We start from the raw sequence: 120724 nt of genomic DNA, 5'->3' as shown, positions 1-120724 counted from the left end.
ATGGCAGTAGTTAAGTATTTCAGATCCACAGGTTTTAGAACGAATGCAATGGCTGTTCCTTACAGTTGTCGACTTTATTTGTAAAATTAGCCAAGTGATCAAAATGGAACTGATGTTTACAGCAGTTAGATACAGAACAATGGGAACAATTCAGAGTTTGGGGTTGGAAATTGGAAAAAAGTTATTTTTCTTTTTTGTTTTCACTAAAAGTCTTAATTCACTTGAAAGGCTTAAGGATTGTCATGTGTCTTAATAAATATGTAAATGTGTATTGGTAAAACATGTTTAAAGACAGAACATGGTCTTGTGAACTACAAGTTGTAATGCCATGATGTTGTAAATAACTATAGGTAGTGATGGGGTGCAATAGAAAACGGATGACCTTTTTATCTTTTGAAAAATCTGTTGCCCATGAACCAAGAGGATTATTTAGGATTACTTCTAATTAGATTACATTTTCAAGATTGCAACTATTTCCATTTTTTGCTTTTAAATATAGTGATCAATATGTCCATTGGATATGTTGTACACTGAACTGAAGTTTTACACAGTCTAATGCATACCTTTGATCTGAACTGGAGGTTCTCTAATGAGTTCCTGGTGGCAGGGCCGCCATCAGGGCATGACAACCATAACGGTTGTCATGGGCCCGGCGGTCCTGGGGGGCCCGGACTGCTCAGGGAGTCCCGGGCCCCACATTCCATTTGTGCACATATAGATGGTGATTATCGCTATCTATATGTTCACCTCGGGCCCCGGCTACCTGTAGAATGCAGACTGGGACCAGCCAGCACCATCTTAACTCTCCAGCTGCTCCTGCCCGTAACTCTCGCGAGCTCTGCGGCCGGCAGAGCGTTGTCACGGGTTACCATGGCAACGCTCCGCGCGGCAAACAGCACAGCTCGCGATACTTACAGGCAAGAGCTGCTGGAGTGTTAAGATGGTGCTGGCTGGTCCCCGTCTGCATTCTACAGCGGCTGGCTACCTCTACCGGACCACCAGGGATGTGATCTCCCCCCTCCCTGGCCAGGTAAGAAGTAGGGAGGGGGGAATAAAATGTAAATGCAACCAAAAAGGCTCACCCCCCACCCCCCTATGCAGCCCCCTATTTTACATACAGCCCTCACATTTACACACACTAAAACCACAACACACACACACTGCATACACACACTAAAACCACAACACACACACACACTGCATACACACACTAAAACCACAACACACACACACTGCATACACACACTAAAACCACAACACACACACACTGCTTACACACACTAAAACCACAACACACACACACTGCATACACACACTAAAACCACAGCTTACACACACTAAAACCACAACACACACACTGCATACACACACTAAAACCACTGCATACACACACTAAAACCACAACACAAACACACACTGCATTCACCATACACACACTAAAACCACAACACAAACACACACTGCATTCACCATACACACACTAAAACCACAACACAAACACACACTGCATTCACCATACACACACTAAAACCACAACACACTGCATTCACCATACACACACTAAAACCACAACACAAACACGCACTGCTTTCACCATACACACACTCAAACCACAACACAAACACGCACTGCTTTCACCATACACACACTAAAACCACAACACAAACACGCACTGCTTTCACCATACACACACTAAAACCACAACACAAACACTGCATTCACCATACACACACTAAAACCACAACACAAACACGCACTGCTTTCACCATACACACACTAAAACCACAACACAAACACTCTGCATTCATCACACAAACACACACTTTATCTAAAACACACAAAACTACATTCATTATACAAATGTGCAATCTGTATCCATTTTACACACCACACAGGCCATCCTTGTGGGTGGACTCAGAATGGGTCCTCGGGGGCGGGCCCAGGGGGCCCACACTTTGAACCGTGTCAGGGGCCCCGAAATTTCTGATGGCAGCCCTGCCTGGTGGTGACATATAAGTGGGTTATGGCTACAATGGTTGGTGCAGAAGGAATGCGACATGTGAGAAACTCTCCTGCAATACACATTTGGTTTAAACTGTGAATGCCCCTATCTTTACTTTCTGCTTGTCAGCAGATTCGGTTAGAATAGTTTGAGAAGTGACCAAGAGAATGCCCACTTGAATGTAAAATCTTTTAAAGGGACTATAAAATAAAAATATACTTTTATGTTTGTGTCCATTAAATAATACGGTTCATTCAGAGATATAAACATTCTACATAATTTCCTTAGAACCTGACGAATAATAAAACCTGAAAAGAGAAAAAAAAATTAACTTTCGCATTTTTTATTTTTTTTATTTTTCAGTACTAAGGAAATTATATGTATAATGTTGCGTATCTGTGGAAGTATATTCAGTTTTCCTGAACATCTGTGATTAGATTTCAAAGAAAATGTACTTTGTTCCATTTTTGTCCCTTTATTTAAAGACAGACCAGAACTGCGAATAGCTACTCTAAGACCATCTGTAAAGTGCTGATGCTACATTTCCCCAATTATTAACATTCCAAAAACCCAATCACATGGCATTACCAGCTTACTCGTATGACCTTTTGTAACACGGAGTGTACTTGGCCGTTCTGATGTGATTGCATCTGTCAAGCCGTGAAAAGCTTGACAATTTGCAAATAAAACCTAACTGTTTGCAGTTTAGACTAGAGCCACGGTCATTCTCAGCCAGTTCTAAAATCTGGCACAATTTAGATACTGTCAATTAGAAAATGAACAGTGCAGTGGGTGGCATTTCTGCAACCATTTCAGTGCTGTACTTTGCCTTTCAGCTCATTATTTCCCCTGGGAAGACCGCGGATCTTAGCAATTTGAACAGCATCTATTGCATTGTTTGTTACGTTTTACAGCATACTTTTCAGAACATGGTGTCCATGTTTGCATATATTAACGCCAGTCTGTCTTCTAAATGATACTTGTAGTATGCCACAGAGCATGAAACCATTCTTATGTCAATGCCCTATGAATTGTTTTACGTTTGTTCACAAAGCTATTTATAACACAACTGTACAAGCATTTCCCGTCTCTTATGCCTAGAACATCTTTCTCATGATGCTCCTGACCTCGAATATTTTTAATTGACGTTTTGCAGAATTTTCTATTCTAAAACATGGTGCAAAAGAATTTAGCAAGGGAAGAGTTAACAATGTAATGTGCCTGCTTGTTGGTGATTAACCTACGTTTAGTACTTAGACCACTTCTTTAAAAAAACAAAAAAACACTTTGCTAATTCTCCCTCATTGTGTTGTGTTAACATTGTGATGACTTTTAGGATCTGACTGTAACCAAGCTGCCATGGAACTTCTACAAAAGTATTTTTTTTTGTTTTGTTTTGTTTTTATCCCCATTAACATATGAACCATTTTCTGGATGACTCATACACTTTTTTGAAAATTTTAATTGACTAAATTTTTTATCATTTTTTTGAATAATGTATTTTGTGGGAAAACGTCCGCTAATATACTTGCAAAGAGCTTATTGTAACATTTGCTATGTAAACTAAATAACATTTAACATGCAAATATATTATTTAGAACAAAAACTATAAAATGCATAAAGGCTGTGTTGATGTCTGAAGTGCACAAGTTCCCTTCAAACATTACCAAGGCATTATGTGAGAGCACATCTCCATGGACATTTATATCTCTGTGCCATCAACAGTGATGTAAACTGAAAAGATGTTTATTCTATCTGTTATATACAATTAGATTTTTTTTTTTTTTTTGTATTCTATAAAGCGCCAACATATTCCACAACACTGTACAACAAAATCGATCCTAAATTCTAACAAAACATGATTGGCGTACTGGATCAGTAGGTCAAGAGGACCCTGCCCAAACAAACTTTAAAATCAAATGTTTTACTGGCAGATTTCTTGAAATTTTATTACAGCAAAGAAAACCTTCCTTCTGTGCAACAAAGTAATTTCGAATTTGCTTAGTAATGTCAGAAAATTTTACAAAATGCTCTTCCAGGACGATGTTGGCTATACTATTCCTTTGTTTTCAAGGGAGTTTATGGTTAAACATTCTTGTATTATTAAGTCTGCAAGAAAAACAAAGGGTGACTTCTATCACATGTATGCATGATGACAATTTATGAGAAAGTTACCATTTTTTTTGTAGGTTAAACTGACGTAAAAAGTGCAATATTAGGATCTTTGGCAGAGCCTGATCTAGTATATTTGTATAAAATGTTATGATCAGTCATCCCAGAAAATGACAGGAAACTACAACAGCTGTATATTTTTCCTCCATATAATTAATTTCATTCTTGCTCCAAATTATCAGTGCCTTACGGACAATTAATTATTTAAAGCCTTACTGCAGGCACAATTAACACACAAATCTAACAATAAAAAAGGGAAATGTAAAAACATAAAGCAACATAAATAATTATACAGGCTACGTAACATAATGCTTTTTTTTTTTTTAGCTCCATGGTTGTTGTTCTATTCTAATACAAATTTAAAATGTAAAAATACCAAATATACTAATAGAACATCTTTTTATTCGGTAATCATTAACAGGTAGAGCAATGAGAACTATGCTCAAACCTAATCTTTCCCAACTATGCGAACGTCTCGGCAATCAAGTGCTGCTCTTCTCAACTGAAGCCTTGGTTAATTTTATTTTTGTATTGGTGTGGATTTTTATTTTATGTATGTTCCTATGTTTGTAGTATCTTTGGTGGTTTTACATCTTTAAAGTTTTTTGTATTTTCTTTTTTTTTATTAACATAGGGAAATGCGTGGTTTAAATTGCAACTAAGCTGTATAGATTTTCTGTTGATTTGACTGCACTATTGTGTTACTCATATTTGTTAATGATTCTCTCGTGCCCTTCCTTGTACTTGCCAGTTTATAAAGGTACATTTGGTCAGTATATCTGAAACCTACCAGAAGTATTCATTGAAGAGAGGATTTTCAGGAAGTCAAAATTAATTTCAATGTCTAAGCCTCAATAGCCAAATTGTAAAAATATTTCCAAACAACCTGTTCTCAATTTAACTGAGGCATAACATTTTAAATCTACTTTGAACTCCCAACAATTCACGCGTTAGTCTGAGTTAGTCTGCACAGTAATCTAATACTTGAGTTGCAATATGGTACAGAGACAAATATGTGAATTTATAGGTTCTAAACGCTGTGTTGCCTGAACACTAACAGGGTTATTTATTAAAGTAAATAATTGCTAGGAATTTCAAGTAATTTAAAGCTATGCTTTCAGCTTAACCCGCTTTGGCCTTAAATTTTAAATTGACTTTGAATTTTTGGCAATTCTCACTTTTGTGAATAATAACCATGCAAGCGGTAGATTTACAAATAGTGTAACTTGCTGATTTTTTTACTAATTCATGCATTATCACACAAGGCAAGCAGACAGACATTCTTTGAAGATATGATGGTCCCTGCATGTGTAAATTACGGAATATGGTTAAACTTCATATATGTGAATGATTATGGACGTTTTCCCTTTTTCTTTTTTAAATTGATCAAATGTATTGTGTGCTTTGTGTATACATGTGTTTGTGTATATATACATGCACACAGAGTTAAAAATGTCCTCTTTCGTTATTGTTATTTTTTTACTTTAATACTGGTGAGTGACATAGCAGTTTACAAAAAATAATACACATACTAGTAATGGCAAATGGCTTGTAAAACATTATTTATACCCCAAATGGGGTTTCAGTTTCCTAATAAGAATTACAAATCTCCAACTTCATGTTGACATAAAAGGATTTCAGATAACTATTTTGAATGTCTTACACAGTCTTTAATCATTTTTGTTATGTTATAACCAATGTGTGATGAGCACAACTAGCTTTAAAGAGATATGCACATTAAGTCTTAAGCACTTTTTAATAAATATCCATGTCTAATCTTCAGTGGTTTTGTACGTGCCAATTGGCAGATTCACCCTGTTACGAAATGTGCAGCTGTATTTCTTTGTCCTGTGTAATGCTTTTTCGTGGTTTAAATTACAATTATTTGAAGGCGTTTTGAACGTGTACTGTTTATTGTTTTTACAAAAGACTTACTTTTAACTGGTTCTTTGTTTTCAGTTGAATAATCTGTATGGCTGTATTATTTGGCCTACATTCTTAAATGTTCAAGTTTGCTCACTACAACATCCTCATTTGGCATGCACACCTTCCAGTGATAAATAACAAACGAAAAGATGATAAAAATTCAGTGAATAACTGGAAGTACATAGTGTGTGTGTGTGTGTGTGTGTGTGTGTGTATATATATATATATATATATATATATATATTTTTTTTTTTTTTAAACAAGCTTAGCGTTTGTTTCAGACACTCCACTGTGTATTATTTATGGTACAATAAACTTAATTAGCTACTAGAATACAATTTTAGATTATGCTAACGTAGTGTACCTATAATCTTAATTTTAGTAATGACAGGAGGTGAGTATTTGCATAACTTTCTTTACTATAAATCTCCAGCAGCACAGATCAATCAAGTAAGTTTAAACCAATCAAAAATAACTAACATCACATATGTTAGGACAGCCCCCAACTCCTCTTTCTTTGATGGGAACAGAGTCAATGTAACAAGAACGAAGAACTGATGAACTTGGTAAACATCCAGGCAAGTCTGGAAAATAACTTTCTTTGGCCGTTGCAACGTGTATTATGTGGTATTTCATACTGAAAAGTAGGGGAAAAAAAACAAGTGACAGAAACTTGTAGTGAATTTCATGTAACATATATACTGAGAACAGTACCCATTGTCTTAATAAATTTGACTTAACATAAATAGATAAATATGTCAAAGTACAAACCAAGCAATCAGTTAAATTCTAAAGTTTATTCATATACACCAGATAATACTTATCCAAATACATAAGAACTACCATATCATATAAAAAGAGTAACAAATATGAGAGAACTCTAAAAGGTGGGGGAGGAATAAGGGAGGGAAATACTCGCCTCTTATTACTAAAATTAAGATTATAGCTACACTATTAAAGCATAATCAAAAATTTTACCACATGACAGGAGGTTTCATATTTGCATTTTTAACGATAATCAAGAAGATAAAAGGAAGCATGAGAAGGACGAAAGTAGAAGAGTCGAAAAGTATCCTCCCGAGACCAATCCACTGTTCGCATGATGTCGGTGAGAGGCACTCAATGCAGAAGCGTGTGTAGCCGCTTCGCCCCGTATGGAATGTGCTCCAAAAGACACCTGCCAAGAATAGTATCCAGCGTGGTTTGGCATAAGACACGAGACGTTGACCTGATTGGGAACCTCGTAAAGGTTCAGTAATTTCTATGTAGTGCATTAACGTCTTAACCACACAAAGGTGTGGGGCTGTACGAAAAAATGGGTAAAAACCGTTGTTGAATATGTCTTGTAACCGAAAATGAAGGCCCTTCTGTGGTAAAGGGTAAACCTTCTACGTCAAACGCCCTAACATCCGCTACTCGACGGAATGATACCAGACAGAGTAACAGTGTGAGTTTTGCCGAGAGTTGGCTTAAGGACAAAGATGTATTGTCTGGCCAGTCCCACAAAAACTGCATGACCCCCTCTTCATCCCAGAGTCGGGAGTATTGCGGTGATGCTAGACGTGACAAGCGGATACCTATTAGTAGTATGCTGATCAAAGGATTTTGACCCACTGGAAGATCCTGAACCGGTACGTGTACAACCAAAATCGCGTGACATTGATGGGTCGATATGAACATCCTAAGGAAAAGAAATGTGATAAGAAATTTAAGGTCATAGGAACAGGTACTGGAAAAATACAATGATAGTGAGAGAAAAAAAGGTTTCACCAAAGTGGTAGTGGTTGTAGGGCATAACCCAAAATTGAAATAGAAAAGAAGACTGGAATGGGTTAACTAAAAAGCAAGCCCAATACCAGTCCTAATACCCTAATGTGGGCTCCTCTACCAGTAGTAGACGAAAAGTGCCTTATTGATTAAAGAGCAAAAAAAGAACTATTAAATAATTGTATTAAATCCATAATTGGGAAAAACATAAATAAACAATGTGAGTATAAAGTGCAAAAAAACAAAAACAAATTCTTAAAATAGGACCCGCTGCTGGAGCTTAAATCAATGGTATCCAGAAAGTTATCTCTTCACTTAGGTGAAAATACAGACTGAAATAGATCAGGTATAGTGCAACAAAATGCCACTCTGGGTCTAAAATTAATAAAGTGTGGATACTATCAAAAGGTAGAATGTAGATACAGTTTATGAGTATATATGAAGTAGAGAACACCCAACAAGTAGAGTTACAGATAACATGGAGTATGGGTATCTCGGATTCAATATATGGACTTGAAAAAATTTACATATATAGAGATAGGAGAGTGAATGCAGTCATTAGTGGCACAGTGTGGGAATATTTGAGGAAATTCAAAGCAGAGGACCCCAGATTGAATTATAAATCAATCAGGAAGCCAACGATGGACGTGCAAGGAGTATCAGTAAATTATTCCCCCGATTATAATATCCCAATGGTTCACAGTGCAATAAATTAGTGCGTTGTTGTGCTACAAGCCGTTAATAGAAGGAGATAACTTAGTATAGTGTGTGTGTATATATATAGATATATATGTGTGTGTGTGTATATATATATATATATATATATATATATATATACCTGGTTTGTCAGGAGCCCTGAATACAGCTGTAGTTGTAGGAATCCAGATATATTTCTAGACCGGCAGGCATAAAATCCCCCCCCTCTTTCCCCCTAGTGGCTAGATCCTACTACTGTGGATTCTTTTAGGTTAGGAGCACTGCTAGATGCCTTTCTATCCCAGTCTATCTTTGAAAAATAATGGGATATTCACTGGGGTAACTTAACCATTAACCAAACAGCTACTATCCTAGCTAGGTTTAGAGCTGCCTTGAAGCAGCAGTTTTTTAGACAGGTTTCTCCGAGATGGCTAGTTGATACTATTATAGCTAGAACAGGGACTAACCTGTAAATACTTTCAACATTTATTTGATTGTAGCCACTATTCTACTCTCTACACTATACAAGAGATCTCTGCTACATTTGTTATTTAGGAACAGGTACTGTATAGGGATCGGAATCCCTCTCCAAACACTAGCTAGACCATTTGTTCCAGGCTTCGAAATAACAGCGTTTAGTGCCAGGTGCCCTTGAATCCCATAGTAGATCCTTGGTGACCTGTGATAATCCATCTGTTCACCAAGATCTCCTGAAATCTTCCAGGCCACTAGTTCCAGACGTTTTTGTAGGATGAGGTGGTGAGGTTCTTCCCGTGGGTCGGTCAGCAAAAGTGGAAAGGATGGTATGTGGATGGTCGCAATACAATTCCAGAAGATCCGGGAACCATGATTGGCTCTTCCATAGGGGTGTCGGTAAGAGCAAAGAGATTCCTTGAGTCCGTACCTGGTGGATCACCCATTCCAGCATGGAGAAGGTGGGAAAAACATAAGCTCCCTGATAGGCCAGTTCTGGAAAAATGCATCCACCGCCTTGCCTTCCGGATCTGGTAGCCAACTGAAGAACCTTTGAAGTTGTCGGTTGGTCTGAGATGCAAAGAGGTCTATAATCATTGAACCCCTGTGTTCGAAGAGTGTCTTGAATATCATTTTGTTGTGGCGCCAGTCACTGCCATCTCTCCAATGTTGGAAGTACCATCCGCCATGAGGTTGGATATTCCACGAAGGTATTCCGCTCTTAGCGTGATATTGTGGGAGAGGCAGAAGCTGTAAATGTCCTTGGTCGCCTCTGATAGGGCCTGGGAGCGAGCTCCGCCCAAGTGATTTATATATTGGACCGCAGAAATGTTGTCCATGCGTAGCAGTATGCAGCAGTTGGACATGTGACTGGCAATACTGCGTATGGAAAAGGAGCCTGCTATCAACTCCAGGCAGTTGATGTGAAAGTCCATCTCCTCTTCTAACCAGGGACCGTGTAAAATCTCAGCTTCTTCTGTGTGTTTTTCAAGGTTGATTGGATTAATCCTTTTATATATATTTCTTCTTGGGTAAAAGGCTTGCCATGTTTATATAGGTCTATATTAACTAAAAAATACTAATACGCAATCTGGCTTATGGTTTCTTTAGGTTTATTATTACAGTTACTGATACGTAATAAAACAAAGGATGTTATAGGATAATTCATATTCAACAGCAGATGGTAATTGCTGGACTCCTGAAGGGAGAGTTACTCTCTACATAGTTAGACAGCCGCACAACAACCTTGTGCAGTAAGCTGCAAGCAACAGCAAGACCTTGTGGTCCTTTGTCCTCTATTCTATATAGATATGACCATAATTACGTCAGACTATAATCTTAGCCAAATAAGGACAAGACCCCCCCACTCCACAGTCCAGAGTTCTCAAACAAAGAAAGCCTTACGACATTGATACCATCTGTTACTTATGTCAATCCAGACATCCATACATAATCAATAGAAACATAGAATATGCAATATTCTACATTCCCTCTGTTGGTTTGTTTTAAAACCATAACACAATGTCACTAACCTGTCCACTCATTCATCACTTGTATCACATTCATATCAGTCATTGAGCATAAAACAAAATGTAGTGACAACTTGTCTTAGAAGGTCGAGTTTCTACCCATCATACTGCTTTCTTTACTTCAAACGCCCTCTGTTTCTGCTATGTATTGACATCCATATCTATTTTACATCATAAGTATTTGAAAAAATATATATACCTATAACAATAATAAATGAATAAAATAAAATATTTACAAATGATGATCCAATAAACAATGTAAAGCAATGAGAAAGATCTACCTCCTCTGGTACATTCATGACTTTGTAGATAACAAAATCAAGATCTTGTAACTTTCTAAATAATAACGGTATCATTGTCATATTCCTAATACAGACACATATAACAAAGTATTTACAATCTCAAGAACTGACATTACTTAAGTACTAATACACACACTGTTCAAAATTATGCGAATTCTATTTAAGTGTCACAAAGATTAAATATTTAGTTTTTCAGTTTCACTCATGGATGACATTGTGTCTCAGGGCTCTTTTGATCACTGAAAACAATCTCGGACACCTGTGATAATTAGATTGCCAGCTGAGCCCAATTTAAGGAAAAACTACTAAAGGAGGGTGTTCCACATTATTAAGCAGAGCACTGTTTTCATGCAATATGGGGAAGAAAAAGGATCTCCCTGCTGCCGAAAAGAGTGAAATAGTTCAATGCCTTGGACGATTTTTCACGAAAACTTAAGCGTGATCATCGTACTATTAAGAGATTTGTGGCTGATTCAGAGCACAGACGGGTTCGTGCAGATAAAGGCACATTGATGAATCCATGCATCGGATCAAGAGAGCAGCTGCTAAAATAGTCTTGCAACTGTGCATAAACCTTTTACTCGGCCACCACTAACCAATGCTCACAAGCAGAAACAGCATTGGGCAGAAAAATACATGAAGACTAATTTTAAAACAGTCCTGTTCACTGATGAGTGCCGTGCAACCCTGGATGGTCCAGATGGATGGAATAGTGAATGGTTGGTGGACGGCCACCCTGTTCCAACAAGGCTGCGACATCAGCAAGGTGGTGGTGGAGTCATGTTTTGGGCCGGAATCATGGGAAGAGAGCTGGTCGGCCCCTTAGGGTCCCCGAAGATGTAAAGATGACCTCTGCAAAGTATGCGGAGTTTCTGACTGACCACTTTGTTCCCTGGTACAGAAGGAAGAACTATGCTTTCCGTAATAAAATCATCTTCATGCATGACAATGCACCATCTCATGCTTCAAAGAATATCTCTGCATCAATGGCTGCTATAGGGATAAAAGGAGAGAAAGTCATGGCGTGGCCTCCATCCTCCCCTGACCTCAATTCTATTGAGAACCTTTCGAGCATCCTCAAGCAAAAGGGTGGGAGGCAGTTTACATCCAAACAGCAACTCTGGGAGGCTATTCTGACATCTTGCAAACAAATTCAAGCAGAAACTGTCCAAAAACTCACCAGTTCAATGGATGCAAGACTTGTGAAGCTGCTAACAAATAAGGAGTCTTATGTTAAAATGTAACGTGACCTGTTAAAAGGTTTAAAAAGTTAAAATGTTGTTATAAGTTTGATTGAAATAGCTTTTGATTTCAGTAAATATGCTGCAAACACAACAAATAACAATTTTCAGTTCTTTACAACCTATAAGGTGTTTTGAAACTTACTGTGCGTAATAATTTGGAACGGTGCATTGTAAGTTCATGTTTAAAAATATACTGTTATCATTAGAAGGTTTGTACAATAAAATTTGAATTGTACTCTTAATAGTTGCTAACATGAGAATTATGCTGACTGTTATTTACATCAATTGTATGGGTAAATACGAAAAATATAATTTGCATAATAATTTGGAACAGGGTGTATATTACTTTTATATCCCATCCACTTATATTACCATGAATCATATGTTTTCTAGTGAACTTAAACTCTTTAGGTCATTTGTATTCGTGAATTACATTCCTATCCATTAATACCACCTAGTTACAATTGCATTAGTACTTTACAATCATAGTATTCAATTTGTATATTTACTAGACTCTACCTGAAATATTCTAATTACACTTCTAAGACTCATACTATTTTGGAAACATTCAAAGGTTGTATTATTATCAACTATGAAGTTCTCAAATAATTCTTCAAATAATGTTCATGTTGTTGACAATACTTATTGTTCTAGAAATTCTCCGCCCAGAAATCTTTCTATCACATCTATTTATTTCTGTTGACATCATTATCATTCCTACTAAAATTCCACCTTATAGTAACAAACTTTTTATTCAATAGTAGGATGGTTTACATTAAAAGAACTAAAAGAATAATTTAAATTCGTTATCATCCCTCTCTTCATTAGCATTGTGATTACTTATTAATGTAATACATCTTAAAGGATCACTATAGGGTCAGGAACACAAACATGTATTCCTGACCCTATAGTACTAAAACCACCATCTAGCCCCCTTGGCCCCTCATGCCTGCATAAATATAGCAAAAGCTGTAGATCTGCATGCTGTTTGCCTCAGAAAAACAAGCAGTCTGCTGACATCATCAGAAGTTGTAGCCTGATCCAATCACAGTGCTTCTCCATAGGATTGACTGAAACTGACAAGGAGGCAGATCAGGGGCAGAGCCAGCATGATTCAAACACAGCCCTGGCCAATCAGCATCTCCTCATAGAGATGAATTGATTCAATGAATCTCTATGAGGAAAGTTCAGTGTCTGCATGCAGAGGGAGGAGATACTGAATGTTTGGATGCATTTTAGGCAGCCATGACCCAGGAAGGATCTCTAACAGCCTTCTGAGGAGTGGCCAGTGAAGTTATCACTAGGCTGTAATGTAAACAATGCATTTTCTTTGAAAAGACAGTGTTTACAGCAAAAAGCCTGAAGGTAATGATTCTTCTCACCAGAACAAATTCAATAATCTGTAGTTGTTCTGGTGACTATAGTGTCCCTTTAACATAAAAGTAAGATTGTCCAAATGTTACCCAAACATTTGTTCTGACCAATTATTATTCCTTATTACCTAGTACACTTATTCAGCTAGGTAAACTAAACTAAAATAAACATCAAACTCTTATTCCTAGTCTGTGTCTAACAAATTCAGGGTAATCATAACAAATAACTTATTCATTAGATATCATCATATACAGAAATTTATTCTCCCTTGTCCATACGTTTATAGACTTAGGTCAAATATACTTGTTTATTATACTCTTATTCTATTCTATTCAATTTCTCTTGGATCTCTGAACTCTTATATCCAAGGCATTCTTAATGTATACCATTACTTAATATTAATCAATATAAATTATCCTTCCTTAGTTTTCTTCCTTTTGTTACCATTGTTTGTTTTACTTCACCTCGATATAAACAAATCACTCTTTGTAGTCTTAAGTATACATGAATACAAAAAGAGAAGTCCTGCGCTTAAGCAGCAAGGACTACAACACACATCAGCCCCAATATATAGTAAAAACCAAAGAAAAGAAAATGTTACTTGCGCTTTTTCCAAAATCCCTATGTATATTTAGACAAATGGAGGTCATTTAGTTGCTCCAATGGCCATTGGAGGGATGCCCGCCTGCCAACGTCAAGGCAGACCCCCCCTAAGCGGGTCCTAACAGTGACCCTTCAGCCGGCTTCCTTGAGCTTCTGGCAAAGATATCTCTAATGAGACAGAAAGGGGTATTTTTTATATACACCCTTTTACTTATTAACCCTTAATAGAGAACACATGGGATGGGTAGCAGCATTGTAACCAGGCTGTGTGATACAAAGTAAATACAAATACAAAAAGAGAAGTCCTGCGCTTAAGCAGCAAGGACTACAACACACATCAGCCCCAATATATAGTAAAAAACAAAGAAAAGAAAATGTTACTTGCGCTTTTTCCAAAATCCCTATGTATATTTAGACAAATGGAGGTCATTTAGTTGCTCCAATGGCCATTGGAGGGATGCCCGCCTGCCAACGTCAAGGCAGACCCCCCCTAAGCGGGTCCTAACACTGACCCTTCAGCCTGCTTCCTTGAGCTTCTGGCAAAGATATCTCTAATGAGACAGAAAGGGGTATTTTTTATATACACCCTTTTACTTATTAACCCTTAATAGAGAACACATGGGATGGGTAGCAGCATTGTAACCAGGCTGTGTGATACAAAGTAAATACAAATACAAAAAGAGAAGTCCTGCGCTTAAGCAGCAAGGACTACAACACACATCAGCCCCAATATATAGTAAAAACCAAAGAAAAGAAAATGTTACTTGCGCTTTTTCCAAAATCCCTATGTATATTTAGACAAATGGAGGTCATTTAGTTGCTCCAATGGCCATTGGAGGGATGCCCGCCTGCCAACGTCAAGGCAGACCCCCCCTAAGCGGGTCCTAACACTGACCCTTCAGCCTGCTTCCTTGAGCTTCTGGCAAAGATATCTCTAATGAGACAGAAAGGGGTATTTTTTATATACACCCTTTTACTTATTAACCCTTAATAGAGAACACATGGGATGGGTAGCAGCATTGTAACCAGGCTGTGTGATACAAAGTAAATACAAATACAAAAAGAGAAGTCCTGCGCTTAAGCAGCAAGGACTACAACACACATCAGCCCCAATATATAGTAAAAACCAAAGAAAAGAAAATGTTACTTGCGCTTTTTCCAAAATCCCTATGTATATTTAGACAAATGGAGGTCATTTAGTTGCTCCAATGGCCATTGGAGGGATGCCCGCCTGCCAACGTCAAGGCAGACCCCCCCTAAGCGGGTCCTAACACTGACCCTTCAGCCTGCTTCCTTGAGCTTCTGGCAAAGATATCTCTAATGAGACAGAAAGGGGTATTTTTTATATACACCCTTTAACTTATTAACCCTTAAAAGAGAACACATGGGATGGGTAGCAGCATTGTAACCAGGCTGTGTGGTACAAAGTAAATACAAATACAAAAAGAGAAGTCCTGCGCTTAAGCAGCAAGGACTACAACACACATCAGCCCCAATATATAGTAAAAACCAAAGAAAAGAAAATGTTACTTGCGCTTTTTCCAAAATCCCTATGTATATTTAGACAAATGGAGGTCATTTAGTTGCTCCAATGGCCATTGGAGGGATGCCCGCCTGCCAACGTCAAGGCAGACCCCCCCTAAGCGGGTCCTAACACTGACCCTTCAGCCTGCTTCCTTGAGCTTCTGGCAAAGATATCTCTAATGAGACAGAAAGGGGTATTTTTTATATACACCCTTTTACTTATTAACCCTTAATAGAGAACACATGGGATGGGTAGCAGCATTGTAACCAGGCTGTGTGATACAAAGTAAATACAAATACAAAAAGAGAAGTCCTGCGCTTAAGCAGCAAGGACTACAACACACATCAGCCCCAATATATAGTAAAAACCAAAGAAAAGAAAATGTTACTTGCGCTTTTTCCAAAATCCCTATGTATATTTAGACAAATGGAGGTCATTTAGTTGCTCCAATGGCCATTGGAGGGATGCCCGCCTGCCAACGTCAAGGCAGACCCCCCCTAAGCGGGTCCTAACACTGACCCTTCAGCCTGCTTCCTTGAGCTTCTGGCAAAGATATCTCTAATGAGACAGAAAGGGGTATTTTTTATATACACCCTTTTACTTATTAACCCTTAATAGAGAACACATGGGATGGGTAGCAGCATTGTAACCAGGCTGTGTGATACAAAGTAAATACAAATACAAAAAGAGAAGTCCTGCGCTTAAGCAGCAAGGACTACAACACACATCAGCCCCAATATATAGTAAAAACCAAAGAAAAGAAAATGTTACTTGCGCTTTTTCCAAAATCCCTATGTATATTTAGACAAATGGAGGTCATTTAGTTGCTCCAATGGCCATTGGAGGGATGCCCGCCTGCCAACGTCAAGGCAGACCCCCCCTAAGCGGGTCCTAACACTGACCCTTCAGCCTGCTTCCTTGAGCTTCTGGCAAAGATATCTCTAATGAGACAGAAAGGGGTATTTTTTATATACACCCTTTTACTTATTAACCCTTAATAGAGAACACATGGGATGGGTAGCAGCATTGTAACCAGGCTGTGTGATACAAAGTAAATACAAATACAAAAAGAGAAGTCCTGCGCTTAAGCAGCAAGGACTACAACACACATCAGCCCCAATATATAGTAAAAACCAAAGAAAAGAAAATGTTACTTGCGCTTTTTCCAAAATCCCTATGTATATTTAGACAAATGGAGGTCATTTAGTTGCTCCAATGGCCATTGGAGGGATGCCCGCCTGCCAACATCAAGGCAGACCCCCCCTAAGCGGGTCCTAACACTGACCCTTCAGCCTGCTTCCTTGAGCTTCTGGCAAAGATATCTCTAATGAGACAGAAAGGGGTATTTTTTATATACACCCTTTAACTTATTAACCCTTAAAAGAGAACACATGGGATGGGTAGCAGCATTGTAACCAGGCTGTGTGGTACAAAGTAAATACAAATACAAAAAGAGAAGTCCTGCGCTTAAGCAGCAAGGACTACAACACACATCAGCCCCAATATATAGTAAAAACCAAAGAAAAGAAAATGTTACTTGCGCTTTTTCCAAAATCCCTATGTATATTTAGACAAATGGAGGTCATTTAGTTGCTCCAATGGCCATTGGAGGGATGCCCGCCTGCCAACGTCAAGGCAGACCCCCCCTAAGCGGGTCCTAACACTGACCCTTCAGCCTGCTTCCTTGAGCTTCTGGCAAAGATATCTCTAATGAGACAGAAAGGGGTATTTTTTATATACACCCTTTTACTTATTAACCCTTAATAGAGAACACATGGGATGGGTAGCAGCATTGTAACCAGGCTGTGTGATACAAAGTAAATACAAATACAAAAAGAGAAGTCCTGCGCTTAAGCAGCAAGGACTACAACACACATCAGCCCCAATATATAGTAAAAAACAAAGAAAAGAAAATGTTACTTGCGCTTTTTCCAAAATCCCTATGTATATTTAGACAAATGGAGGTCATTTAGTTGCTCCAATGGCCATTGGAGGGATGCCCGCCTGCCAACGTCAAGGCAGACCCCCCCTAAGCGGGTCCTAACACTGACCCTTCAGCCTGCTTCCTTGAGCTTCTGGCAAAGATATCTCTAATGAGACAGAAAGGGGTATTTTTTATATACACCCTTTTACTTATTAACCCTTAATAGAGAACACATGGGATGGGTAGCAGCATTGTAACCAGGCTGTGTGATACAAAGTAAATACAAATACAAAAAGAGAAGTCCTGCGCTTAAGCAGCAAGGACTACAACACACATCAGCCCCAATATATAGTAAAAACCAAAGAAAAGAAAATGTTACTTGCGCTTTTTCCAAAATCCCTATGTATATTTAGACAAATGGAGGTCATTTAGTTGCTCCAATGGCCATTGGAGGGATGCCCGCCTGCCAACGTCAAGGCAGACCCCCCCTAAGCGGGTCCTAACACTGACCCTTCAGCCTGCTTCCTTGAGCTTCTGGCAAAGATATCTCTAATGAGACAGAAAGGGGTATTTTTTATATACACCCTTTTACTTATTAACCCTTAATAGAGAACACATGGGATGGGTAGCAGCATTGTAACCAGGCTGTGTGATACAAAGTAAATACAAATACAAAAAGAGAAGTCCTGCGCTTAAGCAGCAAGGACTACAACACACATCAGCCCCAATATATAGTAAAAACCAAAGAAAAGAAAATGTTACTTGCGCTTTTTCCAAAATCCCTATGTATATTTAGACAAATGGAGGTCATTTAGTTGCTCCAATGGCCATTGGAGGGATGCCCGCCTGCCAACGTCAAGGCAGACCCCCCCTAAGCGGGTCCTAACACTGACCCTTCAGCCTGCTTCCTTGAGCTTCTGGCAAAGATATCTCTAATGAGACAGAAAGGGGTATTTTTTATATACACCCTTTTACTTATTAACCCTTAATAGAGAACACATGGGATGGGTAGCAGCATTGTAACCAGGCCATTACTTAATATTAATCAATATAAATTATCCTTCCTTAGTTTTCTTCCTTTTGTTACCATTGTTTGTTTTACTTCACCTCGATATAAACAAATCACTCTTTGTAGTCTTAAGTATACATGAACCTCATTTAATCAACGTCATGTTTTATCTACCTCTGATACTTCTCAACATATGTATAGGTCACAATGTAATAGTTCTTTTCATAATACTATTGTTTCGTAATTTTACTCCATGCGTTACACATTTATGAGTACTCTATACTCATAACTGATAAATAACTTTTCATTATCTGTTTTCTTCTTCGTTAATATTTTGAAATATACATGTATGTTAGTGTTAATCATTTATTTATTTTTAAGTCTGTTAATCTTCTGTATAAAATTAAATCTGTAGAAGCTTCCATCACAGTTTTCAGGTCAGATGAAAGGTCTCTTTCCAACAGCCGATGTCCAGTTGTCTGAAGGAATGCTTTCCTAATTTATTGTCACAAGGATCTGTCACGCTTTACCTACATTAAAACAAAAAAACATGTGCAGCATCAATACAATGGCTTACATAATTTACAAATCAATCTTATTATAAAATTTAACATTGAATTACATGGACTCCAAAACATTCTAATTTCTTCTAATGAGATCTACCATATAGTGGTCACTGCATTTGTGAGTCAAACTTCCTTTATATCAGAATATCTTTCTGAACAATTTAAATTTACAAACCTTTTACTAACCATACCCCCCTTTTAAACTGTTTAATAACCTGGAGGTATAACTTTGTCATATGTCAGATGTTATAGACAAACATTGTTTCTGACTATACTTTAGCAATAGTAGCCATCTTGTCTTAACACTGGCACCATTTTGTCACATGAAACAAACTAAAAAAGACCTCTATTGTTTCCTACATCAAATGTTTTTGCAATTCTAGGCTTTATCCTATCAACACCTTTGTCTTCTATATAGTCAAACCATATGTATGTCCAGGCTTTGCTAAATATAGTAATCTGTTATCAGTCATGATATTAAAATCTCATTCTCATGAATTATATCAAAGATTTAAATCAACCCCAGAAGTAACAAGGAATAAATCCATGGTTTTTCCTTCTGTAAAATGATTGGTATTACTCTATATTTGCTCACACCCAATATAACATACTTTGCTTGTTCCTAACTCTGGAATCAACATGTGCACATCTGTTGGCACACATATCCTTGCTCATTCTCTAACGTGTCTTGTGAAGTTCTCTAAATTGTATAACTTTGTGTGTTACACTGCATTGCTTGTTTGACTCCTAATTTTGATTTAGCTAAAATTGTCCTTATTTGTCTGATTATCAGTTTACAAGGAAATGCCTTTATTGATTTATCACTACATGTATTTCCTCTATCAAAACTTTCAATCAACAAATTCAATTTCTGTATTGCTTTTGACTTGATATCTCAGATAAAATATCTGCAAGACCTTAAATAATGTTTTTTATTGCACCAAAAACAAATAACTTTAGGAGTTGTATTCTGCCTTTGATTGTTAACTCTGCAGTTTCTAGTAGAGAAAACTAGGACGGTGTTCATCTGCGTGTATTACTTTTTCACACTGTGTCCAAGAAGAAGATGGAGGAGGAGTGTCAAATCTGGGCTTCTTTCCCTTCCTAATTTCACAACCATTTTAACACCTTCATTTCTAGACTCCCACCTTAATGTATCTAAGAACAAAGTGGCTTCTCCCAAAGTTATTTTTTTCTTTAGCAATAGACCTTCAAATTTTTTTACAAATTCATTAACTGATCTTCGTGAAAATTAGCAACAAGTCTATATGCACGTTCAAATTTTACAAGAAAGGTAAAAATATCCTCATCATTGTATGGTTTTAGTTTTTCCAACATTTCAGTGTCTGCAAAATTATTCCCTGTTAATTTTATTAATTGTGTTAATCTGTCTTGTCCTTTCTCATATATTATTTAATCATTGCTCTAAAATCTTACAGGCTTGGTCAGTCTACATGCCATTTGAATCGGCAGCCATATTTTAAAAACTCTATTCCTTTGTTCGTCATTTAGGCTATATTTGTCCAAATTTCACTCAAACATTTCAGCATTAGTAAATGCATCCACTGACGTGTCAGAAACTGATATACATTTCAAAATTTTCATTAATTGTTCATGGATTTTTAAATTAAAATTTTGCAGCTTTGTCTTGAAATTTACATTTCTGCAAATCACTCTGTAAGGATACATTTTCAGTATCAATTGTTTCTGGGATAAAATTCTTTGACTGCACTTTTCTTGTGTTCACACACATTTGCTTTACTTCATTGCCAAGCTGGCAAATAAGATAATTCCTTAGTTCAGCTCTATCCTCTGGTTCACAGACTGTTTCTGGCAATCTCTCACAGTGACAGCATGTACTCTCTGTTACATTGTTACACTTTTCATCTAAATCTGATTTGTCATCAGTAAACCCATTCAAATCTACTTCAAATCTAAATCTATCTGCTGATTTTAAGTTTTCTTGACCTGCATCTCGTTTACAAATCAATGCATTGTAAGTACAGACAAGATTCATAACAATTCTGATCTTTTGTTTTTTCTTATTAAAACCAAACAATTTGTCAATTTCACCATTTTCAATTCACATTGCCACAACACAGCATCGGAATAGCTGATAAACTGTAATCGGAATAACTGCAAACTGTAATTTACATTTCTCTGCAATATCATTTATGAATTCCATGTTACTCACCAGATCAGTTATTTCTGTCTATTTCGTTGCTGCAGCCACACAGCTGCGCCGTTCTGGACTTGGATCTGGAAACTTGACAATTGCTGCCACGTGCTTGCTTGCAGAATTCACGTTGTAGCTTGTGCTTTTTTTCCTCAGTTGTAAAAAATCTTGTACAGTCTTTCTGGTTTTAAAACTTTCTTTTTCTTACACACAGTTCTTCACACAGTTCTTTTTCTGTACAAAGTGGGACGAAAATTGAATAAAAGACTGTCTGGCCAAATATAAAATCTTGTTTCTTTTGTGTGTTTTTCCAGGTTGAGTGGAATAATACTTTTATATATATTTATTCTGGGGCAAAAGGCTTGCCATGTTAATATATGTCTATATTAACCAAAAATACTAAATACGCAATCTGACTTATGGTTTCTTCAGGTTTATTCTTACAGTTACTGATACATAATAAAACAACAAAGGATATTACAGGATAGTGGATGTTGAACAGCAGATGGTAATTGCTGGACTCCTGAAGGGAGAGTTACTCTCTACATAGTTAGACAGCCAGACAAGAAGAACAACCTCGTGCAGTAGCGGGAGGCATGTGAATTGACATGGTTTGTCATGCCATCTGAAGCATATGCACTTTTGACAGGATGGAGCCACTGGTACCTAAAGGTAAGTGTCTTTGAGGTCCAATCAAGTGAACCAGTCATTCTTTAGGAGTAGGTCGCGAAGTAGATGGATCCCTTCCACCTTGAAGTTATGGTATACCATGAAGTAGTTGAGCTGTCGCAGGTTGATCACAGGTCAAAAATCTCTTGTCTTCTTCTGAACTAAGGATATGTTGCTGAAGAAGCCGCCGTCTGTGAAGGAATATCCCAAACACTTTCGGCTCCTTTTGTCTATTGTGTTCGGTTCCATAGTCATTTAGTTTTTTTGGGGGGGTTCCCGAACCGAGACTACCTCGGAATCCAATAAGAACATGGAACGTTATGTATCTGTACATAAACCACAAAGGAAATTATTAATCGAATGCTCCACTGGGTGGACGCACGTGGCTGAAACAATGGATGGCGGACATCTTGTCTCCCGAACACTGCCAGCGGGACTTGGTCGTCGAGTGCCTGGAACTGATTTTGACCAGGCACTCTCATGAACACCGGTCACCATGGACCCACGGCTCGTTCTAGTTCCATTTCACTTATACGAACGGCGTTCAGGAGTTACAGCCTAACGAACATGGGGAGCATTCTACACAAACCAGTTTTCCTCTATCTTTTGTGGTTTTCATACAAAACCCCATGAAAGACCAACTCTTGCCACCATTTCAATGGAACTATTTTGGGCTTACTCCTCGTGGCAGAACGGTCAGAACTTCCCTGCGATGGTGATTGAAAACTACCAAACGGATCTGGGTGATTTTCGGATATGTTGTTCGCCCAGATCAAAGCAATCCAGGGATGTGGGGTTTCCCTGTATTCTGGGGGTACTTTTGGGGTGCTGCAAAATTGTATATTTTTTCTGCACTGAAGATAATTGCGTTTAGTATATTTACTGACTCAATTATCTCTCAGTCACAGAGAGGAGTTTATGCACTGTATAAATTTGATGCCTGTACTTCCATTAAAGTCAGTCTTCACCCAGCATTAAGTCTTGGCTCATGTGTGGGGGGTTATTCTATGCCAGTGATATTTTGCCGGTGGGAATTATTTGCTGTTTCACTTGGAAAAGGGTTGCTACTTTGGCAGACTGTCACACCGTCATCCTGCGCGTGTTCCACCTGTAGCGTTACTTACCATGTCCGGGGGCCGGCCGAGGTCCTCTGTTCCCGGCGCGCTCAGAGCACCGAAGACGGCGGGCGCTGACCACGGAATACGGTCACGTGTCTCGCCTAGCTTTGAGAGCGCACCGCGCGTCACGAGCACGCTCTTAAAGGGGAAGTGGGAGCCGAAAAGCAAAACGGTCTCCCATTGGCCCCTGTCACCCCACACTCCCCATACTCTCACATATTGGGGGTGTGGATATGACAGGGGCCAATCAAGAATAAGTTGAAGGTATTTAAACTTACCTCTCCCTTTACTCCCTGCCCTATCGTGGTTTCTGTTTCAGTTCCCTTTAGCGCTTGGTGTGTTCAGTTGTGTTCCTTCGTATTGATCTTGGCTTTGTTTCTGACTACGTTATCTCTTTATCCTTATCTGTTCTGTTTGCCGGCTTGCTGTTTACTGTGTACCTTTGCATCAATTCGGATGAGTGCCATTTTGCGCCTTTCTGTGCATACTGCAGCGTTGACATTGCCCAACATACATATGCTGCGTTGTGCCCATTCCCTGATTGCACTGGGATCGAGTTGGGTACCCTGTGATAGAGCCAGACCTGCAAAAGAGAGGATCTTTGCGATAGGGTGCAACAGTTTGTCCTGTGTCGCGATGAGGCCTTTCTCAACCCCTTTGCAAGGGTCGGGCCTGTTCTCAACATGAACACCACTACCGTTTTGTCAAACTCGGGGGTAAGCGCCACTTTGTCAAGTAGGATTGGGACTTGGGATTTGCATTTCGCTTTCACATGTGGGTGCGCACCCTGCGCTCCAGGGGTTTGCATAGCCAGGACTTCCACCACAACCACTTACACATCTGTTAGGCTCCCAGTGCCCGGACTGCCACCACAACCACTTACACAGCTATAGGGCTCCCAGTGCCAGGACTGCCACCACAACTAATTACACATCTAAAGGGCTCCCAGTGCCCGGACTGCCACCACAACAACTTAAACATCTGTAGGGCTCCCAGTGCCCAGACTGCCACCACAACAACTTACACATCTATAGGGCTCCTGGTGCCAGGAATTAGCTTATTGGTCAAGATTCCTGTCATCGTTCACGTAATTTTCCCTCCCTCTCTGTTTTGCCACTTTTCAGAAATCTGAAGCGATTCAGAACTTTGGCAATTCGGAACTTCTGCACTTCGATTCGGCACATCCGAACTACCGAACTTTGACACTTCGGACATTCGTAAGCATCCGAACATCTGAATTGCACAAAATTCGTCTGAATGTACATTCAGAACGACATGAATTGCACATTTCTACTGTGTAGCAAGTTCAGACGGAACTTGCGCTAGCATTTTAGTTATCGCTTTCTCCATGGACGCTGCCACCGCAGCATTGATCATAACCTGGAAGCCTTGGCTTTGTGGAGGGGAATCCAACATGATCATACTCTGTGTTGTCTTGTGGGAAAAGGACGTATATGTTCGGACGCTTACTTAAGCAAGGCCTGGTGGGTAGACCCCCTGCTCAGAGCAGTTGGGGGTAGCCTGGTATCAGGTTATCTTAATTCGTCCCCACTAGAGATTATGTAATGATGGCTCTTGTTTAAATGCCGGCCGTATTGAGCGGTTGGTAGTATAAGGGGAAAAAACCCTTGTAATTATGTGGAAGCGTCAGAGGGTTCAATAGCCAAAGGGATAACCCCTAAGTTCCCAACTCTGGGAGGTACCTATAGCACATTTCGTAGTGATTGGTACCGCTGGCAGGGATAACCCTGATCAGTCTCTAGTAACAGGCCTGCAGCTGGGGAAGGACTGTTGAGTGTGTTATGACAGCAGGGGTCACCCTTGCGTGCAGCTGGGTCAGGCAGTCTGCACACCAGGCGTACAATCGTATACACAATATGATATTCACAGCCCATACAGTTAATCACTCAATATCTATTCTCCATGTTAGCCACATAAATAGACATGCCACTGTGTATTTCATAGATAAAGAACAATTTGCACCTGAAAAAACTTGAATGTAGTATATGTATGATTATTCTGCAGCTCCTGTTAGCGATATCTGTGTCCCTCACAGCAATGTCTAGGAGCGTCTTCCCACAGTAATTTTGGATCCAGCCTTCACAGTTCACCTGTAGGGGAAATCCAAAATGGGCGCAATGAATCTCACGAGGATCTCACGCCTTAGGACCCTACGGGAAGAACTCCTGCGAGTCCGTGTGAGAGAGTGAGGTTAGGGAGAATGCTACCACTTACGTCCCTGAACCCGAAAGTGAAGTGCCGCGGCTGTTAGTAAGAGGATAGATATAGGAGTGAAGGGAGATCCCAGAAAAATGAGGGAAAAAAATGCCCAGTGCCAAAATAAAGTGAAATAAGTAGTGGAGCAAGGGCACAGAAACCCCCAAGAGGGGGGGAAAACAGTAGAAGTGAGAGAAGCAGTTGACAGGCAAAGCACCAAATTATTAATCATTATAAAGGCAAAAACAGTATAGTGTAATAAAAACCATCAGGAGCAAATACTCTGACCTGTTCCTCTGCGTGGAGCAGCAAAGAAAGAGGAGGAGTTGGGGGCTGTCCTAACTTATATATGTTATATTACTTGTTTTTGATTGGTTTAAACTTACTTGATTGATCTGTGCTGCTGGAGATTTATAGTATGAAGCAAATATGATGCCTGCTATCATGTGGTAAAATTCTCAACTGGATCTCATGCAGTCAACAGTGAAACTGCATAGGTAAGTTTTTAGAGTAATAAATCCCTCTTTCAACACATGTGTGTGTGCACATGCACTTACAGGAAAAAGTAGTGGCCCTGGTTGAATTGCCTGTATTGTACCCCTTAAGCTACTAAGAACTGGAAGAATGTCATTACTGCCCTTACAATCACTTTTATAAAACTGTAGACTAGGGGTAGGCAACTTGCAGCACTAAAGATGTTCTGGATTACATCTCCCATAATGGTCTTAAAGCCATGATGCTGACCAAAGCATCAGGGCAGATGTAGTACATCTGGAGTGCTAATGGTTTCCTATCCCTGCTGTAGGCCAATTAAGTTTACAATTCATTCTTCCATTATGTAGAGTTCCTGCTTTAATATCCAACAGTTTATCAGTTAGTAAATCTATTATGGCCTTTGTGTGTACTTAAAGGACCACTCTAGGCACCCAGAGAAACTGCTATGTTTATACTGAGGGTTAATCCAGCCTCCAGAGCCTCTAGTTGCGGTCTCATTGATGGTGCTGGAGAAAGGTAAGTGTTTAACCCCTTCCTCTCTCCAGAGCCCGGCGGGAGGGGATCCCTGAGGGTGGGGGCACCCTCAAGGCACTATAGTGCCAGGAAAACGAGTATGTTTTCCTGGCACTATAGTGGTCCTTTAATTTCCTTTATAATGTACTTTTTATTGTGTGCTTTCTACAGCTTACATGGTAAAGTCTCACTACTAAAGGGACAATATAGGCACCCAAACCACTTCATCTCAATCAAGTGGTCTGGGTCCACTGTTCCTGTCGATTTAACCCTGCAATGGTAATTATTGCAGTTATTGAGAAACTGCAATAATTGCCTTGCAAGGGATTACTCCACCTCTAGTGGCTGTCTACAAGACCGTCACTAGAGGCTCTTCCGGATCGTTAGGTGACTTTTGGTCACCTGACTCCGGACGTCCTCACGCTATGCATGAGGATATCTAGTGTCTTCTAAAAACCCATAAGAAAGGGGAATGCTTTCCTAAAAAGAGTTGTCCTAATGTGATCACCTACACATTAGGTAGCCGATGTCGGGGAAGGACAGGGACATAGACACTGGATATAGGTAAGTGGCAAAATGGTTTTTAACCCTTTCTGCACTGCGGGGGGCACGAGCGAGGAGGGCACTCTGGGCTAGGAATACAATTTTGTACACTCCCTGTCCAATCAAGGATTTTATTCTAGCAGGTAAACCCTCTATTTATTTTACTACACACCTCTAAACACTTTCTGTAAAGAAAGCTCTCATGTCTAAACTTCCTTAATTGCACATTCTGGGTGGCAGAGGGTTCTTAAAGTGTTAGAAATACAATTTTGTATTCCTAACACTATAGTGTTGCTTGTATTAGCTACAATTCAGAGTTAAGTGAATACATTTCATAGTGTGTAATCGTGTGATACAGGTAGAATTACTGGCATGGTAAAAGTGAGGGTGCATTTGCCCAGAGCACCAATATCTATTAGAGGGGGGCGGGGCCGGGCCGCCAAGCTGAGCGGTCGCAGGGCGGCTCGGCTCCTGCAAACAGCGGCACATGTAGCCTATAACACCGGATTCTGAGAGAAATTGCCGGCTCAAAACTGCGACCCACGAAGTAACCGGGCTACCTGAGCTGGGGTGAGGCTTGCTCACGGAGTTCCAGTCCCTCGGAGGAAGGGGCCCGCTGCATCAGGAGGGACCTGTCCTGGCGGTGAGTGAAGCGGACGGCCGCCGCGACACTATCCTGCCCGACGGAGCCCGACACACGTGGACTACCTGCGGACCCGGTCCTGTTCCCCCCCCCTTTGGACCGGGGGGGTGATCCCGGTCCAAGCCATAATGCCACACTCGGAAGCACTGATATGCCGACACGCAGACCCAAGACTCACAGCTAAGATGGCGGCGGCCATGTGCGCGAGACCTGCATCGCTGCATCGCTGAGCATAGTAAGTGCAGCCATTCCCTGACCTGGCACTTGGGACGCAGTGCAACAATTGCCCGATACCAGGCAATGGTCTCTGAATCCGGGGACTCTCCGGGCGCAAGGCGCTCCTAAAACAACGCACACGTGGATACCACTACCGAGAGACCCGCTCACTCTTCTTCTGAGCTGGGCACTCACATGGAGGAATCCCTCCGTAGCCTGCCATATCCCCAGGGAGAAGTTCTGCATCCGGCGGAACCCTGGGCCCACGATCCTGGAGATGGGATCAATGGCACAAGGGCTCGAGTGCCTACTAAGGCCTCAGGCCGAAGACAAGCGGCCCTCGGAGGTGGAAAAGCCCCACGGAAACCGGAGCCGTCAGCACCTGCTAGAGGAATCGGTGAACTCAGGAGCCTTAAAAATCAAGTTGGAAGAGACGGCGCACGGAAATAAGGACTGGCACTGGATATCCACTGGTTGGATCGCATGGTTTAACGACACCAGTCTGGGCTATACCCCTCTAGGACTGCTCAGTGCTGAACTAATGAGACCTCAACCCCCGCAAGTCATGGGGCTGTGCATGACATACTTGACGTGGACTCTAACCAATATGGCCTCACTAATGAGTACTATTATTAACCTAGCATTATTAACCTAGCATAATGTGTTTGGTATTGTTTCACGTATGGTAGTCTGTGCGGGCAACGTTAGCGCTAGGCACCAGGGGGTGTGATTTTGCTATGTCCTCAACTAACAGCCTGACGCAACCACCAGGAAGACCAGACCATGTACACGCTTTACGCGCCAGACACTGACCCAGACTGCATATAACAGGACAAACCACTCCAGCACAGCTCACACAGTTCAGCCTACCTGCCCTATGACCACCGTGGCGCCGGGCCGCCTAACTCACACTAACACTGACACCACTATCCATCTCACAACCCACTTGCCAGACGCAGACCTGATTAACTTTTCGACTACTTAACCTGTCCAAGCGATGCATCCGAGTGAATCCGCATTACTAACTCCGACTTACCAAAATTTACACAGGCCAAGCCATCTAGATACAGCGATAGATATATAAACGCAAGCAGATATACCTGTGCATACGTATTCATGTTAAAAGCTACTGCAAACACACGACTACCTGCTACTGTATTACCCATTATTGCTTTAGGCTCAGCTTACGTTCAGCGACTTACAAATTAATATAAAAAATGAGGCATTGAAAGCATGGAAATGTAACTAACAATGTTATCGCTATATTAACCGTACTCTGTGAAAATCCTTGCATTTCCCTTTCTTTTTTATGTACCCATCACATGTGCCTTAATAAAAGAAAGATTAACAAAAAAAAAACAATATCTATTAGAGAGAAAATAACTGATAACCATAGACAGCAACAGAGATACATGAGATCCTCTTTGTAGTAACAGTGCAATGATAACGAGGTTAACCAGTTAAAACTTAAAGGGACTCTCCAGTTCCAGGAAAACAAACTGTTTTCCTGGCACTGCAGGTCCTCTCTCCCTCCCACGCCCCATCCCAAGTTGCTGAAAGGGTTAAAACCCCTTCAGTTACTTACCTGTATCCAGCGCCGATGTCAGGGTCCGTCCACGCTCCTCCCCCGCCGACGTCATCCGGCGGGGGAGACCTATTGAGCATGCGCGGCTGCCGGCAGGGGAGACACGCGCATTAGACCTCCCCATAGGAAAGCATTGACAAATGCTTTCCTATGGGGGTTTCAGCGACGCTGGAGGTGCTCACATAGCGTGAGGACGTCCAGCGACGCTATAGCACATTTTTCATTTGCTATAAACACGCAAGTGCCCTCTAGTGGTTGTCTGGTAGACAGCCACTAGAGGAGGAGTTAACCCTGCAAGGTAATTATTGCAGTTTAGGAAAACTGCAATAATTACACTTGCAAGGTTAGGGTAGTGGGAGTTGGCACCCAGACCACTCCAATGGGCAGAAGTTAAACTGCAATGTTTACACTGCAGCGTTAAATCCACTGCTATTGCCTGTTGTAAGGAAACCAAGTTTAGCCAAACCGAGTTCGGTAGTTTCCTCCCGGACAGTCAGAGCCTAAGGTAGCGAGAGTCCGGTTCGGTAGTTACAGGAAACGATTTTCTATCTTTAACCCAGTCTTTTATGTCCTCTGCAGAGTGATTAAAAAACTGCTCCAGTAACATCAGTTGCAAAGCATCCTCCAGAGTGGTTGCTTGGCAGCCCTTCATCCAATTGCGGGCCGTCCGTTGTAGCCGAAACGCCCATTCCGTATGGGAATCTCTCCCAGTCTTCCTCAGATCTCTAAACTTTTTCCGGTATGCCTCCGGAGTTACAGCATATCTGGCCAACAAAATGTCTTTTATTTTTTCATAATTATGTATGTCCCCCTCAGGTACTGCTCGCAGCGCCTCGGCTGCTCTACCTGACAATTTACTGCTAATGACTGCAGCCCATTTCGTGGAGTCTAATCCCTCCAGTGCACATTGGCGTTCAAAGTCTTGCAAGTAACTGTCAATTTCCATCTCATTGTCATTAAAAGATTTAAAGGCTGCATAATTTACCTTCTTTGGTATTTCCCCAGTACTTCCCGGGGAGTGTAGTACATCTCCCTGTGACGGTCTGTCCCGGTCCTCTCGCTCTTTTTGCGATTGTCTGGCTTGTGCCATGACCTGCAGAACCGCCTCTGTAGTTGGGCTGGGTCCCAACAGACTGAGCATCCATCGGATGTCCTTTTGCATCACGTTTTCTTCCTCTTGATCCATTTCTGTATTGCTGGTATTATCGCTCTGTATTAATTCTGCAATTAACGTGGCTTTTGTCTTGTTACTTGCCACTCTGCCTCGAGCTTCCAGTAAATCCTTTAGTGTGGTTCTTTTAAGTAGCTGGTACTGCTGAGCCATTCATTCCCTTGCTTGGTTTGCAATGTCCATTCGGGATTCGAATCCCTCCGCTTGCCACCAGTTGTAAGGAAACCAAGTTTAGCCAAACCGAGTTCGGTAGTTTCCTCCCAGACAGTCAGAGCCTAAGGTAGCGAGAGTCCGGTTCGGTAGTTACAGGAAACGAAATCCATACGGAATATAACAGCTGCATAAGATAATTCCCTTGTTACAGCATACGAATTCCAAATAACAGTCAGAGTCCAGGTTCAGGATACAAGCAGAACTAACGTTTATTCACACACATGGCTTTTTATGCAGGTCCCCATGCAAGGGGACATCCCACAGGGAGGAGTAACATTTATCCAATCCCGAACAGTAAAAATATAAAACACACCCAATACAAACAGGCAATTCCCTCCCCTAGTCCTGGAGATAATCAGGTCTGATATAGTAACAAACTAATTATCTCCAGGCTGAAAATTCACTATTTTCCCCAATTTCTGGAACACCCCTTTATACCTGGGGTATCCCCACAAATCCTATTTCCCCTGATAGTCCCGATCCGGGTGACCAACATATCCAAATTTCACCCGGATCGGTTCAGGGGTTCGCAAAAAGTATGGAAGTCCTTTGTGACCGGTTCACTGTGGGTGGACTGCCCAAAATAGTTCCAGAGGTTCGTGTGGTTTTGCCGGTCCCTTTAGAAAAAGGGAAAAATGAATAAAAGTACCGAATGAATTCCCCTGGCTCCTAGCAGCGATTGTTCCCCTCATTCGTGTGCATAATTGTACCGAATAGCGCTCTCCTAGCTAATCGGTATCACTAGTTCCAGCGTTCGTATGATTGAGACCGGTGTTTGGGAAGTCGAGTGTCCGATTTTAGTTCCAGACACTCGACGACCAAGTCCCGCTGCCTTTGTTTGACGAAAAAAAGATGGCCGCGGTTTTCTCTGCCACGTGGCGTTCGACAGTACGAACGCTGACCGCACACATAGAGGGTGAAAGTGATGCCGGCTTTGAAGTTAAGTGAGCCAGGGGTGGTCTCTGTTCGGCAGTCCCATCTGCCGAATGAAAAATACACAAAAAAGCAAGAACTATGCAAAAAAATACCGAACAATATAGTCATTTCTTCACACCTGTCTTTCTGACTGCTTCTAAAGGCACTTCTGCTGCATTGAGTGGGAATGCAATGCTTACCCATGGGGAAGCATGGAAGCATGCGCGATGCTTGCAGAGCATGTACATCAGGTCTCTTAGACCATAGTCAAAGGAGGTGTCACAGGAGGTGGAAAAGTGTTTTTTCTTTTCATTTTATTGCCCGTGGATGGGAAACTACTCATAGATAGGGACAGGGACAGTATAGCATTAGGAATACAGGTTTGTAAATTAAAAGGGAACTGTCACTTGCTAGGATTTTTAATATCATGTACCTATCTGGATGTAACAAATGTGTATTTGTGAGTTTTGAAGCATAAAATTAAACATAGAAATCATCACTTCTTTGTCTTGCATCTGGGCACCTCCATCTTGGCTCCCTGACAATTGTAATTAGCTCTACCCTTTGTACTTGGCAGAATAGAGAATACAGACAGAGAAGTGAAAGTGTTTCTCTCTCTCGTTTCCAATTCTTGCCATGTATGAACTGGATTATGATGTCCTTTACTAAATCCTATAAATAAAAAAAATAAAAAATAAAAGCATCTCATAAAACAAGGTTACCACAAGTTATATGTCATAATGTTTAATTCTATAAACTGTAAAGTGTAAACTCCAGAGAAGTGTCAGTTCCCCGTTAATAGTAAGAATACATTATGTTTATACAGGATTTTAATTTAAGGTAAATTCAAAGTAAACTGTAAGTAAGGCAGGTAGATTCAATTATAGCTCTGGCAATGTAACAATGAGACTAAATTGTTTTTAAATTCTTAAGGTGTAATCGATGGGACCACAGCCCAGGCAGGTAAAGCAGGTTTTCTAGTTAAGCTAACAGTTCACAACACTTCCTTCCACTTGAAGCCTTGATTATCCAATCTGGTTGTCACAATCAAAATGTATTCCATACAGAGCTCCTGACATTGTTTTCTCCAAAATGGTTTGGTATATCAACTGCCACCATGAAGTTAAATAGAATGCACAGAAGTTCAGTATCTCTTATTTCAATTTTTAAAATTCCATGCCAGACCATTTCCTTTGACAATGCTCAGCGGAAAACGTTAAAGGACACTTATAAATGGTTTGTTTGAACCTTTGTTTTGTTCCTTGCTCTGAAGGAGAAATTCCCACCTGCCTTCGATTCAATTATTGGATACAATGTCAGAATCACTTGAGGTTCAGGCGATTGAGGCCTTCCAAATGATACAGTTACTGTTAGAAAACCTGTCCAAATTATTTATCTACAGAAGTCGCCTTTGGTATTGTTTTCTAACAGTACTGAATCATTTGCAAAGTTTATTAAATCGTTGCTATGATCTTATGAAGCAAGGAACCAATCAATACCTTTGCCAGTGTTAAACCACCTCATAAAGTGTGGTGAAATATAATAAAGTACACGTAAGGAAAAGCTGCATTTAAAATGCATAAAGCAAAAATGTAACAAATAAAGTAAACTGTTTAATATTCTATAACTTTATAAACCGTATGTATACCTAAATAAAGTAATCTTTCAAATGTCCACTTAAATGGTGTTCCTGAAATGTTGCAATGTGCTATCTTTTTACAATAAAAATACACCCAATTCTAATGTAGACATACAGCCAAAAGTAGTATTTTGTTAAACTAGGTAAAAAAAAAAAAACTGATCAATTTTCCCCAGAGAAATTACTAAAAAAAAGTCCTCAGTGACTCTCTGAGTCTCACACTGGTGTCTACATAATGCTGCATATTAAAGACAAAAAGTAGAAAAAAAGAACATTAATATAATGAATTTAGCTCCTTAATGCAATGTAACATGTCTTTTTTTGGATTTTTGGTTTTTACATTCTGGGTCTATCCCCTTTGATTCTGAAACAACGTCTATAACCTGAAATCCTAACTAACTAAGGATATGATGTAAAAATTATTAGGTACTGGAACATCTACACTCTTTGTCCTATAGCTGAGCCTATGTATTGAGTCCTATTAATTTTTGTATTGTTTCACCTATGTAAACTTTGCTACAAGGGCATTTTAAGATATGAATCACATTCTTAGGTTCACTGGCAAAGTATATCATTTTATAGCTTCTCTCTGTCAATTGACAGCTGACAGAACTCTTGATTACTCTGGAGATGTAACGTGCACTTGTGATTTCATGCAACAGACTTAGATGGCAATGATAAACTGAGAGTGCCTGCCCAGGCATAAATGTTTAAGAACTCTCCATAACAAAAAGCATTATAATGAGACTAGAGCAATAGACAAAGTAAATTGCCACTAAAGGAATACATTATGTTTTGGTTTTTCTTTACTTTTATTTTATATGTAGCATGGAGGAGCGGCAACCTTGGGCACTCCAGATGTGGACTACATCTCCCATAATCCTCTTACTGCTATACGGCTGGCAAAGCATCAGGCGAGATGTAGTCCACAACATCTGGAGCGCCGAAGGTTGCTCACCTCTGTGATAGGATGTGTAGAGAGATAAATAGGGAATAGATATCACTTGTCGATGAGTGCACTTGATCAGTCCACGCGTATGCATGCAAAACTGCTAAAGTGCCTCAGAAGAACAATTCAACAATCAGAAAATATAAAAAGATCAAATGCCGCAAATATGCAAAACAAGGAAATTCCAGGTATTCATGGACCAATCAAAGAGCAAATGAGCTATAATATTTATAAATACAATACAAGCTGCAATTTTAGACTTTACAATTATGCATGTTCAGGGGTTAAATAAATAATACAGGACCAGATGTAAAAAAAAGAGATGGGGAATTACTAATGCCTGACTCCTGGGGAATGTACTACCGGAAGCTTGGCAGGCAAATTTTTAACCCTGCCACGGACATAATGCAGGGAAAAGAGCATGTGGCCTGCACCCTTTGGTGTGGTGTTCACTAATAAGTCAGAGTGCAGCTGCCAGTATTCCCAGGCTGCACTTTGACTCACTAAGTGAGCATTTGCTGTGGTCTACACATTACACACACAGTCAACACACATTACATACAATAAACACACACCACATCTAGACACATTACAGCCAGTCAACACACACCGGACATGCCCACGCATTACACACAACCAACAAACACATTATGAGACTATGGAGGGTGGCAGAAAGTGAAACACTTAAGGTTATTAATACAATTCCAAATTTTCACAAATTAAATCCAAATGTAAAAATCAAAACATAAAAATGTGACTATAGCTCAGTTGTGATTAGATTTTTTTACTCTGTTTTTCCATTTGGTTTTAAGTTTTATGAATGAAACGGTCAATGTCCAGAGCTCGAGCCAAGGGGCCCCCACACAGCATTATCGTGTGTGTTGCGAAGACACATAGATTGAGCTATTTCTTTAGTCCGTCGGACCTAACTTACTAAGCATAACCATATAAAAACGTTGCATAAATTGTATTCACCTGCTTCCAAGACATGGAAATTACTTTTAGTTGAGGAGTGTTAACAAGTTTTGCTATAATAACATATAATAACATATTGTTATAGAATCAAGATAGTTAATTCAGTAGCTAATGAAACACAGCAGCTATATTTATAGCAGCTGACCAGTAGGTGGCAGAGTAGCACACATAACTAACAATACACAGTACTGTAAAAATGTTCTCATTAGCTTGAACCTACAGCAGAAATATACTATTTCCTATTTTACCAGAGACTAGATAATAGAAAACGAACAGGGGGCGACATTACAACCACTTACCTTGGAGGATTATTATTATTTTTTTTTTTTTACATACACCACTCTTTAAAGGAACAGCATGGTATGCTTGTTATAACGTTTCCATTAGATGTTTTAACAATATATATATATATATATATATATATATATATATATATATATATATAGTATCTTCATCTAAGATACGATAAAAAAAAAAAAGGATAAAAACAGCTAACAAAGGCAACAGGAGATAATAGGTTTTTGGAGATGTGAAAAGATACACACACACATTGAACCATAGAAATAGACAAAAAAAATTTTTTTTGTTTTATTGCATTATACATATATATTTATACGTTTTTTTTTGTTGCATTATATAATACACACACACACGTAATTTATTTGTATTTTTTTTACATTTGTTAATTAATTTAATTGAATTATTTATTTGTCACTTCTGCAATAAATTCCTGGTGATTCCGTTCAAATGGCATAACAGCAATCAGCAGACGGTTACGTCTCACACAGCGATTCCAGGAGTGAGTTAGAGTAAATACCAGGGAATTGTGAGTGCAGCTAGGTGAGGGCGGCCAGGTGCTGGCTCTATAAAGTAGGTTACAGAGGTCTGACATCTGCCAAATGTCCTCATCCTTTCTTCCTCTATCTACCCAGTCCCAGTATGCAAATCCATGCTTTGCATAGGCTCGCAGCCAAGGGCGCAGGATGTTGGCTTGTACCTGAGAGGTGTGGCGGTTTCTCCAAACTTGAATTCGGTCTACCTTGACAGTGCCAACCACTGCCCCGCCTCCTTTTCCTCCACCACCTCCGTGCCACTCACACAATATAGAGACAGCATAAACCAGGAGGGGATTCTTCAGAATGGTGAATTTGGAATACAACCACTCAGGTATGCCTGCAGCTTCTCATCAGAACTCTCATATAGTAACATTCTAATTGCATCATTCCAAACAGGCAACTATGGTTATTATTATATAGACACGGTGGAGGGGATTTACAAACGCGGAGTGCTCAAAATGTGGTGCAGAGTTCTAAAAGTGTGTCAGTACCCATGGAAACCAAAGTAATATTATTGGTGATTTTCTGGGTTTGCATGGTTAGTGCTCCTTTTTTAAAATATTTATTTTACAAAATTGATCCAATTTACTGATAATACCTTTATGTCCCAAATATCCCAAATATTTTTTTTGTTGTTTTTTTCAGCAGATTTATGAAAGATAACTATTATATAGTACAACAAAGCAACTGTTGTTTTAATGATATTTTTCATTTAAAATGAGGCATTCACAGAGTTATTCATTAAAGTAAGAAATGTTGGGACTTCAACGTGAATTTCAAATTTAAGTCCCAAGTAGCCAAACTGGAAGCATTGATTTCTGGGAGAATATTTCCAGTTTGACTACTTTGACCTTACATTTGCAATTTAATCTGAATGTACGACATTTCTTAATTTAGTAAATACGCTTTAAAACTCCATTTATGGAAATATATGTGATTGTTACAAGTTAATTAGTATTTGATACCCAACGTTATGCGTTCTACATTTATAATACAAACTCTTTACTGAGTATTGTGCCTTCCTATTGGATGGCAGTGTTATCTACTCTAATTCCCCATGTAACATGCCTGGTAGTAACCTTTACAGACCATCCCCAATGTATTTACACACGTAACTGTATTTCTACACTGAGTAAAATAGTTTGGTACAAGCAGTGCATAAAATAGAATAGTATATTAATGGGCACCCAGGGCCGGTGCAGGATTTTTTGCCGCCTTAGGCAAAGATCCATTTTGCCTCTCCCTCATGTCACTCACTGATAGACACACACTGGCAGACACACACTCACTGACAGACATACACTCACTCACTGACACACATACCTCACTGACAGACATACACTCACTCACTGACACACACACACCTCACTGACAGACATACACTCACTCACTGACACACAAACACACACACACACTCACTCACTGACAGACAGACATACACTCACTCACTGACAGACATACACTCACTGACACACAAACACACACACACTCACACACAGAAACTTACTGACAGACATACACTCACTCACTGACAGATACACAGGCGTACACTCACTGACAGACACACAGACACACACACACTCACTGACAGTGCCTGGAGGACCGGCCTGGCCCTGGGGGGTAAGGCGGCGGGCAGCTCAAGAGCCGTGTGCCCCGCGCTGTGGCCCAAGACAGGGGGAGCCCACCAGGAAATATCCCGGTGGACGCCCCCAGCAGGCCGGCGCCCTAGGCGAATGCCTTGTTCGCCTAACGGTTGCGCCAGCCCTGAGGGCACCCCACATAAAATAATAATAAAAAATTTATAACAAAACAATAATTGAATTTAAAAATAATCATTGCATTATTTATTACAAGATATATGTACATTGTATCTAGCTCCAATTTTTTTCTTTAGCTCAAAAGCATTTATATATTGTCACCAATATGTTTTCTTTTCAAGTGTGCTACTTGTGTAAGAATTAGCTTCTCGTAATTTTTCTTTTAATGTTGTTAATGTTGAAAATAATTTTAAATCAAATTCTCACCTTTCTCATTATCAATAATAATAATATGTTTGTCACATACACAATTTTTGTTTACAGTAGTAGCCTTAGAGGGACACTGTACTCTGTATAATTCTTTTAATTGGTTATAAAGTCTGTAGTCCCCTGGCACTGACCCTCCATTCAGAGTTACACCATTTCTGAGCAGTTTAACACTTAATAAGCGTCTTGGACCACCCACAGTCCGGCCCCTTCTGGAAATGTGGCTAAGGCAGTGATTACACACTTCCTTGTAGTCATACCCTTCATATCATCAGCTGAAGCTCTGATAGGCTAAAAGCAGTAAGCTGACACTGTTAACCAACCACAGATGCCCATTGCTGTTCAGGCTAATAATACATTATCCAAAGAAGCACATAGGGGAAAGGCTGCTGTGGACTCTCATTTAGCATTAAAACATAAAAATTGAAATTATGACACCAGGGGATTCTAGACACTATAACCAGTTTAACCCCTTAAGGACACATGACATGTGTGACATGTCATGATCCCCTTTTATTCCAGAAGTTTGGTCCTTAAGGGGTTAATGAGATGCCTACACTGCCCCTTTCAGCCTGGCAGAAAATATATGTATATAAGATATATGTATACCAGCTCTGCTCTCTTTAAATTTATGTGCTGATGTAACATCCCCTCTTATTTTTCTAGCGCATACATTTAAGCATGGTACATTACATTAGTCACTACATGTAGTGAAGTGAAATCTGAATGGAAATGTCTAGGCAAAAAAAGTCAAGCTGTGGCTACACCTGAGTTGAAATGATTTTTCCAGATCAGTTATTTTTGTTTTATAACAAATACATATTCATTTTTGATATTTTATTATTATTTATCATTTTTATTATTATTTATCATTTGGCTTTTATGGCCTAAAATGTGCTATTCTCTGTTTAGATCTTCACAGTCTCTATTTAACAATGTGAATAGGAAAAATGTGAAACTTTAGTAAAATGGACAGGTAGTGGCTGCACGAAGCAATCAGAGATGGTATATAAATCAGTTATGACGCTAAGAGTCAATAAGTCACTATACTACAGTTTGTTTATCATGCTGTAATTTGATTCAAAACACATTATCCACATTATTCTTTTCATTTATAGCCAAGTCTACTTGGCTCGATGTTTTCATTATGTCATATATTTTGTCAGATGCTCCACTACCCTGATTGCCAAGCTAATAAATGACACACATCCTGAAACTACAAATGTGAATCACGCCCCACTATATTTGCAAAGACCCAATATAGACAAGGTCAATTTTAGACCTGTACCTATTGTTGTCATTAAGAAACACCTTAATAATCTAAAAATTAAAAACCAGTCTGGACCTGATCAAATCCCAGCAATGCTGTTGAAGTTCAGTGCGCCGGCAATTAATAAACCCGTCACAACCCTAATTAACGAATCCTTGGTGTCTGGATACATACCCAAACTTTGGAAGACTGCAAGAGTAGTATCTATCCATAAAAGTGGTGACACTACTTTGGTTTCTAACTATCGCCCAATATCATTGCTCCCAGTATTGTCAAAAATCTTAGAAAAATGCGTCCATATGCATCTATGTGAATATTACCAACAATCTAACTATCTCATCCCTTATCAATCGGACTTCGCCAGAATCACTCTACTACAACTGCCCTCTTGTTGGCATGGAACAAGGAGACCTAACTGGAGCTATTTTCCTTGATTTTGCAAAGGCCTTTGACACAGTATACCACAACATTCTACTGCACAAACGAAAAAACTCAGGTATTGGTGATTGTCCGCTAACCTGGTTTTGATCATATGTATCAGATCACTCACAATATGTGTCCATTTCTGACAGTGACTCCCTCCCTCCCTCCCCCAGTCATGTGTGGTGTTCATCAAGGTTCCATTCTCTGCCCCCTAGTAGTGATGTACCGAACTGTCCGCCGGCGAACAGATCCCGGCGAACTTAGCGTGTTCGCGTTCGCCACGGCGGGCGGACACATGCGCAGTTCGATCCGCCCCCTATTCGTCATCATTGGGCAAACTTTGACCCTGTGCCTCTCGGTCAGCAGACATGCTTAGTGAGAGGAGGGAAAGTTTAGCTGCTGCTGATTAGATAGGGAAATTGATAGCTAGGCTAGGGTATTCAGTGTCCACTACAATCCTGAAGGACTCATCTGATCTCTGCTGTAAAGACAGCACCCCAAAAAGCCCTTTTTAGGGCTATAACATCAGGCTGCTTTTTTTTTCCTGTGTAATGTAATTGCAGGTGCCTGCCTGCCAGCTTCTGTGTGAGGTTCACATTGGATACTGTGCCTACTTGCCCAGTGCCACCACTCATATCTGTTTTAACAATTGGTTAAGCTTTAGATTTAAAATAAATAATTTGTTTTCACTGTAATAGTATGCTTTACACAGCGTATAAGGGTGATGTCACAGCACAACGGGAATCTAACAGGGGAAGAGGTGAAAGTCATCCTCCCCCTCCCACGACCCTGCCATATCTGCCAAGTGACCCTATGTAGGGGTAACAGTCTCTATTCTGCTCTGTGTCAGTGTGTATCATGGTCTCTGAGGACGGGGAACAGTCTCTATTCTGCTCTGTGTCAATGTGTATCAGGGGCTTTGGGGACAGGTGTCAATGTTAGGTGATTTCTGCCCTTTATGGATTAAAAGCAGACTCTGCATCAACTGTGCAATTTTCCATGGGAGTTTTGCCATGGATCCCCCTCCGGCATGCCACAGTCCAGGTGTTAGTCCACTTGAAACAACTTTTCCATCACTTTTGTGGCCAGAAAGAGTCCCTGTTGGTTTTAAAATTCGCCTGCCCATTGAAGTCAATGGCGGTTCGCCGGTTCGCGAACATTTGCGGAAGTTCGCGTTCACGGTCGCGAACAGAAAATTTCGGGTTCGCGACAACACTACCCCCTACTATTCACATTATTAATAAATGTTCTGCCTAATGTCTGCAAATCCTCAAATGTACACATGTATGCAGACGACACAGTAATCTATGCAAGCAAACTCAATCTACCACAGCTTGACGCTGTGCTCCAAGACCAGTTTACAGAGGTAGAAAAGTGGATCACAAAAAACAAACTCTTCCTGACAAACACTGACAAAACTCTCACAATGATCTTTGGAACAGTACCTAAATTACACAATTCCCACCTATCCATCAAAACAAAATCAAATAGCATACTGACCGCAGTCCACTCTTTCAAATAGACCCCAATCTATCTTTTGGCCTCCACATAGAAAAACTTGCATCTAAACTTTATCCAAAACTAAGTGCTCTGTACAGAAACAAATCCTGCATAAGCCCTACAGTAAAGGAAACAATTGTACAGCAAAAAGCTGATGCCAATCATTGATTATGGGGATGTAGTATATGCACCTGCACTGCAAACCCACCTTAATAAACTTAATACATTGTATAACACGTTCTGCCGATTTGTGCTACAATGTAATTACAGAACCCACCATTGTGACATGCTAAAAGAACTAAACTGGCTGTCGCTGGAATCCACTCGCACCCTTCATCTTTCCAGCCTTGTGTTTAAGAGCTTTTCTGGGAAGCTCCCACCCTACCTGAACAGAATGCTCTCCCTGGCTGTTCCCACCTCCTATAATCTCCGATCCAGTACCAGCACTTTAATTAGTCTACCTCAATACAAAATGAAAGCGTCTCGATCCTCCTTTTCCTACAGAGCACCGCAATTATGGAACAACCTCCCGCACAGTTTCAAATCATCCCCAAGCATAAGTCCTTTAAGAGATCCCTCTCTACATACCTCAAAACAGAATACGCCTGTTATGATTGAATATATATTTTCTATCTGTTCTATGTTAAAATTTGTATATATTGTGTATTATTATTGTTTTTGTATTTTATTGCACCCTATTGTATCAATGCAATGTTTTGTGGACAAAGGACATACCGTATTTATCGGCGTATAACACGCACAGGCGTATAACACGCACCTCATTTTTAGAAAGAAATTCCAGGAAATTTCCCCCCTCATCCCATAGTATTCCCCCCCCTCATCCCATAGTATTCCCCCCTCATCCCATAGTGTCCCCCCCCTTTCCATAGTATTCTCCCCCCCTCCCATAGTATTCTCCCCCTCCCATAGTATTCCCCCCTCCTCCCATAGTATTCCCCCCTCCTCCCATAGTATTCCCCCCTCCTCCCATAGTATTCCCCCCTCCTCCCATAGTATTCTCCCCCCTCCCCTCCCATAGTATTCTCCCCCCTCCCCTCCCATAGTATTCTCCCCCCCTCCCCTCCCATAGTATTCTCCCCCCCTCCCCTCCCATAATATTCTCTTCCCTCCCATAGTATTCTCCTCCCCTCCCATAGTATTCTCCCCCCCTCCCCTCCCATAGTATTCTCCCCCCCTCCCCTCCCATAGTATTCTCCCCCCTCCCCTCCCATAGTATTCTCCCCCCTCCCCTCCCATAGTATTCTCCCCCCTCCCCTCCCATAGTATTCTCCCCCCCTCCCCTCCCATAGTATTCTCCCCCCTCCCCTCCCATAGTATTCTCCCCCCTCCCCTCCCATAGTATTCTCCCCCCCCCTCCCCTCCCATAGTATTCTCCCCCCCCTCCCCTCCCATAGTATTCTCCCCCCCCCTCCCCTCCCATAGTATTCTCCCCCCCCCCTCCCCTCCCATAGTATTTCCCCTCCCCTCCCATAGTGTACTTTCCTCCCCTCCCATAACTACTTACCTGTCCTGAAGCGTGGGCCGGCTTCACAGCGCGCACCGCGGTACAGGAACTTTCATTTAAGGTTCCGGTTTCCGGCGGGACTGAAAGGAAGTGTGCACAATAGTGTGCACACTTCCTTTCAGTCCCGCCGGAAACCGGAACCTTAAATGAAAGTTCCTGTACCGCGGTGCGCGCTGTGAAGCCGGCCCACGCTTCAGGACAGGTAAGTAATTATGGGATATCGGTGTATAACACGCACCCACGATTTTCCCCCTATTTTCAGGGGAAAAAAGTGCGTGTTATACGCCGATAAATACGGTACTTGGAAACGAGAGAAATCTCAATGTATCTTTCCTGGTAAAATATTTTATAAATAAATAAATAATTTATAAACGTGCTGACTGTGCAGATATGAGGGACATTTTCTTTAAAGGGTTACTCCAACTAAGATCCAGCGTTTTAAGAAAACACTGTTTTTGCTTATAGTAACCTTTGCTGTGCTTGTCTCCCTGGTCAAAGCGTAAAAAAGAAAAAAAAAGCATAAACGTACCCCTATTTCAGCACTGGGGCCAAGTTCTCCCCTCAGATGTAGGATAACAACAAGCTAAGGGGGAGATTGGCGACATATTGGTCTCTGTTGCAAGCTTACCTTTCTGTCCAAACATGCTAATGTAGAGAGTGCCCTGGTGCACAAAAGTGGCCAAAAAGTAGTTCAACTTTTGTGCATCTCCCTCAATGGTTTACCAGCTGGGGATCCACCATTTGCCCATTGTTACAGAGTTGTATATGTGAGCAGTGTTACTGCCTTGGAATTTACTGCCATTTTTTGTGGTGTATGTGAGTTAATGTGTAAGTGTATTTGTATGCCCTGTTGCCATTTGAATAATGAGGTTGTAGGTAGTGTTGGTGTTCAAATCTAGGTCTACATTTTTGTGTATTTTTTTTCGTTTGTATGTGTTTTAATGTAGTATTGGCATTTGACTGCAGGGGTGTATTTTTGTATAATGGCGTTTGAATGCAGGGGTGTATTTGTATTTAGTGTTGGCATTTGAATTCTGGCTTTTATGGACATATACACATACATTGTTTCACACACATCCTGACAGTTATTCATGCACACTAGCACACAAAAGTACGCTGCAAAACAAACATACATACACAGATACACTTACACACACATGCTGTCAAAGATACAAACTGACACACACACAGATATACATTCTGATACAGATAGACATACACACTGACACACATACTGACACAAACACACACGTCATAATTTACATGTACCTACTAGGACTAGGACATACTTGAAAACGAGAGAAATCTCAATGTATCTTTCCTGGTAAAATATTTTATAAATAATATATTAGTTATACCCTGATTCAATACTTTTTGGTTGCAGAATGGTGACTGCCCTCAGATCACCTCTTGCTGCTGGCTGAGGCTGATAAGAGTCTGGTCCAGGCTCTCTCCCCTCTCCTTCCTCTGCCTCCCCACATGGCTCTCTCTGTTAACTGGGAGGGAGTGACCTCACCTTACTTTATACCAGTACTGCCATTCTGACATACACAAACAGTCATAAACACATACACATACAGTCACATACACAAAGTAAACAGTCACATACACAGTCATTAGACATGTGCAATTCGTTTAGTTCCGAATGTATATTTGGATGAATTTCGTGCAATTCGGACATTCGGATTCTTTCGAATGTCCAAAGTGCAGAATTTACGAAGTTCCAAAATGCCGAAGTTCGGTACTTCGGAAGTGCTGAACTGAACCAAATTGCCGAAGTTTCGAATTGCGCAAGTTCCAAAGTGCTTCGTATTTCTGAAAAGTGGCAAAACAAGAGAGAGAGAAGGAAAAGTATGTGAATGATGACAGGAATCTTGACCAAAAGGCTAATTCCTGGCACTGGGAGCCCTATAGATGTGTAAGTGATGTGGTGGCAATCATGGCACTGGAATCCCTATAGATGTGTAAGTGATTAGGGTTAGGGATTAGGCTTAGAGGTTAAGGTTAGGGGTTAGGGTTAGCCCTATAGATGTGTAAGTGATGTGGTGGCAATCATGGCACTGGGAGCCCTACAGATGTGTAAGTGGTTAGGGTTAGAGGTCAGGGGTTACGGTTAGTGTTGCCCAGGACTGCCACCACAACCACTTACTAGACGTGTGCAATTCGTTTCATGCAATTCGAACATTCGGATGATTACGAATGTCCGAATTGCCGAAGTTCGGTAGTTCAGAAGTGCCGAACCGAACGCCATTGGTCCGAATTGCCGAAGCAGACACATATTTTGACTTAACTGAATTTCCAAACCGAATTTGTTGCACGTGTACATCCCTAACAGTCATACACATTTTTATTAACTCTCCCTCTCCTGCTTACCATGATGGGCACCAGGGGGGAACTCCTCCCTGCTTATCTGCCGCGGGCTGCAATTTAGATGGCAGTGGATTGCATCATATCTTTCCACACCTGTTGCTCTAAATTGGAGTAACAGTTCCCAGTCTGCCCTTTTTGGCCCAAAATTGTTCTTTATCTCTTCACAACACCCTGTTTGATAAATAAACCCCTAATTGATTTGGCATTTGGCAATACAATTAAAAATTAATTGGTTTAAAGGGACACCATAGACACCAAAACAACTTTAGCTTAATGAAGCAGTTTTGGTTTATAGATCATGCCCCTGCAGTCTCACTGCTTAATTCCCTACCATTTAGGAGTTCAACTACTTCGTTTATACAGCCCTAGTCACGCTCCTGCATGTGACTTGCACAGCATTCCTAAATACTTCCTGTAAGGAGAGATCTAATGTTTTAACTTCCTTTATTGCACATCAAGTTTAATTTAGAATTTGTTATCTCCAGCTCTGTTAATAGCCATCTAGCTCCTGTGTGTAATTAAAGTTTCATTTGCAGAACAGGAGACAAAAAAATCTAAAGCAAGTTAACATGTGATTGAAAATGACACCATTTTTTTTCATGGAGGCTGTTTGAGCCACAGCCATGGGAGGTGTGGCTAGGGCTCTATAAACAGAAAGAAATGCAAATTAACTCCTAAATGGCAGAGAATCGAGCAGTGAGACTAAAGAGGTATGATCAATACCAGGCTTCCCCAAACTCCGGCCCTCCAGATGTTGCAGAACTACAACCATGATTATATGAATAAATAGATAGGCTAAGAATCATGGGAGTTGTAGTTCAGCAACATCTGGAGGGCCAGAGTTTGGGGAGGAGTGATCTATATGGTAAAAATTCTTCATTAAGCCAAAGTTGTTTTAATGCATATTAGTAACTCTATAATGGATACTTAGAAACATTTTGGGTGAATGTTAAAAAGACTCTCTGGGCACAAATACTACATTAATGCATTTGATATGCTTTGGCCTCATTAATATTCCGTATTTTGTTGCCTGCTTAAATCTTTATAGGTTTTGCACAAAATAAATACGTTTTGAAGAATGCTGCACCGTAAGCCTGCCTCTTTAGCTACTCTCCTTTCATTTCAGAAACATACTTTCTTATAAAAAAAGTTATGCACACAGCTCAGACACTGACAGTACTGAATGATTTGAACAAAAGAACCTGTATTAGCAGGGAAGGTCACTAAGGGAGGCATATAGTAAGTATATGATTACCTGTTTGCTGTTTCCCTAACTATCTGCAGCCTGGATGTGAATTAAAAATAGCTAATTCAGTGCCTTTGGGGCTGAGACTGATTGCATAGGCAGTGGTGTATTTAAGTTTGTGCCAATCCAAATTTGCTCAGCCCCTTCCTATCAATGCCACACCTCTTCCTGTTTAAGACTCCGCTCTCTCACGTGATGCTGGTAGCCAAAGTGACGTAACATCTCAGGGGAGGGGCAGGGCAGGGCAGGGCAGGGCAGGGCAGGGCAGGGCAGGGCAGGGCAGGGCAGGGCAGGGCAGGGCAGGAAGAGCTCAGAGTACAGCACTCCCTCGCCGCCCGCAATGAGGCCAGCTCTTTGGTCCCCCATGGGAGAGATTAACAGGGCATCTTCCAGGGCGCTTTGGTGCTGCCCCCATGAAAGTGCCACACAAGGCACATGCCTTGTTAGTTTTGTTGAAGAAACAGCACTGTGCATAGGTTTGATAAGGAAGTATTTTTGGCATGAGGAGGTGTGGCTAAAGAGGCAAGTCTGTGGTGCAGCATTCTGCAAACCATGTATTTATTTTGTGCAAAAACTATAAGATTCAGCGTGCAAAAAAATACAACATATTAATCAGGCAAAAAACAATCAAATGAATTAAAGTTGTATCCAATCCAGACCCCTAAAGTACTTGAGCTTGTTGAACAGCTTTATTTGTGAAGAGTATGTCCTCTGTTTTTCATTTTACAAAAAGTACCATTTCAATAGAAACTGGCACTTTTAAAAAATGAACCTCATTACACCCCTCTGGCTGTCAACCAGACAATCAGTCTTGTTACTTCCTGGTGGAGCTAAACTCAAGACGGAGGCAATTGCGCAAGCACCTGCAAATACTTTTCATTGAGCTGCATTGGGAAGTCTGTGTTTGGACAGTTACAAAACGTCTGGGCTGGATTACAAGGGACAAGAGATCTGCAGCTTTTGCAAGCTGTTTTTAAGCTATACCACCAATGAAAAAATGCATAATTAAATGCATGCATCCTTTCATTTACTGAACAGTATTTTGCTTTGTGTTTTTGGATGTAGTGTACCTGTAAACCAAAAACAGTTTGAAGACGAGTGTTAAAGGAGTTTAAACATTGTTCTAGGTGCACAAAGAACTCCCTTACTATATTTACAGTGAGAATTGAGTTTTCACATGTCTTCCAGGTTTAACAAAAGCCATAAACCTTTTATTTAAGTGTGTATAGGGACTTGGGATAATGCCTAGGTAACTTGTATATAAGTACAATGCATTTGGGCTGATGAATACTATCTATTTCTGGTGCCCAAGAGCAGTGAGTGTTTGAGCACAGGACTTAATTTGGTGTGTTTGGTTTTGTATTATACAGCCATGTTATATTGCTGCTGGCCACCCCATGTGTGTCCTATTAAGGGGTAACAAGTGTGTAAGGGTTCATAAAAACACCCATTTCTGCCTCATTGGAGATTTAGGTTTTTTTTTAAAGCTGATCACAGCAAAGTGAATAGTTACTGTAGGACTCAACAAAGAGGTTTGCTTTGAAATGGCAGGTGAGCTTACACTAAAAAAAAAAAAAAAAACATTTTACTAGTACAAAAATGTGCATGTGAATTTTTTTACTTTTTGTCTATCATACTTTATGAATACTATAGCCCTAGCTGCTACCCAAGTATAATGGATGTTTAAGTGCAGGACTTGATTCTGTGTGTTTGTATTTACGCGGGGATAATTTGGCTTCTTAACCCCTTAAGGATACAGGACATGTGTGGCATGTCATGATTCCCTTTTATTCCAGAAGTTTGGTCCTTAAGAGGTTAATGCCAGATATTGATGTTTGATGCTTAAGAGCAAGATGATGTGAGTTGCTTGAAGAGGTGGCATACTTGAAGTGTTCTTAAAATTATTATAATAAAAATATATATATAATTTATTTTATTTGGACTTGTTAACATGCCACAAGATGATAGTTTTGGGGTTTGGAAATAACTGTGGAATTTAACATTTTTAAATCTTGCTAAGAAACTTGCCAAATTTTGCCAGCTTAGTTATTGTGACGTAACTTATCAATTCCCTATCAGTTAAGAATTACTGATTTGTGACTAGACCTATATATTTTGTAAATGTAACTCAACTTGCAATTATTGTAGGGCACAATGCTGCATTTGTTCAGACACCAATGCAATAAATAGAAAAATGAAAAAAGGGGAGGAATGCAGATAGTTTTGGAAATAGTACGTATAGTGCGCATAAAGGTGATTGCTTTTCTTTTGTACTACCTAAGGTTTATTGGACAGGATTACACTGAACTGTAGTTGTATTTATTAAGGGATAGGGTGAACCATGAGAAAGGGACCATAATAAAAGTTATAACTTTATTTTTTGGGAATACAACAAAATGCCCACAGGTCTCCTGTTTCTGTAAACATTTCATACATCATTAAGTTTCTGACTCTTATTTTCCTCTCGGCTGGCTAGACAAACATTCTGTATGTGTTTGACAAAGAAAGACAAGTCTTAAGATCCGGGCTCACCTCCAGTTCTCGTTGCACTGCCTCTGTCCTCTCCCACACTAACAAGTGACAATTATACACGAGGTTCTAGCACATGAGCATCTGTCACACGGAGAGGCAGAAATCAAACATACAATTGCACAACCTTCCTGAGTGGTGCTTGTTTCTTTAAGACACAAATGTTAACCGGCATACAGGAAGCAATCAAAGATACATATTTACAATATCACTTCTTCCAATTTCTGTCCTGTTTAGTATCTATAATATCTTCCTTAAAGGGACACTGCAAACACTTAATGCACTTTAGCTTGCTGAAGTGCTTTCTATGTAAATGGTGGAGTTCTCAAGTTTTATTTTAGAAAAAACGTGCTTTTATAAAATGAACCTTGTTACAGTGCCTTGCTGTCAGACAACTGGGCCATTTACTTCCTGGTTATTTAGCTCAGTGTAACTAAATTCAAGAGGTAACAATTGCTCAGACCACCTGCATTGCTAAGACTTTTCCTTGAGCTGTGTTGGGAAGTCTGTGATTGGATAGCCAATCTGTGGGGGTGAGGGGGGAGGAAGGGGAGGGGTTGCAAGGGATTGGTACAAGCTGATTAAATAGTATGTACTTTGGTCCAACATAAACAATATAATATAGAGGATAAATCTCATATGGTTAAATTTAGCCCAGAGCGTGACTTGCTTATTTATTTAGTTTTCCATATATGGTGTGACTGCAAATAGGTGTTTTTAGTTGTGTAATTATAGTAATATTTTGATGCAAAATAAACCATAATGCTTGTTAACTGAGTTTACTGGCCATGTAGAGGTGAAGTGGGAATGATACTTCAAAGTAGAAGATTGATGTCCTCCAGCTATCCTATGCTTACTGCAACTTGGTTATATTAGTCTAGGTACGCTGAATACTATGCAAAGTATCCCCATGACTGGGAGAACAATTCATATGCATGAACTACCCCACCCCCTCCCCCTCTAGTTTTAAGGGGGTTGTTATCTTAATATTTTGTAAAATATATAAAGAATCATGTGCCACAACCATACTTGGGAAACTCTCAGTGGAGATAATTTGACTATATTACAGGCATCTGTTTACCACCTTATTCTGATTGACAATGTGGCTAAAAGCTCTTTGTATATGTGAAATAAACAGTAGAATGTGTTTAGTGTAGTTTGGAGAATATTGTGTAATCACAATACGTAGGATGTAGTGCTCTATATAATAAAGTACATGTGGATGGAAGTTAAAAGAACTCTGGGCACCATAACAACTTAATTTCAATAAAGTTGTTATGGTGCCTGGAGGTCCTCTGCGCAATCTAAACTTAAAGGGAAACTACAGTGCCAGGAAATCAGTTCTTTTCCTGGCACTAGAGCTACCAATAATGTCCTCCCTTGGTCACGAGCCACACACCTTACCCCATGGTGCAGAAGGGGTTAAAAATCCCTTATTTGACTTACCAGAGTGCAGCACCGATGTCTTATTTATTATAGAATGCTTTCGGTTGACGCTGGATGCCCTCATTCATAGCGTAGACAGCCTTTAGAGGTGGAGTTAACCCTCAAAGGTAATTGTTGCAGGTTATTAAAAAGGCTAATTTTTATCTTGCAGGGTTAAGGGACCCAGACCACCTCAATGAGCTGCAGTGGTCTGAATACACAATACAAATAATTCACTGGTTAATAGATATACCCCAAACAAATTGTATGTATTAATGCATTTTTTCCCCTCTTTTTAATGTGTATCTAAAAACCGCAGTGCAAAGTCTTTGCAAGGCAGGTGCTCTGTGCAATCTCTGCCTTTTGAGTTTAGCTCCACCGAGCCAACCAAGCCAGAACATAACATTACCTGCTGTCTGCTTAAAAGTCAAGGGATTTAACCAGGTTAATTTATAAAAGTGTTAATTTCTTTTGAAATCTGTACTTTTTCTAAAATGGAAAAATAGGATACACTGTTCACACAAAACTTATTACAAAGCTAGAGTCTTTTAGAGGTCTGGAGTGTCCCTTTAAGTTATTTAATGGCCCAAATTCGCTCTGCCCCTCTTCTTCTAGCAAAGTCCTTGAGGATCTGTCAGACTGGGCGCTACTGATAAACTGAGGGTGTCCGCTAACATGCTCAGTCAATCCCTAGCTTCCCATCAATAACACTGCCATGATTAAAACCAATCCCAGGCGTTTTCATTGAAACTGAGGATTTGGCCTAAAGAAGAGCAGACTGGCACAGTCCGCACAACTTTTGGAGTTAAACAATTTGTAAATGGTTTAGTCCCTTCAGGTAAGATGGTGCCCAGGACCTCCAGGCATCATAAGAACTCCATCGAAAATACATTCTAATGGTGCCTGGGATGTTGCATTAACAGAAGTTTTAGTTTATTTATTTTTTTAGTTTTTTTTTTTATTTCCTTCAGTGGTATAAATTCCAGAGAAGCGACTGCTCCCATTTAAATAGTCTTAAAAAATGCTTCGCTTCTGCGTGTCACAAGTGAATTCGGCTATATGGTCTTAATACACAAGCCAGAGCCGAGATCTTGACTAGTCTTGCATTGTTCTTTGGCAAGGTGGCCATGAAGCTACTTAAGACAGATCAGTGATGCAATTATTTGTCTGCAGTTATGTACCCTTTATGTTGGAGAAAACCTGTTTAGGTTTAGGCGGGGAGAACTTTGGACAGTCACTAGAGTCTTGGAGTAATTTGCAAGTTAAATTCTCCATGAGCAGAATGTAATCATGGATATCAATGTCAACATCTGATATAATTCTGAGGACCATTCACTCTCTGTTTTGAAGTTATGCTTCTTGCTACAACTGAGTGGTCAATAACGTTATTTCTGTGTGTGGCCTAGTTACATTGGTGGATTGATATGGTGTATTCAAAGTATATTTAGAGAGTCATGGTGCTGTGGCAATATTTTGTCAAGGATTAGGGAAGGAATAATGCAAATGTTAATAGTTTTAATGAAAGAATAGAGACTTTTTTTTTGGTTGGTTTGATATTTATTTTTTATTCCCTCAGTACTAGAGGATGATATTGGTCGATATCTGTAATGCTTTCTGAACTTCGTATATTCTTTATTTTATATAAAGCTGTTTTTACTTTGTTTGGAAAAGCTGGTTATTCATTGGTATGACATGTTGACAACTATTTTTAGTTTAGCGCAGTGTTTTTAGAATGTAGTATTGTGTGTTAACGTTACAAAATTTTCATGCATTTTGAAAAAATAACTACAATATGCACAATATGTTGCTCTTTGAACCTTTTTTTTGTCTTTTAGTTCACACTAAATGCCCTGAACTCAAAACATTATCTTATGCAAATTTTCAGTGACAAGGGACCCATTACTGGCTGCCTAGGGCTTATGCAAATTATGTGTTTTATCTGTTTGGATTACCTGTCTGCAAGGGTTAAAATCATTCCAGGGTAAAGAGGGGAGGAGGTGGGGTGTCAGCATCATTTGTATAACATATTCTTTCTCTGCAACTGACTTGTGATTTTGGTCTCACCTGCGAAGGAAGAATCGAATACTGGCTGAGAAACAACCATATATACCATCCTGATCTGACATATGACTTAATTCAGGATACGGACCCTATTTTTATGCACAGAACTGGTAAGAAGAAAAATGAAACAGTTTCTATCACCATAACATGAGTTGTATGATGCTATAAGTGGGGGATTTTTTTTTTAAATAAAATAAATATATATATATATATATTCTATAGACTAAAAAAAAAAGTGGAGGGCAAATACAAAACAAAAAGTTAACTATTTGTGTTAGAGTGGTTGTGCATTTTTAATTTTTATTGTTTTCGTGGGCAATGTCACATTGACAGCTGAGATGTAAGTACTGGCACTTGGGCTAAGGCATTAAATGTGTTAATAACAATGGATAAACATGTGAAGGCAGTACATCACCTCCCATCTGATGAATATGATAATCTGGTGTGTTCCCAACAGAAATTTGAAAGTCGAATGAATTTTATTATAATATTTTCTTTTTTTGGCTTACCTGCACACTTTCGCCACTGTAAGAGTGGAACTCATTTATTTATTTTTTCCTCCCCTCAGATATTAACATGAGCAGAGAGCCAGATTCCACAGAGGAGCCTCAACACCGTGGCGGACACCTTGATATTGGTAAGGAGTAGTTGTGTTGTGTGTTTTTTTGTTTTTATATTTATTTCTCTATATAGATAAGCATGGATTTGGGAAAGAAACTAGGCTAACTTTTTATCCATATCATTTAGAAATGGAATTTGATCATGAATTTTTACATGTTCTTAAAATATGATATTTATTTATCAGCCGTATTTAATTTATCATTAACATTTAATATATTTACAGCTCAGAGTTTGGAAGTTAATTGCATGTAGATCTAAAGGCTCAAATACTTGAAGCATGCATGTATTAAACATATTAATATTCTAAATGATTAATCTATGTAAAGACTGGGGATACTGTGTGTTTAGTGAACTTGCACTGCTGCATGGTTTTGTATGACTGTATTTGAACTGTTATGGGATAAGTTTAAGAAGTTTGAAACTGATTTGAATCATAACTCTTGTCTCGTGTTTTGTATGTATGTGATGCAGTACCATGATCTGTATTGTACTTTGCACATTTGTTGACTATTGCAGAGGTGGGACATGTTTCTGTCTTTACATTTGTGATACAATTGTATTTTCAAAGGAAAAAAAAAATATTTTATATCTATAACTTATTTTTATTTTTTGATCAGTCTTTCTGCACATTTATGTTTACTTTTCATCTTTGTATGCATTGTACTTGCAGAATTGTTTGCCCAATGTATAGTGCAAAGAAATACTGTTTGAACCTTTGTCACTACCTCCATCTGTGATACCTGATAACTCACGTCAAATGCAAATCCACTATTCTCCAAGACAGTTTATTTCCATATGAGTTCTAAACAGTACTTGGCTCATAGGTTAATTGCAATGTTTTGGAAAAAAAATGTTCTAATGTTAAGTAACTATGGTTACTGTTAATATTTTGATATACATGACATTGGGATTCAAATGTGAACAGCTTTTTGACTTATTTAGACACCTTGTCACTTAAAAATTAGAAATTGCAGCTAGGGTTCTTGCTGATCATCTTTAAATATTCAGGAAACCGAAATCAGCAGCAGAAAAGGGGTTAAAATGATTGCAAGAAGTCAAGGAAGAACAAAGAAAATGTGTTGGAGAATTTGAAATCTGTGACAAAACAAATTAAAGTAACACTCCAAGAATATCACCACTAAAACTTGCTGTAGCACCTATGGTGCCAAGAGTGCCCTGGCACCCTTGCCTGGCTAAGAAGTCAAATTTTGCAAATGTTTTGACAACATATATGGCGTATGCTGGTCGCTGCCTCTTCTGGAGTCAGAAGCTCTAGCTATGTGCTTAGGATTGCTCCACTGACAAGACCAGTGCTTGCTGCAATACACTTAATATTCCTCCATAGAGAATCATTGCATTAAATGATTCTCTCTGTGGCCAAACTGTGATGACCGTGTGCATCATGGTATGTTGGCGTATGAGAGCCAGTAAGGAAGATTACCAGCTCTCAAACCCAATCCTAATCATTTGCCCAATTTAAATTAACACTATATAGAGTTATGAATACACATTTTGTTAAAATTGTAGTTTTACCTATCTCAAAATGCTGGTCTCCAGCGTGCAGCTCTGCCTCTTTGGCTAAGATCAAGATCAATGATCTCCCCTAATCCAGTGCTTTCCCATGCACATGCGAGACAAAATGTAGGCATTATCTTCAGCTGCAGGGTTAAAACAGGGGCACATGGCATCCAGACTATTTAATTGAGATGAAGTTGTGTGGGAGCCTATAGTCTTACCCAGGCTTATTGTCAATTTTGGGAGTTGTAGTCAATCAACATCTGGATGGGTGCTCCTTTAGAGGAACACTATAGAGGCATCATAAAAATGAGGTTAAGGTGCCAGGAAGTGCCAGACGTTGGCTCACCTTAAATGACCATTCTAGAATGGTTTAACCCCAAAGTCTGTGTTCCAGCACCGAATCTAACTGCCGGTGTCCTTCAGCTTTCTCAAAATTCTGAAACCAGAAGGCTCTTCAAGAATCAGACTGCAGTGACACTGAGAGTCATTGGAGTTCCTTCCATTCAGCATTAAACTGGCTTAGCATTAAAAACCGTCCCCAGCAGGACATTCCATATGTGCTACTTTGGCTAACGAGGGAACGGCTTGGGAAGCAATGGGTGGTTGTGATCGACTGAAAGCAGTCAGCTGACACTCTCAGCCAATCACATTGCTCACATTGCTCATTATTGGTATGTGTGTAATCACTGCAATACATCTGTGACCAGGCTGCAGGTGGTCATGGATCCTCATTCCATGTTAAACTGCTTGAAGTATGATTTAATACTGAATTGAGAGACCGCAATAGGAGACTCCAGGCATTACAACCAAATTAATGAGATTATATGGTTATAATGCCTACAGTATCACTTTAATTGTTCTTCTGTACTACATTAGCAGGTACCAGAATTCAAGGAACACTATAGTGTTGGGAATACAAACCTGTATTTCTGACACTATAGTTGTAAACACGGTTTGTCACCGGCCTTCCTTTAAAAAAAGTAGTTTAACTCTTTTTTTTTTTTTAAACCCCAGGGCAAAGTCGGTCATGTCACGGCTGGTTCTACCTCTTTGTTCAACCTCCATGACTGGGATCATCAAATGTGAAAATCTCAGCCATTCCAATGCTTTACCATAGGAAAGTGTGGCAAAACACTGCACTAATCAGCATCTCGTGAGAGATGCATTGTATCAAAGAATCGCTATGAGAAATGTTCATGGAGATACTAAACGTCAGTGATGCACACTGTGTTGCAATGAGCCAGGAAGCCGTTCGACTGGCCGTCTGAGTGCCACTAGAGGTGTTCTTAGGCAGTAATGTAAACACTGCCTCTTCTCTGAAAAGGCAGGGTTTACATTTTAAAAGTCTGCAGGCCAGGGACATGCTACAGACATTAAGTTGTAGTTGTTCTAGTGACCATAGTGTCCCTTTAACATGTGAAATGTGAGAGAATATCCAACATAGCAGAGGCCCACAGCAAGCAGGGCACAAAACCATGCTGAATATTATACATGCATGTGGGTTTGTCTGCAAATAATCTTCACCTCTTAAAGAAACATCTCCTTAGATTTTGTTCTCTGATTAGTTAGCATAGGGCAGACAATGCAAAGTTCTTTCGTAAAGCCATTCCATGCATTCTGTGCTTTTCTTCCTACCTGTACCTCGTGTTTTTTTAAAAATGATTGTGCTTAATTTTTAAAGTTATTAGAATTGGCTATCTGGATACTGCTTTAGTAATGTTTTTAGGCATGCTGGTTATCTGTCATGAGTGCGATTGTCAGCCTCCCATACTGTAACAGAGAAAGACACTTCTGTTGAAAGAGGAACAAAGAGCTGCAGGGGATTTTTCATTTTTCCAAATTGTTTTTTGTTAATCAGTTCTTTGTATAAAAATATTTATATATTTTAACTTAAAGGGTTACTCCAAACAAAAAAGTATTTGCTTTTTTTAAAATTTATTTATTTTAAAGGCTTCAGTTAATGTAACCCTTCTTTTATTGTTCCTACCCCCTCAAAAAAAGTTTGTATGTAATCCAGGTTGTATTATACATTCTCTTGTCCTCTACCAGAGGCCTAAACATTTAAGGGCTCTGCACAGTATCTTGACTGTTTTAGAATTGCACTCTTCTGGACAAAGTTCTTAATTCCCCACCTGGAATCTGCTGATGCCACTCCAAAAATCTCCCTTCTACCTCTCGGTCACTTCTCTTGGATCTTCCATAGTGCTGAATTTGTAGGGTTGCGTTTGCTTCCTGTTTGGCCGAATGGCACTGGGCAATGTTTTCAGGTACATTTGAAAAGGAAAGTTGACAGTTCTCTTCTGATCAGTTGGAGTCCGTTAATAAAAGTGCCAGTTACATACAGAAGTGGCATTTTAATTTATTCCGTTAAATGAAGAAAACAGCCCAAGTTCGCTGCTGTGGGAGAATGGGTTGAGAGAGGACAACTCCTGTTGCTGTCCAATGGCCACATAGTGCTGATCAGATGTCCAATATGCAGAGAATTTGTTAGCTAGTCCACCACTCTTGTTGTGGGTTGCCTTATAATGCCCGAGTGATGCTACCAGGGTTGGTTACACCTCTGGTAGCAAATGGCTTAAAGGAACAGTCCACTGCTCAAATACAAAAAAAATCATGATTTAGTTTAGTATACCCAATTAAAACCATGTATGCATTAGCTGACGTAGGGACGGTATGATAAGTAGGCAATGGGAAATTGCTCCTCGCCCCCCCCCCCCGCCCTTCCTTTCCTCACCCTATTCCTCCATCTTTGTCTATCTTTTCTATCTATAATTTTCTCGTTCATAACCGAAAAATAAAGTTGACAGCCAGTAGCTGGACATACAGAGGAACACTGACAGGCATACATTATTGCTAGAAGAAGTAAACGGTGGTTCCTAGGCAACCACTACACGCAGGTTTCTAAGACACAACCCCTTAAAACTAAAGAGGACGGGCAGTAGCTGGACATACCGAGATATTCTGACGGGCATTCAAACTTGCAATACTGTACCCTGTATGTTGGATATACATTATATGATGTCATCGATGCATGCGCAATGTTCCCTGCCGACAACATCGACTTCTTGCACCATGTATGCTGTTCTCTATGTCAATGGATGCGCATTATGTGATATTCCCGATGTAGGTGCAGTATTCCCTGTCAACAAAACCTAAGTATTGCACCGTGGAAGACGTATTTATGTCAATGGTTGTGCGTTGTGCGATGTTTTCGATGTATGTGCATTATTTCCCGTCAACAAAACCGAATTACTGCACCACGTATGATGTATTTATGTCAATAGATGTGCATTCTGTGATGTTCTCGATGTATGTGCATTATTTCCTGTCAACGCAAATAAAGAATTAAAAAAACAAACAAAAAAAAACATGTATGCATTTAATTAAAGGAGCACTTCAGCTTGCTGAAGTGCTTTATGGGTGAGGCGTACCCCAGTTTAATCCCAGTTTATAAAAGTGCTGGTTTCTTTGAGAAATCAACTTTTATAAATGTATTTATGGAACCCTCCCCCCCCCCCCCCCTCCTTGCTGTCAAACAGCCAGGGATGATCCCTTCCTACTTCCATTGGCTCCCCTGAGCTAACGGAAGTGGCAGGCATGCTCCACTTGAGTGTGCCTGCCTCTTTTTCCCCTCACAGACCTCAGACCAGCTCCTCAGCAGAAGCAACGCAACAGTGTGCACGTGAGGACCAAGTCAGGCTTCTCAATGAGAAGCCTCTGGTTATTTCCCTGTGAAGAGACTGAAAGTCTCTTCTGCGGAAAAAGGAGAGGACTTACAAAGGCTGCATTGGGGAGGTATCTACTAAACTGTGGGGGGGGGGTTGTTTTTTTATTATTAAAAGTGTGGAGTAGTCCTTTAACTCAACCAGACTTTATGCGGTGTCCAATCACATACTTACCAATGCAGCTCAATGAGAAGTCTTTGCAAGGCCGGTGCTGTGGACAATTGCTGCCTTTTGAGTTTAACTTTACTGAGCTAACCAAACCAGGAAGTAAGAAATAGTTTGTCTGGCTGCCAGGGGGGTTGTAACAAGGTTAATTTATAAAAGTGTAAATTTCTATTGAAATTTGTACTTATTATAAAATGAAATATAGGGACACTTTAAAGTAACACTAGTCAGGAATACAACCTTGTATTCCTGACCTTTTATAGTGTTTACAACCACCATTTAGCCCCCCTAGAGCCCTCTTGCCTCCCTAAATATAGTAAAATCTTACTTGTACTCAACTCGGCGTCTGCTGACCTCATCAGAAGTGATGGTCTGAGCCAATCACAATGCTTCCCCATAGGATTGGCTGAGATAGTCAAGGAGGCAGATCAGAGACAAACACAAGCACAAGTCACACATCCCTGGCCAATCCGCATCATGAATTGGATCAATGCATCTCTATGTGGAAAGTTGTGTATGCATGCAGAAGGTGGAGACACTGAATGGCTGTGCAGCACTGCCCTAGGAAGCACCTCTAGCAGCCATCTGAGGAGTGGCCAGTGGAGTGATCACTAGGTTGTAATGCAAGCATGTCAAACTCAAATGCTAGCACTGGCCACATAAACAAGGTTTAAGTTTATGTGGGCTGCAAAAAAACCCCAAAACTTTTAATTTTTCATAGAAACATAGCTTTGTTTTGAAAAGTACAGTATAAAAAAAAATAAACGTCCCCACTCCCCCGCCCCCTACTAAACCCCGGCCCTTGTTTAAAAAAAAAAAATTAGCCAACAAGCAGACTCAACTCATGTTGCCGCTGCCAGTATGCGACTCTGGAGTCCAGCCTCTGGTATACCCCCAATGGCGCCGTCCACACCCTGTGCCAAGGCGGATCCTCCCGCTACTCCTTGAAATCCTGTAATGGTGGAGAATGTTGACGTCACGTCGGAATGTGATGTGGCATTGCCTCTGTGCACCTCCAGATCCTCCACTGTTCAGCCGTGGCCATCGCAACACTGACATACACACACTCTCACTGACGCACACTCTCACTGACAAACACACACATTAACATCATTTGATTTATTGCTGCCTACCTTTGGGAGCTGGTGTGGGGCCTCTTCTCTCGGGAGCTCAGTCTTCCTGATCCTCACTGCTCCTTCACGCACGCAGTTTAGTGCTTCCGGAATATGACCTCATATTCCGGCATCACTACAGAGGGAGCAGTGAGGAGCAGGAAGAATAAGCTCCCTCGCTGCCGCCAGGGACCTCTCCTCTGGCCGGTACCGGGTAAATTTGAGCAGAGAAGGCACCTGCAATGTAAGGAGAGCAGGTGCCTACTCTACCTTAGTGATTATGGCAAACTCTTTTGGGCCGCAAATATATTCATTGCGTGCCGCGAGTTTGACATGTTTGCTGTAATGTAAAAACTGCATTTTTTGAGGGGGGGAATTGGGAGGGGGGGAAGGGGGGGAAGTGTTTACAGCAAGCATGTCAAACTCGAGCCAAATAAACAAGGTTTATTGTTTGTGGGCCGCAAAAAACCTAACTAAAATTTTCATAGAAACTTAGGTTTTTGAAAAGTACTGTATTAAAAAAATAAAAAATAAACACATCCCCCTCTACTAAATCCCAGCACCCCCTTCTAGCCAACAAGCAGACTCCACTCACATTGCCACTGCTAGAATGTCCAGCCTCTGGTATACCCTCAATGGCGCTGTCCGCACCCTGTGTCCAATCTGATCCTCCCGCTACTTCTTGAAACCCTGTGAAGGTGTAGCAGGTCGACATCATGTCAGAATGTGACGTGGCATTGCGTGCCTCCATGCACCTCCAGTTTCTCCACTGTCCAGCCTCTGCCATAGTGACACAGGCACACTGACTGACAGACGCGCACTCGCATCATTTTATTTATTGCACCCTACCTTTGGGAGCTGGTGTAGGGATCTTCTATCTGGAGATCTGTCTTCCTGCTGCTCACTGCTCCCTCACACTCGCAGTTTAGTGGTGACGGAATATGTCATATTCAGTCACCTGGCATCACTACAGACGGCACTCGAGAGAGAGCAGTTAGGAGCAGGAAGTCCGAGCTCCTCCAGCGACCTCTCAGAGTCCCAGCCGGGTAAATTTTTAGCAGAGTAGGCACCTGCAATGTGGAGAAAGCAGGTGCCTACTCTGCTTTAACACTAAGGATGTCTCAAACTCTTGTCTTGCCGCGACGATGTTCATTGTGGGCTGCGAGTTTGACATGCTTGGATTACAACAAAAAGCCTGAAGGGAAGGATTATACTCATGAGAACAAATACAATAAGCTGTAGTTCTGGTAAATTTAAATGGACATTATAACTCTGTATACACAGTATTACATAGTGAAATATTGTACTTACAGACTCCAGGTGTCATGACCACTTTAAATCACTGAAGCATTTACAGTACTTGGAGTAATTCTTTAACTTAATATAGTGTGTTGTGATTCTTAAATCTTGCAAAACATTTATGTAACAAACTGGATTTTTCCTGCCTTCAATTGGCTAACTATGGCTGGGTTAGATTTTATGACTGTGTGGGACGTGTCTGTGTGTATATAATTAAACTTGGGTAGTTGCTGAATGGCATGTGAAATATTGATAACCAAATCATTTTGTAGTAGATGGAAGCAGAGAAGTTAAACGTGTGATGTGACACTTTAACATTGGAAGTCTTTCTACTGACTTTCTCTACCTCTGTTCTATTTTCCCTTATTTTGTTCTCACCTTTTCTTTTTCTTTTTCTTTTGTTTTTTTTCGCCTCTTTAGCAACATTTGAATCTTGCTGGAAAATGTTGACTCTGCTGGTGCCTGGGAATGGGCTTCCTTAAAATACAGAGGAACCACTCTAGAGCACACTGGAGCGTAGATCACATTTTTATTCCATGTTTGCATCGGACTTTGAGTTCCTTTTTTTTTTTTTTTTTTTTTTTTTTTTTACACGGGCCGTTCATATTTATGTGAAAATTAAGCTATTACTGTTTTAATGCTTAACAAGAGGCCCCACCATCAAATCCATCTGAGCTTCTTGGGCTAATGAGAAAGCATTCCGGCAGGGGACACTATTAAATAAGCTGTGCTGGGACATGCCTGGGTCACCCCATCCATGGGCTTCGAGCGGGGGATATTAAAACAAAGCACTTGCTTTGATTGCTGTTTTTGTTTAGTTATTGGGAACACTGACTTTAAGGATGAGGGGTTTTGTATTTTAGGTCCCCTACCCACTCAAGGGTTGGGCCTTTAAAACAATTCTGGGTTGGTGGACAGGTCATTAATACTCCCACCTGCAGCTAATGGTCCTCCCTCCTTTAGTTTTAATATCCCATCCTTCCTTAAAGACAACATGTTGGCGGTCTACAGTAGCATGTCCACCCCAATTATTTAATTGTAAGTCCCCATCTGATGCCTGCACCACCCAGGTATTACAGGCCACTTTTTGTGCCAACTGGACAAAAATAGCTTCCCAATCATGGTTTTCTACTACTGAGAGTATGTGATGAACATCATGAATATTCCAGTTTTACAGAATCTTAATCATCTCTTTTCATTATAATTGGGCAGTAATCATGCATTTGGTGAAAATATTATTTCTAATGCCATAGGATTCCTAGCGCTTGCTTTGTATTGCTTGCTGGGATCAAAAACTGCTTTTGATAGCCAAGCCATCCATAATGCAAGTGATAATAAACAGTTCCCGAGAGGTTATGCACTCTGCAGGTGCCAACAGCAATTCTCACTTAGACCTGTTTTTTAAACCTAAATTCATGGTATTTTCAAATTTACATTTTTTTAATATTTTTTTTTATAATGATATCAAAGATCAAGGGAATGACCTGAACTACTCACTGCATTATCTATCAGTACATCAATTCATTTTAAAGTCTAACCTGCAAATAAAAGTACATCAGATGCTCCAATTTGCAAGCTGTGTTATAATGTGAGGGGGCTGAAGAAAAAGTGGAGCTGTTAAGGAGAGTAATGGATCTGACCAGGGAAATCGGATGATGGACAATGGTTGGATTACATAAGCTGAAAAGAGACCTGCGTCCATTAAGTTCAGCCTTTCTCACATTTGTTGCGGTTGATCCAAAAGAAGGCAAAAATAAACAATTTCAAGCACTTTCCAATTCTGCAACAAATTACGTAAAATTTCCTTATTGACCCCATAATGGCAGTCAGATCTCTCCTTCAATCAAGAAATTACATTTTTTTTTTCATTATATTTATATAGTGAATATTATGTTTTTAAAGTATTCATCCAGTCGTTTTTAAACATCTGTACAGACTCTGATATAAACACCTATTCAGGCAGGTAATTCAACACCATTATTATTCTTACTGTAAAAATCCACTTTATTTTTCTTAGACTAAATCTCATTTCTACCAGCAGGGCCGGTGCTTGGATTTTTAGGTACATAGGCGAAGATGCATTTTTCCGCCCCCCCCCCCAAAAAAACATCTTCACCTATGTGCCTCTTAACCAGCCCCGCTCCCCTCCCCGACCAATAGTGGTCCCTTCCTGCCCCTTAGTGTTCTTCTCCCCTCCCCCCTCTTTTCCCTGTCTCTTGGTGTTTCTCTCCCATTCCCTCCCTGTCCCTTGGTGCACCCCACACCCCATTAGTGGTTACACTCCCCTTCCTGGTGTGCCTTCTACCTCTATTGTTGCATTGCCTAGCGGAGCAGATCCCCTAAAGGAGCTTCAGTTTTCTGTACCCGGCCGAACTGACAGGGAGTGCTCTCTCTGTGAGCACCTCCTGTCAGTCTGGCCAGGTACAGGAAACAGAAGCTCCTGTACTGCGCTCTGCTCCGCTACACTCTGTACACACTGACAGTCACACGCTCAATGACAAGCACACAGACGTCACTGACAGACACAGACTCATTGACACTCATTGACAGACACACGGATAGTCACACACATACTCCATGACGAACATACTCTCACTGACTTGACAGACACACACTCATACACTGACAAACACACTCATCATACACTGACAGACACACTCCTAAACTCACATGCACACACACAGACGCACTCACTCACACACGCTGTCACTCATAGACGCACGCTGTCACTCACAGACGCACACGCTGTCACTCACAGACGCACACGCTGTCACTCACAGACGCACACGCTGTCACTCACAGACGCACACGCTGTCACTCACAGACGCACACGCTGTCACTCACAGACGCACACGCTGTCACTCACAGACGCACACGCTGTCACTCACAGACGCACACGCTGTCACTCACAGACGCACACGCTGTCACTCACAGACGCACACGCTGTCACTCACAGACGCACACGCTGTCACTCACAGACGCACACGCTGTCACTCACAGACGCACACGCTGTCACTCACAGACGCACACGCTGTCACTCACAGACGCACACGCTGTCACTCACAGACGCACACGCTGTCACTCACAGACACACACACACACACAGACACACATCACATACATTCACTAATTATGTTAATAAATATACATTTCCCACCAAGCCTCCTTACCTGGAGAGCTGGTGTGGATGATGCATCCTTCCCTGGGGTCCTGCTGAGCGGCGTGCGGCTGTGCTGTGCGGAGATCAGACGCGGCGAGGGAGCTCTAATCTCACCGCTCTGCTCCCTTGCACGCTGTCTGCTGATACCGCGGGAGCCGAAATATGACGTCATATTTCGGCTCCCGCGGTATCAGCAGACAGCGTGCAAGGGAGCAGAGCGGTGAGATTAGAGCTCCCTCGCAGCGCCTGATCTCCGCACAGCACAGCCGCGCCGGGGGCCGAGATGGTGGCCCGGCAGGAGGGAGAGCTTCCCTCCTGCCGGTCACTGAAATTTTGCGCCCCCAGAGCCCGTGCGCCCTAAGGCGGCCGCCTGTGCCGCCTTATGGACGCACCGGCCCTGTCTACCAGTCTAAATGTGTGACCTAATGTCCTATGTTTAGTCATGTTTATGAATAGATTTCCGGACAATGGTTTGTATTGGCCCTGAGTATATTTTTATAATGCTATCATATCCCCTCTGAGATGACTTCTAAACTAAACTGATTTAGACTTGTTGCATTCCTTTTTATTAAAGGGACACTAGTCACCTGAACAACTTTAGCTTAATGAAGCTGTTTTGGTGTATAGAACATGCCCCTGCAGCCTCACTGCTCAATCCTCTGTCATTTAGGAGTTAAATCCCTTTGTTTATGAACCCTAGTCACACCTCCCTGCATGTGACTTGCACAGCCTTCCATAAACACTTCCTGTAAAGAGAGCCCTATTTAGGCTTTCTTTATTGCAAGTTCTGTTTAATGAAGATTTTTCTTATCCCCTGCTATGTTAATAGCTTGCTAGACCCTGCAAGAGCCTCCTGTATGTGATTAAAGTTCAATTTAGAGATTGAGATACAATTATTTAAGGTAAATTACATCTGTTTGAAAGTGAAACCATTTTTTTTTTTCATGCAGACTCTGTCAATCCTAGCCAGGGGAGGTGTGGCTAGGGCTGCATAAACAGAAGCAAAGTGATTTAACTCCTAAATGACAGTGAATTGAGCAGTGAAATTGAAGGGGAATGATCTATACACTAAAACTGCTTTATTTAGCTAAAGTAATTTAGGTGACTATAGTGTTCCTTTAATTTTGTAGCCCACCTCTGCACTTTTTTCTAGTACCATAATATCCTTCTTTGGAGCAGGTGTCTAAAATTGCACAGCATATTCAAGGTGTGGACTTACCATTGATTTATATAGAGGCAAAATTATACTTCATCTCAAAAGAATAGCCTTTTTTTGTACATAATAGTTTACTATCCCTAACAGCTGCTGATTGACATTGTACATTGTTGCCTAGTTTCTATTCTATAACTGTTCTCAAATCTTTCTTGTGTGTTATTTCTAATTCACTACCATTTAGGGTGCAAGTTGCTTGTGCATAACACTTTTTTCTACATTAAATTTCATCTGCCATTTGAGTACACAGACCCAAAACATTATTTAAATCCCTCTGCAGAAAATCAATATCCTGCTCACATTGTATTACTTTAATTTGTCATCTGCAAACACTGAAACCTAGCTTTCAATGCCTATTTCAAGATCATTTATAAATATGCGAAATAAAAGTGAATGCAAAACAGAACTCCCGACTTACCACTTTTGCTTAGCTTCTAAATTTACGATTAATGACAACTCTCTCTTTAAGCCAATGCCCTGCCCATTGTGTGGAAGCGTATCAAGCGCCTTGGCAAAATCCAAGTAGATCAAATCCACTGCAACACCCTCATCTATACTTGTACTTATTTCCTTTTTAGAATGCAATCGGGTTCAGGGTGAGTGCAAGACTATTTTGTGCCATAGTCAAGACCAGCTACTTGCACGACCCCCACCATAAAACAAAAATGGCTAACTTGTGTGTGTTTATTACCCCAACCATTTGTGCCTCTTTCTCCCCTGCCTCTTTGTGGTCTCCTGTGAGGCTGGGTAAAGGATACAGAAGATGCTCTACTGTGGTCTGCCCAGCCACGCTATATGCAGTGACTGGCAGGAGAGGGAAGTTCCTTTAATTCTACACTTGGCCCACTTTGTATTGTGGGTGAATACAGTCAGGCCTCGGAGCTTTGTTTGCATTCATTTTCTTTAGTTGTTGTAGCACCTTGTCTTGATTCATCCAATCATAACTTTTCTCCAAGTTGTTTGCAGCAAACATTTGCATATCTCTTGCCATATGTTCCTCCTTGTATACTGAGAAAATTGTCTGCCTTTTCCTGGGAGCCATTAACTCTCACCCTCAATCACCATTTTCCATGCATTATTGGCTTCCTTATATCTTTTATATGATGCATCTGGCTCGTCTGACTTAAATGCATTAAATACCCTTTTCTTACTTTGAATTTCTTGGTTGGCTTTCACACTAAGCCACATTGGTTTCTATTATATTATTAAAAACCAAAGAAAAAGTTACCTGCGTTCTCTCCTTAATCCCTATGTATATTTAAACACATGGAGGTCATTTAGTTACTCAAATGGCCACTGGAGGGAATGCCCGCCTGCCAATCTCAAGGCAGACTCCCCTAGACTGGTCCTACTCTAACCTTTTACATTGCTTCCTTGAGCTTCTGGCAAAAATATCTCTGAGACAGGGGTATTTTTTTATATACACACCTATATACTTGTTAACCCTTAATAGGGAACACCTGGGATGGGCGGCAGCATTGAAACCTAGCTGTGTGATACAAAAAGTGAATACAAATACATAGTATTTTTGTGCAGGTAACTTTTTTTTTTTCTTTGGTTTTTACTATATGTATTAGCTGATGTGTACTGTAGTCATTGCTGCCGCCCAGGAGTGATGGGAGTGAGCGCAGGACTTTTATTTTTGTATTATATTTATTACCCAATAGTATATATACTGTATATTTATAATAATTGTTTGAATATAATTTATCCCTAGTGTTTTTTTTTTGTTTTTGTTTTTTACAAAATAATTTCATGACAATCAATATGTTGTAAAGCTGCACTTATTGAAATTGGCATTTTTAAAATTGTTTTAGTATTCCACACTTGCTTTTTTGCATTTATTTCTAGACCACATAGTATGATCACAATTTCCCAAGTGCTTCCCTACATGAATGTTGGTCAAAAAAACCCATCAACAATGGGTCTCAGAAAGAAGAAATAACATAGATTAACACTAAAAGGAAGGGAAAAGAAAGGGATTTGGGAACTGTACCTTAAAAATAGGTTAAAGCTTCAATCTGTATGTAGTGTGTGAATTTGCTGTATGTGTAATGAGCTCTGTGTGTGGTGTGGCTGGATGTGGTGTGTGTTCGTGCTCTGTGTAGTCCCTTACTGCTTGGGTTTTCTTCAAGGAAGGGAGTCTGTAATCCCTGGTGGTCCAATGGAAAGGTCATACTCTATGGTGGTCTGTTGGGGTTCCTGAGTCCCTAATGGTCCAGCAGGGACTCAGTTAGTCAGAGCAAACTGGGAACAAACTGGTTGTGCACTAACTCACCAGAGAGCACTGGATTGCAAGGAAGCCATATTACTGAGGTCTGCACCTGCCAACTCTGTTTACCCCCTACACCTCCTCCCCTCCCCACACCCAAGGCAGACCTGTAATGCTAAAAGAATAAAAATAGCTGCATACCTGGCCAGAGAGCTGGATTAAAGTTGCCCAGGACCCTTAGCAGGGTGATGGACTGGGCCCCCTCCTAGAGCCCTGGGATCTGTGTGTGCGTGTGTGTGAAGCTAAAAGCTGTATAAGGTTGCTGAGTGCCTAGTGTTATGTAATTGTGTGTGTGTGTGTGTGTGTGTGTGTGTGTGTGTGTGTGAATGTGTTTCTGGGACAGAATACTAAAAATAGCAACAGAATGTAACATATCTGCACTTTCCATTAGGAAAGCACTGGGAGGCTATTGCACATCCATAGAAAAATGTCACACTGCGTCATCAGTATTTCGTCATATGCAACCAATGCATCTCTATGGCGAACGTTCAGTGTCTACATGCAGACCGTACGGTGGTTCCTGTAATTCAGTGTCTTTGACCTTATTCATTCTTGGCTGTATCCAAATCAGTAACAATGACTTGATGAAACCTAACTTTGTCAATAATTTGTGATTAGTTATTGTATCCAAAGGAGAATTTATCTGCATTTTTGTCACCAAAGATACATTCCTGTGCTATCCTGTTTTTTTTTTTTTTTTTTTATCATTTAACAAAAATTATTATCCTTGGTATGAAGTTGCATCCATATCTGATTGCAGCAATGTAATCTTAACACCAGCATGTAAGGAGTTAAAATCGCTCAGTCTTGCCAAAGAAACACAAAATAACCGATCCATTTCTAATTACTGTACTATCTCAAAAAGGCATTTGGTGTGAAATAAAAAAATAAATAAAATTGATGCTCAGAAAGCCTTATCTTTTCAAGGACAACGGTCTCCTCAAAATGATTTTTAAAGGGACACTCTAGTCACCCAGATGACTTCAGCTCAATGAAGTGGTCTGGGTGCCAGGTCCCTCAGGTTTTAACCCTTCAGATGCAAACATAGCTATGTCAGAGAAACTGCTATGTTTACATTTGGGGTTAAGCCAGCCTCTAGTGGCTGTCTTCTGGAGGGAGCCCAGCTGCTGAAGGTGTTCTAACGCCACGGGAGGGGGACACTTGGGGTGGTGGCACAATAGTGTCAGGAAAAACGCTTTGTTTTCCTGACACTATAGTGATCCTTTAATGTAATCATTTAATCAAGTGTTAACCTAATCGAAATCATTGGATACTTACAGCTACTACAAGGTTTAACTTTACTAGCCTAGTTTCTCCCTCTGTACGATTTTATTGTGGGGGTGCAGCCCAGTGGTTATTTTATTTTATTTCACCCTGCATCTTATCCAACAGTATAATGATGATTATCTCTATCCCGGGCTTATCTTTCATTTATGTTGTATTAGGCAAAGCTAAGCTACGTTTCCTCAAAGTCTGATGCTGGGATGGAGTGTAGGATACTTTTACTTTGTTATAAAAACAAGCCGTCCCACCATCCTTGCTTATCAGGGAAATGACCTCATAGATCAATTCATTGCAGGCTGACCTCTAAAGTATTTGAGTGTTGGGGTGGTGTGGGCTACCAGGCAATCAAAATTTATATTGTGTTTGTTTTTATGCACTTGTCTTTACTATACCTGCCTACAAATCAGCATCCAGTGAGAAGTCCTATTTCTACTCCGTATTTTTATTCTTATACTTACTCTTCTCTCTGTACATTAGCCCGGTTTTACTTTTGCATTTAACAACCATCCTATAGGGTGGAACGACATTCTGTTGTTGCTAAGCTACTCCGTGCGTATGCTTCACTTGGTTACTCGATTTTAGTTTTTTAACGCCAAGCACTGTCTCTTTTCTTGCTATAATTGTTAAAAATGTGCATTATTAACGCTATGCCACACAATTTTACTACTATGCCTTTTGAATTGCTTGCTATAGCTGTTGTGGCTCTGCAGGTATGTCTGTAACTACACCCTGTTCCAAACTTTTATGCAAATTATATTTTTCTAATTTACCTAAATAATTGATGTAAATAACAGCATAATTCTCATGTTATCAACTATTAAAAGTACAAATCATTTTTTTTTAACTAACCTTCTAATGATAACAGTATTTTTTTTTTTTTTAACATAAATGCACTGATCCAAATTATTACGCACAGTAAGTTTCAAAACACTTTATAGGTTGTAAAGAACTTAAAATTGTCATTTGTTGTGTTTGCAGCATATTTACTGAAATCAAAAGCTATTTATTTTTTTTTTTCAATTCTTTATTTTTGTGGTGCAAATAGTATCAGGGCATTACATCGACATGTTATTAACATTTAACAAAGACATTTCGAGTAAAAAGATCCAATAACATGTTATGAAGAGCAGCACCGTTGTTTTTTTTTTTTTTTTGTAAGGCAATTGGAACATTATTATGCATGCCGACATTGTATAACTGAGATAACGTTTTAGGAACAAAAGTGTCGTTAACATAAGGTTTTAAAGACATTTAAGGCGTATATACGCTGAGAATGGACGACTGTATAAACATATAAACCTGTAAAGATTGCAGTGCTGATGTTACATGGGATATTCAAAAATAAAGAGTAAGAAAGTAAAACAAGGGTGAAATAAGTAAAAGCAGTTGCTGACGCATATAATACATAGCTCTAAAGCATATAAGGCTTATAAATGCTGACACTACGCCGTTTTATGTGCAGTTGAGGAATATCTGTGCTGTCATTGCGTGCCTATATTAACACGAGCATGTAACAGGAGTCTTAGGGACGTGTGTTGATAAAATGTATGGTTGTAAGGGCAAGGGTGGCTATAACGCCTAGTTTGAGATTGTTTTAGCGTTGAGTATGTCGACCGTGAGTGACTTTTATGCATTTGAATGCGGTGTCCTTTTGTTATCACTACAGGGCTTGTGAAATTTATAAGGAGTATATATGCTGCTAGTGTTGGATATGATATACCAGGAAGGGGTACATATGTCGACATAAGAGTCAGGAGCATTAATGGCTGTCAATAAACATCGTTAGGCATATACTATGTATTGTGGGGTGCCGCTCAGTGACCCCTGAGCGCGGGGGGGGGGGGCGGGAGGGGCACCGGTTAAGTTGTTATAGAGACCGGCGTGGTGCTGTCAGGAGCAAACAAGCAAACTGAAGGGTATAACATCTAACTTTAACTAAATACATGGGTAACCAGAGGGTGTTACTATGTGGTTTTCAGTCTGCAATTTTCTCGCCATCAAGTGTCCCCTGCGGCTTCAGCCTGTGTCAGTCCCGGCTCGGGGTGTAAACGGGACTATCGCGGAAATGTCCCAAGTTTCTGTATGTCCCAAGGCGGTCGGCTCAGGCCGAGCAATGCCTAGCTTTTGCAGGAAAGATGTAGCTTCGTCCGCCGTGGAGATAGTATGGTTGCGGCCGTCTTTCGTGGCTATCGGGGTTCGTAAGGGCCCCCACTTGTATGCGGTTCCAGTTGTTCTCAGTGCTTGCGTGACCTTTTGGAGGGATCTTCTCCAGGTAAGGGTGGAGCGGCATAGGTCCTGCAGGAAATGGAGCTGCATCTCTTCGAAGGGATAAGGTGTTTTGTTTCTGGTCTCTCTTAGCACCGCCAACTTGTCTCGGAACAGTAAGAAACATACCATCACGTCTCGAGGTGCCCCTGCCGGGGCTCTAGCTGAGGTGGCTAATCTGTAACAGCCGTCTAGTTGTATATTTTTGGCTATTCTTTGTTGCAATATGGCTGCGAATAGGCGGCGTATGAAATGCAGCAGTTCTTGGTTGTCCACCGATTCTGCAATGCCTCTAATCTTGAGGTTCGTGCGCCTTCTCGTGTCTTCCATCGCCTCCATTTGAAGTTGTGTGGTATGTTGCGCGGTCTGAAGTTGTAGGATCTGCTCTGCTTCGCCTGTTTGGTGTTGAGCTATGGCGGAGACAGACTCCTCTGCACCTCGCACTCTGGCCGTGACCATAGAGATGTCCTCTCTGATGATGTCTAGGTCTGCGTTAAAAAAGGCCCTTATGTTGTTCATCAGGGCCTGAATATCGCCCTTGGTAGCTGGGGCTTGAGGGTCACCTTGCAGTGAGGATGCTTTTGGGCCCACCGATCTCGGGATGGCATCAGGGGCATCGAGGATTTCCTCGTCGGAGGAGGGACAGGTGGAGTCCGCAGGCGACGCCATTTTGGGTCTAGATGCTTCTGGAGCCGTCCCCCGCGAGGGTTTTGAGTTTCTTCGTCGTCTTACCCATCTCGGGTGTTGTTGGGTCTGGTCCCCAGTGGTGTGAGGGTGAGAAATCCCCTTTTAGCTTGCTTTTGCTGCTTGTGTAGCGGGAGCTTGTCTGACATGCGTCTGCTCCCTTCAGTGTCCCGGCCACGCCCCCCATCAAAAGCTATTTCAATCAAACTTAAAATGTTGTTATAAGTTTTTAAACATTTTAACAGGTCACATTACATTTTAACATAGGACCCCTTATTTGATAGCAGCTTTACAAGTCTTGAATCCATTGAACTTGTGAGTTTTTGGACAGTTTCTGCTTGAATTTGTTTGCAAGATGTCAGAATAGCCTCCCAGAGTTGCTGTTTGGATGTAAACTGCCTCCCACCCTCATAGATCTTTTGCTTGCGGATGCTCGAAAGGATTGAGGTCAGAGGAGGATGGAGGCCACACAATGACTTTCTCTCCTTTTATCCCCATAGCAGCCATTGATGCAGAGGTATTCTTTGCAGCATGAGATGGTGCATTGTCATGCATGAAGAGGATTTTATTACAGAAAGCATAGTTCTTCCTTCTGTACCAGGGAAGAAAGTGGTCAGTCAGAAACTGCACATACTTTGCAGAGGTCCTCTTTACACCTTCGGGAACCCTAAAGGGGCCGACCAGCTCTCTTCCCGTGATTCCGGCCCAAAATATGATCCCACCACAGCCTTGCTGACGTCGCAGCCTTCTTGGAACAGGGTGGCTGTCCACCAACCATCCACCAACAGTCCATCTGGACCATCCAGGGTTGCACAGCACTCATTACTGAACAGGACTGTTTGAAAATTAGTCTTCATGTATTTTTCTGCCCAATGCAGCCGTTTCTGCTTGTGAGCATTGGTTAGTGGTGGTCGAATAGAAGGTTTATGAACAGTTGCAAGACTCTGAAGGACTCTACACCTTGATGTCCGTGGGACTCCAGAGGCACCAGCAGCTTCAAATATCTGTTTGCTGCTATGTAATGGTATTTTAGCAGCTGCTCTCTCGATCCAATGCATGGATCTGGCAGAAATCTTCCTCAATGTGCCTTTATCTGCACGAACCAGTCTGTGCTCTGAATTAGCCACAAATATCTTAATAGTGTGATGATCACGCTTAAGTTTTTGTGAAATATATCTGTTTTCATACCTCGTCCAAGGCATTGAACTATTTCACTCTTTTCGGCAGCAGAGAGATCCTTTTTCTTCCCCATATTGCATGAAAATGGTGCTCTGCTTAGTAATGTGGAACACCCTCCTTTAGTAGTTTTTCTTTAAATTGGGCTCACCTGGCAATCTATCACAGGTGTCAGATATTGTTTTCAGTGATCAATAGAGCCCTGATACACAATGCCATCCATGAGTTAAACTGAAAAACAAAATATTTAATCTTTGTGACACTTAAATAGAATTTGCATAATAATTTGGAACAGGGTGTACATGCACAACAAAAATAAAAAATGTAAAAAAAAAATTATATATAATATATAATGTTGGTATGGTACATGGAAAAATTGAAATTGCAAAAATGCCAAACTCTGTGTCCTTAAAGGACCACTCTAGGCACCCAGACCACTTCAGCTTAATGAAGTGGTCTGGGTGCCAGGTCCAGCTAGGGTTAACTAATTGTTTTATAAACATAGCAGTTTCAGAGAAACTGCTATGTTTAGCAATTAGTTAAGCCTTCCCCCTAATCCTCTAGTGGCTGTCTCACCGACAGCCGCTAGAGGCGCTTGCGTGATTCTCACTGTGAAAATCACAGTGAGAGCACGCAAGCGTCCATAGGAAAGCATTATGAATGCTTTCCTATGTGACCGGCTGAATGCGCGCGCAGCTCTTGCCGCGCGTGCGCATTCAGCCGACGGGGAGGAACGGAGGCGGAGAGGAGGAGGAGAGCTCCCCGCCCAGCGCTGGAAAAAGGTAAGTTTTTACCCCTTTCCCCTTTCCAGAGCCGGGCGGGAGGGGGTCCCTGAGGGTGGGGGCACCCTCAGGGCACTCTAGTGCCAGGAAAACGAGTATGCTTTCCTGGCACTAGAGTGGTCCTTTAAGTACAAAAGAAGCAAACTAAAGCTCAAAATTTGGTATTCAGATATACTTTAACTCCTAACACACTCCTAGCAAAATTTGTAAATAAACAAACAAACTTGGCGACAACTTTATTGACACTTTTGCCAAGTCACTGACTCTCAGAAAAGTCTGTCACTAAGGAGTTCATTACAGAGCATTTCTCATGATAACCTGCTTGTACTCTTGTTACATTGACCACTTCTAAGAAGGCGGTGGGTCTAGCATATTAAATCATTATTAATTTAGAAAGTGTGGGCTGAGTTATGTAATTTTAGCCATATTTATCTACATAGAATTGCAAATGATAGAGAAAAGAGATACTTTTTAAGGTCCACAACATTCTAACATGGTTCTTAGAATTTGAAGGTTGGAGGGCTTGACTGACACCCTTGGCTAGTTCATTGTAGGGTTTATCTCAAAACTAAGGCAAGTTCCTGCTTAGGAACCACTGACTCTCCACGTTGAAAGTGGAGACAAATCAGCACCTGGCAGACCAGCTAGTAAGTCAAATCAATTTGACTATTTACAAAAAATTGGCAGGGCATTCCTGCCAACATATCCACAACATGGAGCTCTAGTGGTTATGGTACCTGGAGTGTTCCATTAAGCATGCCTGCCTGTGCTTGATCAATCAGAGAAGTCCTTATTTGGCAACCAAGCTAAAATGATCATTAAAGGGAAACTCTAGTGCCAGGAAAACAAACTCGTTTTCCTGGCACTGTAGCTTCCCCTTCTGTCAATGCCCACCCCCATGGTGCAGAATGGGTTATAACCCCTTCTGTTACTTACCTGGATCCAGCATCGATGTCCCTCAGCACTGGCTCAGCTCCACCCACGCTCCTCGTCCGCCAGCATGGGAGACCTAATTACATTGCTCGCATTACGATCTCCCCATAGGAAAGCATTATTCAATGCTCTACTATGGGGATTCCGGAGATGCTGAAAGTCCTCATGCATAGCTTGAGGACGTCCAGCTTCGTTTAGGTGACCGGAAGTCCCTTTAGTGGCTGTCTAGTAGACAGCCACTAGAGGTGGACTTAACCCTGCAAGGTAGTTATTGCAGTTTATAAAAACTGCAATAATTACATGTTAAGGGTGATGGGAGGTGGCACCCAGACCACTTCAATGGGCTGAAGTGGTCTGGGGGCCTACAGTGTCCCTTTAAAATATACCCCATTAACTATAAAGATTAGGTGTGTGTATATGTATGTGTGTGTGTGCATATATATATATATATATATATATATATTTTGTTGTGTCTTCACACCAGTGTATACCTAGCTCCATATTAATATAGTAAAGCATTCTAAAAATATTTTTAACATTCTGAGCAGAAGTTTGAATTGCTGTCACAAGTTTACAAGGCAAACATTTATGTTTTAGATTATGCAATGTGTCAATATTTAAAATGAAAATCGGGTGTTTAAATATGACTGGCTCTAAAAGCAAAATTAAAATATGACCCATCGCTTGCAATGTGAATATTACCAGTTCCTTGGTTTTCTCAAAGTTTTAGATTTTTCAGTTGTGTAAATCCTAATCGGGGACCTCCTGGCACCAGAACTTAATTCCAACATAAACAAATGGCAAACTCAATGAGCTTCCACACTTGGAGTTGCTTAAAATAGTCTTTAAGTATGCCATTTTTAAGTAGGAGTTGAAAACCTATAGTTTAAATCAAGTAATTTATGTCTTACGGTTTTGTATAAATGTATCCTTCATTAACCCATATAAAAATAACAAACAAGATGTGCATGGAGTCAAACCTACAATATTGCTAACATGTTTCAGGGCCCGGAAGAACCCTTCCAGCCGGTAGACATGTGCAATTAGTTTCGGTCCGAAAATGTATTCGGACGAATTTCGGACATTCGGGTACTTCCGAATGTCCGAATTGCCGAGGTTCCGAAGTTCCGAAATTTCCGAAGTGCCGAAGCACAGTATTGCCTAAGTACTAATATACTTACCCAGTGAAAGAAGAAGAATGTTACATTGTAAATAATTTTAAATAAAATGTATACAAACATAGCCAGGATTCAGCTGTAAGCATTTGCAACACTTAAAACAATCAAGTAACATACATTCATATAAAATGTAAGTTACTTGGCCAGTCAGTGTAATGACAGGAATGAATAAGTAGATAACTCCCTAATTCCCACGGTGTTAGGGAGTTATCTACTAAAAGGCTGAAAGACCTAAATTGGTCTTTCAGCCAAATTTACTAATACTAAGTAAAGATTACTTAGTATTCGTAAAGTATGCCCCTACTCGCTATACCGAGTAGGGGCATGTCTATTAAACAGTGAGCAGCCTGTGAGCTGCTCACTATAAAAAAAAAGCGGCGGGTGGGGGCCCTAAATACTAATAAGGGGGGGACCTAAGGTCCTCCCCCTTGCCCCCACCCCTGAGCTGCGGGTGGGGGCCCTAAAAAAAAAAATACCCCCCAGGTGACTAGGGGTCCCCAAATCCCTAGTCACCCCCTCACCTAAAAACTAATGAGGGGGGGACCTTTAACTAAGTACCTGTGTAAAAAAAAAAAAACTTACCATTGGATGTTTTCTTTCTTCTAAAATCTTCTTTTTTCAGCCCCAAAAAAGGCCAAATAAAAAAATAAATGAAGAGGCTGACAGGTAAGTCTCTACATTTACCTGTCACAGCACTCTGGTTTGAAATCCACCAATCAGAGCGCTCTGTGTCAGTTTACACAGCGTGGGAAAGTTCTTTGTGTAATTTGACTCATAACTCTCTGATTGGTAGATTAAGTAACCAATCAGAGTTATGAGTCAAATTACACTGCGTGGGGAAATTCCAAAGAACTTTCCCACGCTGTGTAAAATGACACAGAGCACTCTGATTTGGTGGATTTCAAACCAACCAATTAGAGTGCTGTGACAGGTAAATGTAGAGACTTACCTGTCAGTCTCTTCATTTACCTGTCAGAGCACTCTGATTGGATGGCTTAAACCCACCAATCAGAGTGCTCTGAGCCTAATTGCAGGACGTGGCAAGGCTTTATAAGCCTCCCCCCACCCTGCAGAGCTCAGTCTGCGTGGAGCCTTCCATGGGTGAAGATGGATTTTTTTTTTTTAAATTTTTTTTTTTTTAATTGCGTCAGTTATTCTGGTTTTTTATTTGGCCTTTTTGGGGGCTGAAAAAAGATGATTTTAGAAGAAAGAAAACATTGAATGGTAAGTTTTATTTTTATTTTTTGACAGGTACTTAGTTAAAGGTCCCCCCCTCATTAGTTTTTCAGGTGAGGGGGGTAGGTAGGGGGATAATTTTTATTGGGGGGGAGTGGGTGACTAGGGGTTTGGGGACCCCTAGTCACCTGGGGGGGGGATGACATTTTTTTTTTAGGGCCCCCACCAGCCGCTCAGGGGTGGGGGCCAGGGGGGAGGACCTTAGGTCCCCCCCTTATTAGTATTTAGGGCCCCCACCCACCGCTCAGGGGTGGGGGCAAGGGCAAAGGAAATTAGGTCCCTCCCCCTTATTAGTATTTAGGGCCTCCCACCTGCCGCTGAGGGGTGGGGGCCAGGGGGAGGACACTAGGTCCCCCCCCTTATTACAATTTAGGGCCCCCACCCGCCACTCAGGGGGCTAATGTCCTCCCTCCTGGCCCCCACCCCTGAGCGGTGGGTGGGGGCCCTAAATTATAATAAGGGGGAGGACATTAGGTAAGGTCCCCCCCCATCATTTTACGTTAGGGCCCCCACCAGCCGCTCAGGGGTGAGGCCAGGGGGAGGACATTAGGTCCCCCCTTATTCTGATTTAGGGCCCCCACCCGCCGCTCAGGCAGGGGTGGGGGCCAGGGGAGAGGACAATAGGTCCCCCCCCCATCATTTTACGTTAGGGCCCCCACCCGCCGCTCAGGGGTGGGGGACAGGGGGGAGGACATTAGGTCCCCCCCTTATTCTGATTTAGGGCCCCCACCTGCCGCTCAGGGGTGGGGGCCAGGGGGGAGGACAATAGGTCCCCCCCCATCATTTTACATTACACCGCTCAGGTGGGGGGGTACTTTTTTTTTTTTTAAACAGTGAGCAGTCACAGGCTGCTCACTGTTTACTAGACATGCCCCTACTCGTGGTATAGCGAGTAGGGGCAAAATGTACTAATACTAAGTAATTTTTAGGTCTTTAAGCCTTTTGGTAGATCACTCCCTAATACCATGGGAATTAGGGAGATATCTACCAAGCGGCTGCAAGAGAAGTGCCGAAGTCCCGGATTGCGAAATTGCTGAGTTTAGTGAATGCTTCTTGTGTAGTGGGACTGGGAGGAGATAAACGGCTGTGTGGTTTACAATTGCATATAGTAGCAGAGGGGAGAGAAGAAGAAAGGTTTGGATAGTCTTGATTTTCAAGCCAAAAAACTGCACCTGTAGACTCCTACCATCAAGACAAGCAGAAGTGATCATGGTGGTTGCAGTAACCCTTTTAATCATAAATGATAAATAATAAAATCGATTCTCTATATTGTGCAAGCATTATTGCTAACAAATGTGTAGATTGTAATAAAATCAGAGGTTAAACAGACTCTGTCAGTTCAGTCTGTGTCAATCAGCACAGAGATAGGAATGCTGTGCTTTGCATGTCTGTCACCAGGAAAAGTCTCCTATGGGCATGCCTCCTGCTTGAATTCAGCCTATGGTAAAGCGAAGCCTGCAAGGGGTAGTAGCAGCGAGGGCCAGAATCTGTATCAGAGCAGCAGCAGTAAGCATGGAGAAACGAGAAATCGCCAGAATGATTTATTGCAGCAGCTTTCGACAGGCAATCAGAGAATGGAGAGCGGAAATGTTTTATTCACACAGCCTACGTAAATTGCGTTATTCACTAAACACTGGATTTTATCCGAATGGGCAAAATCCAATGAAAATGACAGAATTTCTGCCACATTGCAAATGCTCATATTTACTAAAGCCAAATGCAGTCACAATTTTGTCTGCCCAAGAGAGGATCTGGTGAATTCACAAAGCACTGAAACAAGGGCAGCTGTGCAACTCATTGTCTGGCATAAATTCCTTAGTAGAAAATAAAAAACCACTGAAGATATCTGGGAAATCTTTACATTTCTAATATTTGTTTAAAGTTCTCTCTACATACCATTGGGCAGCAAATGTGGCTTACCAGGAAGATAAACTGTGAGACTAATACAAAGAAAAAGCTATTTCAATCAGTTAAGTCCAAGGCATCCTTTAACCCCTTAAGGACCAAACTTCTGGAATAAAAGGGAATCATGACATGTCACACATGTCATGTGTCCTTAAGGGGTTAAAATACATAAAGTCAATAATGTCTGTAAAAAGAAATTGGACATGCTAAAGTAGAAACTGAGAAAGTGATGGCAAGACCAACCCCCAAAAAGTTTTTTTGGGTTTATATATATATATATATATATATATATATATATATATATATATATATACACACACACACACACAGAGTCAGGTCCATAAATATTGGGACATCGACACAATTCTAATCTTTTTGGCTCTATACACCAACACAATGGTGTGCTTCAATTTGAGGGTATTTACATCCAAATCAGGTGAATGGTGTAGGAATTACAACAGTTTGTATATGTGCCTCCCACTTTTTAAGGGACCAAAAGTAATGGGACAGATTAACAGTCATAAATCAAACTTTCACTTTTTAATACATGGTTGCAAATCCTTTGCAGTCAATTACAGCCTGAAGTCTGGAACGCATAGACATCACCAGACGCTGGGTTTCATCACTGGTGATGCTCTGCCAGGCCTCTACTGCAACTGTCTTCAGTTCCTGCTTGCTCTTGGGTCATTTTCCCTTCAGTTTTGTCTTCATCAAGTGAAATGCATGCTCAATCGGATTCCGGTCAGGTGATTGACTTGGCCATTGCATAACATTCCACTTCTTTCCCTTAAAAAAAACTCTTTGGTTGCTTTTGCAGTATGCTTCGGGTCATTTGTCCATCTGCACTGTGAAGCGCCGTCCAATGAGTTCTGAAGAATTTGGCTGAATACGAGCAGATAATATTGCTGCTTTTGTCAGCAGTCACATCATCAATAAATACAACAGAACCAGTTCCATTGGCAGCCATATATGCCCAATCCATTACACTACCACCACGCTTCACTGATGAGGTCGTATGCTTTGGATCACGAGCAGTTCCTTTCCTTCTCCATACTCTTCTCTTCCCATCACTCTGGTACAAGTTGATCTTGGTCTCATCTGTCCATAGGATGTTGTTCCAGAACTGTGAAGGCTTTTTTAGACGTGGTTTGGCAAAATCTAATCTGGTCTTCCTGTTCTTGAGGCTCACCAATGGTTTACATCTTGTGGTGAACCCTCTGCAATCACTCTGGTGAAGTCTTCTCTTGATTGTTGACTTTGACACACATACACCTACCTCCTGGAGAGTGTTCTTGATCTGGCCAACTGTTGTGAAGGGCGTTTTCTTCACCAGGGAAAGAATTCTTCGGTCATTCACCACAGTTGTTTTCCGTGGTCTTCCTGGTCTTTTGGTGTTGCTGAGCTCACCGGTGCGTTCTCTTTTTAAGGATGTTACAAACAGTTGATTTGGCCACACCTAATGTTTTTGCCATCTCTCTGATGGGTTTGTTTTGTTTTTTCAGCCTAATGATGGCTTGCTTCGCTGATAGTGACCGCTCTTTGGATCTCATATTGAGAGTTGACGACAACAGATTCCAAATGCAAATGGCACACTTGAAATGAACTCTGGACCTTTTATCTGCTCCCTGTAAATGGGATAATGAGGGAATAACACACACCTGGCTATGGAACAGCTGAGCAGCCAATTGTCCCATTACTTTTGGCCCCTTGAAAAGTGGGAGGCACATATACAAACTGTTGTAATTCCTACACCGTTCACCTGATTTGGATGTAAATACCCTCAAATAAAAGCTGAAAGTCTGCAGTTAAAGCACATCTTGTTCATTTCAAATCCATTGTGGTGGTGTAGAGAGCCAAAAAGATTAGAATTGTGTCGATGTCCCAATATTTATGGACCGGACTGTATAAAAATTATTTTTATTTTTAAAAATAAAATAAAGTGCAGGTACACTGAAATCAGACATAGATGTATCTGTTAATGGAGATCCGTAAAAGGCAGACATATTCAGAAAGTATCAAAATCTTTGCCTCGAAATTATAGACCTGTGAACATAACGGGTCTAAAGAGTGACTTGCCTAAATGCTTTGTATGAAGTGTTACACTCCTTGACTTTCAAATAAAACAGGCCGTATTAATTCCTGGTTGTTAAGGTCAACTCAAGAGGCAGCCAACTGCCCAGTGCTCCTACCTTCTCGTTGGGAAGTCTGTGATTGGAGAGCCACAGAAAGTTTGGGATGGGAAGAAGAGGGAGGGCCTTGCAAAGTCAGCAGACAAGAAAACTGCAGCTTTTGCAAGCTCTTTAGATATACGTTAATCTAAAAAAAGCTCTTAATAGTCCTTCATGGGTGTGGTAGCGAACAGTAGCCACAACCTGTCCGGTTTCTTTTCCTGGATAACTCATAAGTAGCTTGCAAAGACGAATGGGAGTTCTGCTTTCAGATGCCAGAGGATATATGGAAAAACAAGTAAGGGATCCAATGGTGTAGTATACTTGATACTGGATAATAGGAGTGAAGGAATATACTTGTATGATATGGAGGTACAGGCCAACTCTGGAGTAGAAGCTTGAGTGGTGCAATAGTCTCTTTGGGACATGAGGATGCTTCACAGTGTACATGTGGTCTATATAATATAGAAAGCATGTCACACAATAGGTACCAATAAATTCAAGAATGTAAACTTTCATGTACATGATCCCAATATGTCTCCAGAAAAACAGTGTGGAGTCGTATAACCCCCCACTCTGCAATGGTATTTATCCAGATGTCCTCATTGTGAACATAATATCTAGTGCTCTTTTAAATATAGGTGGATGTAACTGAGGAATCCGATGTGCAGGTTTTATACCAATACAGTATTGCTCAATCCATAATCTTTAGTGGGGATACTATCCACCTATGCTTTAAGATGAAGCAATGATAGGATAAAAGCCTAAAACAAAAAAACATATTACTTTAAGTTCCGGCCAGGTAACTTAAAGCAGAATAGGCACCTGCTTTCATCATATTGCAGATGCCTACCCTGCTAAAACTCCAAGCATGCACTCACTGCTCGCCGGACCGCAAAAATGTCCATTGTGGGCCGCGAATTTGACATGCTTGCTCTAAAGGATAATGCTTGAACCATGAACATGGACCCGTTCCACACCGTCCCTAGAAGCAGTACCTTACAAATTGTTTCTTTACAATTGTGCTCAAGTTTGCATCCCCTGGCAGAAATTGTGAAATGTTGGTATTGATTTAGAAAATATGACTGCTTATGCAAAAAAGTTTTGTTTTTTTTTAATAAAGGATATTCATCTTATGAAGCCAGTTGTTTGGCTACTTTTTTAAATCCTATTGATAACCGAAATCACCTAAATGTGCTATTCAAAAGTTTACATACATTGAGTTTGTTTGCTCTCACGTGGATGCACTGAGCAGGCTAGATACAAAGCCATGGGGAGCAGAAACGTACTGTAAAAAGACTTGTGTAACAAGCTAATGGAACTTTATAAAGATGGAAAAGGATACGAAAAGATATCCAAAGCCTTGAAAATGCTGATCAGTACTGTTCAATAACTTACTAAGAAGTGGAAAATTCGGGCATCTCATGATGCCAAGGTCAGGTAAACCAAGAAAGATCTCCGCCACAACTGCCAGAAATTTTTTTCGGAATAAAAAGAAAAATCCACAGGTTACCTGAGGAGAAATCCAGGCTGCTCTGGAAAAAGATGGTGTGGTTGTTTCAAGGAGCACAATACGACGACACTTGAACAAAATGAGTTGCATGGTCGAGTTTCCAGAAACAAGCCTTTACTGCTCCAATGCCACAGAAAAAGCCTTCTGGCACACTGTAATTTGGAGTGACAAGTCCAAAATAGAGCTCTATGGCCAAAACCATAAGCACTGTTTGGAAAGGGGTCAACAAGTCCTATAGTGAAAAGCATACCATCCCAACTGTGAAGCATGATGGTGGCTCACTGATGTTTTGTGTGAGTGTGAGCTCTAAAGGCACGGGGGAACTTGTGAAAATTGATGGCAAAATTAATGCTAATGTTATCAGAAAATACTGGCAGATTATTTGCATTCTTCTGCACAAAGGCTGCACTCTTGAACTTTCCAGCATGACAATGACCCTAAGCACAAGGCCAAGTTGGCCCTTCAGTGGTTACAGCAGAAAAAGGTGAAGGTTCTCGAGTGGCCATAACAGTCTCCTGATCTTAGTATCATCAAGCCACTCTGAGGAGATCTCAAACGTGCAATTCATGCAAGACGACCAAAGACTTTGCATGACCTGAAGGCATTTCGCCAACATGAATGGGCAGCTGTACCACCTACAAAAAATAGGGGCCTCTTAGACGACTATTACAAAAGACTGCATACCCATAGTTCTTATGTGTATTGCTCTTTTAGCATCAATGACGGCGTGCAGGCATTTGAACAGGGGTCATTTCATTTTGTTTCTTTGTTGCCATGTTTTGTTTTAGGATTGTGCCATTCTGTTATAACCTACAGTTGAATATGAATCCAATAAAAAAAATACAATTAAAAATTGTACATATATTACCAATTCTCAAAGGGTATGCAAACTTTTAAGCACAACTGTATAGAGCTATTTTTTTTTTTTTACTTTTATTTCAGACGTGTACCTGCCTTGTATTTTTAAACTGGTACTTCTTGTTTTAGGCCTTGGTGCTCTTGTCATCATAAATATCTCCTCCTCCCTCCTGCTGGGTTTTTTTTTTTTTTTGGGGGGGGGGGTTTGAGACATAGGAGAAACTTTTACCCAGTTGTTAAATTATAGCTTCCAATTTGATTATCCATGTGTCACAATCTTCTATTTAGATGAATCTATTTCCTAGGTTTGCCAATATACTCCTCTCCACTTTTGCTTGCCATATGACTTGAGCTATTAATTCTTGAGTGTATTACAATTTGTACTTTTTTTTTTTTTCTTTTTAGGCCAATTTAGGTTTAACAGGAACACTTTAGGCCTTCGTTGACATTGCATTTCCTACACCTGTCTGATGCCTCTAGGAAGATATATATATATATATATATATATATATATATATATATATATATATATAATATAATTTTTTTTTGTTTTTTTTATCTAGTGTTTTGGTGTTGAATACCCTCTATTAGAGAGTTTGAATTGTGTTTCCGTAAAGTTTAGGCAATGTATATGTTTGTATAATTTATTTAGGGAGCTTATCCACTCTTCTTCTATGTGTACTTGTACCTCTTTTTCCTATTTATTGATCAGACCTATAGGTTTATCGTGTCTCCATCCATATATAACGTTGGCACACTTTCCCATTAGGTGTTTTATAATTCTTTAATTCGAGAAGGTGTCTGAGTCTTATATTTTTCTCCTCCTTATTTTTAAGTAGATATTCAGAAATAAAGCCTTTGATTCTCAGATAGTTAAACGTTTCTTTAGTGGAGATATTGAATTCCTCCATAATTTGGTTTAATTCTCCACTAATATACTTTTGAATTCCCTAATCTACTCCCCTTCCCACCCTCCGGTCTTCCAGGTATCTATATTTATATTTTCCAACATATCTGAAATGGTAGAAATTGGATGCACCCTTTATTTTATTTCTAAATCCTATATTGATTGTGAGTTTATTCCACCAACTCGCTAATTATTTGAGTATCTGTGGTTTGCTCCGTGCCTTTTCAATAGGTTTTTATTTTTTTATTTTTTTTATCAGAGTCTAAAACCCAAAATAGGGAGGAGCGCTTGCATACCCCAGTTTTCATTTTTTCCCTTTTATACCATGATTCTTTAGTTGCTGCATAGTTTTGGGAAAGCAATATGTGGGAAAAGTCTGCTAGTCGGGTAACATTAGGCACCCCAATCCTCCGTCTTGCCTTGACCTACCCAGATTTTTCATTTTAACCCTTGTTTTTTTTGCTACCCCATACAAATTTAAAAAAGGATGAGTGTAGTAGAGAGAGAAACAGTTTTCTGTGAAATTGAGAGGGATTATTCTCCATAAGAACAACCAGTTTGGTAAAATATGTTTTTTAGAATATTAATTCTACATGACCAAGAGAAGTTTTTTTTTTTTTTTTTTGTTTTTTTTTTTTTTAAATAAGGTTAAGAAAGTTGCTTGGATTGGGTCTTTTTAATATGGAGTTTTAGATATAACTAAATAGTTTTAGTCTATCCTTATTTTCAGGGAGCGCTATAATTTGTACAAGAAAGTTAGTTAATCTTTCCCATTTTTGGCAATGAATATTTCTCTAGGTTCATTTTATATCCTGAGACTTTAGAGTATTTATTTATCTCCAATAACTCTGGGACCAAGATTTTTGGTTCTTCAAATGTTGGTAAAATATCGTCTGCATAGATATTTAGCTTTGTTTGTCCTGATATGCTGGTAAAGCCTTTTTAATTTTTTATTTTTTTTGCCTTATTGAAATCGCTAAAGGGTTCTAACACCATTATGTACAATAAAGGGGAAAGATGACATCCTTGTATTGTCGCATTTTTATTTATTTTTTCTATATTTAAGTTTTGTGATGTAAATCATAACCCTGTGACCTTTGCTGATGGTCGGTATAAAGAGCGGATATAGCTTGTATAATTAAAATAGTGATCCCAAATTGTTTTCGGGTCGCAAACCTGAAACCCCAACCAACCCTATCAAACGCTTTCTCTGCGTCTATTGAGAATAACCTTAAAGGAGTTTTGCCTGTTTCTTCTAATATATTTATTTTTCTGAGATTATTAATTGAGGACCTCTCTGGTATAAATCCCACTTGATCGTTGTTAATTAATTGTGGTATTACTATTTTAACCTTTCTGCAAGAATAGAGAGAATCTTAATATCGGTATTAATTGGCTAAATGGGTCTAGAATTACCAATCAATTCTGGATCTTTATCGGTTTTTGGGATTGGGACTATGTTTGCTCTCAACAACTCTCCAGGACATCGTCCTGTTCTCATTATATAATTAAACATATTAGAGTTCTCCTTTTAGTTACTTTCTTTAGTTTATAAAATGTATTTGTAAAAGCATCTGGGCCTGGCGCAGTCTTTAATTTAAATGTATCTATTGATTTTCTGACCTCTCTTTCTGTTATGGGTTGGTTTATCTTTTTTTAATTGGTTGGGTAGAATTTTGGCATATGTATATTTTGGAAGAATGTATCAATCTCTTCTTCCTTGCCGTATATTTCTTCTAGTAAATTTATATAAATCTCAATAAAATTTTCCAAACGCTTTTCCTATTTTTGGTTTTTTTTCTGGGGCCATTAAATAGGTTTCTTTAACATTTATTTTGTATATTACTCTTCTATGTTTAATTTTTTATTTTTGTTTTAGTTTATTGGTCATTTAGATACCATTGCCCTTTAGATACTATTTAGATTGTAAAGATTCTAGCTGTTTAGCTGCTTTGTTCATTAACTGGTTGTTTATCTGTTTTTCTATTTCTACGATCTTCCTTGCTATTTGTGTTTTGTGTTTTTTTTTTAAATCACTTAATGTTATATGTAGCTTAAATAGAGGCGTTATTCCTTTCTTTTTTGCGTTTGATGAAATTTTTATTATGTGAACTCTAACTACTTTTTTTAATCTCCCCAACATTATTTTTTTGTGTAGTATATAATCTTTTAAACGCCAGTCTTTACAGAAGGTATCAAAAGTTTCTTTATATTCTGACATAATAGGACTGTAATCTGACCACGTTATATCCTGTATCTCTATTCTTTTGACTAGATATAGCATGGTCACATTTCCCAACATGAGGTCAATTCTGGAATAAGAGTTAAGTGTTCAAGAGTAGCATGTGTAGTCTAGATCAGAGGGATTTCTCCATAGATCTCTCAAGTTATAACTATTCAGTAAATTTTGCATTCTATTTCCACTTGCTATCTTACTCTTTCGGTCATGCTGGCTCTTCCTTTCATTGAAAGGGTCAATTACACAGTTAAAACCCCCCATTTAATCTGCTCTATCTTCTTAAAGACTTTTTGCAATAAAGTTTATTGTATATTTATTCGGTGCGTATATGTTGGCTATTGTTAATAGCTTGTTGTTTATTTCACATACTAAGATGATGTACTGGCCTTCTGGATCTAGTTCTTAATTAATATTAAATAACAGTCAAAGTAGCAGCTAATGGCTCCCGTTATTCTGTAATGGAGCCATTACTCACTTAGTGTCTGCTTTCCAACCCTATCTTTTAGCAGTGTCCACCCAAAGATTTAAAATCCACCTCTAGCGTGGGGAGAAGAGGTAAACGGTTAGTAAAATCTCCATACATCCGATTGAGAAAAAAAAACAAAAAACTTTTTACTGACCAGTTGCTATTTGCATGTCTCTATCTTGCATGTTTAGGTGGGTTTTTTTTTGTGCTTTTTCGAGCAAGCCACTAATATGCAAGTGGTTGGTATCCGTAGTAGCAGAAAGCTTTTAAACCTGTAATATGTAACCCCTACAAGGTGCCAACTGTTAATGTCAATCACTTGTTACTTCTATTTACAGACAAACTTGGAAATGAGCCTTAAGGGAACATTATATTCACTATAACAACTTTGTAATATAATTTAATATATGTCTCCCTCTCCTGACCTCAAACAGCATTTGGAGTGTTTGAAGGCTCAAAAGGTCACCTTCAAACTACACCTCCAAGTCCTCTGTATGAAAGCCGATAAGCAACAGTCCTGGCTCTTTGATTCAGTCATACCGTGACACCACACTTGCATCAGCAGTGCCGTTAATTGAGATTTAGTGGTTTTGGTGCCTATAGTGTCCCTTTAAGACAAAGCGCCTTTCCCACAAAACACCAGCCTTTAGTCAATAAAGCCTGGTTTTGGGAGTTGATAATGATTCCAGAGTGAAGAAGCTACATGTATTTTTAATTTAAAAATAAATACTAGCAGACACCTGGGTATTGTAGGTGGTATGAGAACAGGTGGTTGTTTTTATAAAAGTTTAACACAACCTCTCCTCTCTGTAACCTCTCATGGTAAAGACATAATGGGGCTGATTTGAATTTCAAACAAACTCCTTTTCTCAGCCATAAATACTCTAAGCCTCGGTTATGGAAATGTGACCAGAAGGCAGTATGGAAATGAGTAGTTTATGCAAATATCCTGAAATCAGCTCACAGAAGAGATGGATGGCTTTTTGTACAGTAGAATGCCAGTAACAGAAGTTCAAATATTCTGTTTAGATACAAATAGTAATAAACTTATGTGTAGAGTTGTTCTGTGATCAGATGCAGTAGATTGTAGCTCTGAGATAAAAGGTAAAAATGCTCTTTATTGAATTGATGTATTAAAGGGCTAGTCTCCATCTGCAGAGCATCAACTGAAGCCCAAAAGAACTGGCGCTGTCCACAGGGTATGGCTTAACATTGCAAAATGGAGCGATTAAGCCTTCCTTTTTCAAGGTTTCTTTTACCCTGTATAAATCTCCCACTTTACTATCACCAAAGTGCTCACCAGATCACATTTGCCTCCACCATGCTTGAAAAATGGCATCAAGCACTCATCCAGCAGATTTTCCTTTGGACCACTAAGAAGCATATTCACGAGATGTAGTGCCAATACCTCAAACTTAATTTGTACATAAGGACTGAACCAAATGTACACGTTGTGAAGTAAACAAAACCTAAACAAAACCTGGCATTTGCGCTATGTCTGTCCAACCGTAATTCACCTCTTTCATATTAAATGCACCCCCCCTTATTATATATCATTTTATTCAGGGGATACAGGGCTTTCATTTAATATCAAATATTTAGCTATGAAACATAATTTATTTATTTTTTAAATGGGAGAAAATAAGAAATGTTATTTTTTTAATTCTACAGGACATTTTAACGGTCAATGTCATAATACTGTTTGCTTTTACTGCAATAAAATACACATATTTGTATTCAGCAAAGTCTCACGTGTAAAACAGTACCCCCATGTACAGGGTTTATGGTGTTTTGGGAAGTTACAGGGTCAAATATAGCATGTTACATTTGAAATTGAAATTCGCCAGATTGGTTACATTGCCTTTGAGACTGTATAGTATCCCAGGAATTAAATTTACACCCATAATGGCATAACATTTGCAATAGTAGACAACCCAAGGTATTGCAAATGGGGTATGTCCAGTCTTTTTTAGTAGCCATTTGGTCACAAACACTGGCCAAAGTTAGCGTTAGTATTTGTTTGTGTGTGAAAAATGCAAAAAATTCAAATTTTGGCCAGTGCTTGTGACTAAGTGGCTACTAAAAAAGACTGGACATACCCCATTTGCAGTACCTTGAGTTGTCTACTATTGCAAATGGTATGCCATCATAGGGATAATTTTCATTCTTGGGCTACCATAGGGTCTCAAAGGCAACGTAACCAATCTGGCGAATTTTAATGTGAATAAAATGAAACACAAGCCTTATATTTGACGCTGTAACTTTTGAAAACTCCATAAAACCTGTACATGAGGGGTACTGTTGTACTCGGGAGACTTCGCTGAACACAAATATTTGTGTTTCAAAACAGTAAAAAGTATCACAGCAATAATATCGTCCGTGTAAGTGCTGTTTGTGCGTGAAAAATGCAAAAAAAAGTCACTTTTACTGGCCATATCATCGTTGTAATATATTTTACTGTTTTGAAACACTAATATTTGTGTTCAGCGAAGTCTCCCGAGTAGAACAGTACCCCCCATGTACAGGTTTTATGGTGTCTTTAAAAGTTATAGGGTTAAATATAGTGCTAGTAAATTAAATTCCCTATTCTTTCGGCATGGGTTGTCAGCCAGGTCCCGCTAATTGTAATTAATTAAGATACCTAATTATGTAAAAATATTACATAAATATATGTGTAGAATTAATATATATGTGTGTGTGTGTGTGTATATATATATATATATATATATATATATATATATATATACACGTGTATGTATATAAATTTTTTTAAATATTTTTATTTATATATGTATATATTTATGTATATAGATATATATTATTTCGTTCTACGTGTATTTTGATATAAATATATATATATAAATATTACAATACAGTTAGAACGAAATAACACACATCTATATATTTTTAATTGTATTTTTTAACATATTTACATATTTTTTTATAATATATATATATATATATATATATATATATATATATAATCAGTATCAGTCTACTTGTAATTTTATATTAAAATATATATATATTTATATTAATAGTAAAATACACCTAGACAGTGTATGTGTGTGTATATGTATGTATATATATATACTTAGATCATGTATATTATTATTATTTTTTTACACTTATTCAATTTTAATTTAACTTATTTCCAGCCAGCAGGGGGACTACCTGTCATTACAGGCATTCCCCCTGCTGGCAATGCAGCAGGCAGCTAACCCAGCAATGGCCGGTGGGGCTGCTGGAGGACGGACGTGCCGCGGGGGGCTCCCTGGGAGTCCCTCCAACCGCGATCGCCGGCGACTGGGTAAGTAAAAAAAAAACAAAAAACTGAGGGCGTACTATTACGCCCGGCGTCGTTTAGAGTCGCTTAAAATAGGGCGTAATAGTACGCCCTCCGGTCTTAAGGGGTTAACACCACCATCTGGGCCCCTCATGCCTCTGTAAATATAGTAAAAATTTTACTGTATTCAAGCCTGAAGCTGTAAATCTGCATGCTGTTAGACTCAGAAAAACAAGCAGTCTGCTGACATGTGGTAGCCTGATCCAATCACCGTGCTTCCCCATAGGCTGAGACTGACAAAGAGGCAGATCAGGGGCAGAGCCAGTATGATTCAAACACAGCCCTGGCCAGCATCTCCTCATAGGATGAATTGAATCAATGAATCTCTATGAGGAAAGTGCAGTGTCTGCATGCAGAGGGAGGAGACACTGAATCACAGGATGCTGTGCACAGTGCTGCCCTGTGCTCTGCTGACAGCAGATCTGAGTGGATGGAGGCATATTATGCCTCCATCAACTCCAAAGTCCCTCTGGTTCACTCTGAGTGACTGCAACTGGAAGTGTTCCTAGCTTTCAATGTAAACACTGTGTATTTTCTCAGAAAATACAGTGTTTACACGAGAAAGGCTGCAGGGAGCTATAGTTCTCACCTGAACAACCTCATTAAGTTGAAGTTGTTCAGGTGACTATAGTGTCCCTTTAAAGCTGATTGGCTATCTCTAATATTAAAGCAATCAATTATGGTGTGGTCCGATAAAGAGACAAAAGTGTGACTGTTTGTATCAATTACTGAACAGTTACACCTCTTATATTACATTTCACTGACTAAGCTCCGTTATGCTCAATAGCCAGATTGCAAATACTAATTCGAAGTATAACATATTTAAGTTGACTTCTGAGCACAATTTATTTACTCTACCACAGTGGCTTTACCACCTTTAGTAAACAAGTGCATAGACTTCATGGTGAAAAAAAAATAAAAATAAAAAAAAAACATGGAAAAATAACACTGTTCACAAAGGTTACTGGTATTGTGATCTGATTACTAAGGGTATTGGCTATGGGGAGAAAGGAACCACATAGCGCGTGAATGATTTTAAATGTATTTATTTTTATTTTATTAACTGTAATGAATATGCAAAACTTCCATACATTTGATTGTTAATCATATGACATAAATATGCTGAATCTAGCTGAACGGAAATGTTTGGAAAGCCAAACTGCAAAGTTTAGGCATTCACTATAACTTACTGTAGTGGCTAAATAGATTCTTGATTGAAGGATAGATCTGACTGCAATTCTTGGTCAAGAAGGAATTTGTTGCAAACTTGGATGCAACAGGAAAAACCAATATGAGAGAGGCTGCACTTGGTGGACTCATGTCTCTTTTCATCTATTTATGTATATAAACAAACAATAAACTACTTTGTGTATTTGTGCCTAATACTTTTGAACTTGCTATATGGTTAAAATTACTTTATAAAAGTGCTTTCCAACCAAAACACACACATTCCCAATAAATCGACAAAGTGTAATTGTGATAGTAATGCAAGAGAACTCAATGTATTTTTCCTTGTTTTAGGTGGGGAAAGAGACACCTTAGACTTCAACAGACAGGTGAGAGCAAGGAATTGTGGGTTTTGTTTCAATTGAATATGCATCTAAAGAAATATTCCACGTGGCATCTCACATTCTCTTATCTCCTGTTTTCTGTAATTAAATTGCTTTCTTCACACTTAATGCTTGATTAATATTCTTGATTGGCAAAACATTCTTTTTGTCATTATTTAGCGATTTTAGTCTTTAATGTTCATTGGCTTCTTGGGTTCTTCTACTAGTTTTCCAACAGTACTGGACACACAGGGAGTGGGAAATAAAAGTAAATGAATAAAATAAGTTTTTACTATATGACCTTAATTTGCCCATTCTTTTAAAATATTACTTGAAAGCCTGGTCTTGTATACGTACTAGAGAAATTTTGAAACTACACTATCCTGGTGATCCACCATTGTGAGTGGCCAATTAGTGTGCGCGTTCTGTTTTCTGTTTGTGTCTTTTGTTCTATGTTTTAATGTTTTGGTCCCTGTGCTTTCGTTTGCACATCAACCTGTATAACTCTTGAACCCTGTGCATGCCACTTAACATATTAAAACCAATGATTCATTATTGATAATTATAAATAGCTGACATTCTTGAATCATCTCTCTGGATAGACACTTTTTTCTTCTCTGATGTCTTCTACATACTTGTATCTTATCCCTCTATTCTTTAATATTGGATTCATATCAAACACAGTGTAATTTGGACTTGATCAGTGAAATTAGGATATACCTTATTGTAGTCAGTTAGTCACAGGGTATTGTTCCCCCTTGTATTCCATAAAACTGTCAGTAACCTCTCAGATCTGCACCTAGATAATCTCCATTCCCCTCCTTGTTGTCAGACTTTTTTTTTTCTCCCTTTTTTACTCTTCCCAACTTCCACTAAAGTGACGCAAATAACTTTATCTAAATGAAGTTCTCTGGGTACAGTGGTTCTTGACAGCCATTAGAGGCACTTCTGCCTCCATAACTTTTAGAATAGGGTTGGAACCTAATTCTACAGACCTAGATCACATAATAGACTTTCCATGTACCAATCTTTAGCGTGGCAGGAATAACGGTGGACATTTTCCGAGAGAATAGCGGAGTTCAAGGATAAACTAGCCAGGGTCAAAGGATACCAGAGATCAGGATACATGTTAAACAAGCCAATAATCAGTTACCAGAATGATATGCAAGAATAAGCTATTTGGCTAATTAGAACCACAACAGGTCAACATGGAGTGGGAGAGGCCAGTATAAATAGTTTGTACTTAATTCCTATTGGCCCAAGTCTTCACAGAATTCCATATATATCGTAGGTGGTACAAAACTCTATTGGCAAGGAGTCTAAAGTCCTAATATAGCACCGAATTTGGTTAGGCGAATTTGGCATTCTGACCCAATATTGGTTACACACACAAATGCATGGTGTGTAAGCGTGCAACGTGACATGAAATGCTGGAGGGCCCGGGTAAGACTCACGCAACCCTGACAATGACCATATAATACTCTGTTCTTACATCAAATGCTGCTGATAGCAGCATTTGTTTAGAGGAGCACAGTATTTTTGCTGCATATGCATTCTTGTCCAAGATGCATTTGAGTGGATGAGATTGTGAGTGACTTCAGCAGGGATGCTGACAGATTGAGGCCGACCTGGAGGAATCTTGATACTGGAAACAAGGTATGTAATCCTTTATTAAACTTGGCTTTTAAGAGCAAAGTGGGTGGTCTGAGATTACATCGATAGAAGGGAACTTCTACTCCTAGAAAATAAAGTTTGTGGGGTTAAACATTTTTACTCTTGACACTGGAAAAATATAAGGAATTAAGCATAATTTGTTTTTCTTCAACATTGTGCCTGGTCAAATTGTTCATTACTCTTATCTCACTCTTCTACTAATTTATTGTGATCATTAACTTCACTGGCTGAAAGATCTTGAATTTTTGTATGTTTGTGTATAACATTGGGTGTTATGGATTTGAACACTACACACAAGATAACTGATGCAATCCCTAAACTTTGTACAACCTGCAAGTTTATATTTTAAAAACCACAAACCAACCATGTCAAATTGCTCCTCAATATATAAATATTAAAGCACTTCACTATAATTCTGGCATACATCGTATTTGCTTTTCTTGGCCCGTTTCTCACACGGAAATGTTATTACAAGGAAGCAGTGCAGGTGGAGTTATCCCTCAAGGAGAATATGTTCACCAAGTTCTGTCCTGTTTGAGAAATTAATGTGATGGAATGGCTCTAGGGACAGGTGGGGGTGGGTACCGAATTCCCTTGTTTGTTGGTAAACATATTCCAAGATCAGTTTTAACCTGTTGAAAAATAAATGTGAAGATTTACAGGTGTTGTAATAATAGTAAATGGTTTTGAATACAAAAAATATAGTTCAAAATTTCCACTTTGCATTGGTAAGGGAAAACTTGACTCTAGCAACTACAAGTTCACCACTGGGGAATGAGCTTGGTCTCTCCAGGCTTGCAGTAGCAAATATGTTTTAAGGCATGACTTGAAATTTTAGTATGTATAATGCTTTTGATTTAACTCGGTCCCATTGTTGCAATCAGTTATTGTAGTTGGCCAAATCACTAGAGCTCCAAAATTAACTTATCTGGTATTCTTTGAGGGTTTAAAGCAGGGGTGGGGAACCTTTTATCTGCTAAGGCCCATTTGGATATTTAAAACCTCATTCACAGGCCATACAAAATAACTTTAAAAAAATAACCTGCTGTATTTGGTCAAATATTTAATTAACTCACTCTTAATAGAATGGCTGGAACTGCTTCTCTTTGGTGTGATGTTATCTGATATTGATGTTGCTATGTGCAGCATCTGGGTGCAGAGTGTTTGTATGAGGGGTTGTGAGCAGTAGTGTGTCAGGGGTCTATATTGTGGTGGGGGGATCAGGGAGATAATCTCCCATTTAATATAAATATATATATATATATATATATATATATATATATATATATTATTTTACTTATTTATTTATTACAAAAAGAGGGGAAAAAAACATTAAGCACTTCTCCCCTCTCTCCCCCTCCTTACCTCTGGCCTGGAAGGAGGGGACATATCGCTGCAATCCCTGGTGGTCCAGTGGTTTCACCTGCAGCTCCTCTGGCTCTAGGTTGACTTCAGTCTTTCCTGCAAGCACAGCACCATCAGAGCGTTGCCATGGTAACGCGCTGCAATGCTCCGACTTGCCTGCTCACGGCAGGATCCCGGGTCCTACCTCCCTCCCGCTCCATTAACAAACTGCCAGATAGCAGGACCGCTCTCCACAGGCAAGACCAAATGATTTTGCAGGCCTTATACGGCCCGCGGGATGGACGTTCCCCACCCATGGTTTAAAGGAACACTATATCATTGGGATTACAAACCTGTATTCCAAACGCTATATTACCCCTGTTCCTAGTAGATTTGTAGAATTTGTTTCGTTCTGAATGTCCTTTTAAACGAATTTCATGCCATTCAGATGCTTGCGAATGTCCGAAGTGCCAAAGTGATGCAGATTTCTGAAAAGTGGCAAAACAAGAGATGGGGATGGAAAATTACGTTAATGACCGGAATCTTGACCAATAAGCTAATTCCTGTTCTGCAATGAAATGCTTGTTTGCCTAATCCGGTTTCACTATTCCCTGTCCAAAGCAATGAGCAATAAACATGTGCAATTAGTTTCATTCCAAATGTTTTCATACGAATTTCATGCCATTCGTATGCTTATGAATGTCTGAAGTGACGACGTTTGGCAATTCCGAAGTACCGAACCGAATGCCATTGGTCCGAATTGCCAAAGCAGACACACTTTTAATTTTTTTTTTAACTTACCCGACTTTCCAAACCGAACTAAATTTTATATACAGCTCTCCCACCCAGTGTACCTGATAAAATTAAGGTTTTATTTCTCTTTCCAGCACAGAGGATCCTTTGGCACTGCTCATCATTTCACTTCCCTCAATGTCCTTAAGGAGGCAAGACCTCCTCCATGATGATCTAATACAATGCTCCTCATAGAGGAGCATTGAGGAGCATGCATGGTGAGAGCGGCATGCACTTCCAAGTTCCCCCACAAGAAAGCAATGTCATATGGGCTTCCACATCACGTGAACAAGTTTTATGCAGTCAGTGCAGTGGAAATACTTCTAGTGGCTGTCAATATGAAATGTAAACATTGCAGTTTGCAAAAAAAAATGCAATATTCTACATTGCGAGGTTAAAAGGACAGGGCCACTGCAACCAAACAACTTCATTGAGTTGAAGTGGTCTTTGACTTGATTGTCCCTTTAAGTAAAAATCTATGTATTTTACCCAGACCTGTACTCCAGGGATAAATTAGATTTTTGTATATAAAAGAAGCCCTTTAATATGTATTTATGTTGTAGATTAAAACAGAAGATTTCAGTGAATCCTTACAGACTGGAATACCTCCTCGACCATGTCACATTTCTCAGGGTTCTGTAATGAGCGGAGGTCAGATGCCTGGGGTAAGATGCATAAAGCTTTTATATGAAAGCAATCATTCAATCTGAACATGGGACATTAGCATGTTGGGTGTCATTCTATTGAACTCCGTTTTTTATCGTTATAATGATAACATGTTGCGGATTGAAACAGTTATTCTCAAACGGGTTGGGTAATAGTTGGTGTTGGACATTAATTTCTGATTAGGGAGGAATTGTGGTAATCGGGTGCTATATAAATAATTTTTTCGTGTGACATTTCATAGAGCATACGTGTACATCACATACATTTCTGTTAAGGTGTTTATACTTGGGCTCTGGTATTTATTATTTTTATTTTTTTTTGGCACAGGATATGACCACCTTACATCCTCTCCAGCAACTAGTATTGGTACCGAGTCATCTGCAGTCTGCTTCTCAGTTCCTGTTATCACAGTCACAGCAGGGCCAGCAAGGTAATAATGCAATTTACGAAATTAGACATTTATAATAGCATGCACAAATGTGTCTGACTCTAATCAAGAATTAACCAATTTATATTAGTTGTTATATATTTCAGGGACCCAAATCCTGTGACACAGAATTGTTTTTTGTTTGTTATTATAGTTTAAGACCGTTATTGTTCCTTTTTAAATAAAGTATTATAGTTGCTCCTTTTGTGGCTTTTTCATTGTTTAGTTAGAAAAATAAATTATTTGTAAACTATACATGAATAATATGGGTACAGAATTGTGTGGCACAATATTATTTGTGCATATTATCCAAACTAATTCTGATCTTTTTATCACCCTAGCTTCTTTCAAAATGGTATACTATGATCCACAATCCCATAATGCAGACTGCATTTATTCATTTTCCTCCCCCCTTCTCCTCTATATTGTGTGTATATATATATATATGTGTGTGTGTGTGTGTGTTAGATTGGGTGTGGAATAAAAGTAATATGAATTTGAATTTTTTTAAAAATTAAACAAATCAATCCTTTCTGGAGTCATAATTATTATTATTTTTTTTTTTATTGAATGGGAGGGGGGGCCATGGCAATACTCAGAATCTCGCAAGAGTAACCCGGAGGAGCTGCAAGTTAGAACTGCTCCGGGTTCCTCTCCTGTCTCTCTCCCCAAGCTAGTGGCCACAAAATACTACCTTTGATCTTCCCACCGACCCCCCCATGGAATGTAGCAGGGCCGGCCCTGCATAGACAGTCAGGGGAGATCCTGTGATCTCCCCTGCCGGCCTCGGCCCATGGCAACCGCGGCCCACTGGGCATTTGCCCGATGGCCAGTCCAGACCTGCCTGTAAGGGGTGCCTGTTTTCAGCACTCTTAAAGAGGCACTATAGGCACATTTGTATTCGTAATTGGATAGGGTAAAAAGGCACATTATGTGGGCTGGTGAAGAGATGGCTACCAGGAGTCTTGACCAGTGTTCTCTGTAATCCAGTTAGTCTTTTGCTCAATTGCATAGCTAGGGGGATAGGACTGTGCACTCCGAGGGGCACTTTATGAGTGGTGACTCTGGAGCATGCCCGGTCAGCTCTGTGTCTGATGTAAAAAGTGACGCCCAGGCAGGGAAACTACCTGGTGGGCTGGGGCTATGCAGCCAAAATGGCATTTTAATATTGTACGGGACCCCTGTCCCTTTGTGAGTGCTCCCACAGTCTAAGGGTGAGTGAGTTCAGGTAATTTCCTCCAAGCAAACAGGGTGCCGCGTAGGGAGGAGAGTAATGTACACAAACATAGGATTTAAGAGGAAATATCACAACCTGTTAGATTATTCTTTACTTCCGTTAAAGTTTTTGTTTTCTTTACGATCTTTAAACTATGTTGAATGGATTGATCACTTGTCCTGATATGTGCAAATCATTTTGTATCTCTTTTCTGTGAAATGAAGCATTAAAAAAACACCCTTTCTGCCCATATGATAAATGTAATCTAACCCTAAACCAAATTCTTCTAAACACACCTTGCACCATAATTATAGCCCCTCCTAAACTTTGAATCCTCTTGACTCTAAACACCCTATGTAAACCAGGTCTGCTTGACCCCCTTCAGTCTGGATTCCGCGCTGGTCATTCTGTTAAAACGGCTGTGACCAAAGTATCCAACTATTTAATTGCTGCTAAATCTCGCGGCCATTACTGTATCCTAATTCTCCTTGATCTTTCTGCTGCCTTTGACACTGTTGATCATCAACAGCTTCTTCGCATTCTCCGTAATTTTGGTCTACGGGATACTGCTCTCTCCTGGTGCTCCTCCTACCTCTCCCAACGCTCTTTCAGTGCTTTCTTTCTTGGACTCTGCCTCTTCCCCCTTCCCCCAACCACTTTCTGTCTGCGTCCTCCCTGGTTCTGTCCCTGGTCCCCTACCGTTCTCTATCTTTACTGCACCCATTGGTAAACTCATCAACTCCTTTGGCTTTCATTATCATATCTATGCAGATGACACGCAAATCTACCTGTCCTCTCCTGATCTCTCTCCGCCCATCTTGACTGCCTCTCTTCGATTTCCAACTGGATGGCTGCTTACTTCCTTAAACTCAACCTGTCCAAAAGAGAACTTCTGGTCTTTCCTTCCTCAAGTGTTGCTACTCCCGTGTCTGTCTCCCTCCAAGTCAACGGTGCTACCATCACCTCTACCTCGCAGGCTCGCTGCCTGGGTCTTCTTTTTGACTCCAACCTCTCCTTCACCCCTCATGTCCAATCAATCACCAAATCCTGTCGCTTCCATCTCAAAAACATAGCGCGCATCCGCCCCTATTTAACCCCGGATGCGGATAAGGTGCTGGTCCATGCTGTTGTTTTCTCTCACCTGGACTACTGCAATCCCTTCCTCAGTGGTTTTACATGTTCCCAGATTGCACTGCTGCAATCTATAATGAATGCGGGGGCGAGGCTCCTTTTTCTGTCTGTCCTCCCACGCATCCACGCTCTCAGTCCCTGCATTGGCTTCCAGTTGGATATAGGGCTCAATTTAAAATTCTGGTGCTTGCTTAAAAGTCCCTACCTAATGCTGCCCCAACCTACCCATCCTCCCTAATACACAAGTATGTCCCGTCGAGGCCCCTATGCTCTGCCAAAGACCTACATATATCCTCTGTCCCTACTCCCACCTCTAATGCTCGCCTCCAAGATCTCTCCAGGGCTGCACCTCTTCTGTTGAACTCCCTTCCCTTCTCCATAAGACTTTAACCCAGGCTCCACAAAAATCATTGAAAACTCACTTCTTCAAGAAAGCATATCAATGAAACTGTTAGCAGATTTTTATCCCTGACCCCATGACTCCTCTCCTGCAACTGTCAAAAATCACCTACTAAGCCCTCTAACAACCTACTTTGTACCCCTACTTTTACCCTTTGTGTCACTATACCCCACTCCCTCTAGAATGTAAGCTCATTGAGCTGGGCCCTCCACCACTCTGTTCCTGTACGTCCAGTTGCCTGGTTACAATTACATTGTGACGAGACCAATCTCGCCACTGTGCATTGGAGGAGCCTGGTTGCCCGCCTGCTGCCTTTAGACTATGGCCCCATGTTGAAATGCTTAATTTTTTGCTTGCAAAGACACGAAAGCCGGGTCATTCGGTGCTTGCCCTCTTTGAGCGGTAATACCCCAGATAGCTATGCCATGGAGCCCATTCGTATAATGAAAGACTATAGGAGAGACTTTGGCTCCATGGCAATTGAACTGTATGTGTGTGATCTGAGCGCCATTCAGTAGTAATGTGCGCTCATATCTGAGCTATCTGAGGATATGTTGAATGTACCCGTTTTATGCAATGGCTGCACAGTTAGATATTTTTATGTATTTTACTGTCCTTTGCTGCCATGTGTTCAATGGAGTTTTGCCTCTGTCCTTGGAGATAATTACTTCCCAATTATCTCCAGGATAGAAGACTCTGTGGAACTGGTTTTGGGCAGAAAAGCCATGCTTCCTTTGGTCACTACGATCTATCTTTTGAATCACTGGACCAATTTGTATGATTTGTATGACGTATGTTTGTATTTGAAGTATGCTGATTCTGAAAATGTAAGTTTTATGTGAATGTGATGCATACTTTTAAAGTTATGAATAATGTGGAAAAACTGTATTTCTCTGCCTGTGATAATTACATTACCCATTGTGTAAGGTAATTGTATCACAGGCAGAGGGGAGGATTTTGTGTGGGAGTGTCTGAGTGTATTGTACGTGTTTATTGGTTGTTTTCCAAAACCCTGTGGCTGGTATTAATGTGTGTGTATATAAGAACAATAAACCCACAGCTCTGTCTGTTCCTGCTTGACCCTCAAAACGGAGCCTTGTCTCGTTTTTGGGGGATTTATTGTATGCTGTTCCAGTTTTACTGCTAGTAGTGTAAACCTATTCGTATGTTTTTTCCTATTCGGCTGTTTACAGCATTTGTATGGTTCCAGTTCGGCTGTTTACGGCATTCATATGCTTGTCCGGTGGCTTGGTGTCTACAGTAGCTGCCTGTGTATCTGGAAGGGAATATCTCCTAAACGGCTGTTAACCCCTTTTATGCCTGGGGGTGCTGTTACATACATGTCCGTTAGTCCACCCATTGTACAGCGCTACTGAATCTGATGGTGCTATATAAATAATACAACTTTAAGAATGTATCTTCAATGTTCTATCAGCAATTTTTTTTGGACCGTTTTAACAGGTTTAGTAGTACATTTTCACTCCCTTGTATATGCTAATATGATTAGCCCTTCTCACAATAATTGGCAGCATACACTGTATGAACGTTCCCATTTAACCCCTCTAGAAGCTCAGGTCCTACACTGGCTGAGTCCCTGGTTTTGCTGAAAAAACAATGACTCTCCACAAAAGTTAAACTTATTTTCTTACCTTTTTATACTTTGTTTTTTAATTTATATATTTTTTTAACTCAACAAATATTTTAAATGGAATTCTGTATTGTGGTGTTGAGGTGCTGTGGCTGTCTGGTAATAGCGGGCATGCTTCAATTCTCTTCCGTACAATACCAATCAATAAAGAATATTCCTACTAACTTTTAGAATATGAGATCTTGCGGTTTAATGCATTGTCTCCATGTGTCCGTGAAAGGTGTAAAGCTATTTTAAAGTAACAAAAACTGGGATATAGGAATGATTGGATGTAGTGATCGCTTATTAAGAGAGGCTATTATTTCCTTGTATCTACAGGTATCTTACAACCAAACCTCCTTTCCATTCCACAACAACAATCTGGACTCTTGCCGTCACAGACTGGATTGGGACTAGCTTCCCAGGTACAGTACTTGTATTTTACTTTTTATATTTGTTACACGAAGACCAGAATTTAAATTTAAAGATGTTTTTGTTTCAATAGGCAGTAGGACGACCTGGACTTCCAGGGTCTTCTTTAGAATCTCACTTGGAAATGCCACATCTACATGTACCAAAACATTTATCCGTGTCTGTGGATGAACCAAGCGATCTCGAAGAACTTGAGAAGTTTGCCAAGACTTTTAAGCAAAGACGGATAAAGCTAGGATTCACACAAGTAAGAGAAGGCTTCTATAATGAGAGAAATAAAATAAATACATTTTAAAACATCAAATAAAAAAAAATCTGATTGTTCAATTAGTGTCTTGACTTTCCATAACTGTGGTCTTTAACTTCTGTGGTTGGGAAAATATTCAGGAATTCATTACGAAGAATATTGGCAAAAATCAGCATGGTTTTGTAAAAAAAAGTGCTGTCTAACTTAATTGCCTTCTATGAAGAAGTAAGTAGTAGTATAGATGAAGGTGTTGCAGAAGATGTGATATGCAAAGATTGTGCCGAAGCATTTGATACGGTTCCACATAATGGGATAGTGTTCAAACCAAAAGAAATTGGTGTAGATGAAAATTATTTTTTGGGCAGTTGAATATGGGCTTAAAGAGAATTGTCATTAATGACACATTTTTAAGCTGGATAAAAGTGGTAATGCATTTAGACTAGCAGAAAGATTGTCTAAGACAAAGGAAAGTCATTTTTAAAAATTTGTTTTATATATACAGTAAGCACAATATAGATGTGGAATTCTGTCTGAAGAGGTGATTTTATCAGACTATGTACTGATGTTTAAACAGCAATTGGATCAATACTTGCAAAAACATAATATTCAGGGATATTTTTTTTTAATTTGTGGGGTAATAGCTTATTGATCAAAGGTGAGATCTGACTGCTCTTCTGGGGTTACGAAGGAAATTGGAAAGCGCTTCAAACGGATTGTTTTTGCTTCCTTGTGGATAAACAGCAAAAACAGATGAGAGGCTGACCTTGATGGTCGCATGTCTCTTTTCAGCCTATGTAATTAAACCTATTTAAAAGGACACTTTCTATTTAAAAAAAAAAAATATTTAAAAGGACACTAGTCTCCAAAACAACTTTAGCTTAATGAAGCTATTTTTGTGTATTGATCATGCCTCTGAGGTCTCACCACTCAATTCTCTGCCATTTAGGAGTTAAATCACTTGTGTTTCGGTTTATGCAGTCCTAGCCTTGTCTGTTGCCAGTGTACTTTTTATTATGCACAAAATTGACATTGGCAGTATGGAACAGAGTTCTGGGCTACTAATGTCACGTGTGCTGGTTGTGCAATCAGCCTCCAGCACACAAGCACAGATCAAGCAGAAAGACCACATATACATACTCCTACCACCATGACCACTTCAAATCACTTGAGCGGTCACAGAGGTTGGTTGGAGTAACCGTTTAAGGGGGCTGAAAAGCAATCTGCCCTAGACCAGAGGTAGACCACATTCAGCATTCTAGATGTTGAGGACTAAATTTCCTGAGGCTTTGCTAGCATTAGGACTGTAAGAGCATTAAAGGAGATGTAGTCCACAACATCTGGGGTGCCAAAGGTTGCCTATCCCTGCCTCAGTAAATATAAAAAAAAATATTTAACCCCTCCCGTCCCTCCCTCTCCCTCCCAATGTACTTACCGATTGCAGCTGTTCCCCCGCCTATGATCACTCTTCTTCTGAGTGTGTGTGTATAATATGACAAAAATACAAAACAAATAAAAACACTAACTGTGGCTACTACAAAAGACTGGAAATACCACATTTGGAATACACTGGGTCATCTAAATTTCAAAATGGTATGCCATGATGGCGTTATTTCACATTCCTGGGCTACCATATGGTCTCAAAAGGCAACACAGATCCGGCAAACTGAATTCGGCAAGCCCTATATTGACCCTGTAACTTTCCAAAACCCCATAAAACCTGTACACTGGGGGTATTGTTATATTTGGGAGACTTTGCTGAACACAAATGAGTGTTTAAAACCGTAAAACTTATCACAACGATGATTTCACCAGTAAAAGTGCAGTTTTTGTGTGTAAAAAAAATATAAAAATAAAATATATATATATATTAACTTTGGCAAGCATTTGGCTACTACAGAAGACTGGACATACCCCATTCAGAATGCCGTGGATTGTCTACTTTTACAAATGGTATGCCATGAGGGGGTTAATTTTCATTCTGGGCTGCTATACAGTCTCAAAGGCAACATAGGTCCAGCAAACCAATCTGGCAAATTTCAATGTGTAAACATGGACCCCTACATTTGACCCCTGTAAGTTTGCAAAAAGTCATTAAACCTGTACATTGGGGACACTGCTGTACTCGGGAGATATTGCTGAACACATATTGGGGTGTTCTTTGTCAGGAACTAAGAATCCATGCCTAAAGTACAATGTGAGAGAAAAATAACACCAAAAAATGTCTACCCAAATGTTTGACAAAGACTGGTGGTAGAATTAGTGCATGGAAAGTGCACTACCAAAGATACCACCATTTGCAATACCCTAGGGTGTCTTCTTTTCAAAAATATATGGTTTGATGGGGGTAAACTATATTGGCCGGCTTCAAAAATGTCCCAAATAGGACATGGGTGCATGATGACCAGCTGTGAAAATTCCAAGTTTGAAAACCAGTCCAAACCATTCAAATAAGGTCTTTTAGCCCCCAGAGAACCCGACACACCTGTACATGGGTGGTATCACAGTACTCAGGAGATGTTGCTGAACACATATTGGGGTGTTCTTTGGTAGTAACCCTAAAGGTTCTCCGTACATGTATTCTTAAAATGCTATGTGTGTCAAAACAAACCAGCAATTTTTTTTTTTTTTGGCATAGATTGGTGGTAAAATGGTTGCGTGAGAAGAGTCAAAATACTCCAAGTTTATTACCTTGGGTTGTCTTCTTTAAAAAAAATGTTTATACATGTGAAGGGTTATTCATGGATTCCTGACAGATATCAGTGTTACAATATAACTTGCGTTAATTTTGATGGCAAAGTGCTACTGGTATTTGTAGCCCTAAAACTTAACATGTTCCTAGCTTATTTTATTTTTTTTTTAATATTGGGCATTTCTAAACTCAGGACAAAACTATTTATCATGGGTGTTTTTTGCCGATTGTAGATGCGTAACAGATTTTGGGGGTCAAAGTTGGAAAAAGTGGTGTTTTTTTTTTGTTTGTTTCTTACATTTTAATTTTTTCGTCATTTTATAATATTTTTTTCATAGTAAATGATGGTATCTTTAGACAATTTAATGGCGATAAAAAACGTATATAATGTGTGGGTACAGTAAATGAGTAAGAGGAAAATTACAGCTTAACACAAACACCGCAGAAATGTAAAAAGAGCCCTGGTCCTTAACGGTAAGAAAATTGAAAAACTGTCTGGTCACTAAGGGGTTAAAGACTCATTTGACTTTCATTACATAGTGAGCTACCCCTCAAGGAATATCTAGATTTTCATTATACTGGAAACTACTTTTGACACTGCCATGTAAAGGGTTAAATATTTATTCTATATTGGATAGCAGTATTAAACATTTTGTATCATTATTTGATTCTTTTGTTAATACATTCCCAGTATGCACACAAGTCCCTGTCTTAAAAATGCCATCTTAGCTATTCTCAGTGCAGTAATCTGTTAACATAATGGGATGTGTCACTGGTAAGAGGTTTGCATGAATATGGCAAAATAAGTGTAGTTCATGTTTCTCTCTGATACATTGAACAAACGACCTGTTTAAATACCCTATTTTCATCAGGGTGACGTCGGCCTGGCAATGGGGAAGCTTTATGGAAATGATTTCAGCCAGACAACCATATCTCGGTTCGAAGCCCTAAACCTAAGCTTTAAGAATATGTGCAAGTTGAAACCTCTCCTGGAAAAATGGTTAAGCGATGCAGGTGAGGAAATGTGAACCATCAAACCTAGATCAGGACAGAAATCAAAGCCTTTTCATCAAGCCAATCTCTGAAAACATTTACAAGTCTGTATGCTTTATATATTGTGACATTTAAAATCAGCCCTTACGTCTTGACAGCTTGTCTTTATGCTTTTATCTCATGTTTCATTTATTAATAGCACTGTACAATAGGACACAGCTAAATGGCAAGATTGCTTGTGTTCTTCAGCACAAAACCAAGCAAACTGATGCGCTGTGTGTGTTCAACCGCAGTTTCCTACTTTATAATTTATTGCACCAAAATCTTTAAAAAAAAAATTAAAAGGGGGGGGCGGGGCACGGCACGTTTCATTTGATGTGACATGCGCGCACACACACACACACACACACACACACACACACACACACACACACACACACACACACACACACACACACACACACACACACACACACACACACACACACACACACACACACTAGACTGTGTAGCTATAGAGCATTAGAAAAAATGTAGAGAAGGTAAAGGGGCCTGAAACCAATGTAAGGAATATATAGGTGGAGCAAAAAACATAAGATCAAAATCTGGAGTAGTTAAACAGACTTTATATATTCTAAAGGGGTTAAGAGTTGGAATTAGACTAGAATGATTTTTAAGCAATGTACTGGAAATGTTTGGAAAGGAAATAGACACTAAAGGATTGTTAAGGTATTTGGAGAGTAGAAAATATTTATATAGAAATGGGAAAAAAACACTGGAAGACACATGCAGATATCTTTTCGTACTCTTCACTTATGAGTAGAACTGTCGGTCGGTATTGTCTTTGCAGTATCTGTGCATGCATCCGCCTGTATAATGTCATGTGTATTTGATGTGATCCAGGGTGGTGAAGTCTCTGGGGTAGCAAAATGCAAAGTCTCTTGATGGTGGAGGAGCCAAGGGCTGTAGTATATTAGTTACTGTCTGTTAGTCGCAAGTACTCTTGTAACCTAGTCTTGCCCTTGTTAACTGTTACAGCTCTGTTTTAGAATATGTAAACAACCATGTGCTGTGTTTTTATTTATTTATTTTTATTAAAACAGAATCTGCCCCATCGGATTCTGTCCTGACAGCAAATACTTCCTACCCTCAGCTCAGTGAGATGTTTGGTCGTAAGCGAAAGAAACGGACTAGCATTGAAACAAACATACGTCTTACTTTAGAGAAAAGGTTTCAGGAAGTGAGTAATAAGTTTCTCTCTATTTCGAAGAAACGTTTTGTGTTAAATATTGCTCAAAAGAAGACAAATGGAACATTTCAGCCAACAGGATACTTTATTCGCTAGGAGAATTCTGAAGTCAGACTTGAAGTAATTAATAGATAAAAAGAAGTGTCCCATATCTGGGAAAAACCTAAATATAAAAAGATCTCTGTATCTCTGTCTCTCAAAGTTGACGTCCTTAAAAGTTACTTACCACTGCAGGCCATAGCATACCCAAATGGGTGAATTTCTACTCTAGTGACCTATATAATTTTTTTTTAACCATTTCTGAAACGTTCTGCTGACCGTACGGTTTTAGGAAATTTACCAGAAATATGCTGATTGTTATTTTTATTAAGTAATGATTGCAATACACACCATTTTCACATCATTTTCATGTTTTGTTTTAAAAAAAAAAAATACTATTGTGTACATTTCTTTAATATTCCATTCCACTTTAGCATAAATGGATTTGTAAGGTATTTAACTAGCGCATTATTAACCCTTGATTCAGGCGCTTTACAACTCAACAACCTAACCTTGGTATATGCATTCTGCGTTTTATTCATCCGCATAATTAATCAAATAATATCTGATGTTTTTTTCCTTGCAGAACCCCAAGCCTAGCTCTGAGGAAATTAGTATGATAGCAGAGCAGCTAGTAATGGAGAAAGAAGTTGTGAGGGTCTGGTTCTGTAATCGTCGTCAAAAAGAGAAAAGAATAAACTGTCCGATGAGCATGCCCTTGAAGTCTCCAATGTATAGTTCAAGAATGGTAAGATCACTATGAATTCTGGGAAACAGACGCAACCTTCTGACTTGTTCGTGAACAGTAAGGTTACCTGTAACAATGTAACCTCTTTTATGGTCTTCTCAGAATTTTTTTTTTTTTTTTTTTTACATTTCAGTCTTTTTAGGTAGAAAAATATTGCCAACATTTTATAGTTGGCCAAATGTTATTAAAATGACTGCAGATATTTTAAGAGCAATCAATATTTGGCTGCAATTAGATTATGTGCATAAGGTGCACCAGAGGCCATAGCACTTTAAAGGGTTTGTCCATGCCAAGATTAGATTCTTTGTTTGAACAATAAATTAACAAGTAATGCACTAAATGGTATTCGTGTTTACAAAAAACATAATTAGGTGTTGTGTTTAAACTGTAAACTATAGTTTGTTCAAACGGTACAAAATACCTTGCATTAAGTCCACCTTAGGATGCTATCTATTTATGTTGTGCAGAAATTAATTTTAAGGCGTTCTCCACGTAAAAGTAGTATTTTAATAAAACTCTTTTACAGGGGGAGGGGAGCATTTCCATATTTATTTATTTTTGTTTCTTTGCTTTTTAAAAAAAATCCATATTTAATTACTTTTTATGGGTTGAATTTATTTTACCTTTACATAATTTCTACTACTAATAACTCTAGTGAGTGCTAGACATTTGAAATAACTGAAATACAGATGGCATCTGTCATTAAAAACTTTTCATTCTGTGATGGAGCTTGCCAACCAGCGAGGACAGACTCACATATTACAGCTGCCGTGGCCATAGCCTGTAAATGGGAAATAACTTGGGCCGAGAGAGCCCCATTACTCTCCTTCAGGTGCATACATAGATGTCATTTTCCCCAACACAGAGGACAAAGACCATGATACAGGGCCACGGCCTACTGCATGCCACTCGCAATTGCCTTAAACCTCCCTGGTGATACTTACACAAGTACAACTATGTGCGCAGCTGACAGACTGTTCCAGACCTCGGCGGAAAGTGATCCCGATATGGGATGCAGAAAGCAAAAGCGAACAATCTGTGTACCCACCAAAACCAGGGATATCGGGACACTACTCCAGTTCCAGGTGCAGCACAAGGTCACCACAGAAATCTTACCACCACCACTTGATCCTGGGGGTAAACCCAAGCAGACAGTTTATTGGTTACCCCAGATGCCCAAATACTGATCTCGGAGAGTTCTGATCCCGCTACAACGCAGGACATCCAAAACCACCTGCAGTACCTCCAGAAACTGCTGATCTCTTGTTAAAGCAGATGTCCAAGTGCCACTGACAGTCCAAGCTACTGAGGAAGAAATCCGACCTTCATACAGGTCTGTTCAACTTAAGGGACACTGTCCACCACCTACAATCAGATCACCGCATATATGCTATGCAAATGTACTTTATGGAGGACTGTAACCGGCAAAATTATATCAAAATACAGGGCATACCTGACACAATCGCCCTTGAGGAACTGCCTCATTGCCTCAGATGACTGGGCGCATCCATCCTTCCACCAACCCAGGCAAAGAAGCTAAGCTTTGACTGGTTAGATGGTTGACCGCAGGCAAGGCAGGCCATATCTAATGTAGTAAGGGAAGTAATCTCTGCCGCGTCTTCATGCGCCTAAATCCTCCTCATGGCAGCACTAAGAGGCAAGATGCCTTACCACTTTGAGAAGACTAACCTATCAAGACCTCACAAGATTCACAATGCAATGGTGAAGATCTCTAGTCATTAGACAATTAGAGATGGCAGACCTAGAGTATCAGTGGGGAGCATCAGTCCCTCACGGCAACAATAAATGGGCCTGTCCACAGGCTCTCTGGCTGTGGAGGCCACCAATTTCTTTAAGGCGCTGCTTGAATTTAGGATAAATAAGCCACTTCATGGCTATAGTAGTTCTTCCTATATTGTATCATTAGGGCAGCTGGTTTCTCGTGTTTTTATTTTTTTTAATCTAAACACATCGCTTGGAGGTTCTGTTTTTTTGTTTGTTTTGTTTTTTTTTCTATCTTGATGTGTCCTATCGTATACCAATGCTTGAAAATATGCAATGTATATGACCTGACATAAATATTTGTGAAGAAACTAAACAACTTTTCGCTTTTGATGCGTGATTACACATACACAATAGCTTATTCCAACCCTATGTCAATACTTGCAAATATTGATATTACTTATTAACCATTTGTTACTCCTTCCTCTCCCCCAATTATTTAAGCTTAAACATTACCTTTTAACCAGCACCAGGCCAATTATCTCTGACTTTCCTACATTTAATTTTGTGGGGGTTATTTTTATTTTATTTTTTTTTTGCTTTTTTTTTGTGCTCATCTTAGTGAAACGAGCACAAAAAAGAAGCTACCTCTGTTTAGGCAGCAATAATGGAGACACCTGCACACAGGGCCGCCATCAGGGGGTGACAACCATGACAGTTGTCACGGGCCCGGCGGTCCTGGGGGGCCCGGACTGCTTTCGCAGTCCCGGGCCTCACATTGCCTCTCTGCACACATATGTGTAATATATATACAGCCGCGGCTCCCTATACTTGCAGAGGGGGCCCAGCGGACTGCAAGTGTACTTACAAGCTCTTCCCACTCTCTAACTCCCGTGAGACCCGTGGCCGTCAGAGCGTTGCCACGGGTTATCATGGCAATGCTCCGCGCGGCGCGCACACCACGTCTCACAGGAGTTACAGAGAGGGAAGAGCTTGTAAGTACACTTGCCCCCTCTGTAAGTATAGGGAGCCGGGGGCCCACAATGCCACCAGACCACCAGGGATCATGGAATCTCCCCCCTCCCTGGACCAGGTAAGAATCAGGGAGGGGGAATAACATTTTTCACTTTTAAAGTGGCGGTGGGAGGGGAGGGGGAGGCTGGAGGGAAATGCTCCATTTACACTACATGCATCCACTACACTGACACACACTCTGCATCCACTACACTGACACACACTCTGCATTAACTATACACACAGCATCCACTACACAAACATCCTGTATTCACAGTACACACACTACATCAGCTACACATTCAAACACTCTGCATTCACTATACAGAGACACTGCGTCTAATACACACACTGCATCCACTACAGACACTGCATCCACTAAACACATTGCATCTAGTACACATAAACACTACATCCACTACACAAACACACTCTGCGTACACTATACACACTGCATCCGCTACACAAACACACACTATGCATTCACTGCACAAACAGTATCTAAAACACACAAACACTACATCCATTACACACATTCTAATTCACTTCCACTATACACACCACATTCAGTCCCGCATCTTTTGCAGCGGACTAGGTAGGAGTCCTGTGGGCGGACTCGTGGGCGGGTCGGACGGGGGGAGGTGGGGGCCCAGACCTTGTGCTTTGTCAGGGTTCCCAAAATTTCTGGTGGCGGCCCTGCACATACAGATAGCATTGAGGAAAACAAACATTCAGCGTGAATTATTTTTAGATTGTGCTTAACAGCATTCTTGTGACAACCTGGTACTTATAAACGGAATATAGAATATAAGGAACTAAATACAATATTTGTGTTGTAGAATGACATGCTATGGGTGTTTGAAATATAGTGTATTATGAATTGTTTTCGTACACAAAAAAAATTACTATTATGCATAACACAACATTACACATACACTTTTTTTTTTTTAGCTAGAGTTGGTCTAAGCAACACAACCACTATATATTAATGTAATGGTTGCAGTTCATTGACACTGTCCTATCACTTGGACAACATAAAATCAATACATAGTGGTGAGCCAAGGGTCACTGATGCCTTGGTGCGAGATTTTGCTGTGCTATATATGCATAGTTAATTTGCATTTTTTCCTTTAAATCCTTTTCCCTTCGTTTTTTATCATTTTTAATTTTTTAAATATGCTTACCTCTTTAACAATAAAGAGCTTCATAGGGAACCTGGCTAACCCTGGTTACCAATTTCCCCAGATTTTTGAGGGCCCTAATACTGCAGATGTTTGAAACACACTCCTATTGGCAACAACCTAAACGATAGTTGTGGGGCTTTCTCGTAAATGTGTGTTGATTGTATATGTGACTTGTGTGTTTAAACCTACTCTAATGTGTATGATAGTCTGTGTATAATCATGGTGTGTGAGCTTGTACATGTATGTAGGCAATGGCTCGTAGGTATGTAAGTTAACTGTAGTCTGCGTTGGAAAAATGTATAATGCAGTTGGTGGGTTGAATGTGGCTGACCGTAAATGACTGTGACAGAATGAATGGTTGGGTGATTGTGAATGGCGGACAGCCATTTTTATACGGTTACTATTATTTTAATTTCTTTTAGCAGCCAACAGCTGGTTCTATGGGGTCTATGGCTATCGCTCCAGTACACAGCACAGGTGAGATTCAAAAACAAAGTATACTACGTCTTTTTGGATCCTTTTACAATAGAAGTTATTTACATATTTGTCATATTGTGGGAAATGTTGTGTGGTGGTTTTTATGTTTGTTTTTCTTGCCATTTCTCTTGTCTACAGGTGAAACTCGAAAAATTAGAATATCGTGCAAAAGTTGATTTATTTCAGTAATGCAACGTAAAAGGGTAAACTAATATATGTGATAGATGCATTACATGCAAAGCAAGATAGTTCAAGACGTTATTTGTCATAAGTGCGATGATTATGGCTTACAGCTCATGAAAACCCCAAATCCACAATCTCAGTAAATTTGAATATTACATGCAATCAATAAAACAAGGAGTGAATATAGAACATATCGGACCTCTGAAAAGTATAAGCATGCATGTAGGGTTTTCATGAGCTGTAAGCCATAATCATCGCACTTATGACAAATCACGGCTTGAACTATCTTGCTTTGCATGTAATGCGTCTATCTCATATATTAATTTCCCCTTTTACTTTGCATTACGGAAATAAATGAACTTTTGCACGATATTCACATTTTTCGAGTATCACCTGTATATGCACTCAGTATTTCAATACATACAGGTTTGTAAACTAAAAACTGAATTAAGAACTTAGTATGCTTTTTTAATTTTTAGACAAAAATAGCTGAATAAAAACAGTTTACTTGAAAATTTTCCCTCTATTTTGACTTAAAATGTTAAATTCCATTTAAATTAACTGTGGAATCTAAACAATTCACATTTTGGTGAATATCTTTGTTTCACTAGAAATGCATGCATCCCATGAAGAAAAATGTCACATTGGACGTATAAGATTTCACGAAAGACCATACATTATTGAATAGTCCTTACACACTTTTAACAGGGAGCATATGGCCATATATGGTTAGTTGAGTAAATCTTCCCAATACCAATTTTTCTTAAAATGGTAAAGTCACCATCGGTGCTTTTAATTTTTATATGTATGTTCCCTATTAAATGTGTGATGGTTTTGAAACTTTATAAAACAAATATTATGATTACCTTCTTTCTATATATAAAGAAAGGTGTTGGATTAAGCTGCCCTTTTGCCTTTTAGAATCTATTAAATCGCTTGCAACTTGTTTTGCAGTGACATCATCTTGTTCACCTGGAAGCTCCAGTAGACCTTCATCTCCAATCTGTCTCCACCCCAACAGCCCAGGGGTATCAATGAATAACTCCAAACCACCTATGAACCCATCCAGCTTCAGCTCCTCTGGGTTAGTCTTTTTCACAAAAGCAAAACCTTAAATTGTGAAACCAATGCAATAAAATGATCTATGAAACTATAGAGTAATTAACCATCCAAAGTATGTTTCCAAAAGTTGAGTTTTAGTAAAAATGTTCTGGTTGTATAATAATGTTCCATAAAGTAAGTAGGGCCAGCACAGCCTCTTATTAAAAGGACATGCTTCACTTTGAAACAACAAATTCAAAGCTTTAGCTTGAATGAGACAGTTGCCTTACTCAGCAGGCTGAAAAAGTGTGTGTGTGTGTGTGTGTGTGTGCGCGCGCGCATTGAGCATGGCTGACAGATTTACATATGTGCAGTTGGAAGATGTTTTCACCTTCCAACATATAACAGGGAGAGAAGAGGAGTCTGATCAGTGTGGTCATGCAGTGCAGGCTCCAAAGTCTGGTTTCCCTCTCCTGGTGTTGCCCAAGGATGCTGTCATTAGTGGACTGGTCTGAAACCGAAAAGGGTGTGTAAGAGGGAAGGGGGTGAGACTGAAGAAACTCCCCTATCTGAGAGGCATGTCATGCAATCTGACAAGTTTATAGTAATTTTATAAAAGTTTAATAAATACTCTTCAGCTTTTTTCTTGCTTTATTTTGGTTTGCATATTTGTTTAAAAGTTTGTTGGTTAAAAAAATAATTACCAAGAGATGCATGTCCTTTAAGACAGGATGCTATAGGGAATGGCTTTCTTGTACAATTCCTGTTAATTGAGTACTGCACTTGGAACAGTGACTGTGAGCCATCTTGTGGCAGTTTTGTAGATTGCACGTTACATACAAACAGGCTGGCAGTATTAGACGACTGTAATTGACTATAGCGTGTTAGATTCCCCAGGATGAAAGGCCTCCCCCTGGTGGTTTTCTTACCGGAGAATCCGTTAATGGATTTATATTGAACAGATGGTATGTTTAGGCGTAAGGACTTGTCATTCGTTTTGGTGTCGTCCCCTAACCCCACAGTTCTACTAGCAATATGAAATTTATTGCTATAAAAAAATAATAATAATTCTTAATCATAATCAAAAAGATTTATTGATATATATGTGTGTGTGTGTGTGTGTGTGTGTGTGTGTGTGTGTATATATATATATAATTTTTTTTTTTTTTTTTTTTTAGTTTAGTTTAAGTTTCCCAGTTTCCCAGTTTTAGTTTTTTTTAGTTTTTTAGTGTTTGTCCAAATCACTTGGTAGTGAAGGACTAATGTTCTAAAACCAGTTCAAGTTTTTTAATAGAATTATGAGACATAGTTTTATCTCTGCTATCCACGTTTTTCTGTTTCTGCTTATTGAGGGCTCAAACCTCTCAAGTGTGTTCACATCCTCTTTATCTCCTTTTTACTTTGAAAATAAGCCTGCTCTCCCATTGTGAGCTTTATTCATTTTAATTCCTGAACTTCTGGTTGAAATGTAGCCAAATCATGAACCAATCACCAAATTGGCCCAAATTCAGACGAATTTCCGTTCGTGGCATAATGAATGCCTGAATCTCATAGAAACCTTATGAAACAAATAAAATGAGCAATAGATTAGCTATTTTGTTTTTCATGATGTAAACTTCTGTCCATGGCACTAGTAAAAGGGTGAGGGAATGGAGACGTACCTAATAGGTGTGTTTTCATGCCATTGTTGGCTCATCTACCTAGTTTTTCCTGAAACCATTGCATGGGCAAAAAAGGAGGGGGATGTAAGATGCACAAAGGGGTTTAAGACCTACAAAAAGGCAAAAGGTTGAATAAAATACTAAAGAGGTAAGATTTAAAAGAGGGTTCAGAGACAAACCAGTGAAGACACAATTTTGCAGGGCAGCAAAACCATATTTGCCTGTGTAGTTTAAAATGTGTATGTGTGTCCCCAAACAAACATTGCTGCAATGAGGGCGATATTGTATAATTCTAATGTTGACCAAACCATATGTGTATATACATTTGCAACACTGTTTCTTTGTCTGTAATGGTAATAGTATTTTTTCAACTTGTTTCGTATTTTTGTGTTCCAAAAATGTTTTTAGTTTTTTTTAAATACGCGGTCTATGCATACTGAAACAAATACTTTTATACAGTACATCCACAATACTAGGATTCTAGAGGTGCTTTTTTCTGTTTCTTCTTGTTTGTCCAAATCACTTGGTAGTGAAGGACTAAAGAACAACAACATTTTTTTTTTTTTATCCTGCTGGATTTCTTATCATAAATTGTTGTGACAATCAGTTCTTTACAATACAATCCACTGACCACACCATACTGTTTTACGGTACCGCAGAAATTGTGTGGGATTTTTTTTCGCCTTTTTTAATATTCATAGTAGGGAAAATAGCCATTGTAACATGAAACACTGAATATGATCCTTCGTAGTTCTTAAAATAGGAGATTGGAAGTTCATATACAAATACATTTTTCGAAATACACATACATCTTGTGTATAATTCGCTCAAAGGAAGCTTTTAAAGGGATACTTTAGGCATCAAAAAAAAGTTCCTTTAATGAAGCATTTGGATGCATATATCATGCCCCTTCAGTCTCACTCCTAAATTTTCTACCATTTAGGATTTAAATCACTTTTTTGTTTCTATCCATGCAGCACTAGCCACAACCCCCCCAGGCGGTGACTCTGAAAATGAAATCATTTTATTGATTCATACTGTGAGGTTGCGGAAGCATGAGCTATATACACACACTGCTTCATTAAGCTAAAGATGTTTTGGTGCCTATTGTGTCCCTTTAACAAATGTGTAAAATAAATGACAATGTTTTGATGAATTGGAATTGTGTGTGATGTACTACATCTAATTTACAATTGTAACACACAGATTGTGCTCTCCTTGTAGATCTTGGTATCGATGGAACCATCCAACGTATCTCCACTGAAGGAACAGAGTAAGAAGCCAGCAAGTCAGTTCCAGCAGGAAGTTCATGCTTTCATAGGAAGTACCTTAATAACCGCACGTGGAGCACTAAATACACATATTAAGAACAATATTTACTGAAGAGTGACTTTCGCAGGATATCTGCTAGTTTTCAAGTGACGAGCCATGAATTTTAATTATTTTGGTAAGACTAGCTTCTTCATTGGAAATCTAGGAATGGACGATTGTACACTATTCTGAGGAACATGTATGTTTCAACTGCTCTAGATTGACTGCAACTGACTTTATCGAGCAGAATTGAAAGCCTTTTATTGAGATGTTTCTTTTTGGACATCCTTTTGGATGATTTCCTCTATCTTCATTTTTGATATTTTTGCTATGGAAATGATTAACTACAATGCATAGTTTTAAGAACTGCTATAGAATTGAGTCAGCACTAACTTATTTTATTTGAATTTTTTTTTTCTGTAGCAATTTGGGTTATTTTTATTACTAACTTTTTACAGTAGACTTTATTGGGAAGCTTGGCCAATAAATTATTTTAATGTGTGTGTGTGTGTGTGTGTGTATATATATATATATATATATAATGTTTCATTATGCGTGTATGTGAGTTTTTAACTGCTGTTATATATGAAAATAAAAACATGTTTTAACTATACTTGTGGTATTCCTGCTAATACATTATTTTTGTATGTGAGTAAAAACTAGAGCAGGCCTCCAACTGTCCCAAATCTGACTGGACAGTCCTGACTTCAGGACCCCATGTTTTTTTCCTGGTGTTCCGCTTATTTGAGCATCGGGGAACTGTTCCCAGAAAGTGTACCACTTTCCATACATGAACAACCATAGACATACATTCTATGAGAAGGGCACTATGACCATGCACAGAACACTAACAGAGCTTTGCGCATGGGCTGTCTTGTGTGAGTGACAGCCTGGCATGCATTCACACCAGGTGACATGCTCCAGGTGGGTCTGCCTCTTAAAGCGGCACGGTCATGCCGAACATACCTTTATTTAATCTATTCCTCCTCTCTCCCACTGTCAGGATGTGTTCTTTATTTCTTCCTGTCTGCTCTAGTTTTCTTTGAAATATAAGACAAAGTAGGGACTACTTGTCTTATGAAAGTTTCCTATGCCGGACCATCTCTGACAAGCGGAGGAGCAAAGTGTGTTTTTCATTTCCGGTGGTCAGAGAAATGTTCCCACAATTCTAAGCTTTCCTCCTTGTTCCCGCGATGCTTCCTGTCAGTATTCCCGAAGGTCCTGTCATTTATACAGGACGCCGGCGAAACTGCCGAATTGCGTCCTAACAGAATGAGAACAGTTTGTTCATTCGTGTTAGGACGCAATTCGAGAATATCATTCTAATGAATGAAACTCCGATCCTATTTAAACCACGTCTGCATTTTGCAGCCACTTAGTAGATAGCTCCCTAATTCCCACGGTATTAGGGAGCTATCTACCAAAAGGCTGAAAGACCTTAATTGGTCTATCAGCCACATTTACTAATACTAAGTAAAGGTTACTTAGTATTAGTAAATGCTGCCCGTACTCACTATAAAACCCAGTGCCCCCACCCCTGAATTAATATCCATTAAAAGATCATCGTTTCAATTCCTGATAAAAGTTCCAGATGGAACTGAAACGTTGATTTTTTTTTTTAATGGATATTAATAAACTGTAAGTTTTAATCTTCAAAGTCCGAGAGTGCTGATCATTATCTACACGAGGGCACGGCGCAGACTGAGCTCTGCAGGGTGGGGGAAAGGCTTATAAAGGGGGTCAAGTAGATGTAGTGGAGTTGGGAGGGGGAGTTAAAAAAAAAAAAGGGGGGGGGGGGTTTCGGCCATGACAGTGCCGTTTTAAGCTTGTGCTAGTGAGGCTGTCCGTGCCCCTGGCCTGCCCCTTTCTGCCTGCCATCCCCTGTCCTGATTTACATACCACTCTATATTGGGAGGTGTGCTATAGTATTGCTAGAACTGAGATTAAACAATAGAACGAAATAACACTTTTTACAATGAGCGTTTCTCAAGCTTTTAGTTGCTTTCCTGGAAATTGCCTTCAGTCTGGACCATGATATCTCATTGCCTGTATTCTTCCTGTGGATGCAGACATGGTGCTGCATACTGCCTACTCTAGCCATAGGTCTGTTATAACTGCAGTCAGTGACCTATTCAGTCAAGGCTGACTAGGCCAATGCTGCTTTGTGTTTAATTATATAATGCCTGTAGCTGCATTTGAAAGTAAATGTACAACTGTGTGCAGAGCCGGTGCAAGGATTTTTAGCTACACAGGCAAAGATGCATTTTGCCACCCCCCTTCCCCACACCCGAAAAAAGTGCGTCTTCACCTGTGTGTCTTGTAATCGCCCCCTCTTTTGTATTTCTTACTTTCTTACCCTCTTTACTGTTTCATACTGTTTTAGTGCCTCCTCTGTTTGTCTCTTACTTACACCCATCCCCTTTTTGTGTCTCTTACCCCCAGCCCCTTTCTTAGTTTTTTTTCTCCACCACAGTCTCTCTATGTGGCTATTTCTCCCTTTAGTCCGTTTTGTGTGTCCCTCCCCTCCAGATCCCTTTGTGTGTCTTATCTTCCAAGCCATGTAGACATAGATATGCAGGCAAAAATACATACATACTTACACGATCAAAGAGGCACACAGACATTGTTTTTCAGGCACTCAATCAAACAATGTCATAGAGGTACACTGTCATACAAACACAGACATAATCATACAGAGACATACAGACAGAGAGATACAGTCACACGGAGACATACAGGCAGAGACATGCACACATACAGAGACATGCACACATACAGAGACATGCACACATACAGAGACATGCACACAAAGACGTAAAGTCATGCAGATACATACATACATGCGTACAGAGGCATACATACATGCTGTTTTAGTGCCTCCTCTGTTTGTCTCTTACTTACACCCATCCCCTTTTTGTGTCTCTTACCCCCAGCCCCTTTCTTAGTTTTTTTTCTCCCCCACAGTCTCTCTATGTGGCTATTTCTCCCTTTAGTCTGTTTTGTGTGTCCCTCCCCTCCAGATCCCTTTGTGTGTCTTATCTTCCAAGCCATGTAGACATAGATATGCAGGCAAAAATACATACATACTTACACGATCAAAGAGGCACACAGACATTGTTTTTCAGGCACTCAATCAAACAATGTCATAGAGGTACACTGTCATACAAACACAGACATAATCATACAGAGACATACAGGCAGAGACATGCACACATACAGAGACATGCACACATACAGAGACATGCACACATACAGAGACATGCACACATACAGAGACATGCACACATACAGAGACATGCACACAAAGACGCAGATACATACATACATGCGTACAGAGGCATACATACATGCGTACAGAGGCATACATACATGCGTACAGAGGCATACATACATGCGTACAGAGGCATACATACATGCGTAGAGAGGCATACATACAGAGACAGACATGCACACAGAGATATACATACATACATACCTACATGCACACAGAGACATACATACATACATACATACCTACATGCACACAGAGACATACATGCATACATACATGCACACAGAGACATACTCACAATACATGCACAGAGAGGCATACATACATACATGCACACAGAGGCATACACACAATACATGCACACAGAGACATGCACAGAGAGGCATACATAAATACATGCACAGAGGCATACATACAAATGCACACAGAGACATGCACAGACAGTCACAATGACATACCTACTATACATACAGGTCATTGAGGTGCATGCTGACAGGTGACCGGCATCGCGGAGTCCTGTCCTGCAGCCCAGCTCCATCACTGGGCGCCAGCCGCGCTGTATGGTTCACAGGGAGCAGGGATATGATGTCATTCATATCCCCGCCCCCTCCACACAGCTTACGGCAGAGCAGACACCAGTTCTGGAGGCTCCTTGGGCGGGAGTAAGCTGGGCGGGTGGTAAGCGGCTGCGCTGAGGGGAGGCGCTTGCGCTCGGCTTTATAAAGTAACCGGCTGGAGGGGAGCGCTCCCCTCCAGCTCGACAGCCTGACATTGCGCCCCCACGGCCGGTGCGACCTAAGGCGGCTGCCTGGGCCGCCTTATGGTAGCACCGGCCCTGACTGTGTGCATCTGATTGTGGGACTGTGTGTGCATGTGATCCTGCAAAGATACACACAAAAATGTCCCAGAAGAAATCACACAAGGCAACTTACTAGAATTCTTTGATTTTCTGGAAGGGGATAGGAATGCTTTGCGTAATATCCTAGAAATGAAAAGTCAAAAGGAACGGCAAATGACATCCAAGGGACACAACTGTTTGCTAATGAGAGAAAATATCCTCCGCATCAAGAACATGAAAGAAGGAAAATATTTCAAGACCTATCCTATCATGCAAGAACATTTTTATATCCAGCTATAAGTATAAAGGGTTGCAACCTTGCTTGGGTTAAAAACAAACAACAACAAAAAACCATACAATTTGCATAATTATATATGCATGACATCACCTGATATGATGAGATTTTAAAGTACA

General features: G+C 40.1%; 1 protein-coding gene across 2 annotated transcripts; it reads left to right on the top strand.

The window, feature by feature from the left end:
- Positions 1–36243: 36243 nt before the first annotated feature.
- Positions 36244–116715, top strand: POU2F3 (POU class 2 homeobox 3). 2 transcript variants are annotated; one of them, XM_063437147.1, is made up of 14 exons: positions 36244–36317; positions 52371–52469; positions 52928–52996; positions 91906–91940; positions 96308–96409; positions 96738–96840; positions 101551–101636; positions 101717–101890; positions 105452–105593; positions 106676–106812; positions 107447–107608; positions 111951–112005; positions 113143–113272; positions 116115–116715. In XM_063437147.1, exons 1-14 carry the CDS (start codon positions 36290–36292, stop codon positions 116152–116154), a joined length of 1362 nt encoding a protein of 453 aa, XP_063293217.1. In that variant the 5' UTR covers positions 36244–36289; the 3' UTR covers positions 116155–116715. The 2 variants fall into 2 exon arrangements, with proteins under 2 accessions (XP_063293217.1, XP_063293218.1); XM_063437148.1 differs by lacking the exon at positions 36244–36317 and adding an exon at positions 47853–47895.
- Positions 116716–120724: the final 4009 nt, after the last annotated feature.

The sequence above is a fragment of the Pelobates fuscus genome, chromosome 11, assembly GCF_036172605.1.
Source record: "Pelobates fuscus isolate aPelFus1 chromosome 11, aPelFus1.pri, whole genome shotgun sequence".
Lineage (NCBI taxonomy): Eukaryota > Metazoa > Chordata > Amphibia > Anura > Pelobatidae > Pelobates > Pelobates fuscus.
The sequence above is the reverse complement of the archived record's forward strand: the minus strand, read 5'-3'. Positions and strand labels throughout refer to the sequence as shown.

Bases quoted from the DNA above. Each gene is read 5' to 3' on its own strand.
- POU2F3 (XM_063437147.1), top strand. From the start codon at position 36,290: ATGGTGAATTTGGAATACAACCACTCAG. The intron at 96,841-101,550 runs GTAATAATGCAA...TTGTATCTACAG, and splicing joins GTCACAGCAGGGCCAGCAAG to GTATCTTACAACCAAACCTC. The intron at 107,609-111,950 runs GTAAGATCACTA...AATTTCTTTTAG, and splicing joins CAATGTATAGTTCAAGAATG to CAGCCAACAGCTGGTTCTAT.